The 106,827-nt window shown below is 39.6% G+C and overlaps 15 protein-coding genes across 15 annotated transcripts; 13 read left to right on the top strand and 2 right to left on the bottom strand.

Moving 5' to 3' along the window:
• Nucleotides 1–8,059: 8,059 nt before the first annotated feature.
• Nucleotides 8,060–10,319, top strand: Osi6 (DUF1676 domain-containing protein Osi6). Its single transcript, XM_046629773.1, has 3 exons — nt 8,060–8,491; nt 8,860–8,962; nt 9,421–10,319. The coding sequence occupies exons 1-3, from the start codon at nt 8,168–8,170 to the stop codon at nt 9,816–9,818; spliced, it is 825 nt and encodes a 274-aa protein (XP_046485729.1). The 5' UTR covers nt 8,060–8,167; the 3' UTR covers nt 9,819–10,319.
• A 7,897-nt stretch (nt 10,320–18,216) lies between these two features.
• On the top strand, nt 18,217–28,996 carry LOC124212985 (uncharacterized). The gene is made up of 7 exons (XM_069138168.1): nt 18,217–18,593; nt 18,859–19,034; nt 20,149–20,555; nt 20,844–20,938; nt 22,015–22,157; nt 27,642–28,124; nt 28,533–28,996. The coding sequence occupies exons 1-7, from the start codon at nt 18,340–18,342 to the stop codon at nt 28,820–28,822; spliced, it is 1,848 nt and encodes a 615-aa protein (XP_068994269.1). The 5' UTR covers nt 18,217–18,339; the 3' UTR covers nt 28,823–28,996.
• Nucleotides 28,997–33,199: 4,203 nt separating this feature from the next.
• Nucleotides 33,200–35,682, top strand: LOC124224798 (uncharacterized). The gene is made up of 3 exons (XM_046637001.2): nt 33,200–33,573; nt 34,095–34,267; nt 34,778–35,682. Exons 1-3 carry the CDS (start codon nt 33,308–33,310, stop codon nt 35,098–35,100), a joined length of 762 nt encoding a protein of 253 aa, XP_046492957.2. The 5' UTR covers nt 33,200–33,307; the 3' UTR covers nt 35,101–35,682.
• A 1,680-nt stretch (nt 35,683–37,362) lies between these two features.
• On the top strand, nt 37,363–41,437 carry LOC124224877 (uncharacterized). The gene is made up of 2 exons (XM_046637090.2): nt 37,363–38,018; nt 40,303–41,437. The coding sequence occupies exons 1-2, from the start codon at nt 37,547–37,549 to the stop codon at nt 40,692–40,694; spliced, it is 864 nt and encodes a 287-aa protein (XP_046493046.1). The 5' UTR covers nt 37,363–37,546; the 3' UTR covers nt 40,695–41,437.
• A 973-nt stretch (nt 41,438–42,410) lies between these two features.
• Nucleotides 42,411–44,241, top strand: LOC124222199 (uncharacterized). Its single transcript, XM_046632979.2, has 3 exons — nt 42,411–42,949; nt 43,050–43,109; nt 43,229–44,241. The coding sequence occupies exons 1-3, from the start codon at nt 42,589–42,591 to the stop codon at nt 43,552–43,554; spliced, it is 747 nt and encodes a 248-aa protein (XP_046488935.1). The 5' UTR covers nt 42,411–42,588; the 3' UTR covers nt 43,555–44,241.
• Nucleotides 44,242–47,032: 2,791 nt separating this feature from the next.
• LOC138191413 (uncharacterized) lies at nt 47,033–49,131 on the bottom strand. The gene is made up of 3 exons (XM_069138167.1): nt 48,753–49,131; nt 48,497–48,670; nt 47,033–47,541 (listed from the first exon to the last, which is right to left on the bottom strand). Exons 1-3 carry the CDS (start codon nt 49,129–49,131, stop codon nt 47,033–47,035), a joined length of 1,062 nt encoding a protein of 353 aa, XP_068994268.1.
• Nucleotides 49,132–54,927: 5,796 nt separating this feature from the next.
• On the top strand, nt 54,928–56,626 carry Osi12 (DUF1676 domain-containing protein Osi12). Its single transcript, XM_046629299.1, has one exon. It carries the CDS (start codon nt 55,229–55,231, stop codon nt 56,042–56,044), a length of 816 nt encoding a protein of 271 aa, XP_046485255.1. The 5' UTR covers nt 54,928–55,228; the 3' UTR covers nt 56,045–56,626.
• LOC124220432 (uncharacterized) lies at nt 56,192–58,271 on the bottom strand. The gene is made up of 2 exons (XM_046629320.2): nt 57,529–58,271; nt 56,192–57,442 (listed from the first exon to the last, which is right to left on the bottom strand). The coding sequence occupies exons 1-2, from the start codon at nt 57,893–57,895 to the stop codon at nt 57,255–57,257; spliced, it is 555 nt and encodes a 184-aa protein (XP_046485276.1). The 5' UTR covers nt 57,896–58,271; the 3' UTR covers nt 56,192–57,254.
• A 1,875-nt stretch (nt 58,272–60,146) lies between these two features.
• Osi13 (Protein) lies at nt 60,147–63,041 on the top strand. The gene is made up of 2 exons (XM_046610561.2): nt 60,147–60,403; nt 61,410–63,041. Exons 1-2 carry the CDS (start codon nt 60,226–60,228, stop codon nt 61,718–61,720), a joined length of 489 nt encoding a protein of 162 aa, XP_046466517.1. The 5' UTR covers nt 60,147–60,225; the 3' UTR covers nt 61,721–63,041.
• A 1,788-nt stretch (nt 63,042–64,829) lies between these two features.
• On the top strand, nt 64,830–67,732 carry Osi14 (DUF1676 domain-containing protein Osi14). The gene is made up of 3 exons (XM_046631965.2): nt 64,830–65,117; nt 65,410–65,592; nt 66,260–67,732. Exons 1-3 carry the CDS (start codon nt 64,913–64,915, stop codon nt 66,625–66,627), a joined length of 756 nt encoding a protein of 251 aa, XP_046487921.1. The 5' UTR covers nt 64,830–64,912; the 3' UTR covers nt 66,628–67,732.
• A 297-nt stretch (nt 67,733–68,029) lies between these two features.
• Osi15 (DUF1676 domain-containing protein Osi15) lies at nt 68,030–70,600 on the top strand. Its single transcript, XM_046632232.2, has 2 exons — nt 68,030–68,489; nt 70,090–70,600. Exons 1-2 carry the CDS (start codon nt 68,120–68,122, stop codon nt 70,434–70,436), a joined length of 717 nt encoding a protein of 238 aa, XP_046488188.1. The 5' UTR covers nt 68,030–68,119; the 3' UTR covers nt 70,437–70,600.
• Nucleotides 70,601–79,340: 8,740 nt separating this feature from the next.
• Nucleotides 79,341–80,545, top strand: Osi16 (DUF1676 domain-containing protein Osi16). The gene is made up of 2 exons (XM_046631978.2): nt 79,341–79,909; nt 79,994–80,545. Exons 1-2 carry the CDS (start codon nt 79,432–79,434, stop codon nt 80,368–80,370), a joined length of 855 nt encoding a protein of 284 aa, XP_046487934.1. The 5' UTR covers nt 79,341–79,431; the 3' UTR covers nt 80,371–80,545.
• Nucleotides 80,546–80,926: 381 nt separating this feature from the next.
• LOC124221731 (uncharacterized) lies at nt 80,927–83,961 on the top strand. The gene is made up of 4 exons (XM_046631984.2): nt 80,927–81,560; nt 81,758–81,853; nt 81,927–82,091; nt 82,567–83,961. Exons 1-4 carry the CDS (start codon nt 80,999–81,001, stop codon nt 83,304–83,306), a joined length of 1,563 nt encoding a protein of 520 aa, XP_046487940.1. The 5' UTR covers nt 80,927–80,998; the 3' UTR covers nt 83,307–83,961.
• An 8,827-nt stretch (nt 83,962–92,788) lies between these two features.
• Osi17 (DUF1676 domain-containing protein Osi17) lies at nt 92,789–97,475 on the top strand. Its single transcript, XM_046630125.2, has 4 exons — nt 92,789–93,967; nt 94,086–94,315; nt 94,496–95,637; nt 96,723–97,475. The coding sequence occupies exons 1-4, from the start codon at nt 93,319–93,321 to the stop codon at nt 96,859–96,861; spliced, it is 2,160 nt and encodes a 719-aa protein (XP_046486081.1). The 5' UTR covers nt 92,789–93,318; the 3' UTR covers nt 96,862–97,475.
• Nucleotides 97,476–103,793: 6,318 nt separating this feature from the next.
• On the top strand, nt 103,794–104,964 carry Osi18 (DUF1676 domain-containing protein Osi18). Its single transcript, XM_046630683.2, has 3 exons — nt 103,794–103,938; nt 104,041–104,399; nt 104,532–104,964. Exons 1-3 carry the CDS (start codon nt 103,832–103,834, stop codon nt 104,810–104,812), a joined length of 747 nt encoding a protein of 248 aa, XP_046486639.1. The 5' UTR covers nt 103,794–103,831; the 3' UTR covers nt 104,813–104,964.
• The last annotated feature ends 1,863 nt before the right edge of the window (nt 104,965–106,827 follow it).

The following is a 106,827-nucleotide window of genomic DNA, read 5'->3' as shown; positions in this document are numbered from 1 at the left end:
AAAACATTAACGAACGAAAAAAAAAAAAAAAAAGAAACACGTTGAAAATAAAAATACGAGTAAAAAAAGTGGCGAAGAAAGAAAAGAAGAAGAAAGAAAATAGCGAGAGAAGAAAGTATGTCGCTTGTAAGACTCTTAACGTCGCGTACCGTGGCTTTGGGGAGGAAAAGAGAGAAGCCTGTGCCTCTCCTCTCGCACATGTACGTACCTCTTTCCATTCCGACTGTGTACCTGTTTACGTAGAGCCTATCTCTTTTAGAGGCGGGTCGATAGGATCTTGTATTACCGGGTTCAGTGGGCGCTAAGAGAGCGGCATCGAGAAGAGGGAGAGAGAGAGAGAGAGCGGAAGGGGTGGGGGGAGTACAGGGAGGGGGCAGATCGGATCACCGGTGAAACGACCGACTGACCCACATACCACGGCATTCCTTTTTTCCGATTGGAATATCATAAAACGAGATGCGCCGCTCTCAAACGGATGCAGACGGTTTTGCGTTGCTCTACGCGAATGCAGCATTCTTGCACAAGCCTTTGGCGTCATGTTCCAGCTCGGGGTGGTTGGGTCCACCCCTTTGCAGACGAAGATAATCCTTAATTTGCAAAAATATCAATTCTCGACTCGAATTTAGCGATGTGTCGACCGTGCTGTTGAAATTTCTTTACGCTTAGAAAGCGCAGATATGATGGTGATTTGCTATAAATTCTTATTGAAAACTCGTTATGACGTGGTTTGAAAGAGTCCTGGATCATGTGAGAAAAAATTTCTATATTTACCCGCATTTTTACAGCACATTCGTAATTGTGAATGCAATGTGATTTACTTCGATATTTGTCTCAATTTTGAGCAATAGAATAATTAATCAGCTTATCCATACAAAAAAAAAAATGCTTACAATTTCGTAAAAGATATTTTTCCGTTTAATTAGAATTGAAGTTTGGTCTTAAATACATTCCGAATCGTGTAAGTATACGTTATTTTTCTAAATTTTGAGATTTTATAACAGGCAAGAATCATCCTGGCATGCTTTCTGAAAAATAGTTTTTTTTTTAAACCATACTTTACTCATTATCTTGCAAATACATGTAGACTTAGGTTAAGGTACTCAGGATTTGATTTCACGAAGAAAACCTGATTGACCAGCAAATAAACCTGAACATAAAATATTAGTATAGGAATATAATGCGTGTTGCGATAGTAAAACTATGGCCTTCGCGTTTGAATTATAGTTTGGAGAAACAAAAAGTGGTTAAAATGATCGAAGACTTGTTGGTCTTGGGACAAAGTGAACGGGTCACAATGGACGCTTCTAATGATTCGTGTTTTGTAATTCAAAGTTAATGCACTTTCCTACCTACCAGACATACCTACTGTCTATTACCTTGTTCCCCTAAGTATCATCACGCCTTTTTTGAAACTGGTTGGCCAACTTTCGCTCTACAATATATACATGAATGCGTAACGCATAGTAGTGGTTATTCCGTACAGACAAAATGAATTTCAGTTTCTGTTGAATTCTCTGCGTCGAATTCACCGCGAGTTTCGAACGTTGAATGCTTCAGTACCGAGAACGTATTACAGAGAAAGTTTATTGCCAATAACCGTATGATATTTGAATGGACGTAGATTCTACATCAGTAAAACTATTTATACATGCGGTCGTGACCGTGGCTGAGTGTCGTCTAACGTCAGCCAGTGAAAACTGTCAATTGGAATCGCATGCAAATCCTCTAAACAAATCTACCAACGAGCTCCGGTTGAAAGCTCGGACAGAAACACGTGCGTGTGTCCTAATAATGCCTCCTTCCGAGTTGACACTGGCATCGTGAGAGTGCAAACAATACCTGTTTGTTGAAAAAATTTCGACTTCGTAGATACGTGAGAAGAGTGTGTGAATGAAAGTTAAACAGAAATCATCAATGTACTGCGAAATAACAAATTGCAGGAGCCGTATCTTCGCGTAGCGTATTTGATTAATGCGATTAGACAGAATGCTTAATGAAAAAAAAAAAAAAAACAAGATCGGCATACTAGCTGATCACATATTTTAATCGAGTTGCAGACGAGCATATGCAAGGCAACCGATTTGTCGAGAGACGTCTGCGGGCATTTCTCTTTGTTGATTGCTCAAAATCGGTACATGATCGGTATCGCAGCCCAGCATGGGCAGGTCCGCACCCACCGATCCGAAAGAAGCGACGGGGCCCGTTACATTCCAAACTCGTTACAGTCCGAGAAAGAAATTTGAATTTTAAATCGCATATTATGTTGATTTTGAACCCCGTATGTATGTCAGTGCGTCGGGCCCCCCGCTACGAGATTTAGGCATCGGTGACTTCGATGCTGATATTTCCATCATCCTTCACCCTTTCAGGTTCCGCCTTTTGACCGTTATTACAAGAATTTTAATCTTCATATGTATTATACCGCAAGTGTGTTGGTACGCTGAAGTGTCACAATTGCCGTTGTTTCCTACTGTCGATCTTGTTCCTTAAGAGAACCTGCCAGATAAAGAACCTGCAAGCAAATTATTGAAGAACAATCCGCAATCAGTTATGACTCATTTTACCGCAGCCATGGACGACAAATTATATGTTGGCACCGTCGTTTTTGACTTACTCATGCTATATTAGGGCTGCTGTGAAACTGATTCGGTTCCTTAGGTCTCGAAAATTTCTAATGTTTCACAATCTTAAGTTCACAGCTACACAGAAAATAACGAATTCTAAAAGACTTCCAAAAGATATTTATTCAGTCAAGTAAAAGTCTCAGTATTTCCATGTACTCTACAGAAAGAATATTTGTATTGCAGTAGCTCATGCGGGCCTTTTGTTGCATTTAGCCAGTGATATGTACTTTAATCCAATTGGCTTTTTTTACACCAGTTGAAGAAGTTGATCGCATTGAGTAGTTTCACGAGTAAGATACTATAAAAAATGAAATCTTTTCTGTATTTTTGTCGTGAATATTAATTTTCCTTGTCCTTCGTTGAAGTTTGGACGAGAGGGTCTCATAGATTCAAATGTAAACTCAACTAATATTTTATATTTGAGGGATATCGTGAACTGCGAATTTTTGCCAATTTAATTTGACATCAGTTGAACGAAGGAAGGTCCAGTGGATAGAACCATGCATCTAAATGTTACTATTTAGGCCCAAAAAAATACTCCCCAAAGTTTCAGTTACACTTCCTATAAGTCACAGTTCGTATTGGTTGATTGTTTGAGGTTTCGTTGGCTAAAGAAGAGTAAGAACGACGTTTACCAATGAAGTTTTGTTCGAAACATTGGTTGAAAGCAGCTGACCCTATCTGAAATACCCCCTTGTATACTCTTCTCACGAGAGTGCTGATCTCACTAGCACACCCGGTGGCGGCCCATGGAATCAAAGCATAACATGCAAAGCTGGATCTACCAATTTACCACTCAAATAACGTGGAAATTAGAACTTGATAGATGAGATTATAAAATGCTTTGTTCAATCAAATATGTGCTGCGTATCATCCGCTGACAGTATCCTGGATCCTGTTATAGAGTCTACTGCAATTCATTGTTCGTTATCAGAGTCCAGGTACACTGAGAGAAATTTTTAGTTCCGGTTACCGCTCAGTCCTTAACTATGTTCATTTTTTACCACAATCGAAAAATATAGTTCGAGGTACGAAATGAAAATTAGTTTTGTAGCTGTTACCAGAAAGACTAGTATCCGTTACTATTCTTTCTCATTACGATCACTGTTACTATATTTTCTTGTAACTGTTGCGAAAGTTTAATGCTTGTGCAACGATAAATTGATGTTAACGCCTTATTTGATTAAAAAAGTAGAGTAAACCTCACAAACTGATTTTGCGTTGCAATTACCAAAAAAGCATCGACAGTAGCGCAAAATGGTTACGTGTAGCTCGTGTTTCGTAATTCCAACAATATCCAAAAAATTTTTTTAACGATACCTGTTTCACTAAATTTTTCTAGTTACTATAACAAATGAAATTTTTCTCAGTGTATCAATATTACACCTCGCAGAGTGATTATACTCGAAATTTAGCGGTATTTGATGCCGAATTATCGATACCAATAGCTTTACTCAAGCCGCGATGTAATTCTAGTAGTATTATGCTTTTTTACGTATAGAAATATCATTATGGTACCTACTTATGAATTTCAAATTGCCAGTAGCTACGATAATTTTATGATTACATTATGCTCATCATTATCATCTCACGAAGACAGACTTATTTACACTTTCTTGTTTCGGTTCATATTACCATCGCGTCACTGATGATATCTAAGTACAACGACATACGTGATGCTAGTTAATTAAGATAAACGTTGTTGCTTCAGGCACTGACGGAGAATTCTAGCGTGATTGTGATTTTACGACAACGACGTACATGTTTTTACCAACATAGCTGACTAACTATTTATGTATGTAGTTTGAAACATCGATTTTCATTGATGTCTTGCAAACTGTTTGTCATGGACATATTTTTTTCTTCACCAAAGCGTGAATGATATGATCTTTAAGATTTATGCACCTCCGGATATAAGCTTTAGCAAGCAGTAGCTTTTAAACTGTTATTCTGTTGGAGAATTTAAAGGTTGATCGTTATTCCTTGTTCAATAACTAATTGCGGATTTTTTAAAGCTCTGAGCGAATGCTCTGAAAGAAAAGTTCAATGAGACATTTTTTTTCTCTGGTATATAATTTGTATTATGTGGATGGGGAATTGTATTTTTCAATAATACTTTGTCAAGCTCTTCATTTCGGACAGCCTGTTACTCATCAAAAATATAAAAAACATTATATTATGCAGAATATCGAATAAATATCAATTTCAAATAAAAAAATTAATTAATTCACAGGAAACTTGATGATAATTAGTACAACTGTTGGCGAACGTGACCGTTGGTAATCCTTTTCAGCCAATGATAACTTCTGTTTGGATGCATATGTTTATATGCTTCCAGATAGAAACATACCACGACGCATTTTTGAACACTTCTTAATATCCACAGTATTGCGAAATTCTTCACAGCATAAATATTAACTTTGAAATAAATTTTTCAAATTTAAACTTCGCGAAAATAGCTCCCATGAGCCATTCTTTTCATTTGTTATTTCTTATGCGCATGGGATATGACACACAAGCAAACACACTTTCAATTATTATATCGTACCAATGGAAGTGAAAGCTAATTAAGCATGCATCATCGAGTGTATATATTTTAGTAAAAAAGGACTCATTATAAACATTTTTTCACTTTAGACAAAGGCAGAAAATTAAAATCTAGGTAATTTCCGCACGTGCATTGTTATAAACTCTGAAAATTGTATAAAACATTTGTCTTCGCCAAATTGGCTATTAAGTTGCATAAGTCGCAGCTGTACGACATTGTGGTATACTACCCGTACAACTCGGAATAGAGCACCTGGAGCCAGGTGCGAATAATTGGCTCGCGAGAATGATTCTTCATATTGATTTACAAGCTATCCGACAGAGCGTAGGTGCCAAAAGTAAAACAGATAAAGGATCTGCGCATATCCCGTCTCTGGCACAGCTATTATTGCATATAATTACTATTCCCACCGTAATAAGTATTTCAGTTCAGACATATAGTTGATTATCAGATAATTGGAAGAATAAAATCATCGTTCTGATAGATTCATGTCAACTCGTGAGCGAATTACGAACTTTATTCAGTCGTTGATTCGATCATGTGCTTAATGAAAGTATAATCGTCTACAGGGGATAGCGTCGAATAAGTTTATTACCGATCACCTCCATCTTCCTTACGCACATATTAATGGCTAGAACCAAGTTCTGGAAATGTCAAGATCTGCCTCTTAAGATCGGTTGGCCAGTGCAAAATGAGTTTACTTTTACTCAATCCGAGGCGTGCGACGTTTTGGTGAACTCAGAGGGGTGCGGCAAGGTATAAAATAAAACCTGAAATGATGAAAATGATGATAAAAAATGAGGAAGTGAAACCTGTCGTAAACAATGACTGATATCCGTGCTGCAGCCAAGCTGATCGTAAGAGGAATTGCAGGGACTCAAATTGAGCTCACGTGCAGTGTAGACCGACTGGCGAAAGAACGGCGAGGGCAAGGCCTCGTACAGCCGGTACTCAACCGAAAGAAACGAAATGAAAATGATACAGTGAATCGAGTGGGGCACTTCGAATAGAAAGTGGTCACGGGCAATGAAGGTCGTATCCGGGATGTACGAGCTTGATACTAGTTTTCTTTCATTCATGCCAAACGTGCAGCAGCGTAGATTGGACCTTGATGATGGAAATGACGGATGCTTGAGACGGGGGGGGGGGGGGGGGGGGGGGGGGGAAGAAGAAATCGGCAATAATCCCGCTGCGTGGAATTTTGCATTTGGATCCGACGCTGGATTCTCTGTTCGCATATCACTCCCATGACTTAACTTCGGAACAAATTCTTGGAAATATTGTGCGTGAGACGGCGACGCGTGTGATGAGCAACTTTTTCACCTTCTGTTGGTACACTCTGCCCTACTGACATAGAATGTCACCGTATCCTAAAAATCGGTGCGCGCATCATGGTACACTTTACCTTTGGTATGCTTCGACGATCTGATCGATAATCATCGGCATTTCGCTAGAATTTGAAACGGTGTGATGGTTTTAGATTTCAGATCGGTTAAGGTGGAAAATTATGGACCTCGTGGACCCTTAGGAATAAAAGAATCGTATTTTATTAAGGTTCTGTCTCCTGTTCTACAATAACTTTATGCAATATATTATCGCTACTCTTCGCGACTTATCTCTTGCGAAAAACCCCTTAACTTGGGTGTAAATTCGTACCCTCAACTTTTTTGTTATGGGAATTTAGCACTAGCATTATCTATAAGTAGGGGGTACGAATTTACACTGAAGTTGCAAGTTTTTTCCGTGGGGGATTGCGTGTTCGACGAAGTTATTTAGTCTGATAATTGTGAAAAGCTCGGATCTAAATAACGTGAAACATATGTAATTTGAACGGGTTTCGGTACAGCATAGTTGCAATAATGATAAACAACTTTCGTAATCAGAGATACGGCATCTTGACTTGGTTAGGGACCTGACGATTGAGAAGAGTGAGCTCGACATTCTACAATAGTTTAAAATTGTCATGGATATTGGAAACGAAATATTGAGGAAAATAAATATTCGCAGCTACTCACTTATTGTGCGTTAAACTTTCGGACAATTCTCTGCTGTCAAAGAATAATGGACTACGTAGCTCTCCACTGGTTTCACCTTTGCAATACCAAGAATGAAGCAAAGTAATTTAGAATCTTGTCAGAATTTGTACACCATAATACCGGAATAGCACTTTTCGATTAAACTACATTCAATTCATTCGGAATCCTAAAGTGATAGAAAGTTTCTGTCAACACAGTGTTCTCGGTGTTCCGATGCACACTGTTTGCTAGATAGGAAGATTTGAAAGGCGCTAAGCCGATTCGTGGAGAAAAAGCGGACGTCTCCTTTGACGAGAATGTGATAAGATAGTAGACTGGAAAAGCAACGTACTTGGAAATGAATAGTTCCCGGGCACCGGAAGAAGAAATGCGATACTCAGGTAGGACAATTCTAGCATAAATCAGCGCACGTAGGCAAAACACGCCTCGATGGTCATACTCTGGGTGGGCCTGTCCTGCCTGTCCTGCCTGCTAAGTGTTACGATTCCTCCATCGGTGTATCTAAGGTTCAACTTCGAGCAGTCCAATATCCCCGACAATTAATTCACGTTGAGCCTCGTAAATATGAAGTGTAGTTTTCTAACAGGTTTAGATCGACACTATACTCGACACGGTAAACTCACAAACGATGTCGGGGCCCGTCGGGACATTACGTGAGCGGCACGCCTTGTGCCCCCTTCCGCAAGACCCTGCTTCGATTGGCGGCCTCGCCTCCCTCGTGTGGCGTGGTTGGCTCGTGCCTCTGGATCTGCACGGTAACGCGGATGACACACGAGGTAAATAGAAAAAAAGGTGGGAGCGTCACTTCAGGTGGGGACCCGCCAAATATAAGCTAAAGAGCCTGACCAATGGACCACACTAAAATTCACTTCCTACCGTGACAGGTTCGATAGAAAAACAACGCGAAAAGAAGAGACGCACACTGCGGTCGTGACTGTACCGTTGTTTCGATAACGAAAATGAAATTACTCGCCGTTTTGCTCGTCGCAGCGGTTGCCTCCGCCCAGACCCTCGACGACTGCCTGCAGCAGGACAGCATATCATGCGTGCAGAAAAGCCTCTATCGTCGGGCAAAGGAGTTCTTCGGCCAGGATAAGTTCGAAATTGTGCGCGGTGTGAGCCTTGTCAAGTCCCAGGATTCCCGCGGCGCGAAAACCGGCGAGGATGTTGTCTACGATCAGGAGATCGAAGTCACGAAGAGCACCGTCGCCGAGCGTCAAAATTCCCTAGAGAATTTCGTAACTGATAAAATCAGCGGCTTCGTTAGTGGTCGCAGCCTTCAGGTGAGAGTCCCGCTACTTATCGTTAGCTATTATCAGCCAAGCCAGGATAGATAACCAATACGCATTTTCTGTAACACAATGCAATTATTCAGTAAGATTTAGGCAATTGCATTGGCCGACGATGACAGACGCCTGGATCTTGATGTATTGAGTGAATTTCACTGTTGCATAAACGATTTCATAGTTGTAATGACGTTATCAAAAAAGTATAAAAATATTTTCTCTCGCTTCAGTGCGTGGTCAAGTTAATTGAGTCGACGATTCAACCGTTGCTCATAGTATACTCGCAAAAGTGAAAGGAAAAAGGTGAATAAGAATCTAACAAAAACGAACTTGTTGTAATTCCCTGCGATGCTTAATTATTGCAGATCAACTTCTCGCCGATGATCGAGGAGGTCAGTAACTCCGCACGCGCCTTGACCGATTCGGTACCCGAGGAAGTGAGACAAGCCGTCGACGAGGTCGTTGAAGGTGAGGCGGTACAAAATTCTCATGTTATTTATCACCGCTGTTAAAAAGTTGGTCCCGTTAGTCTAACGTGGCAAGGACGCATTCCATTCCACAAGCGACTCAGTTACTCCAGAGATATTGTCAGCTTTGCGTATTAGCGACTAAAAACGAACTCCGAGAAAGTCATTGTTGAGGCATACTACGTGACCTGCCGCAACGCCGAAGTAGAAACCAAAGGTCGTTGACACGAGCGAGACAATCACGAGTCGTTTTCATTGTGCATAAGAAAAGCTAGGTGACACGCCGTTTTGGGCTCTCTGTCTACACAGTCGGCACTGTCAATTTGTAAGACAATCAACGGAAACCGAAAGTTTGCTCGTTGAAAATAAAATTGGATGAATGAAATTTCGACGGGATTGATGAGTAACATTGTTATTCTGCTTACACTCTTTCCTAATCACTGCACTTACCTGTTTCAGGACGTGGAAAGAAGAAGATTCTCAAGTCGATTCTGCCGCTTCTGTTGGCCGCAAAATTGAAGATCGGTGCCCTAGCCACTCTCGCCTACTTCGGAATCGCTCTTTTGGCCAAGAAGGCCATCATTGCGTCTCTCATTTCGATCGCCATATCCGCCTTCATTGGGTTCAAGGCCCTCATGTCGCAGGGTCATGACCACCACTCGTCTGCAACAGCCTACAACTCTGGTGGCTGGTCGTCTGGCGGTGGTGGCGGATGGTCTTCCGGTGGTGGTGGCGGTGGCGGCGGCGGCTGGTCTTCTGGTGGATCTCCAGGTGGATGGTCATCCTCGGGCGGTTCCGGCGGCTGGGAAGACCGTCAGGCAGCTCAGAGCCAGGCGTACTCCGGATATCAGCATTAAAGTTCTTAATCGCATACCATGACTATAGGGATTGGTTTTACGCAAAGAGAATAATCGACGGCTAAGAAGCCAAAATCCCAACGGACTGAATGGTCTGAGAAAAGTATTCGCTTCTCTAGCGAATTTCCAAACCGCGAAGCCCGCAGAGATGAATAACAATATTTATTATAATTTATATAATTTATGTATATATTATATATATATATTTCTGTCCAAATCGTTATGCTTTATGTATAAAAATGGTTCAATCAATTATCTCACACTAGTCGCCATAATGTTTTCAAATAGTTTTATATGATGTATGAGTCAGATCTTTCGTCTATGATGTTCGATGAACCTCATTCATACAACTGTATAACCACGCATCCCACGAAACCAAATACAGACTTTTTATATACGTTAAAAACGAAGGAAGCAAGAAAGATGACGTAATAATGCAACCTAAAACAGTAAAAAATTACCGAAAGCAGACTCAAAGCAATAAAGAAATCACTTTGAGAAGGACGTGTCTCGCTTCCCCCCTAACAAGAACAAGCGGCGATTGAGTTGAGGCTGCAGGCAGCATACAAATCTTCATCGAATCCGAACCTGATAAGCATGATATTCATATGCAAAAACCGTACTCGTGTATTGAAACCGTTATAGGGTGTTCGAATCGAGTTGCCAGTACAACGGAAAGCTTACAAACGATGTGAATTATTCGAATTTGAATTTCAAGTACTGGAAGTTGAGCATCACTCACGCCTTACTGCGACCAATTCCTGTTTTCTAATAGATGATACGGGGTCACTGCGTCGCAGTAGTAAAAAGATATTACAAAAATATTCATAATCTTCGTTCGAAGTGTGTCAGCAAGTGTGCCTCGAATACGGCATACTCCCATGGCGAAAAATTTCATTACTTGATACTTTCAATCGAATTTCACATCGAGTAGCTGCACTTTCCATATATAATACATGCATCCAAGTTCGAAATCGCGGTGTTAAAATGCGGGTCATCGTGACTCTCGTTTTTCTTTTTTCTTCTTTCCTTTGCTTCAACAAACAGCGTATACTTCTCAGGAGAAATTGAGGCTGTACCACACATGTTACTCTCTTCCTCCGTCAATTAACACCTAGCAAAGAAATCGCTACCGTTCAAACCTTGCGTGAAAATCACATTCGTTAGTAGAAATTGAAAAATAGAGACGTTGATCGTTGAAAATCTTCAATTTCTCAATCGGCGCTTGCGATGCAAGCATTTGTTTCCACACAATGGAAATAGCTATTTCCGAATGCCAAAAACAAGATCACAGCCAATAAATTACCCAAGAGCAAAAAATTCTCTTCGATATCTCCGTTCAAAATAATCACTATCGTCGAAGTTTATACAGGCGACTAATATTTTGAGTCCTGTTTAACCGGTACAGTTTTACTCGCAATACACGTCCGGTGCCCACGCAGGAATCCGTGTGTGGCAAATACTGCTGCGCCATATGTGTGCTACCGAGAACGGTGCTTTGCTTGGCGAAAGATGCTCAGAGTTCATGGCAGTAGAGAGACGGACGTGGCTGATTTATTTTTCGCGCAGAGTCGAGACTAGAATTTACACAGACCGCAAGTGGTTTGTTGAAAGATCGTAAAATTTCCGCATGTACCTCTAATCGTAAACAGACTCCGACAATGAGCCTCGAATAAGCGAATCCGAGTATGAAATTCCAAAGAACCGAACCCGTTTTCGAGAACCACGTAGAACTGGGTCAAAAGCGCGGCTGTTGGAAGTATGTACGAGAGATTCCGAGAAGGGCCGCTGGAGAAATTTGTCCCAGAAAAGCTTAGTTGCGTTGTTAAACGCACAAAGACAAACATTTCGTTTCTTATTTCAATACCACGACTCGACAATTACACATGATATGAGTTGGAAACTGGGTAGAGAAGTTGACGAGGAGGATCCTGATGGCGTACCAGAAGCGATAATGAACTTCCATATGGATACAATAAACGGGACGAATATGTCAACAGAAACTTTCTATTTAGTCACGTTTTCAAGAAAGTTAGATTTAAATTAATTGAAAATAAGCATCTCAGCCGTTTTTCGGACAACACGGTAAAATATTTGTGACAAGCCGGTTTTGTAACCGGATTCGAATTCAAAAGTAGATGCTGTCGGAGATAGTGAGGTTCACCACTCGTGATTGGCGAGCGTCTGGAAACTAGAGCTCAGAGAAATCACCGTGGCGAGATCTCCACGGTTACTCAAATTTTCGTTTTCAAACACTCCAGACGATTCCCCACCATGCGATCACATATTTCTGGGCTGGGCTGCCCTTGACTGGATTCACTTTTGTCGACCAAACGTAGTCATCTGTTGGCTGGGGGAGACAGTTTTGTCTCACTTAAATTGAATTCTCGCAAAAACGTGACGCGTAAGAAAGTTTCTACCGACCGATTTGTATTCAGTGATGAACACGGTACATGAAAAAATTCGGCCGTTCCGTGATGCTGAAGAATAACAAATTTTTCTTTATGGTTAGTGTACTTTAGCCCCGGAGGCGGTGAGCTCAGCTTGACAATGCCAGGTATAGGTATACGAGGTTCGACGCTCTGGGCGTGATATGGTCGGTTTAACACTTGTCATCCATGATACGATCGGCAAGAGCTTGGATAGACCTGGAATAAAAGTATCGCGCGAGTCGTAATTTACTCGTCATATGTACCAAGCGAATGTGGGCATTGTAGCAAGAATCAAGAATGGTAAAAAAGTTGCAGCGTGCAAAGGATCGAGTAGTAAGAATACCGTCAGTTACGGGTAACCGTTACGTTCTCCTTGGCGGGGTGACGCAGCCGGGTAACAAGAGCAACATGAAATAATAGTCAAAGAGGACAACACGGTGAAAAAACGCTAAATTACTTCGAAAGGAAAATCACACTTTCGTTTGCGGTGCACAGCCTGGCGCATGGCGTGGCGAAGTGCTAGTCGCGAACGAGTCGACGGTGACTGGACAATGCGATCGTAAAAAGGCTATACGAGCGGCTCCTCTTTTCAACCGTTCTAGGTGTCTAAAATTTGATACAAGTAGTGGGACCACATCAAAAAGGGTATGGGAACGGACAACTCGTTCCTAGAACAATTACTCTCAACACTGTTAGATCCTCGTCAATTAACGCTGCGGTGTTGCCGGTTACGCATTCCTAAGACCAGTGTCGAGTATGGAATTTTACGCTATGAGATTCACTTGGCTCACTACGCGCATTTGCTTAGCCATTGCCAGTCACGTGACTCAAGGATTATACAGAGGCATACTCGCAGTCAAGATCGGTGTCTGTTTATTACAAACGTATTTGGGACATTCCGGTAGGTCTCGACCGGCAATCAACGCTCACTTCTTTATAGATTCTCATATACCTATTTCATTCGTACTTTTTTCTTTCCGAGCAAACAATCTGTGTCAACTTTTAGAATCATTTTTGATCCAACAATGTCCAAAAGAATTGTTTTCTGGGGAATATTCTTTTCAAACTCAGATGCCAAGGATGCGCAAATATTTGATACCCGAAAACGTCAAATCCCACCAGCGAAGTATCAGACAAAAATCTTCGGGTTTGGATTTATAAGTCGTAAAAGTTGTTTGCCGAAATATTTGTTACTCACGTCCGAACGTAATGTTTTTTATTCGATTCAATACAGCTTCGATTGGAAAACTTGTATGCCATAATTACGTACAAAAATACAATCTTCTTGATTCATATTTGAGAAAGGTAGAAGTATGGTATCTTTATGAAAAGAGTTTCAAAGGCTGGTATTAACGATTGCTTGAGCTGCCGACTAGAATTTTCTGTCAGTAAGAGGCTTAAAAAAAAAAAAAAAACATTATGTTTAGTTCATCAATCTGTGCATCTGATATTAGCGATTCGTTTCAGACGTGCTGATTGTGAGGATGAAAATTTTGAGACCTATAATATACTTGAAGAATCTGCAAAGTAGATCTAGCTATAAAGCGTAATTCACTACAAATTTCTTACCAAACGAAGGTATTGGAAGGTAGATATGATTCGAGCTTATTATTGCGCGCTAATGTTGAAAGTGAGCTCTAAGTTTCGAGTACACAGATTGGATAGTATAAGGAGTGAATGATACCGTAAACTAGAATGTTCAATTATTCATTCTGTTCAGAATGGTTAAAATCGAACTCATTTCCTGAATATTATCACTTTGCATATTTGAACTTTTGGTACGTAGCGCAAAAAATGTAGCTAGATACGCCGAACAAGATCTATGCTTACTATAATGTTGAAATATAATACTTAAATAACCATCGAGACCCCGATTTTGTTTTTCACAACTGAACTATCTACTGAAAATCATTTCCTATAGCATATTCTGAGTTTTCTTTGCCAATGCGAAGTTGACCTCATAAATAAACCAAACTGTTTTCTACACTCCAGACGTACCTAGATGCACATTACTATATTTTAAGGATTGGGCGAGAATTAAATGATCAAAGTAACAGCCACGGGGTTCGACTTCAAGTATATATTACGTGCATCAGGACATAAATATAAAAATCGATTGCATCACAGCAGGAATATACATTCTAGTGATTAAAGAAGACCATTGCGAGGCTAATAAACAGCGAGTTTTGAATTCGGGATGATTTTTTTCTGCTTCCTATTCAGCATATATAGAAACAGACAGGTTGATGCGAGCAAGATGAAGATGCATGTATGTATCGGTGAAATTTCTGCTCAAAGTTACGGTTTGACCGTGTGACGACACACCGTGTACGATCTGTCGTGAAAAGCGCAAGCGAGACGCGATTAGGAGGATTTAAATTCCTGTCAATCTGCATCGGCATGTCGGTGCGGGCGGATGCGGCTACCGATGTGCCGTTAAGACGGGGATCGCCTCGAGCGATTTACGATCGGTCAGGGGTCCTTGTCCCCACGTGATCTCCGTTGGATCCCCGCAACGCTGGACTCCGAACGTCTCAACGGACAGTGACCCAGTAAAAATAGGGCCACAGCCCAATTCTCGTAGCGCGTGCACACATCCATCATCTTCCGATGAATTTCGAAACCCGTCGATACTCGGCCGGGTAATTATAATAACCGAGGGGCCCGAGGTACTCCACGCGGATCAGTTTCACCGAACATGTCGAATTCCGTTCAGGCGCGTAACCAAGGGGCCTGGACCCCCGCCCCCCCCCTCAAAAGTATATTCTAGTTACGCGCCTGATTCTCTTTGACGTGCCTTTTGGCAGTTTAGAAAATGATAAACATTAAACCGGAAATTATGTTTGTGAACCATTGTGAGCATTTATTTTTGTCAATATTTAGTAGGTTTTTTTCAGTTTTGTAAATATGGTTAGAACTGTTTCTCAATTATTCATGTGTGACGTTGCATGTTAATTTGATCAGATTGTGATCACATTGTTTTCAATTTCGTTTGAGCTTTTTCACGTCAGAGTAGGGCACACTACTGTACACTAGTTTTCCAGTTATAAATATTGAAACATTTTTATAGTTTAATGTTTTTTCAACCCGTAATCTTTCACACCTTTGTGAACTCGTCCAAGGAAAAATCATTTTTTTTTTTTTTTTTTAATGAGACTGGCGAAATAGACATTTTTATAGAAGCGTTTCTTTATAGAAAACCATTATTACTTGTGAATTTTGATATTGCAAATCGACTTCTCAGAATATTTTATCTCAGAACAAGTCTTGCAGCTCAAAAAATATTTTTCTATAACCACGGTTGTAGCAATTTGAAAATCTGTGATTCCGATCATGCGTGACCGCAGTCTGTAATATAAAAATTCAATATCTCAAAAAATTCTTGAAATGTCTATTTTCTTCTCTAGTTATTTGAAGATCGGGTTTGCGACAGAATCTATTTCTGTTTCTATTTTTTGTGGTACTTAGAAAATCGTAGATTTATAAGAACCAGTGTTTAAATATTTCGAATGTTGAAAAAATTGTAATTAGTTTTGGCTGGAGAAAACACCTATATAAAAATATCATATAGCTAGACAAATGGCTGATGTAATTCCCAAACTACTCTATAAAAAAGTAAAGTTATCAGAAAGTTAATATTGTTTGAAAAAGTTTTAACAAAACTGAAAATGATGAGGTTAAAAATTGATCGAGTTGAGATAGAACGCCCCGTACGTACATTTTTTTAATAAAATGTTCTTGCATGGATCAGCTGTTAGTTTTGTAATAAATTGTTAATGGTCTTTTACGGGATTATTTCCAGTTCTATGCATCAGAATTTTTTTAATATCCAGCGAGGTCTTTTGTCGTAATATTGGTCACGTTAGTTTTTCAAGATGCATCTAATTTTTCCAGGACCTGTGACCAGTGTTTCTGCATAAAAGTTTTTTGAGTTTGTATGGAAAATTTCAACGTTGTACAGCGAATATGCTATAAATTTGCATTATATATGTCAGAAACCGACAATTTCGTTAACGGCAAAGCAATTTTGCTCTTCGTTCGTGCATACTACACGCAGTACAGTTCGAAGTAAATTACTAGAATCAAGTTATTCCATTCACATGGTTAAAATAAGTTTCAGCTGCAGATATTGTTTCTATTCAGATTGATATATTTCTAATATACTCAATCAAGTTTTCTCTTCTACTAGTGAGAACAACTGGAGTAGGTCGATTGGACAATTTTCTTTTAAACAAATTACTATAGAATAAAAGAAATCATTCGATGAAATTTGAAAAGTTGCAAAGTTGAATAAGAATATTTAAAAATACCTAGACTATACCATAGGAATGCTTTTGAAAAAAACGTTAATCCGATTTGAGTTTATGTCCAAAAATCGGTTAAACATTTTTTTACGAGGTTTCTCTATAGAGTATGAATTAACACAAGTATTGCTTACAAGATTTGTGAAGTTACATACCAAATTTATGGAAAGAATTGAACCAGGATAGCCAATAAGTTCGCAAAATTTTAACCACGGGTTAATCAGGATACACAGAATTCCAGACTAAGGTCATGTCTCTACGGTGTTTTTTTACCGGAAGATTAAATTTAGCGGAACGATTTGCATTAGCTGGTTTAAAAGGCATGCATTGCAGTAGCTGTCTTTGAAATAAAATGGCATAACATTGTGCTAAGCTGTATTAAAACGTCGTTCAAGATCCCGGCACAGAAGCATTGGGGCGGCAGAAAATTACACATATGTCCGCCTGAGTGGCCCCTCCGTACAGCTACTGAACTTCGATAAAACAAGACAGACAACTTCATAATTATGGTTTCAACATTATAATGTGCCTGGAAATTCCATTTTCTGTGATCACTGCAAGGATGGAACGTGAACTCTGGTTGCGAGGGAGACCGAACACTGAAATTGGGAAGCAACGTTGATCGGAATTGATGAGTGCAAAATGACGGTTCGGCATTACCCATTGCAGGTGCGCTTTACCCATCTGACGGGCCGTGGTGGATTGTTGGAAACTTTTCGACCGATTCTATGGGAGAGAAATGCACTTGTCACTAGAAGCTGGTTAAGGCCATCAATTACTTTTACGGATCACTCTAATTGGTATTTTTATCGGTTGGCTCACGTTGGCTAAACGGTGAACCGCAAAGCCGTCTCGTGGTCGCCTAACCCACAAACCGACTAACTCTGCGATTTAGAATACCGACTGTCCGTTTGAACGGACATTGGTCCTTTTAGATTTTTGGTAGCCGTCGGTGCCGTCCGGTAGATAATTGGCTATAAGCAACGGCTCGGTATCAGAAGGCCACCAGTCCCGTAGATTCTTATTGCTGAAAGAAACGTGACGTTATTGCTCTATGATATGATTACACGAGTAATAGGCACGCATCCACTCAGCATACAATGGGCACCTGTGTGAGGGCCGACGCGAGCTCACGGCCCATTTCCCACGACCGTGAATCGAAGAAGACGTTTGAGAAATTTGGCTGATTATTTTCCGGGTGGCGCGCTATTCCCTCGGGAATAATGGCGTTTAATTTGCATGTGCCAAATCTCCGACGGTGGAATTTCATTGCTTAAACGAGATCTCGAGGAGTGTCACGGCGGGGAAAGGACCATCTACGCTCGCTGTGAAAAAGTTTCTAAATTAAATATTTCACCCGGCACTTCAGCTCCCCGTCTGACGATCAATTTTATTGCGATCCATACCCGACACGTCCGGTATTACTGTATGTGTATGTATCACCCAAGAATGGACTGATCCCCTCTCGCTGAACGGTGCTGGAGCCCCCTTCCTTAATGGGGCCCGAAGTAGGACTATGGCAGTGGCCAGAGCTAAGGCCTTTCGTGTGTGTCTTTTTTCTCGGTTCGTTGTTGTGCAGCTTTTTTACCTTGCCAAAATACAGGTGGGGGAGACTGGCTGGCACGTACCCCCGTCGGTATAAAAGCAATCTTCGCTCTTTTAGATGCACATACAAGTCGACACGTGTCACAGGCGAAGGTCTGCTCGGGCCTTGCCACATTTTTTTTTTACTACGTAAAAAGGAATTCACTTTTACCGATTCTGTCGGCTTCGGGTTGGAACACCATGTACAAAGTCTTAGTGCTAGTTTTTGCGGTTGTGGCCGTCACGGCTCTGCCAGCAAGCAATGAAAAAAACGGAAACGAAGATGATCCGATGGCAACCATGTACTCCGACTGTCTCAAGAAGGAATCGGTCAGCTGTATCAAGTACAAGGTCTTCAGCTTTGTTGACAAGATGCTTGCCGACAAGGATGACATCACCCTAAGTGACGGGGTCACCGTGATCAAAACTTCGAATGCTGAAGAGGGTGCTCCAAGGTCAGTTTCATTTTATCATCGTAGTTTCGTAACATTTATGAAACTTAGTTTCACAATAAGAACTACTAACGTCTTTGAGCTCATCACGAGGAATTTGTATTTATGGTTGGCCGTTCGTTGACTCTAGAAACTTGTTTTTAAAGTTCAAACATACGGTAGTATACTCTCAACTCGTTGGAGTACCGTAGATGGAAATTAATTATGACTAACGCCAAGGTAAAACACCGTTCGACGTCGTTTTTACAACTGTTCTCTCAACTTGCAGGCACATCGAAGGAACTGACATCGATACCTTGCTCTTTGACCGGCTGGGAAGATTTTTGAGAACGCATACCGTTAAGGTTGACCTTAAGGGCAGTGATATCCTCGGAGTCGTTGAGTCGGCCGGCCGCAGTCTGGAAGACATCAGCGACAGCGTTGGTGATGCCCGTGGAAAAAAGAGTTAGTATATCAAGTTTACAACTATTGTTTACATTCGTAACGGGCTGATGCATCCGTGTCCGCGAAATGAAGGGAGAGCAATGCCGGAAGTTTGGGCTAGTTTTACAGAGATAAAGTTGGCGGCCGAAGTACCACTCAGTAACAACCGCTATCAGATAGAATGCCAGAAGTTCTAGCGATTAACAAACCGAAAATGCAGACGACTTATTCTACGCTCGAAACGATACATGCACGTCGAGAGAGTACCAGGTAGTGTTTTTTCTGCAGTAGTCGGTGTCGCACTTACGCAAAAAGAACATATTCTTAGACCGTGAAATCAGCCGATGAGATAAATCTATCGCATGAAAAATACCGGCATTTAATTAATTTCCGTGATATTGAGTGTGCCTTCGCGAATATGCGGGTATGAAGATTTAAGATTCACGCGTGCTGAGCACCTGTAAATAACGGAGTTCAACAGACACTAACCCAATGTTCGCCAGGCACTACTCTGCTCGACCGGTTATGTTTGTATTTAGCTTCCGAGCATATGTTTGTCCAATAGATATTTCGCAAGAGTTCAACGGCAGACCGGTAACAACCATCTAGCTTGAGAGTACGTTGAGCGTAGACAATACGCGAATGGTGAAACGGATTTTCGAGTTAGTTAAACAGGTCAAAAGCAGCGCGTTATCATTCTTTCTATCCTTCTTGAACCTTGGTATATAGCGTTCTTAGAGAGGAGGGAAAATGAATTCAAAGTCATTGGCCTTTGCGCCCTCTTACTGTGCTCCCATAGGGTTCCCACGAAAAGACGTGCACAGCTATAATGTGCTTCAATCTTGACTTGACCAGACTGTAGCATATTTAGAGTTAGTCGTTACGCTGCCAGAGATGCTGACCCACTGAGGAACTGGTTCCGCTTCCCCTTGACCCTGTCAAGCTGTACGGAGCCTACCTCCATACGATTTTTGACACACTTACGATCATGTCCGGGGGCGTGTTCAGTCTCCGTACACTGGAGTATCACTGATCGAAGCTGAAGCGATTTTATTTCGACAAAAATATGATATATCATCACGTGATGCCGTAACTGAATTCCACGCTTACGTATACCCGATTTCCAAACTTTTAGAGAAGGCTGCGAAAATTCTTGGACCACTTCTCATGATCATGGCCTTGAAAATGGCGGCTCTGATCCCACTGGCGATGGGCGCAATTGCTCTGATCGCTGGTAAAGCTCTCCTTATCGGCAAGATCGCTCTTCTCATATCGGCCATAATTGGCCTGAAGAAGCTTCTGGGTGGTCAGCAGAAGACGGTCACGTACGAGGTAGTTTCTCATCCTCATCACAGCAGCTCACACGTAAGTCACGACGATCCTCACGGCGGTGGCGGCGGCGGATATAGCAGTGGTCCCGACTTTGGAGGATATGGCGGAGGTGGTGGTGGCAGCAGTGGTCACGGATGGGCCAGAAGTCTTCCTCAGGATGTTGAGACCGCGCAAGATCTCGCTTACCGCGCGTACGTCCCTCAGCCTGCGCAATAAGGACACGCCATAATTACCTAGGGATTCCATTTTTTCCAGTGAGTATAATTCATTTTTTACAATTCGTATCGTTGAACGCAAGTCTGCTTCATATTTTTGTGAGATAATGTTGAAAGAAAAAGTTAATTTCACCAACTTTAAATCGGCCATTCTGCAAGTAAGAATAACCTTTTATTAAGTATTGAGTAGCAGTCAGAAATAGAATCTAATGCCTTCCCCCTTCACGTGCAAAGAAAGTCGGATTCTGATGCAAGAGTTCAAACCGTTTCTCTTTTGTTTCAGGTCATCTTGCGAGCTCATCCGAAGCATAAAAGCACCGTCATCGAGAACTTAGTTTTCCGGACAGTTCACGACGTGGCGCTCAGCACTGATCGCGTGTAAATCTCCTTTCGTTCTGAAACCATCATCCTATTTTCTGTTTGCTGGATGCATGTTTTCTCTTGACCAACATCCTAATTTTCACTTACTTCAGGTGTTGAACACCGAAAACTGAGCAGGTTCTAAGCTGGTCACAATAACCGGTACCACTCGAATACTCGTTAATAATATTATACATGGTTATTTATTATTTAATCAAATGAACACTATTTATTCTTTAAATTGCAAACGAACAACGTGTTTCACGTTTTCATAGGATAAGGAACTGTACTAGGTTCTTATTTAATCTTATATAGTTAGTACAATGACGCTGTCCTGACCAACGTTTTTAGGTTTTTTACTATACTCGACGATATCAGACAAAGTTTGATGAACTATACAGGTAAAATTTATGCGACACTCAACAGACTTTTAGCTTAAAAATTTCTGACTATAAATCAAACACACCAAGTTACGTTGACTATTCAACACTGGACTTGACTTTAACTCTAAGTACTTAGCGAGCCTTACATCCACCCATCTTCATTGATATGTTCGGACAAATACGTTGAACAATATGGCAAGAATGAATTCACTCGCCACAAACTGTACATAATTCACTCTTTTTACAGAACAGACAGATACGTTGACTACATCCTTACTGAAACTTTTTTCCTCTCTTCTCTTCTTACATTCTCTGAGATCTCTTAAGCGGAGACTCTTCTATGAAACAGACAGACAATCCTTCAATACTTTACGCCTGACCAGTGTCACCATAAATGTGTTTTACGTTTCTAAATGTAGTAGTGTAATTTTTTTTTTTTACAAAAAAGCGTAATAATAATACAAAAATAAAATAAAATGAATAAATAAAAACGAAAAAATTAAAAATGAATCATGTCATTTGATAAGGCGTCATTGCATATACATATGCAATCATGCTACCTGCAATGTTATATTGCTTACTTGTTCCGGCCCACGGAATCCAGCCTAGAGACGAAGATATCGTTTACCGTTAAATAACCTACAGCTGTTTCCAATTCTATTTCTCTCTACCCGTTTCTCCTGTCACATGTTTTTCGTATGATATGTGCAGCATTAATATTATTCACGTCGTATCAAATACCATGCGGTTCTGGGCAACTAAAATATTTCCAAGTATCCTTGTCGTCAAATTAATTGCAGCATTGCGTGAAAGTTTTACTAGTGCCAAAGAATGCTGGGGAAGACCAAAGTGTGGTAAGTGTGCAAGCAAAATAATATATCCCGTTAGCTGCAGCAAATGCGCTTTAATAAGGTCAAAATAAACAAGCTGCTTGTATTAACTTGCTAAATTTTACGCCGCACAATTTACCTTCGGATAAATTTTTTCACAATTTGCTCCGATTAATTTTTGTAAATTTTGAATCCTCTTGTTACCACGACGATGGATACACGAATTTCATTCGTGATTCATGGTGCCTTGACAACCTAAGTCACACGCACATGAGCGTGCTCACCATTTATTCCTCATTTGTGAATTGTTCGGCATCACGCAAATCCCATCTTCACGCAAGAGCTGTAAGACTGAGATTGTATTGACCGAATTGATAGGGCAAGTCGAAATTCGTTGTTGTTTATGAACTGGAAAAAAAAACATCCAAAAACATATAGTTTCTGTTCTCAATGTGCAATTCAGTATTTCCACAAAGTATTACTCCAGTCACCAAGATTACTTCGTCAGATTATATGTGTACAGTATATCCGTGATCGCACCATGAATTTTATGCATGACATTTTATTTTTATGTGAAGGGGTTGATCCTATGTCTAACTGTGACATAACTTCTAAAAAAAATCTACAAAGAGATTTTTTGTAGATAGTGAAATTATCCGCATTTTTTGTTCGTAATTTTTTTTTTCTAACTTGTATAATGAAAAAGTAGCAAACAAAAACAACTCTAAAATTAAGGGATCAATGCTTTTAAGCGTAATAACTTTTTTTACATCCTTATCCTACGGACAATCAACATCATAATTTGTTCACAGAGCTTTTATTAGCAAACAATTGGACCTACCAATTTAATTTTTTTTTTTAAAGATGTTTTAGCAGGTTAAAAAGAAGTGACTAACGGGTCAATGGGATACATAAGTGTATCAAATTTTTATTTACATTTATTTTTGTGTCATTATTTTCTCAACTTTTAGTTAATTGGTTAGTTATATGTACATGAATATACGTTAAAATATTATATATGGTTAAAATAACTTCATATTTTAATATTTTTAATTATATATTCTTTCATTTTATAAAAATTTGTACAATATTTAATTTATAATATTTTTACTTCGTATTTTATTTATACGATATTTATTTTTAAGAATAACATTCTTACTATATAATAGACATGATTTGGAGCAAATTCTAATAACATGCGCTAGGACATCAACAGTTTTGAAAAAAAGGTTCTATCAGTAGAATGGTTACGTTTGTACGTTATGACCACAATATAATGCAAGATTTCTTGAATGTGTTCCACAAAAATTATGGTTATCTGGTCAGCGTGCGAAATCAATCCAATACATTAAAATAAAATAAAAAAAACACGAGAGCCTTGGCATTTTGATCTTTCGAATTATAAATGGTTTCCTCATATTGTTATTATTATTATTAGCTTGTGTTATTCGAATTTGTTCAGAATTATTTCAATTATATACTACATATGTTGTTTTATTGGGGTTCATCATTATTGGTAAAATTGACATTGCGAAAGATTTTTCAAACGATCGTTTTTCTGCTTGTAACTTACGACTTAGACTGACATTTCCGTTCATCCTGTGTATTTATATTTTCAAAATAAACATCGTAAACACAAAACGCACCTAGTCAAGAGTAGTTATGAGCCAGGAACGGAACGCATATATCAATGGGTTACAACTATCGGTCAGGGTTTGTACCCCATCATCTTTGAAATCGTCGTCTTATGGCTCTACATGGACAAAGTTGAGCATATTTTCTGAAGTTCTATGTGAAGTCACTTCGGAACCTTGTTAGTGTCCCAACTGCCATCCATCCAAATAGCATGCACCTTAGTAATTTTTTGCATCAGATTATATTGAATCCATGTGGATCAGGAATCAGTATTAAGGGAGAACCGGGTGATGCGGAGCAGCGGGAATTATTCAACTTCTTTTCACTTCCGGAGCTCAGATCATTCTTTAAAGCGCAAGCTATGTATGGCTACACAGAATCTTAACATGAATACAATTTTTTATTCACTTTATTCAATCAGTTTGACTTTAGCCTGTGTTCACGTAAGGGCGTTAATGACTTTCTATTTTAGAGCAATTTCCAATGAAAATTCTCAATCTCTCGTTTTACGATAAACACAGTAGTTTTCAAGTTCTAATAATTAAGACAGATGCATTGCGATGAAATGCGATGATAATACGCGTGCGTTTAATCTGGCGCACATGGTGCGCACGATAATCCGTGAAAGATTAGAACGATTCTTCGTTTCTTTACCGGTCCTTAGTATCGCATTTGAGGTTCCCCAGATAACGGTATCTTACTTCTGAACCCCTCCCCCCCCCCCCCTATATTTATGAATCACGCATTGATCGTGGATGCGTGCATATGGTAACTGCAATGTCTCAAGCAACAGTATTAGGCACGGCAGTTGTTGATGATTTAAAAGGTGGTTCCATAGAGTATGAGACTCAAATTATCTGGAGGTTGTCTGGATTTAGACGATTTTTCTACAAAAATTGTCAGGTATTCGCAATATCCATAGTGAAGTAGCGCAAGTCTTATGCAAATTGGGCCAAAGATATAATAACGTTATATGCAACACCAGATAGGATGTATCTTAAAACAATTCTCTATTCGCACCAAACCGAGCAATTACGCATGAGTACAACTATAGCGGGAGACTAATAAGAACGAAATATTTAAATGTCTTTCGAATCACGCAAAAGGGTAATAAAGTTATTATTATTCTTTTATTAATGCAAGTAACTTCCTCTCTGTGTATGGGTCACGCAATTAGAAACTTTATGGAAAAAATGCACTATGCCAGAGGGATATTGCCGGCCATTTCGCGGTCTTTTCATGCCGAACGGCCTTGGTCTCATTCAAGGTTGCCCAGTCTACCACGCGTCTTGTAATTATATACAGAATTCTAATAATTTGAATCACCATCTAAGTTGTTGATTTTCAAGAGAAATGTAGTTTCATCAAATCAACCACAATACGAAACACGTGACCATTAGAAGCGGAATGACCTCTGCTACATTCGGCTATCAAAGTAAAGAGGTTGCTTATTTGTCTGTCCTACAAGATTTGCGTTTTCTCTGCTAGGCATTTCCGGTTTTCTGAATGATGAACGCTACTACGATGTAGTATATAGTACATAGGCAATTATTAATCCAGTACAAAAAGAAAGTTGCATAACTCCGCGCTCTTTAGACATACCAGAAATGACATTCGAATTTTCGACGCACGTTTTTACGCTCATCTCTTACAAGTGCTTCAATTAAGCATTACCATGCTGTTCTTCCGGCGTTGTACTTTTTCTTTCCAACACACAGCCTTACTATCTCTAAAGGAGATGAACTTTAGCCATAACTGCCATAAACACGATGTGCTCAATACTAGATAACCGTTTATTCAAATTTCTGAATTTTGATCGCAGTTTACAGACTAGTGCCGAATAGAGCAGGCTCTATTGCAATTTTTGTCACGTTTGATCCGAATTGCACAACGGTAAAATGGACAGTTAAAGCAGCAGCAATGCTTACGGCAGCTCCCAGTTTTCCCAGAAAACATCATATGCATCGTACCTAACATTTCGTAACTTTCGGTGTCTGTTTGAGTTAAAAAATGTCGAACCGAACAGTATTCGAGAACATATGATCATAAATAATTCTGCTCTTTCGAGAAAATTTGCTCTCTATGTATAAAATATGCCAGTTTGTATACATGCTCGCGACAGTATACTTTGTTTTTTGTCGTCAGCCTCGCCCCAAAAACTTGTCTCGTGTATTGGGTGTTTGGTCTTTCGAGTTACGCATGAATAGATGAAAGCATCAGAAAGAGGCAGAGGACTGAGAATCGGCGAGTAAACAAGAAAGAGGAAGAAGGTGCGAGGAAGGCGACAAGCCCAAGGTAGCCGACGAGAGCGTTCACATTCGGGTTCGGTCCCAGACTGTGACCGGATAACGTACATTCCATAGTGTAACTTGGACCGAGAATGCCAGAGGCTGTATAGAGTTAGGACTCGCCACTGGTATTCGAGGGCCGAGTGGAGAGTGGCTATATAACCACGATACCGGTTAAGGGCAAGAAAAAGGTAGCTGGCGATGTTCTGCGCGGAAGGGCCCAGAGGAGGTAGGAAGACGAACAGAGAAAAAAATAAATGAAATAAGAGACGGAACTGGTGATAATCAGCGATTGGTTAAGTAGTTCAAGTGCGCCGTTCTTCGACGTACCCACCGAAGTGCGAATAATGTAATCGTGGAAATTGTATGAACGGCACACGATACTTGTTAAGGACAATTAGCGCTCTTTTAAGGAGTAAAACCACTGACGATGGACGGAATTAAGGACGCGAAGCTCAACGCAACGTGTTCCGGTCAATTATACTTCCATTTCTTTCCCCTCTTCGTGCGTACTTTTGTTCGTTCGTTCGTTCGAACGATAATTGACCGACATCATATAAGACGCGACCCAACCTTGGTCTATCCGACCATCTTTTCCGCTTTTGTGATCAGCTTGAAATTCCTACCTGTATGACCACCTCGATACCATGCCTGTAATGCATATGTGAGTTTACTGTACGCTGTTAGAACAAACATTAATCACCGCGAATCGGCGCTGCATGACCACGCACGGGTATTCCGAGCTGGCTGACCGATTCCGCAGCAATTTTATGTACGAGACGCATTGCGCCACGTTTAGCTTTGCGGTTTTCACTTGGTGTGACCCAGTTGTTTTACCGTCATCTAGAGGTCCTCGTGGATCTGGACAGCGGGTTGCTACGCTTGCTGGATGACCGGCTGGCGGGCTGGGGGTACCACGAAGAAAGGCATTGCGGGAAAAAAGGTACTCGGTAAAAAGAACACTGGAATAAAATCTGGTCTGGCTGCCTGGCTGCTTGGCCGGTCCGCCATGATCCTGGCAACGACTCACCTGCGTGGCTCACGCAGGTCCAGGGGGGCGACGGGGGATACATAATGGTAGGGACAGATCGACACCCGTCTTGCCTCGCTCCGGTGGTTGTTGTTGAAATATAAACTCATTGCTCGCTCTCTGAAAATACTCCACAGGCATCTCTAAGACAGGATCTGGAGTGGGAGGCATTCCAGGTACTGCCACGGTGGTACACTCGGACAGATATATAGAGCTAGGGCTGGGCTCGTGTTACGTACAGTCTTACTAGTGCTCCGAAGAACGCATCTTGCCAGTGTCGTCTTTTCAAATCTGAGGCTATTTGAACTTTGTCGGAGTCGGTAGTTTTTTTATCACGTTTTTCAAGCACCCCGGCCACTAGAAAAAAGGTACAACCAGTATTTCGTTTGAAATTAGGGGAGGTTTTATTTGCCCCCATAGTGAATTAGTGAAATCGATATTATATATTTCTTCAATTACCAAGACCGCAGTGACCATTTGTTATGTTCATCTCCCACTGACGTGAGTGTCAGGTGAGTATAGCGATAATATACCCCAAAATTTCTTATTCTTCAGGTTATCGCTCATCGTCAAGCATGGGGCACTTTCCGCGCTACGTCGTCCTCGCTCTCTTCATCGCGATAGCATCAGCACGATCACCAGAACTGGATGGCAACTCGATCGAAGATTCAGGGAGGTCTTCAAACGGCGTATTCGGTGACATTCAATATGTGTACCAAATATACAAGGAGTGCTCCTCGGCTGACCTCAGCTCTTGCCTCAAACTGAAGCTGATCGGTGCAATGGATAGAATCTCCAGGAGCTTGGACATTAATCTGTCAGACGGCATCACTTTGACTAAAGACAACGGATTGGACGCTGAGCCGTTGACGAAATCCGAACGGGAAATTGAAGCAGATCTTCCCAGAGCACTTGAGGAGAAAGAAGATGCCCTCAATTCCATAATCCTCGACAAGGTTGTAAACTTCTTCCGAAGCCACACCCTCAAGCTAAAGTTACCGAACATCGATGAGCTCCAGAGGAGCTTTACAGAGGAGGGTGAGTGGGAGAGGATGACTAGCTTAGCATTGGCTTAAGCAATCGAATAATCAACGATTTTATTTTTATTTCATGGTTTCAATTTTAGGTCTTAAGAATTTGACACACCATGAAAGTAATTTTAGTAACTGTATTCTAGAATCTGGCATAATATCACGATATTTAGAACACAAAACGCTACTGACCATAAGCAAACCATTCTTGATCATCTGTAAAGGATAAAAAACGATAGCCATTGAAGTCATTTATCACCCGTTGACAATAGACGCTAACGGAAAACACAATATAATATGATCACACGGAGGCCCAGATTGTTCGGATGTTAGGTATAATTGATTGCCATTGGGTAAGGCAATTAATCACTTCTGCGTTAAACCTCGCTGATGATTCATTTTTCGTATTATGAAGGTCGTAAGAAGAAGAAGATGGGTGAACTGTTGGCCATCCCCTTGCTCATCGGCGGCACGCTGATACCATTGGCTCTAGGTGCTCTAGCTTTACTTGCCGGAAAGGCTTTAATTGTCAGTAAACTCGCCCTCGTTCTTGCATCCATTATTGGCCTGAAGAAGCTTGTCTCCGGCGGCGGTGATGGCGGTGGCCACGAAGTTGTGCAAGTAGCTGGAGGTCATGGTTCCAGTGGGTGGGCAAGATCGAGCCATGACATCGCCTACTCAGCGTACAAGCCGCATTCCGCCTAGACCATTCATAAAGTTTCCGAAATTCTTCGTGCCTGAAGAAGAAGAAGACGGTACATTCCTCGTTCTCGACACGCAAGTGTAAAATGCGAGGTTAATTATCCTTCGCTGGAAATACTCTATCGACTATATTAGAGACTATTCTCACTCAAATGATCATAAGACTTTCATCCATAAGCGTTATGAAAAAGACCTTATATTACCTTCACTTTTGTTATCTCATACTTTCGCACATAGCAATAAATATTTACTCATTCGTTCTTTTATAGATTTACTTCACTCGTCATTTCAGCATTTTCTATGTTCTTTTGATACTTGTGCATATTTCATTATCATTATCGTAAATTGTGCTTTTTCAAGCACTGTGATTCAACGTTACTCTCATGAATTTCTCTCGCGTTTCTCTTGCTGCTCCGTTGACATATTCTATATTTGTATTTAATCATTGTTGTTTTATTCGTTGAAACTACTCTTATGCTCAAACGCCTTCAGTATTTAATTATGATTAATTAATTAATTTATAACTATGACCGTCTAATTATACGTATATGGATATGTATATAGATATACACACACACGATGTAGATGTTTAATAAATTGAAGAATTTTGTAAATGTACCTGTGTATCTTCGTAACGTTGTACCTTTCGTGCTTGTATCAGGACAAATGCATTCAACTAATAATAGAGCAAGAGCAAAGAAAGAAGAGAAAAAAAAGTAAAATAAACGCCAATTAAAGAAATAACTAGTCTATACCTACTGTGGCATGTAAAGATGTAGATCTCAGACATCCTCGTTCAACGGAACGAAGAAAACAACTTATGCTGGACAGATACCCACAGATATACACAAGTAAATGTAACTGGAAGTCAGGTTTTGAATTTATATTCCCGTCCAAGCTTGGCTGAATCGTCGCCAACGCGTTCGATCTGGGTTATTGGTGCGCACCTAGTAGACATACATCTAGAAGCGATATCGAGACGTTTCTATAAGCTAATCGGGAACTTGCAATTCAGTGCTCATTGAACATGTACATGAATCTGCATTGCAGGGTATATCCACATTAAAAGATTGATCGGATACTGTCAGTTGCGTTTTAAGTAGGTCACAAGCCAAGGGACTAACACAGCCGGTTTCCGTTTTCACATGTTCTAATCTTCAGCACATATATATATACACGCGTAGGTATTATATATATTATATGCGCGTGTCGCATCTCAAACAAGTCTTTCCACTTCTGTTAGCCACGGCTCTGTACCGCGTCTGTAGGCATAATTTAAGCGTAGAAAAACCACAAGAGATTAGATCGTGCCTGTTGGGTGGCTCAAATGTCTTTTGGAAGAAAGACTCTCGGCATGTATGGGAGAAAAGGAATCCCACCATTACCAGCAAGTGTCTCGTCCCGCGTCATCCGGGCCCAAGCATGGACTCCTCGTTTACTTACTCAACTCGTAGGTATATCTCTAATTGTAAGTGTATCCAGTTGTGTGTGAGTTGGTGTCGGACGTTAACGACGCCTGGAAGTCGATGCAGGAGGATGGTGATGTGAAACCGGATGCACAAACGCCTTGGTTGACCCCAGTTTTGACCGCTGTGTACTCACTGCACGAGAGTCGGGAGCATCGCATTTCCTATTCCTTGCGTACGGCAACCGGCCGACGCGACCGTCGCACATGGTGTTGGGTCGGTTCTCTGCACCGCACACACGCACCTTACGCACTTGCACGCGTGACGCGCTCGCTACCCGAATAAGTAAACCAGGCCGTCCGGGCAGCATCCTTTCTGCGGTGCGTCTAACACTCTCTACGCCAGAGAAAAAGATATCGTGTCATACTCTACAGTCAGTTCAGGATAACTTCGAGTCCCCAGACAGTGATCGGTGACTGACTTGATATGTAACCTCAAATTTTTATTTGCGTCAAGTTCCGGGATGCCTGAGTTCAGGAATTGTGAAGATTCCTTCCAATCCAGTAAGTCCTTGGTACCAACAGAAATCAAAACAAAAAAACTCCCTCGATGGTTTCGTATGCATTGGTAAACGCCAAAAATTGTATCATTACGCACTGACCACTAGAGTCCGTTGGCACTTTCGAAGTATTTGGAGACGCTGCCAGACTCGATAGAGTTTCAGTCGTGAGCTTGACCAGGTTCCCATGACTACGTCAGGACCGAAGCTGCGCAGCAGACCGAAGAAGGAATATAGGCCTGCCGCGTGGGAGCCTGTGCCTCGAGGGAGCCTTGACCTGACCTCAATCTTCTGCGGGTTCACTCTCGCCGCCGATGAAAAGAAGAAAGTGTTCCCTCTGTAGCGAGGAGTTGACTTGGGACCAGAGTGTAGACTCAGTGGTTAGCAGATCGGTCCTTATTACTCTTGCAAACCCGGAGTGGGTTCGAGCCGTCCTGCAAAGGATCGGAAACGACCGGTACATTTATCGGTAATAAGAAAACTCTGTGCGCGAGCTCTTCGCTCGATGCCGGTATGGCTTTCGCGTTCCAGGTGAAAGTTGTCGAAGGCTGATCTTTCTATGTGTGTGAACGCCGGAGTTTGACTTTGACTTTGACATTTAGCAGTGATTGCTATTGCTCGTTCAGGAAGGCTGGGACGATCTTGTCTGTCTTTGTCCTATAATACGTGGGGCACGTTGTTACCTTGGCGATGGTTCGATACGAGCTCCGAATAAACCATCGTATAAAAGTAGCCTTTTCCGATATTTTTTTCCTTTCTTCTTCTTCTTCTTCTCTCTTGCTTTTCTAGGCGGTAGGTTTTCGGGGTCAGTGGGAGGAGTGGCACCATGGAGGTTTGGCGCGAGCCCAATACACACGATCTTCAATCGCTTGCACATTCCAGTTAGAAAAAAACCGTTAAACTTTCCGAAAGCCTATGGAATAAATTAATTCTTCCTTAATTCATGTGTTAAAATCAATAAGATTTCTATTTTGCGCGTATTCTTAAAGATAGCATCACACAAAGTGACAAATATGATCTAGGTCTCGTGTACGAAAGAAAAAGCCGAATGCTTGTGGTACTCGCCACGTGTTTGACATCAGCAGTTAGCTACCATTTCAAGTTAATGGAAACCATCTCGTTAGGAAGAACCTAAATTCTTTGCACGAGAAATTTGATGATCAAACCCTTCTACCTGTTCATAATCAGGTCTCAGTATTCGAGAGCCGCAAAATTTTACAAAAAGAAAAAAAAAAGAAAAAAATAAAAAATTACAAAATAACTCTGCATACACGCCAATATACATGTCCTGATGTACGGCCTACTCCCTATACTTCAATGTATTCAGAGCCGGCAGCTGAATTCCTCACCGTTCACTATTCAAGGTCAAAAATTATTTTTGCCCGTGTGAATGATTCACAACACACTTCCTCAGATTAAATTTTTGCATTGAAAGTTCAGATGTCGGTTGATTACGGACCTCGAGCACACCGTCGTTTTACCTTACTATTTAAAGAAAAAATTGAATTTCATATAATATCATTATACGAACAGTGATAAGGTAATATTCAACAAGAATTTTCTCAAAACATTGGGTACCTCCTTTCACGGTTGTCGAAATAGCTTTTTTATACGAAAAGAAAGTTCTCTTTAACGTTTTTTTATTATTTTATCAGATGATTATCCGGAAATTTCTCCGAGATTGATTTGATGTAGATTCTCGTACTACAGTAGTTTTTGAAGATAGCGGCCATTTATCGGCGACACTTATGACTACTGGTCGTTTCGTAAATGAAAGTGACTGATTATTTCTTGACCATGAAAAAAATCTAGTTACGGAAAGAACAGTATGCTATGCTTAAGAAATGAAAGTTGGTAAAAAACAACTGATTTTGCTTGAGCTTCAACGAGAATGAAGAGTGGACCACGTGGCGATTGAGCGATTCTTTTCAGATTGAACGTGACATACATGGTGTTGATACTCTAGCTATTGGCCAGCTGGGTCCATCTGCGAATGAAACCTACCTTTGAATATTTATGACCTTGTCAGCTATCGTATATACGAGGCGATAGATGGACTACCGTGAGCTTCCTTGAAAACTGTGTTGTTCGTATACGTGAGGTACTGCTAACCGAAGACGGGGCCCCCGGCTCGGGAATCGGCGACAAGAGACGCTGCGGCGGGCCCGGCATACTCACGCACGAGAATGAGTTCTGCTCACATAAATAAGACAGGCGACACACATCCACGCCCGTGGTGTTCACAGCGAAGCCGACTCACACACATTTGCTGTTGGCAAACATGAATGTAGGAATGAGGAAGAGCCGAACCTCGTAAAGAACCAATAGCCTGTGCCAAAGGTGGGGGCCATCAAAATTTCAAAAACGTACCGAGACCCCTTTAGCGAGGAGGATAAAAGCAAGCTGCCGGCCCCCTTTTAGCAGTATTGATACAAACACCGTGACGAGAAGGTCAGGAGCAAAAGAGCATCCTCTCGATCAGATTCGATTCGATTCGATAAACGACTTTGTCAAATACTCGCGATGTTCAAACTCTTGACTGTCTTTTCGGCTGGCTTCTTGGCCATCGCCGTCGCAGCCCCGGCATCTCAGCAGGAAGCTGTTACCGAAACTACCGGGTCACTTATCGGTGATGCTCTTCAAGTGTACTCTTCTTGTGCCGACCAAGACCTGACGGTCTGTCTGAAGCTCAAGGCCCTGCGATTCGTCGATCGTGCCGCTAGATCCGCCGACCTCGTCATCGGTGACGGTCTTCGGATTGTACAGACTGACGAAGCTAAGGCCGACAGGTAAGGACACGAACGACTGATAGACCCACGCACGACATGGACAGTGAAAACGCGGATCTGTATTCCGTGTGGTGAATTAAAGAAAATGAGTACCTTTTTTATTTTTCTCTCAAACGGAAAGTGAAGTGAAACTTGGATTACAGTGTACGACGACAATGACTACAACTACGACTACGACTACGACTTCCAATATTACTTTTCGATCAGAAGATCTACTCTTTGTTAAATAACAACTATCGACTGACGTTGTACCGAAACGATCACAGATGCTTTGGATATTCACGTTTCACCCTTCACGATTTGATCAAGTTCTAAGTGAAATAACAATCACGAAAGTGCGAATTAATGTTCAAATTTTATTGAAACGTGATCCATTCATCTTTGCGATACCATTTTACCAAACAATCATGTATCACGCTACGTAGTATATATATTTCCTTTATTGATAGAACGACTGTGTTGGTATTTGTTCACGTGCGACTTAACCATCAGCGTTAACGACGAACGAATCTGTTTTATAGCCGCGCAAACTCCGGCCGATCTCTGAACGACATCGAAGCATCTCTTCCTCAGGAAGCCGAGGCGAAAGAAGCTGCCATCGACGAAGCCCTACTAGAACGTGCTGGGAAGTTCCTCGCCAGCCATACCGTGGAACTCTCAGTTCCCGAAGAAGTTTCTCGCTCATTCGACGAGGGTAAGTTCCACCTTTGTCGTTCAGCCGTAATCACTTCCCGTGACCTATGTTCGTTCCGAGGTTCCCCTTTCATCGTGATTGTAGTACACGGGGAATTTAAGGAAGCAAATTATTCAAAGTTGAAGCTAATTTCGCTCAGATCTGTATGTGATGCATCCAGGTCTCAGTTTGCAGAGAGATCGACACACTTCTTCGTCTCGCGACTTTCTCATCAGGGGCACGATACGCGATGGTCGTTAGTGATTGAATATCGATTCCGATTAATCATACTGGCACTAAACGAGTCGAATCTATTAACGAAGCCACGATTTTTTAGTAAATTTTCCCACGAATCAACGATCAAGATAGAGCCGAATAATCGTTAGAGATCATCAGCCGGTTAACAAACACGTTCCCAGATTACGGCTCATGCTTGATTGTGCTGTAAGCGCGGGTTTAATGAACGATGCCTTAGCGGGCTTTCCTAAGGTGCGTCCATTTGTTAAGTTTTTTTTTTTCTACTTTTTTCAGCTCGTGGTAAGAAAAAGAAAATCGTCAAATCCCTGCTGCCAATCCTTCTGCTGTTGAAACTGAAGGCTGCTGCTTTGATCCCAATCGCTCTCGGCGCTCTTGCCTTGTTGGCATTCAAGGCCTTGATCATCAGCAAGATCGCTCTGGTTCTCAGCGGAATTATTGCCCTCAAGAAGCTCCTGGGGCAGAAACAGTCCAGCAGCTACGAAGTGGTGGCTCACCCAGTCCACTCGTACGAAGACTCTCACCACGACCACCACGGCTGGTCCAGCAGGTCCGCAGGTTCCGACCTGGCTTACAGTGCTTACAAGCCCGAGAACTAATTCAAAGAAAGCGACGATAAATAAACTTCATCAAGATTTCACTAATATAAATCGAAAAATCATCACAGAGCTGAAATGCCCGACGAAAAATAACTACATATCGCGAATCGTCACATCCACGTTCAACGACGTAGGTGCATCAAATTATGATTATATTTGGCATCGTTTAATTATCTAAATCGGACTATTAATGCGCTATTTTGACGACTCAAGACGACCGCACCGTACGACTTAAGACGAGACAATTACGATGACGGTAATTGAGACTTTTACGACGCTCAGACGATACCTAGAGACCACAAAATAATCACAAAGACACATACCTGCGGATGCTCAATCACGGTATCCATGTTTAAGTACAAAAAAAACAATTATATTTTTCGAGGCATTTCTATGTATAGTTTTCATAGCGATTATAACTCGCGAAAGTCACGCTTGCATGCATATATTACACTCATATACAGGCAAGTGACGAAATTTCTTGATTCTGAGGATACTTAAAACGGGTAGACAGCATTTGCTGTCAGACTTCGTATGAAAAAAAAAAAAAAATACCTCTAAACATGACGACTTGTACTCAACGTAGACTCGATTATCATACTTCCATCGCGAAGCGTGCATTGTGTACATAAAAATATGATAAAATCATATTCGACGCATAACATGTGCTATACCTGCACGTGATTTGGAGAAGCTACACCAAAAAAGTAAATACGTAACAGCAAATTTTTAAAGACGTACAAACACGCGACTTTCAAACTCTTGACGGTACACGAAGCTTAGACATTAGAGTATTTCCCATTACTGAAAAAAAGCACTTAGCTAGTTTGACCAGTCTGGACGATGCTACAAATCAAAATAGAACGCAACGGATAATTAAATCCCGTAGCATAATCAATTTCAAGAATCAGCTGGCACGGGCTAATCAATCGTTAGCTCCTCTCCTTAGCCCGCAATAGCTCAACTCTGAGACGGTTTTGGTTAGCATTACCGGTTGCTTTTAATTACATTTAATAATTTATATTATCATTAATTATTGTATCGTGTACATGTCATTGGCCAGGTTACACCTGGTGCCATGCATTTGCCATATTTATATTATTTATGAATAAATACTCATTTTATATATAAAAAAAATCTCTCATCATCATACCTGATTCTCTGTACAACCATTCTAGTTCCTCTTCCCCGTTTACTGTTAAAAATGGTGACCCTCTACTGGCGTAATGTTACAAATATGCACTTTCTTTATGGTAATTAAAGAAACGTTGTCCGTCTGCGCAAATATAGAGAAAGTCGAACGAGCCAAGCGGGACATGTGCAGCTGAAGTTTGAGATTACCGTCATGGCCCATTTTATTAAAGGTTGGATAATTGCTCGGTAGACGATTGATGAAAGGAAGTAAAACGAAAAAAACATATGAAAAATAACGAACAGCGACAAAATATCGATATATTATTGCAGTATAACGCAACGATCGACACTTACCTTTTAATCGGCTTTATGTTTTCGCGTCCCATAAGCATCAACCGACATCTCAGTACCGCAAGCGATGTAAATAAACTTACGGTGCCCGTGGAAATTTCTACCACACCACAAATTAAGTCGGTATTAACCTTTAGCACGGTTCGCGCGCCTTACGAAGTAAGCCAATGGCACGAATTTGGTTAATTGCTTTTTATTTAACTCTTTCGTTTACGTTTTTTTTTCTCCTCTCTTTTTCGTTTGTAACTTTTTTTTATACTCCATGCTGTAATTTAATCGTCAGTGCGTAAATATGCGGTGAAAAAATGCAGTCATTGTACTCAAATAAGAACCGTTATTCAAGGTGATGCTTGGCTACTCTCTCGTACGTGGTATCGATCTGTAAAGATAGTGTATCGTACGTTTAGTAGGTGGACTCGCAAGAGAGTTATTTTGACTGTATCGCTTGTCGAAGAAAGGATAACGATAATCGTCTGTGGCTAGTACATACATTCGTACTTCATAAGCGGAGGCGGAAAGTGATTAAGATGAAAATCGGCGAACCGTGTTCCTGCAGGCCAATCGAAGCGAGGATCCTTACCGGAACTTTGCTCTCTTAGATCGCATCCGGCGTTTGGAATGAAATGGTGTACTTTCGCTGCCACGCTTATACTCCCTGGTTCGCAGGGGCAAAGCCTTGGAGTGAAACCGATTGTTCCGTCGTCTGTGAAAATCCATTGTCCTTGTATATATATAGGGTTCGTTTTCCTCAAAGAATGAGCAGTGCTTATTGTGACTCTGAGAAAACTAGGCTACAAAAATTTTGGTCCGAGCGTAGAGCTGAGGCTCACTCTGAACTGCAACGATCGTAAAGATCGGTTGAAAAATTATGCAGCAGTTCAATCTGTTTAACCTGTATGATAATTAGAATTCCACGAAAGATCATTGATTCGAAATCAGACAAACATCACCTAACTTTATCATGAAGTTGTCGCTGCTGTGTATTTGTGTAATAATTTCAAAAAGTGTTTCGGTGATAATGGAGCCGAAAGCGGAGTCCAAGTTGGTCGTCGATGAGCCAGGGACGTTCGGTGAAACTTTGGGAAGTTGTCTGGCTGACAAAATCGGCACCATGGAATGCATTAATCGCGGGGTTCTTAGCACCCTTCAGTCCATCAACGAACAGGATGAGATTAAAGTCGACAACTTCTACTTGGAACGAGTCGCTGGTCAGAACCGGGACTTGCTGGACTTAGACTATGATCCCAAGGACTTTGGGAATATACTGAAGGCGGGTGCGAGGTTGATGGAACAACGGGGGTTAAAATGGGATCTTGCAACCTTGTATCCAGGCCTGGTTATGCAGGTCGGACCAATGATCAATGGTCAGGGTGTTCTTGAGTTTGTTCTGGATGAACGGACTGAGTCATATTCCGAAAGAAGACTTGGCACAGGTGAGCATAGCGTGATCTAAGATGAATGAGCCGTACTCTTCGGATAAAAAGTTAGAAGAAAAAAAAAAATCGATTCAAAATATCTTCTGCAATGTTCTTTGTCCCAATGACGATGAATACGAACAGAACAATATCCCTATCATGGAATAAAAGTTAGTCCGAGCAAATTCAAATGACACGAGCTACAAGATATTAATGATTTGAGTGAAAGGTTTCATAAATAAAATGTTTAAAATGGTCGAACTTCAGTGTTTTTGGTATGATTTCAATATTTTTGCGTTATCTCTGCTCATGGAACCCCGTCTCTCTTCCTCACCCCACAGATTTTCTGGAAAAAAATTCAAGAAATTTCACCTTAGAGTATAGTTTTACCTACGCAAATTTATTTTCATCCATTTTGGACGTATTTATTTACTAAATATTTTCAGGTGACCTCTGAAAATATCCACGGTGTTCAAAATATGAAAAACTATTACGATCGGATGAATAGCACCAGAGCTTAATAATTTTAAACGGTCTAATTACAAATCCTTTTATTAAATTGTTCATATTTTAACTTGTGATGTTCGATGTTCCTTAGATTCCTTTCTATTATATAGTAGGGATGTGGTTTCATTTGATTTAACCATCACACGCACAAATAACATTGCTGGTAATTTTTCAAACCCGTTTTTTATTCCTAACTTTGATCGGTACGGTCCATAAACTCCAAGTCACCTTGAACATCATCAGTCGTTGAAATCAAAGTATATTTCACTTAATTTCATGTAGAAAAGCAGGAATAGTTCTACATCAAACAAAGTGCAAAATTGGCTACTAGATTTTCAATTCCATTTCTTTGGTCCTATTCAATTCTGTTTGTACTGAGGTCGTGAACGTGAGGTACATGTCGCTATGGTATTTTTACGGGGCGTAGAAGCATCGGAGGTGGGCCAAAGATCTGAAATCGTTAAATCGTCGCGCCACTTCATTCAGAGATCTGCTACTAAGACACAGCACGGCACAGCTGTTTTACCGACGGTCGATTACTTCGGACGTTATTCTATGTTAACAGCCAAGTTATGGTAAAGAGCCATGAAAGTTTTCAAACTGCGACTTAGTTTCGAGTGCTTCACGGGCGGCGCTATAATGTGGAAACTTCCATTGAGTTTATAAAATCCGAGCGTGTCCACGTAACAATGTAAACGAACAAAAACCTTATTAGTGATATTTCCATCGATTTTTTTGAAAACTTTTATGGTCTGAAGAAGGACAATGTATTATCATTCTGGAATCCGTAGACTGTGAACATTTTTGCAAGTGAATTACGATTTCTTGACAAAAGAAACTCTAAAAAATGTCTTTGAATGTGCGAGAACTACTATTTAAATCTTCAATTTGATATAAATGATGTTAAAGGTTTTGAAAAGATTCATTTTGTTTTTGCATAAACGTAAGGTATACTATAAAAAAGGTTCAGAAGCGTTAAGTATTGTTGTGACTGGTCCAAAAGTAGAATAATGTAAAAATCTTGAACATAAGATTCACAAAAATCGTATGTTTTTACGTATTGAATACACCAAAAGTTGCTATTTAAAGTGTAATAACTATTATCGAAATAAAGAAAAGTTTAATGTATTACTAGGTCTTTAAATAGTTTTTCCTACGCGTTTCAAAAATTCTAAATGAGTTGCCATTTCCCTTAATGGTAGTCAAGTTATTGACTATGAATGTCACTGATATTGAATATTTGGTTCATCATAAATCAACGTAATTTTTTTAACTGAATACAAACAGAAACTTTCTGGATTCAGAGAAGCGATTAGAGACATGGACAGATGTTTAATCTCGATTCAATTTATTTTAGGAAGTCTGCTGTTAGAGATAAGAAGATTTCATAGAAAAATAGTAAATTGACAATTGTCAAATATCGAATAGGATCGTTTTTCTTCGTAGATAACTTTATGATCAAACGATTCTTCTCACGGAATTCTGTTTATTATAACCATTCTAGATTAAATGATGAAAAAATCTCGCATAGTTGAGGTGACGTTTGCAAAGGCTATCCTAAAAGTATCACGCGACTGTTATGTAAAATCTTGGAGTGTACTGCGAAAATATACTGGCAATAGGTACAAGAACAAAAGTTTATTGGCTTGTAGTCAATTATACATTTTTTTTCATACTCTGGATAAATTAAATATATGCACTTGATAAATATGCTTTTTTAAAATGACGTCCTTTTTATACAAGCTTTTCATTTTAAAGTACATCATCATCAACTCAAACCGATGTTGTTTTTCAGGTCAAGCGATAGTGAGGAATCTCATACTGCCATTTCTTCTGGGATTCAAGTTCAACCTTGTGTCTTTAATACCACTTTTATTTGGGGTCCTTCTGCTCGTCGCCAAGAAAGTTTTTGTACTGGCAAAAATTGCAATTTTCCTTAGTGGTATTTTCGGATGGAATTCCCTGTATGGGAGTGGACAGCAAGGGCCGCAACACGGTGGGGGATACGGTTTTGGATCGGATTATTACAACCACGTACCAAACTACAATTATAAGGAGTATACCACGATCCCCGATTACAATCCGTTTCAGCACGTAATCAGAGAGACACTTAACGTATACAAGAGGGACAGAGCATCCCAAAATTTGGATGAGAGTAGAAACTTTGCATGGGGTAGAGATCAATAGTAACTAATAATTAATAATAAGTATTTCTATAAGGCATCTTATTTTGTAATTTTGTACAGAACGATTTCACTAATATTTGAATAAAAGTTTCGAATGAGAAACGCACGATTTACCGCGAATGCAGTTTTGTCTGTCACTATTTTCGCTGAATGTTTACACCTTGGAAGTATTTTATACACGGCTCACAAAAATTAGCGGATACATTTTTACACAAAAGATTGTATCATTTCAAGGCTGTCTAACTTCGCTCCTACAGAATGTAAAATATTATTTGACAAAGGGTTTCAGGTCCAGAAATATCAGTCACAAAATGCTTTTTGCATATTTAGTCTGAATTATCAATTTTTTCTAAAGCTATGCTCATTTGTCGTCTGCGTCAGAAAGACTCGCGGTTCAAGACTTATTTACAAAATCCATCTCGGATGTTTCTTAGCATGTTTACTTTAATCAAAGTTCTTAGATAACTTTTGGTCATTGAAGAGTGAGTGAAAAATAAATTAAAGTCCTCCGAAAAAATACTTGAGACTCCAAATTAGCTATTCCAGCAACGAAGGAAATTAATTATTATTCTTCCTTGTGCAGTACTTCAAAGTAGGAGCTCACTTTACAAATTTGACATACCTAATAAGTCGTTTAAACTAAGATTCATAAAATTTATGTTCAATAATGTTGACCAGATCTGAAAAAAACACCTCACAGCGGATAATATAAACTTCAAAATTTGATTTAATATATTATATATATTAAGTCTATTTTTGATATGATAAGCAATTTTGGAATGATCCATGTTTTCAAGTAAAAGTGGGTGGCTCATTAATTTTTTGGAGCAATGTAGTTGAAACAATAAAACAGTCAGTTGATTAAATGAACAATAATTTACAGAACATTTAGTGGATATAGTTACTTTACTTATGTTATTGCTTATTTCTCACTAGCATGCGTGTTCATGTACCGACTGCATGTCATGTAGTTCTCACGGACCGTATACCATTGTTTTAACTGTTTCCAGCAAACAATCGTATTGTAGTGTTAGACTTGTAATGCTGGCAATTATCAGATATAGTGTGAACTTGCGAACATTGGCAAATTTACATCAACCATTCACTTGAGATATATTTTTATGTATAACGATTCACTGTAGTCTCCAAGTTAATGCAGCGTATGCGGATTTACTAAAATGAGAAAAGATTCTGTTAGCGTACATTTCAATTATCAATTATTATAGGATTAGTTGACCATCTACCCGAATTTTCTGCTGAGCTCTTCTTTCAGCCCACTGCAGCGTGCTGTATGTGCTTTACAGTATAAGCGTCTTTCACGTACTATTTTTCGGACGAGGTCACATGTACACGCCATCTAGTTAACTGTATTCTGAAAGGAGCTGTCCTTCCGCAATTGTTGCCGCGAAAATGTAACAACTCCATGAGTGCTTCCGTTACAGTCTCCTTGAAAATTTTCGATCTACTTGTTCGCCGCACGAGTTACCCTTTCATTTTAATTAACTTCTGCACCTTCTGTGCAACGGCTTTTTAAGGCTCGTTTGGCAACCGGGTCACGAGAATATTTTTCCAAAGGACTGTACTGCTATGTTTTGGTTCAGAAGATTTTTGCTAGAGCGTTAAAGACATGTGTATCAGATGTGAGCATGTAATACAACGAATGGGTATATAAGATTCTTTCGATAGACCCAGCATGTCAGTCACGTTGCAGAGCCGTCATAAACATCAACACAACGGACAAAAATCTCATCGCAGTGATTTACTCGTGTGAATTATTACAGTGTCTTCGCAGTCCGTATTCGATCCGAACTAACAACACTGACATTTCAGTCTTATATGTGACTCGGTTCTGAAACTTATACATTTTTGTGTCAATTTATTTCGGCCAAATAGCAATGATGCAGAGGCACGCCGTTGTTTTCACACTGATTATCATGCTTGCGAGTTTTTCGAATCTCTCGCTTGCCGCTCAAAACGAATACACTCAGCTGTTTGGCAAATGTGCCGAAGAAAAGAATACCTTCGACTGTCTCAAACGGAAGGCACTTAATATTCTCGATTCTGCGGTGAAGGAAGACTCAGTTTACACTTTGAATGATTTGATCTCGATAAAGAGGGATCCAAAGTTCGTCGTGATATCGGATAACTCGCGAAGCTTGGAGAACGACACGCTGGACGATCAGCTTGAGAGGAAATTTTACGAGTACCTTTCCTCGCGAAGCATTCAGTTCACTATTCCCGGAAACATAATTGAAGGTGAAGCAAAATTCTCTTCTTCCACTAACATCATAATAACAAGAATACGCCCGTTCGATCAAGTCCAATGACGAATTCGTTGCACCCTTTTTCGTTTCAGGTCGTAAGAAGAAGGACAAATATGGTGGTATGCTCATGATGGGTGGACTGGCAATGGCTGGTAAGATCTCGAGTGGAATAAAAATCATTTAACCGAAAATCGATACGATGTTTACCCGGATGCGTGCACTGAGCATCTTTCTAAATTTCCGTTCAAACGTAACGATCCGTCCGTTTCAGGTATGATGGCGCAGCTGGCAATGGGCAAGATCGCATTTCTTGCGGGAACCGCACTTTTGACGGCGAAAATCGCCCTCGTAATCAGCGCCATAATTGGCCTGAAAAAGTTGGCCAGCGGCGGAGGCGGCGGACACGAAGTTATCTACGCAACAGCTACGGAACACCATGGAGGTGGGGGTGGAGGTGGTGGATCCTATGGCGGGGGCTGGCAACGATCCTTTGGAGGACCCAATCTGACCGGAAACAGCGCTGTGTATCCAGTGTACACGGGTGCGGTAAGCGGCGGACATGATTTGGCCTACAGTGGCCAAAGGTCTCAGAGTTGAAGTAACTCTAAATCCGTGTAGTATGTACGACGATACATCTTCGGTTACATTTTTGACGAACGTACAGCAGGAATAATGCATAATGTTAGTGGAAAGCAAGGCTATAGTTTCGATGAAATACGAAACGTTCTATTGCTAAGTGATATACGTAGATTATAAGCGGTAAACTGTTACGCCTAATTTAATATTTATTATTTTAGTAATTTATTTCTATGGGTGCAGATGTCAAGTTTTGTATGTTCAAGTCTGTTTGAGTCACCTGAAAATCATTCGTTTGAAATCCTAGATTACACTATTCTGAATCAAGTGGATTCTCATGTCCTCTGTTTTATCAAGTCACGTGCGGTCTTTGTTTCATAAAGTGTTTTAATACATGTAAACATAATGGCCTTAAATCACATCATTTATCCCATTTCGCTGAACAGTTCGTTGGGTATAATCAGCGTCAGTGATGAAAGTGGTTTATTTGATATGGCCAGGGTTTTTTATAGCTTTAACTAAATTGCGCGACACTACAAAACGTACTACTTTCTTGGATGATCTCGTATTCTGGAAAGCACTGTGCAGTAATTTGTAATAAAATTGGTGCATAGTACTTTTTAATACATTCCAATACACTGAAAACTTATGTATTATATAAAAATGTAATGGTTACTGGCAGCTATTGAACAATAAACTCTGTGAAATTTCACCCAAAATGTGATGTATGGTACTTGAATATTATATTAATTTCTCCAAGCGTGGGTTTTTATAATTAAATAGCACTGTCACCACTTGTGCGTTACACGTAGTAAATATTAGTGCATTCCATGCCTACTTCATTACTGTCTAACGACCTGACTTTTGCGTCTTTGATCCATTTAAAACGTCTCTCAGATTGTTTTGCAAAACGCCATTCGCTTTTATTTCGTTAAAGCAGATGAAGAAGTTTTTCCACGTCTGAAGAAAATTTCAAAAATTTCGATGTTAAATAAAACGAATCCTGAGACTCTTTCAAAACTGGGACCAATATTTATTCGAAGCCTGACTTACTGGTAGTCGACCAGTGTGCAAAAAAGTGGTCAGTAACACAGTGGTTTCACACCATTGAGTCAGTAATTGACCACAATTTTTTTATCGCGGAAATTAGTTCCTTGTTTACTTGTTCAAAAGTTGATTGCGTTAAGAAATCGTAGACATAAACTAACAAAACAACGTACGTGATTAGGTTAAGAAATTGGTCGTAACGAAAATTGACGTAAAAAGTGAAATAATTGGATAAGGTGGGAAATTTTTTCGTTATTTAGGAAGTTTTACCGGATACGAGTGTACACTCATTTATTATTGGCCGTGAATACTTAAAAAATACTCTTTGTCAACTACTCATTCCTTCTTGGAAAAACACTTCCATAATTCGGCGCGATTCCCAGTTTCTAAAGCGCAAGTTCATTCCACATTCTGATACCAATTTCGAGGTATGTCCGTGAAGCTCAAAGAAGCTTCAAGGTCCGAATTATATATAATTTGTATGTTTCAGATATTAGCTGAAAGGTCTTGAACGTCTTATGGAGCTAACGGGACAAGGAACTCATTTGTGTTAATTTTTTGTTCACCCAACCTGCTGCAGGGAGTGCGGCATAAGCCTATGGTTAAGAATTTGTATTAATGACGTACGTAATTCAACCTGGAGCACAAATGCAATTATATTTTGAGCACATTACAAATATACGATACGCAGTGAAAATTCAACTGGATAACAAATAATTACCTCTTATCAGTAATTGTCGTAACGAATTGATTTTGCTTTCTGTGCGAATATTTCGAGACAGTTAAATTTTGGTGAATTATTTCATTCGCAGGTACGACTAATATTGTCAAGTTGGCTAATGTACCAATAGATGTTTAGCTTTTACGAAAAATCGCATCGTTTTTACTTCGCATTCAGAGACTTTAGTCGTGTTCTTATACTGTTTATCAAAGCTCAACAATTAGCAGGTGTTCTAGAACCTCAATTACCTAAACATCAATAAAAACCTTACTGTATATGAGTTTGAATGAAAACATTGTTTTGCCGAAGTCAAGTTGAGAATTTGCTCAGCGATTGCACCTGACTTCATCCTCACGAAAATATTTATGATTGCGTGAGACGACTCGACTTCTGTTTAAATACATATAATTGATATACATATTGAACACGGTTAAAAAAATTTGCACATCTTCGACTTTGCTACAGCAATAAAATACGACGATGATGTGAATGAACAGGTGAATAATAACTTTCATACTTACCGATGACGGTTTAGTATGTTCTTCATCGAAAAAATTCATGAATTTTCACTCGCGAATAAATATGATATGGTTTCTTAAAAAAACAATAGTAAAAATAGTTACGATCGAAAGGTGAAACGAGTTTCTATGAGTGCGCCGCACACTGGACTGCCAGAAATTTCAGGGTGCTGCTTTGTAGAAAGCTCCGGAGCGTTCTCGTATTTTGCTATCTCTACTAATGAAGGGGAATATTTTCTTTTTTGTCATTCTCGCTGTTACTTCTCAAAATTCAGAGGTTACCTAATCGGTAAGAATATACAGTGAATTAGTACACATATTCAAGTTGAAGTATCGAATGGGAGAAACGGATTTGCGAGCAAAATCCAATCTTTCAGCTTACAATAAAGTAATGTTACGAAAAGGGACTTATCTACGTTTTTTTTTTTCATAAAACAAGTTCAATACTTTACCGAAACCTTACGTCAGTGAGTTTATTTCAATATTTATCCTTTACGAAGTGAATAGTTGGAAGCGAACGTTCTTGCATAAATTGAATGAAAATATATCCTCACAATTGGTGTGAGGAAGCTGCCTTTGAATGTTTTCTTGTTTGATACACTGTAAAATGGACTCAATAACTTCATTCGAGCCGATACTTTATGAACAGGTCACATGGTCGCGTCAAACGCAAACCATCAGACTACTGATTAATTTTCGATTTGCATTCGTGCAAAATTTAAAATTTTGGCAGCAATGTAACTGCGGACTAATCGACGATTGATTTCGCGTTATCGATACATTACGGCAAGGTTTCAGCAATGTAGCTCTTTTATTTAAAGGAGTTTTAAGGGGTTGCATTTCTTGTTTATGGGATAATACATCTGAATTGAAAAAGGGATAAAATTATTGATCTCAAAAGTAGGTATATTCGAATATGAATTTAATATCATGTCGAAGTGTGATATCAAGTAACTAACCAGCGTGTGGCAATCATATGTAATGAAAAGTGTGATCGAATTATGTAATTGTGACTTTCTTCTTACAGAATATGTGTACACATGATCAGTGTGATCATCCTCAGCTCTCCTATCTTATATATGACAAAACAATAGATTAATCTTCTACATATCCATGTAAAATTTTTCTTCAAAAGCCTTTTTCTCTCAACAATGATTGTACCTATATCGATATAAATATAAATATGAGTTAATATCAGCAACAAACTGGTGGCTCAAACGAATTTCGTAAACAACGATCTCCTCAGTTGTGACGGGGAAAACTCTCTATCGTTGTTATCGAACGTTTTTTTCTCCAATTCCGTAATATCATTCGTGTTTTTTGTCCCGAAACCAAAACGATCGGGTTCAGAATTCCCGCTTTGACCCTGATCAGCCGTGTGCTTGTACAAAATATATTTTTCACCAACATAATTCAGGGCGCCACTACTCGGGCTGCTTGAAACACTCGAAAGGCCGACATTGGGATGCTTGTTTGACAATTCAAATCTCCTGGCATCTGATGGCCCAGTTATTTCACCAGACGGTTCCGGTTCCGGGTTTCTGTTCAGCCTGGTTCTGGCGATGCTTCGCTTGCGGTAATGACCTTCGTATCCTCCGCCTCCGCCGCCGCCTCCGCCGCCGTGACTTCCACCTCCGTATTCGTGGCTTGAGCTGTGCGTCTGCACGTAGGTGTGTTGAGGGTGCTTGATTATCTCGTACGAAGTCTTTCCACCACTTCCTTCTGAAGAGGTTAAAGTTTCGTTAATTACATTTTGTCTTGACCCTCGAAATCGACAAATTAAGGAAAACGGATAAAGGGATGGCCCAAGGTGCGAAGAATAATACGTGCCTCATAGAATCCGGAAAAATTCAGATCTGTTTAAATAGGTCTTGTCATAACAAATCTTAGTTCCGATTGGACGTGATTAGATGTGATTATACCCAATAATGTTATATCAAATATTTTATACATGGTTATATCAGGTAAGGAATATTGTCAGATCCAAGTACACATAATATTATGGAATAGGAGATATAATTGGTCCTGGTATTTGTCTCACTAGATACAATCATACCTGGGCCGATCTAATATTACGTGTAACTAGATTTCATCATTTTAAATCAGACCTAACCAGACACAATCTCATATATTGCTAAGTTAGATAATATATCTTGTTTTTTTTAAGTATGTCTACCTGTACACATAATCATATGTATAGACATATGATTTTATCTGCTTGGCTATAATCACACTATCTGTCTGTGTCTATTTGATTTGGTCACATTCTATGTTAGGGAAAGTGTCGTCATATCGAAAATTCATTTGCAGCTAAGAACATTGGGTTTGTCGCTTGCTGAAGTGTACCAGGAGTCGAGCCAAATGTTTTCGAAACGATCTTGAAAATTTCAAGTTACCCAAGAACCCGTCCAAAGGCTGTGACTGAAGTATAATTAAATCTTGTCAGATGTAATATTTAATACATTTTAAGATGAAATAAATTGCAGTTCGGTCAAATAAGTTAGATTATACCTAGTTGGATCAGGTTAGATAAAGATCAAATTTAGATCTGATTATGTGTAACGGCTCAGGTGTAACTCGATCTCATTAGATCAAATTAGATATATTCATTCTTTCCCGGGAAGAATGAAATCAGATGCAAGGGATAGAAATTTCTGCAACTATGGTTCATGCTTACCAAGCAGCTTCTTCAGCGCTATAACCGAAGCAATGGTTAGAGCTACCTTAGCAACTATCAAGGCTTTGCCAGCGAGCGCCGCGATCGCCTGCATCCCCATCCAAATCATGGCACCCTTAGCAGCTGCAGCAATCATCAGCATTCCGCCGTAGCCTTTATCCTTTTTCCCGCGGGCTAAAAGAAATTGGCAAACCTTATTCATTGCAAGTCCTTTTATTGTTCCCAATGGCTGTAGTGATTTAAATCGTAAACTTACCTTCATGTAGATTGAACTCATAGAGTTTTGGTATGTTCACTTCGACACTGTGGGTAGTAAAGAACGTCCAAATCTTGTTCCAGATTTGATCACTCCAGGCTGTGCTCTCCGGATCAGTTGATTCTGCATGATTGGTGCTTCTGGCGAAGTTTTCGTCTCGTACAAATTTAAATCCTTCGAGAATCTCCAGGCTCTTTGCCTGTGTGATGCGGCTTGCAAAGTTCAGTACCTTCTGCTGCAAGCAGCCGAGTGAATCATTTTTGTCGATACAATTTTCAAACACTCTCAATACTACGGTCCAACTGGATCCTGACGTCGTGTTCGAGGCTTCCACTTTGGCCCAAACGAGTAGCAGAATAACGAACACTCCTCTATCCATTTTAAAATTAAAGAATTAAAGAAATCTTTGTCTTCTAAGTTGCGAGACCCGCTGACTGACTGACCAGTCAATAAAAAGTTAACCTGTTTTATAGCTGAGAAAATAATTAAACATATATATAGAGTAGCGTGGAGCATACAGAGCGTGAACATGGCATGTAGACGTTAGATGCGTATGACAACTGTCTATTAATTAGTCGGTAAGTATTTGCTTTACAAAACTCTTATTACCTTTTGGAATTTATCAAATGCTGGCTGCGTAAGGATTGTTTGGATACGCACAGTTAGCCGTACGAATTGGGGATAGAAACTAATCGCAAATAAATTTCAGAAGCTGGATTGCTGTGTGCGTATCCCTAAGACAGATTGTTCAAGTCTACGACAAAGAACCGTTGCACTGATACGCTGTGGTTGCTATGCATTTTTTATGGCTATTTTAAGGAGAGCAAACGCACATACGACAGTTATGTAACCAGATTATTGTATACATGTATACATGAATAAGTGCATGTTCTTGATTTTTATAAACTAGGGTATATTGCTCTATCGATGCGCAGCGTTGCACAAGTAAGGTTCTGCACTCGATTTTTCCGCGGGTAAATAACACACCATCTGGTAAAGCGCAGCGTTACTGCACACGGCCGCTCATTTTCTCGTTTTTTTATTCATGCACCGAGAAACCGTTTGCACGGCGATGACGGAACGTGTAACACGATTTTAAATTTGCAGACTCACACTAATGAAAAGAATTTTTCAAATTCTGGTAACATGAATACTTTATTTGTTCAATTTGAATGCATATTATTTAATTGAATGTTATGCGAATGAGTTTTCTATAGGTTTTCTGTGGAATTTTTTTTCACGTCTCTAGATTGCTCACAGTGTTTTACGCAATCAAATGAAAAAATGTAGTTACAAATTGAATTGAAAATTGATTGGTGAACTTAATTTGATGGGCTAGATCGCACACCATATTCGTATCAGGTGAATCAATCGCACAATCTATTTCAAATACACTGAAGATGATATGACTTCGGTTCCGATTTATAATTTCTTGAGAAAATTACTGATTTTTCTAATCGTTCATGCAAGATCATTAATTATGCGTGGTAACCAAGACTCATTGATGACTCACTACTACCGACAGCAGGCGCGTAACCTCGACAACGGTATAATGAGCTTTTTTTATATTTTCTTCTTCATTGTTTTTCTTTGTGAGAAGTGCATCGTTGTAAAAAATTCTTCAACGAAAGAATTCATTCAACTTATCTCACGTGTATGCGTGAGTGTAAATTCAGGTGAACTATTTAAAATCCAATAGCTTTGTCGAACCTTAAACCGAACGGATTTGCATAGTAATTTAATGTTAATTTTCAAATTATTCGAACTATTCTGGATTTCAGTGAATCCACAAAGGCTCACAAGGGTTGTTCAAATAACAATCTACCGATTGTTATATTTTTAGAAATATGCGGATATTTGATTTTTGTCTATCATTGATTTTAATGAGCCTCGTCAAAATTCTGACACCTTGAGTAAGCCAGTTCACCGTAGAATTTACACTAGGTCAATCAAGAAGACTGTCTGACATTACGCTCGAACCAAATGATAGTGCCAAATAAATAACACGAAGTCGGATCAGCCCAAAAATGGGACGTTTTCATCTTAAATGGTAACCGAGTATACCGTGAATATTTTAAATACATATCTACAGTCACTGACCGATACTTCGATAAGACCCTATTTTTTGGTTGGTCATAGACGCGAAAGGTAAAAATATGTCAAAATTAGCAAGCGTCGTTCTTCAGCTGGAACAAATACTTTTCTTCTCGTTAAGTGATTTTTAAAAAGCTTAGTACTGGAATGTCCAAATAGGAAAATAGATCAAAATATCATGCTGTATCGAAAAGCACTATCCTAGTTTCTCTTGAGGAACAGTAACATACTGTCGATGCAGGTAAATACGTATTTTCGATATATTTATAATATGCCTATAGTCGATGTATGCTTTAATGTAAATATCCCCAGGAATACCTATATTGATGCTATGTAATGATAAAAAAAATGTCTATTATTTGTGTTTCATATTTAACCACAAGGCACATACGGAATATACATATGCAATTTAAGGTTGTATTTATAAAGGTCATTTTTGAATTTCAAGCGAATCGCCCCTCAAATCGGCTCCAGATAATTCAAAAATAATTCCCCAATTTTTCAGATTTTCATGTCAACACTAACCCGTGCCCCACACAGGGTGGATTTCATTCTTCCCTTTCATGGACACGTCAAATCTTCCGAACGGATTTAGATGAAATTTGGTATAGGAGCGTTTCTTGGATTACTGATTACGAATCTAAACTTAAAATTTGAAAATTCGAAATAGCGAATCTAATATGATGGAGCGAAATCCAAAAAGTTATTTTGATTTTGATAAAACTTGGTACTTGGGAGTCTTCGAGGTCGCTGATTACGAATTCGAACTCAAAATCACAAAATTCAAAATGGTCGATCCAATATGGCAATATCGAGTGACTTTTTGGGGTTTTGGTCCACCATATTGGATCTGGCACTTCGAATTTTCAAATTTTTAATTCAGGTTCGTAATCAGCGACCCAAAAAACCCCCCTACACCAGTTTTCATACAAATGAATGGTGTGGATTTGATGTGCCGCTGAAAGGATTGAATGGGGAAATCCACCCTGTTTGGGGCACGGGTTAGAATTGGGATAAAAATCTGAAAAAATTAGGGAATCGTTTTCGAACTACGTGGAGCCGATTTGGGGGTCAAAATTAAAAAATAATGTTTTGGAGGACCACCCTAATATACATTATATTGCAATGATTTTATATTTTACTAATGAAATTATACTGTTGAACGAATGCTCGCGGTATTTATTGTGCGCGACTTCATATAGTAAGATCAAAGTGGAGAAGAGGGTCAAAAGTGTTAATTATCTCGAGATCTGAAGCATCTGCCAACTTCACCTTCTCTTTTTGTGTGCCACTGGGCCGCCTCCACATCCCATCCTAACGCCAGCCCGCTTCTACCAGTTGAACTCTGCCATGCACTGAAAAGATGTTGCTTTATTACGGTATATAACTATATACCTATAAGTATACGGCATTGAACTTTGCAGGAATAGAAGGCTGAATTCTAGCTTAAGGTATATATGTAATAGCGACTGACTTCGTGGTTCGTTTGGACTACTTCCTTTACTTTCGATGAGTCATCAAATATACCTTTGTTCTTTTTCGGTCATCTTTTCCATAATTGCAGCACTAGTGGGACTCACGACTTAAGATCATAAACATGAATTATGCTTTTCACTTGTAGCGCAAACTAGTTTCCGTTTCATTCAGCAGTGTATCATATCTTTTGCGTAATTCATTGGACTGAAATATTAGACGAAAAGAAGCTACACACAGAAGCTTTTTGACAATTTTAACCGTAGCGGAATATTTTTAAGAAAACTTTTTCCGTTCCCTACGTTATTAGAAAATAATTTTCTGTACAGTTCACATTTTCTAAAATGAGTTGAAGTAACTTTAAGCTCGTTTTTTTATGTTTACCATACGAACTAACAATATCTAGCAAAGGCTCAATCTACTATAACGTTCAATCAAGTTATTCTCATTTCATGTGCCAATATAATATCTGTGATTGCATAATTGATACATAGTAAGCAGACAGTCAGGACCGTATGTTACTTCAGCAAACTGCAAGAACGCGCGAAAACCAGACCTGTTTCGCGTGACATTACGATAAGATACTGGATCATGATCACAATTCTTACCTTACTGAATTATAAGGTTCCTATATCACATTTTATGAGTGAAAGGTTCATCCAAATACCCGCTAGTCAAGTACGGCAGAGACTTTGTCTCTTTCAAATTTTCGACTACTTATTAATATATCTATGTACATTATTAGATATACGAACCTAAGAGCTACTTGACATAGTTCCGGGTTTCACAAATAGGTATGTTGGTTCGTAAACGAAGAGTGGGAATGAAGATTTTTCCGCGTCGTACAAGTACGAGTGCGTTCGTTTTGTGACTGGAATACTGGTTTCGTTTGAGAGCATTACAGATGGTGCTGTAGCCTCGATTGGATGTCATCTGGTCAACGACACTCAAGTCACACGGAAGCGTTTTCTGTTTTGACCACTCGGACTTCGGCACACATATTTGTATTTGCCAAGCGTAGAATAGCATCATCTACCACAATATGGAGTTGAGGAAAGAAGCTTTTCGAAATGGTTTTCAAGTCACACATATACGAATGATTTATAATCAATCAAACTAGAGCATATCGGTTTTACAATGAGAGCAGCTCATGCGACACGATGAGCACGATGTACACGATAATCGGGCACGGCACATTAGATCTCAATTTTTCTAGGTTAAAGATTTCAAACTCGAGTGGTAGGCAGTGCTTCCCCCGAGTTTAGCAGTCTTCGGTGTACAGCATGCAGATATGATATTGTCCAATGAACCAAGTCGATCCTCAGCCAAGCCAGGTCATAACATATCCTTGAAAGGTAGTGCGAGCTAAATGTTCGACTGGGAAAGTGTTGTCTATTTGGAGGCGGGCATTGTTCAGATCCTTGGTCAAAGTATCATCAGTAGTATTGCAGTGCCTGCAGCGCTGGTGCAGCAGAATGCATTAGAAGGCGCATCTACGTCCGCAGATCTGTGTCGTTGAATGGCGACGGGTGTCAAAATATTCCGTTGTCCTAAGAAACCGGCCTCTTTTCCGCCGAAGGCGCGGAATAATGGCACATGTGACCCTACGCGAATATGTTCCTGACCTGGCCTGGAATTACTGTATACATTGCACAGCGTTGACGCTAGATGAGTTTTATAACGATGGTCCCGTGGGAAACGGCTGGAATGATTCACCTCAATCATCGCTTACTCGCTCCCGTGGCTAATTTTAAACAGAGGATATTAACTACTGTGGTAATGGGTTTGTTAACGTACCCTCGTGCTCCCTGCTAATCCACATATATGCGCATACAATGACCCAACTTTCAAGTGAAATCCGTCACAATTTTCAACTACAGATTCTTCGTGTACCTTGTTGAATACATATACGGTAAATTCGGCAACCCGCGAGTTAGAAATTCTTCTCATGGGGATAAGACAAGCCGCCTATGTATGCGGATAATTATCGGTAATAAAGATTTGATACGGAATGATCCTCGCCACGCAGCTTTACCAATTCTAACGTGACATGCATTCATTAATTGAAGCGATACATAAGTATGAACCGATAGATCCGATCGATGTTTTCACTTACCCGTTAGAATACGCCGATCCGTTATATGACAATTATTTACCCCTCGACCCGGAAATTGTGCCTACTTACCCGAATGGCCATTTGCCATGTGGGAATGAGTTTTTTTTTTTCATACGGAGTTATATTGTAAGAGGCACTAAAAAGGTTTACGGTCCGCATTGGCGGGTCGGTCGGTGTAAAACGCGAACTCATGTACACCGTCCTTCTCGTCGATCGCACGCTTTCTTTTGTTTACACGAAGAGTACGGGATGAAGGAGCTGCAGGCACTAGCATACGCAAACGTGAATTACCTTCAATGGGTCTCTATGTCAAGAGGGTCCCGAGATTCTCCTTTGGGGTCACATCCCCGCGCACCTCCGCTCGATCATAGAGAGCGCGAACGAACTATTATCTCGGCATGGTTTCGAGGCACACAAACACATACATGCCACCCCTCCGACGATCTGACAGTATATATTTCGCCGAACGTCTGCTTAGATTCAGTCGAAGTTGCGATCCCTTTGGTATAGGGTTCCGGTGTTCTCGTCGCTGTACCGAATCTGGATACTGGATATATATACTCGTTCAACGACGAATTTCTGCCCAGCCAAGTGCATAAAAAGTCAGTTATTGAAGTTATCCCTACTGTGGTCAGCTGGTACTAAACGCTCTGTGTGCCAACGAAGTTTTCACTGTTCGAAGTTTTACCGGTACAAATTTAACTAATTGTGCAATTCAGTTTAAGTGTGGTAGGAGAAAATTGGAATACTGTGATTCGATTTTGTGGAAGTAGTCTTCAAATACGGCGAGAAAATGACCTTCGCAAAAAGCTTCGGTTTTCTTTTGGTGTTGATGATATCGTCGAAGCTTGCCAGGGCAGCGGATGACGCTGATATCATTGAAAAAGGCTATAGAACCGCCTTTCGTGTGTACGAGGAGTGCCAGCAGCAGGACATCGGTCTCTCGCCATGTTTGAAGAAGAAGGCGATTTCTTTTCTCGATAGATTCGGGAGAATTAACAGCAACATACCGATCACCGAAAACGTTGAATTGATCAAGAACGATCATGTAGATACACAGCGCTACTCTGAACAGGATCTCGAATCTCTAGGCAGAGCCGGATCTTTCAGAGAAGAGACGTTGAACACAATCCTGTTCAACAAGATCACCTCTCTAATGAACGGTTTTGATCTACAAATAAGTCTGCCAAAAATGACGTCTACTGACCTCAAAAGAAGTATCGAAGAAGGTCGTGGTAAGATGAAGAAAATGATGGGCATGATGATGATGGGTATGGGCATGAAGATGATCGCTATGGTACCACTGGGGATGATGGGCCTGTTCCTGCTGGCGGGAAAGGCTTTCATCATTGCTAAAATAGCTCTGGTCCTCTCCCTCATCATTGCCTTGAAGAAGCTGCTCCAGCAGAAACAAGGAGGTGGAGGAGGAGACATGCACCACGGTGGGGGCTGGCAGAGCAGCGGTGGCGGCGGCGGCGGAGGCTGGGATAGGAGCATGAGGAGTCTGGGTCTAGACGCCGTTGTACCTGTTCCCGAAGGCTTCAAGCAGACGGATGAGAGTTTCGCTCACAGCTTAGCCTACAAAGGACAAATCAACGATTCCCGTTAATTGTGAAAAAGGCGAAAATTACAAGTATAGAAGACAGTTTCTTCCTGAAAAAGATAAACATCCGGCAATTCTGATATCGCGACATAATTTTCAACAAAACTAAAGAGAGATTAGATAGCTGAAGAGATGAGTTTTTTTTATTATGAACGTTACTTATAGATCGTAGCATCTCGTTATACGATTTATAATTAATTAAATTTTTTCCAATACATTACTATTTCGAAGATTATTCACTGCTACTTTCAGGCCTGTCGGGAAGAATAGAAATTATGTAAGCAGAGGTTAGGTTGAATTCAACACCTTCATACACTTTGCAGAATTGCGATACTGCTAGTATTGAATTCGCTTTGCCCCTGGCTCACAAAGATCTACTCCACACTTCCCTACATTGCGTTCATGTCACTAATATTTTATTTGCGGGATAGGCGAAGCAGAAAGTCAGATTTAGGCTTTGTTGAATATAACGAATTATTTATTACAGAGCGTAAGATATTTTAATGTCATCAGTGTCATGAGATGAAGTAGGTAAGATCTTAATTTAATATAATAAATACCTACCTGAAATAAACTATTTCAAAACTACGAACACGTTTAATCTTAATTTCCGGGGAACAAGCGTGTATTGTAGAAGAATATTTAAATTAGCTAATAAGAGATTAATTATAACTGGATACATCATGAAAAGCCATATCCATTCATACACCTAATCCAGATCGAAACATGTAAAACGCGACAAAACAAATGTACTAATGTTAAGCCAATTAAATGAAACAAATATTTATCATCTAAAATAATATTGAACTTGTTTTATTGTGTAACAGTTGATGTACGCCTGTATGCGTATAGAATATTTTCCCGTTATTTCGCTGCACGATTCAACCTCGCAGATAATACCTCAGGTTGATGCACTTGTTTGCATCAATAAAGTGCTGTCTTGGAGCAGCTTGATGATGGTCAATGATAACCCGTTTACCCAGACATTTTGCGCTTGATTTATCTGGCTATTCCGAGTATATCGAGCTAACATAAGGTAGGTAGAAATAAGCGTAAATAAAACCTACACATTTGGGTTATCGACAAAATATAATCATTGCCCAGCTGCACGATCGATCATTTCTTGCAAAGTTCTCTCTGCACAATTGAAGATGCTCCAGGTTGAAAGTATACAGTTTCTCTTTGCGTTAGAGCTATCCTTCCTTGGATAGCATGTTTAGTCGGTTTTGAGTCCTAGCACGGCGGCGAACAGTGAAAAGAAGAATCCAGCCAAAGCTGTTGTTGAGACCAGCAGTGACATCCCACCCATTAGTATTGGTATCAATGCAGCAAATTTCATTTTGTAAGCCACTAAGAGTGGCATCATGAAATCGTCCATCTTGTCCTTTCTCCTCCTCGACACAACTGCAAGAGAACCCTTAATTGGTTACTTTGGTATAAATATTGTTTAATTAATTCGTAAATCAAGAGAAATGATCGATTGAATTCACCTTTCTCGCTCGAGGTCGAGCCATCAGAGTGAAGATTTTTCGATGGCTGCTTAGAGTTCTTCCTCGTACTAGTCAGCACCTGCAATGACCTCTCGGATCCCTTCTGAATATGATTTCCCACCATACTGTCTGAGATATCTTCTTCATCTGGGGTGTAGGAGAGGCGCACATGCTTCGTAACTTCACTTCGACCTCCGCCATTTGCATTACCGAAATCTACGCTGACGGCTTCGATGCTTCTTGAATACTCGTACACTCGGTGCCTTGGTTCGGACTTCTTCGCCAGATCTTTTGTCTCTGGAAACTTATCAGCGTTCGCGGCAAAGGTGGTGCACATAAAAATGATCAAGGTCACTCTTATCTTCATATTTTGTGGCTTCAAATATCTCTGGCTAACTCCAGCTGAGCTTTTACTTCATTACGATGTATCCCATTGCTCTTTTGTCTACTGATGCAGTTGCTGGTTGTGCGTTACTGAACTAAAAGTAAATTGGATTGAGAAAACTGCAAACTCAAAATCAAGTAACCGAAGAATCTGTAGCAACCACGAGACCATACTCGACTGATGGAATACGAATCAAAGTCCGAGTATACTTTTCGTGGCTTTCCGTGTTAGAGAACTGGAAACACCGGAACTCGATTTACGTACGGTAAAGGAAGAACTGACCAGTGTTCACGAACAGCTTGAGTGCATGGTTACGAGTTTGGCGATCGGTTTCGTTAGAAATTACGATATGATATATCGGAGATCCGCAATGAGCGCAGGACGCCGACGAACTAACCAGCCCGAAGCAGTGTGGTGCTAGTAGGGGAACAGCAAGACGGGTACGCTTCAGTTGACGGGAAAATATGCGGTCTGTGAAAAAAAAATTGCGAAAAGTATATGTCTGTACGACAGGATATCGTAATAGACGGTGGCAGCTTGTCTACCTGGAGGTAATAATGGTGCGGTGGATTTTGGGTTACGGTCACGATGTGATTTGTGCCGTTTCGAAGAACGCCAGCTCGAAGACATGTGCAGAGCTACTCTACTCTTCGTTAAGATGATCTTCTTCTACTGGACGTGACGTTATCTCCGAGAAAGCAGTGTATCGTTCTTCGGATATCTTTTTTTCTGTCCTAATGTTTTTCATGAAGAAATTACCAGATACGAATGAAAACACAGGCATTGCGGTACCTCGCGTAGGCTGCTCCAGTTGGAGGGTAAAATTCAATGGCAAGGAACGACCGATCGATTGATAGTTTTCCATATTCAAGTCTACCACAACGGTTGGGGGACTTATCTTCATTTTCATCCTTGACATTGAAACAATCTTGACTGACAAAATTATAACACGGCGAAATAAGTTAAATCCGAATCATGTAACTAAGCTAGATTTCCTTGAACAAGATAGACGAGCTGACTTCAACGGCGTCGAAAGGTGGAATGATGACATGAATACCCTAGACATCGATATAATTTTTCTGTCCATCATCTCCCTCACCCAATTACCGTAGCTCTTGGTGTATGAAACGACTGACCCACAAGTTACAGCAATTTTATTCAAGTGCTAGAGTTAGGCTGACGTCTCTTACTTCATATACACAATACGAATGAGATTTCATAATAATCTTTCAATCCGCCTCTTTGTTATATTCTAAAAATTCAGACTCTGTAATCGGACGTGGTCTACGGTCGACCCGACAATTCGTCACGATTGTTAGATTTAACGTCATCATTACGGTTTTTCTTCAGTGTACCGTTTTTTGGTGATAAATACTTGTTTTTACCAACGACTTTTCATTTGCTTTAATTAATAACGGCTCGTAATAAGATCGTTGAATTGCAATTGGTTTTACGATCTGACTGGTTGCCACTACTATTCTACTTTTTCATCACAGTCGACTTAACTAACATAACCAATACTACCAGTGATCACGATATCCAATTTCACGCCAGAGTTATGCTGGCACGTAGAAGATTCGTCCAGAGTAATGAATTAATACTCGTTTCATTGCTTAAATTCTGTCCTATTACTAGCCTTGTCTGTTTTATTTGACTTCGAAAAATTCTCCCAGCTGCAAGGTAAAAAACAGTACTCTGGGTGACCAGTTTATACCCAAATAAAGTTGGGAGAAATAATAACGAATTGGACGAAAATAAAGAAACGGGATGACTACGGGGATGGACAGTCTGTAATAAAACAGTCAGGTGAAGTAACTCAAGTGTGAAATAATGCGCTAATGGATGATAAACTCTCCCACGGTGAGCGTTGAGCATCGGGTTTTAGATCGTCCAATCATCACACAAATACAGAATGTCACGGCCAATCGAGAGGCTTGATCTTGAAGAAGAATCGCGAACGGCAGCCGGAGGAACTGGAGGAACCGCACGATCGTCACGCGTCAGTTCCCAGATGATTGAAGGCTCTTTTTACTGTTGCCACAGAGTCTATATAAGGTTATTTACTTCCTCGGAATAGAGCCAGTTGTCCGATTCTTTGAGGGTTGATCGCTTCGTCGGTATGTCGCCGATTTTTTTGTATGTTTCACGCGAGGACAAGTGATTTACAATTTTCGGAAGATGAAACCTTACATTCAAGGCTCTCTTTGTGCATATTGAACTCGATATATTGAACGTCTCGCGAGTTCATCGTTTAGATTATATTTTATATTTGAACTGAAAATCGCTAATGCAATAAATTATAACTAAACAAAATGTTATCGTTGTGCTGCATTTACTTGGCGTTTCTGTTGTCTCAAGTCAGCAGTCAGGAGACTCCAATTGAAGGTACTGCAATAGAAGAAAATGGATCTCCTGGCATCAGCGGATGGGTCGAAGACCGCGCCATGAGTTTTTTTGAATTATTTCTTCCAGAAAATAATCTCGTCGAAGGTGAGGGATGGTTTGGTTTACTGTCACAAAGAAACTTCAGTTTTATTATTTTTAGATGGGAATTATACGACCCCGACATCTTGGACAAACGTGCTTCCAAATTTCACCAACAAAATTTTTTTTCTTGGGCTCCAAGTTTGATTCATGTGGACTGCAAAAAAAAAAAAAAAAATCAAAAAATCAAATAGACATATTTGTAATCCTTGGATTTTTCACTTGAAAGGGTTTTTTTCGCCACACACAAAGCCATGACGACAATCAGAACTCATATTTATATGTGGGGCATCCTGTATCAAATCACAGGGTCATCGGCCAGACCCCGTTGGATTTTGATGTCCAATGAATTTTGGTTTTTGTTTTAGTACAAAATTTAATCTCAAATTTAACCTCAAATTTAATCCATTTTTTGGGGATAGCGTGAGCTTAAAAATTATAAGATTGAAAACACGAGGAGCGACATTTTTCAGATGAGTGGAATTTTTTTACAGAAATCAAAGATCAAAAGAAATATTTCCATAATAGTTTAAAAATGTGATGAGAATAATTGTTATATTTATTTTAATTTGCTTTTTTTATTCAAAGAAAAATTGACTTTGGCTTTAAACGCCCCATACACAGTGGAATTTCAAACTAAACAAATGCTAAAAAAAAAATTGATCAATTTTGTTAGCAATAAATCTATATTTTCAGTTTTCCATGCTCAGGCAAATGAGTTATAGCGTACAGCACGTGTACACGTGTTGTAAAAGTTGTATCATCTTACTTGTTAACTCAAAAAGGAGTCACGCACTAAAATTATTTTACAATACATTGAAATTATTATTTTTGATCCTATAAGTTATCAACTGCAGAGTGAACAAGTGATGACCATTTTTCTCGACTTAAACATTATTACACCAATCCAAACAATTGGTGAATTCAAAATATTCATAGATTCAAAGATGATCAACCCCCACAATCGTGAAGTGAATCTTGCCGATAGTAATATTTTCTTGTTTTTTTCTAGGTCGCAAAAAGAAGGCGAAATTGAGCAAGTACGTTTTGCCTTTGGTAGTCGGTTTTTTGCTCATTAAATCAATCCTCCTTCCGATTGCCTTGAAGACTTTAGCTGTACTGAGCGGAAAGGCGGTGATACTAAGTTTGATGAGTCTCATCCTTGCGTCCATTGTGGGGCTCAAAAAGGTTGCTCAGGGATCAGGCAGTGCCAACTATGAAGTTGTAAACGTCCCATTGAGCAAGTATAGGCGAAACGAGGATTACAGACGAGCTGATCCCGATGACGATGACGATTTACCCTACAAATATTATCGAGATTGAAAATAAAAGTGATAATTTCATCACGCATGGATCTGCACAGACATGATTGACATTTAAGACAATAATTAGGCAATGTTAAATGAAATCAATTAATCAAGAAATATTTAGTAACCTGTTTTCCGAGTATTTTCTTCAGAAGGTCATTTTTGTTTTGAAAAGTGTAAGATTGGAAATACTTAAAGAAGAATGGACGAAAAGTTTTAACTAAGTTATTGATTATTTCATTAGTTTGCGTTTAATACGTTGAATTGCTTTTCATGTTATAGTACATCGCAGTCTACACTGATGAAAATTTTTAATGGGACGCTTAGATTAGTTCACATAGCGATTCGTTGAGTCTTCAGTTGCAGAATGTTGAGTAACAAAAGTCGAGAGTGGCAGTGCTCATAGGAAAGTTGTCAATTCTTTGCAACGCGGGCAGAAATGAACACGTATCTAGAAAAGCGAAATCGTACTCACCTTGAATCTTTTAGGCTCTAATGAAGTGCCTAGAAATTCCATTTTAAAATCATATAAATGATCTTGACCGCGCTTGAACTGGTAGTGAAAAATATTTCTACAAAATCCGTAGACATTCCAAACGACGCAAGTTACAAAAGTTATGTCAGATGCCGAGGGAGAAAGTTTCTCTTTTACCGGACGCGAAGAGTTAATGAAATCACTCTCAAGTCCGGCTTCAACGTAATCCTTTTGACTCATTCACCAGAATTGGGGTCTGCCATTTCCGCATTCATTTTATTCAACATCCTAAAGACTTCGCAAACGGACTGCTGACCTGAGTCCATTTGCGAACTCAATACCTGTGCGCCACGTAGTCCAATTAATAGACTACTATAAGTGATAGATTAAATTGTATAGAAACTCAATAAGTATTCTGTCAGTAGTTTTATCTTGTTGTTTGTCTAGGTTTAATTTATTTAATTATATTTCATTGTAAGAGAAAAAGATTCAAGGGTTGGATGAACCCGTCAATAAACTTTTGTAACCATTTCACAAAAATGCGCTCATTGGTTAAAGATACCAGATTATTCTCAGTCTTTACTTATGCATACCGGGAATAGAGGAAGTTTAGAGTGAGTCCAAATGCAACCAAATTCAAACCTTGGCTGCACGTGGCTAGCCTCGACCTAGTCCCGCAGGGCATTGACCGACCCTCAGGACCCGTCCTCCAGGGTATTCTAATAACGAGAGTCTTACGTCTAGAAATAATTATGTCATTATTCGTGATGAACCCTCAAAGTAATATGCTCATCTTACACGATTCCTGTACCGTCACATCCTTAAATAAGCGAAATCATTCTTCAAAATCAGATAACATTGTTCTGGGGAGCGTGCTAAAGTGACATAAATAATTTTACCATTTAGCACCGATTAAGCGACTGTAATTTTTGAATAAAGAATCTCGTTTTCTCTCGGGCAAACAAAAACTCATTCAAAGACACTTTCCATTGATCCTAACTGACTGTGGATGCAGGGTTTTGAACGGCAGCTTGTTCTGATACGAAAAAAAATTTCGCTTACGATTCTATGTGCAAAGTGTCAGACAGCTCGAATTGAGGCCCAGTTCAAGCCCGCAGATACAGATATACTCTTACCGTACAATTTACCGTTAAGTAATGCAAAACCGATACTAAATATTTAAACACCTCGCCATCTTTCGGCACACAATGAGATGCCTCCCATTGTCACCATTGCTAATAGGGTAACGGAATTTTAAACATAGGTAAATTAATACCGACCCATTTTCATGAATCCTCATTTGGAGCGGGATCGAAAATTCCGATCTGCCAATATATGAATCTCAAATTTCACTGCGTCACGTATCGTTCGAGCATTTCCTATCGGTGGGCTGAGTTTCGTTGAAGAGAGAGTCGATAATTCGTTAATTTTAAGGATATTTAACAGCGCTATTAGCGATTTTTCCGATGAAGCAATATGTAGAACAACGCAGGACTCATAGCGAACAAAAATTGTTTTTAGGCACTAGAATGCGGCTGCATTATATGCGTGGATTACGTAAGAAAACCAGTCGTGGCTATTGGAAGGTCCACGCGTTACCAGATACCGGTTGCCGTCTCTGGGTCAAGGCAATCAAGACAAGCTTGGCCAGCTTACCCTTATGATTTCGAGCGGATGTTATATGCAGCTCTCGCCTAGAGCAGTGCGCTGGTGCATGACATTATCAAATACAAGAGTACTGAGTATTTGTTTGGTGAAAGAGTTGTTTGTTGCAAATATTTGGATCGCGGTTCATATCCACAAAGAACAAAGACAGCCGACTTTCTCATTACCTGTACCAATGGCACGGAGAAAAACCTCTTATAACACATCTGCGTAGCTTTGCTTAGCAAATTTCCAAACCCATAAACTCGTGTAGAAACTGTTACGAACTAGCATATTGTTTGCGTCTACCTGCTGCTGAGTGATAGGTGTGGTCTGCCGGCATACATACAATGACAAAAATATCACAAGAGATGTGTTTCTGAATTTTTATGAGTTTCATACGTGGCTATTCGCTTACTTATCTATGCATACGAGGCGTTGCTGAATGTAAAGGCATCGGCTTAAAGAACTGTTCGACAGGAATAGAGATGAATTTCGGAATGATATATAAATTTTTGTATACTGATTCCAACAGCAACCTTTCATGTAAAATAGATCTGGAAATTGGCCAGCGATTCTCTTTCCTACATCGTTATGTACTAGCGAAAATAAACTCTTGGAATACCATTCTGATCCACCGATAATTCTGGATATGCAGGATCATTCCCCAAAACTTCCTGTGTGAGCCAGCCTGTACCGGCACCTTCTTCACATTTTTTCGACGAGACCCACACAGCACTTCTCCCGTAGCTGACCCAAATTCTGCTGAGCCAGCCCTGGGTTGGGGCGACGGAGTCTAATCTCGCTTTGACTCATCAATAGGGTCCGCCCAGGCCGCAAGACCGCGTAAACGCATTCTTAGCCGGTAGTGGTTTGTTTAAAAAATTATCGAGGAAAGTTTTCTTGAGGGGCAGCATCGTCACCGAGATGAGGAGGCGGTAAGGTGGTGGGGGGCGCACCTATAAAGATTCAAGCGACACAGGGCTGGTTCACATTTTGCTCCAAAATTTTCAACGTACTGTGAAGTTTAGTGCCACCTCAGTCAGACCTCTACCGATAACGCGAGTAATTATCCAAAATCGACTAAACATGAACAGACTTATCGTTCTCGGGCTTTTGGCCACTTCCGCGTTCGCCGTGCCTATGCCTGGATCCAGTGGAAATTTGGATTGTCTAAATCACGAAGATATGTTCTCGTGCATCGCGGTAAAGAGCATCAATTTCTTGGGAAGAGCTGCAAGATCGAGTGACATCCAACTGATCGATGGCGTGACGTTTGTGCGAGATGTACCCAGTGAGTTTTCACACTATCCATTAACAATCCCTTTCACTTCTAAAGTAAATTCAACGTCAACTACATATCTCACAGGCTGCAGCTGAAGTGAATTCACTAATATACTAGAGACGAATCGTCAATCATATCACACGTCGCAATTTCGTTCATTGACATATTTTACCAATTAGTACGTAGAGATGTCGCCTCTTGAATACATTAAGTCGGAACAATGTATCGAGGAACGATTATGTCTAACTGTTCTGTGATCAGCTGAACCAACTAACCGACCAAGTTCACGGTCTTGTTTCAGTGGAGCGAGGTGGTAAGATGTTGGAAACGGAAACGGAGCTAATAAATGAACTACCTCGGGAAGTAGTCGACAAGACTTTCAAGCTGGCTAGCATGATGTTCGAGTCTGTAGTGTCTTTCCTGAAGAGCCACAGTCTAAAGCTGAGCTTGCCCGAAGGATCGATCGCCCGCACCATTGAAGAAGGTGAATTTGAGCTTCCTGATTCCACAGAGAGTTGCCACCCGTTGTGTAACTCCTCTTATGCTGCGGCATCGGCATTAGTTAGTGGAGACGGGTCTCGAGTGGGCCTTTCACTACCACTTGACTCAATGGCCACAACGTCCCGAGGCCTTCACTTTCCTTAGCGTCAGGCGTAAACTGGGATGGTTATTTTCTTTTACTGTCGCAAATAAGCGGCTCGTTCTTGCGACTGTAAATTAATCACTGTTCATCTCAAGATGAAGAATGTCCATTATCAACTTCACGATTTCCAGGAGGTGGTAATCGATTCACGAATCATTTCGCCTGACGAGAGTAACTGTAACAAGTTGATGTTAAAATCTTTGCTGGCTTTTGCATAACGAATAATCTGATATAATATCGACAGTTAGCGATATAGACAAGCAAATCCGTGCCCTAAGTTTGTAGAGCTTGGGAAATTCGTATGTATGAATCGCTCGGGGCAATCTCACTGAACCCGTGAGAGAGTATTTGAATATTTCTCACCTGCCATACCTAAAGTCAAAGTTAAGGTTTATCAGTAAAATGGCCACAGCGATTAGTTACTTGACAGCAATGCTGTTAGATACGAATTATTTGCACAAGGATTCTTTTACCCCGATGATAAAGCTGCGTTTTTACTCATTTGCAGCAAGAGCTAAAACCAAGAAATCGATCCATCCCCTGCTGGCTGCCGCTGGTTTGAAAATCTTCGCTTTGATCCCAATTGCATTGGGAGGACTTGCTCTGCTCGTGACGAAGGCCCTGTTTGTCGGTAAAATCGCTCTGCTTTTCGCCGGTATCTTGGCTTTCCAAAAGCTCTTTGGCAGTGGCAGCTCAACTGGTAACATCTTCAGCAAGGGAGTCCAGCCAATTGCTGCCTGGGCTTCAGCCCCGGCTTCTCAGAGTTGGTCGTCAGCTCCCTCATCTTCTCAGTCTCAGGGTTATTATAGAAGTTTCGATTCTAATGATGCTCAGCATCTTGCCTACGGTGGGCAAGCTCCCGAAGAAGCTAAGTAAGAATGCTATATCAACCACCGCTCGACTATTTGGATGTAAAAATAAATGGACGGATGGAATGACAGACAAGCAAACGAACGAACGATGGAACGATAAATCGGAAGACAGGAATTACTATTGGTACATAGTTTGGTACAGAGCAGAGGCGAAGACCTCAAACTCTTCAAATTTGCCAGTGGACTGAAAGGAATACGTTATTATTAATATTTAAACATGAAAATTTATAATTAGTTCTAGTATCAATATTGTTACAATTATATTTATATTATTCTTAATTAACGAAACGGCGTCAATGGGCCCGGAGGAAAAACAGTACTGCCGCATCCCTCACATTTTTGACGCATGCCATGTAACAGAGAGGCCATAAAACTATTGTCATTTCATTCATATTTATATAACACGTATACACGAATATAATTTGTAATTATAAATTTAGGTTACACCCTCGACTGCTAGCATAATATATTATAACTATTTATGGGACAATTTGTAATTAAATACTATTTAATAAATTATTAAAATTATTAGATGTCACAATTTGTCATCTACAGAATCTGCCACACAGCGCGGTATTATTAATAATGTAATATTGACACCCGTACATCTGTAGCGGCTAATATGTTTATGCTAATTAGCTTGTAGCAGCTGCCTCATAAGCAATTCAATTCGGATATGTACAGCTCTCTCTGAAAGCCTCCTACTATCAGATTCGGGCCAACGTTTTGCATACCATGTCACGACAGTCACAGAAAACTAATTTCCGTCACAAAAATGTAATACTGATAAGCGGATACGATTTAAAAATTTTCACACATTTACACGACATTATTTCTCTATCATCCGAATAATTACCATACATTAATACGACAGCTCGTTCATCTCAAGAAGCAAAATGCGCATAATAAAGAGAATTCAAGAGGAGATCGACGAAGTTCAAATCGGAGTATGAATACATTTCGAACTGCTAAAGATCGGTTATTTTTATCTTCTTACTGGTATGGACACCTTGATTCATCTCAAGAAACAAAATGCGCATAATAAAGAGAAGTCAAGAGGAAATCTATGAAGTTTAAATCGGAGTATGAATACATTTCGAACTGCTGAAGATCGGTTATTTTTATTTTGTTACCGGTTGAATTGCATAGAATATTTTTGTATAGAATAGAACTGTATAGAATATTTGCGAACATCGTCTGTTCAGCAAAAAAGAAAATGTGGTTAATTTGGCATCAATTACAAATCCGACACATTGTGATGCATCGCGGTACGGACAGAACGTATAGGAATTAAAATTCTTGACACCGCGGTTGTCGGTAGCGTCTGCCAAATAGTTCACCATAGCCCCACTATTGTCCGGTCTGCGATATATAAGAAAAAATTGCCCTGAAGGCAGAACAGTCAAAAAGAACCATCGATTGTCACCGGCATTAACGGTTCATTTTCTAGTCTAATTCAGTAACAAATAAGTAAGAAAATTATCACAGTAGCAAAAATGAAGTGGAAAATCGCGCTGCTTACTGTAAGCCTTGCCCTTGTCAATGCGGAGCCAAAAAAGGAATGTGAGAGCGACATGCGCTGTGCCGAAGACAAGTTAACCCGAGTTATGGACCAACTAAATGGCGAAGATACCATTCGTATTTACGGTGACATGATCACATTGGAAAAAATACCAGTCGACGCTTCTGAAGTCAGTCAATATGAGACAGACCCACTTCTCAGCAGCGTAGACAGATTCCTGCAAAGCCGCAAAATTCATCTTAGTTTTCCCCATGACGGCTCGTCTGCTGATCTATTCGGAAGAGCTCTTGGCGAAAAAGACGTTCAATTAGAACTCAGAAGCTTCACTCAAGGCGCTTCAGAGGGTAAGATTTTCCATTTATCGATTATATGAAAATACTCTCAATTTTCTTCGTATATGTAACAGTTGGACAAGTTTGCAATAGCTTCAAATGTAGAATTAGTCAAATCGGGTCTATTAACCGAACAGTCCAAGTTAAGTATAACAGAAAAAATAGTTAACTATATTTCTGACGTTAAAGACTGCAGAACAGGCGTATGGTAAATGATATTTTGAAGCATACGGCGACCTTAGTAAATATAGAACAATCCAGCATGGCTAGCGTGTAAAATCGTACAATTACTGTTCATATTCATTCAATCGCGTCAAGACCCGAGTTTATAATCTACTAGCAAAAAAGAAAGCACCAATTTTTCACTAGCTAACTTAAAAGTACCTACGAGCTATTGCATTTATTACTATATTTTCAACTAAAAAAGCTACAACCTATAAAAAAGAATATCAGATAAATCGATACAGCTTTCAAAAAATTTTCCAAGGGTATAAGTTGACTGCATATCATACATGCTCTAGTAAGGCAAAGAGCAAGAGACGGAGACGAGGAGAGAATGAAAAGGAATACCGAAAAATGTCGGTGCATCATCGTCTAAATAAAATTCCACCGGCCTATAAAATTATAGATTAATATCAGACTTGTTAGATGTTCGTTTAAAGGATCCTCGATCATTACGAACATAGTTATGGCCGCGACTGCCGAGCGCGGAATGAGAAAGAACCCTTTAAATCGTATTCTTAAATACTAGACCTTTCTAAAGCATCGTCCAATGAATAGTAAGTATGTCATCGACCTGAGAAACAATTCGCTGACAAGTGTATTCTCCCGCATCCTCCTTTCTGGTTGGCTAAGATTGAGGATAATACCTTTTTAATATTTGCCTCGAGATGATATAGAAGATTTTTTTTCTTCCTACTCTCCATCACATCGGATCCCATGAGATGTGTTCTTAGAATCTTAAGACCGGGCTGCAATCGATTTCTAACACGTGGCTCAGGCTGCTGCTCTATTAGCCCTGTGTATATTCAAATCCACATCTTCTTATTTTACCGACAAAATATATACGAGGCAGCCGAAACAGAGTGACGCTAAGATGTAGAGACATACGCGTATGTGATCAGGGATCGATACTAGATAAAAATGGTAAAGAGTATAAAAGAAGAAAAAGGAGAAAGATAAACCGAAGTAAGCTTCGACGCTCCGGGCACGTGGTAACGGCGCGTTGACCCACATGCGCTCCCACCATCGTCGTCGGTATAGTTAAGAAGGGTGAAACTCTTGGCGAAGCATGCTTTACCATGTTCTCCAGGTAGAGGGACGTGTGGTACGCGTTCCAGGTAGGTTTTTAGGTCGATTACCACTGCCTCGAGGATAGAGACGCAGAGAGAAAATACTGGCGACTTGACCTTGGCCGTAGAGAGTGGAGGTCTGGTGCATGCTTCGAAGAAAGTAGGTTTCAGGATTCCAAGAGCGACGGTGGGGATGAGATTATGGGTTTTCTAGCCAGGATATACCCGATACATTGTACCCCATATGCATAGTGGTTCGAAATTATCTTTACTCACTTTTTGTATTTTACGATAATATCTGTTTTCCCTACTTTCTTCAGGACGTTCCAAACTCAAGAAAATCCTGATTCCTGTTCTACTGGCTCTGAAATTGAAGGCTATGATTGTTCTACCAATTGTCATCACCCTGATCGGTCTTGTTGGCATTAAGGGCTTGGGTACTGGACTCGCGGCTCTTCTAATTTCCGGTGCTCTAGCTCTCAAAGCTCTCCTTACGCCTCCGCCACTGCCTCCGAGAGTCAGCTACGGCATCATAAAGCCACACGACATACATACACACGATCATTGGCACAGGTCTCAGGAAGAAGTAAGCGAGCCCTACCGAGGCTGGGTACCCGAATACGTCGATCAGTTCCAGGGCTATCAGGGTTACCAAGGTGTGCCGTGAGCCCAGACGCCTTTGCGTTACTTGATTGTAGTTTCGATCACTGTAGTTAAAAAAATCATTGCTCCAATTCAATATAAGACATTCTTTTAGTACCGATCATGTTTTACAGTTGTATTATTTATTTTCTAAGTTATGATATATTTATTGAATATGAGAATAAAGAGATTTGTGTAAAAGTGCAGTCCTTTTATTTTATTTTTCTCCATGTTTGCTTCTTTCGAGTCATTCTATGGTCTTGACTCTTGTGGTCCGCTCCCCAGAGAAACGGTCATTCTTCAGAAGTAGCAAGAAGGTACTGATGACTCTACCCTCTGTCGGAAAAGTCAAGAACTTTTACTCAAGCCTTGTGGTTGGTCAACTAATTAGGTCATCTCAGCACACGTCCGATTGGTTGGAAAGTATGGAAAGGAACGGTATCCCAATTTTTTTAGCGAATCCACGTAAGCCTGGCTTCTCACCACGAGCAGCTATTTCAGTCCTGTTTCCGTTGATCACCGTGAAAGTAAGGGTTAACTAACACCCTTTCAGTACCTGGAGGCGGGTCTTAGCTCCAGAGATTCATAATTGGCTGAAGTTTCTGCGGTGGTGTGAGTGCTCGGAGGTTCTCATTGGCGCCCCGGACGACGTCCTGGAGTAGGCATCGGAAAACGGGTCACTGGGTCATTCGTCTCAAGGTGGGGAACGACACAAGTCTGGAACCCAAGGTGGGAGTGAATTTCAGTGAAGTCACGATCAGCTTCCTTGGTTTTCATTGGTACTCTACGTTCCCTAGTCTTGGTCAGCTCGGTGATGAGGGTCACTGGGTCGTTGCCTCGGAGCAGCAACTCGTACCATTTCCTTTTACATCCTCACCTTCTCCTACTCCATCTACTCCTCCACCTTGCTCACTGAACAGGTTTCAGGCTGTGGTGGGGTAACTGCTGCGTCATACAACCGCCTAACGGAATTGGTTGTAGTTGTGGGAGATCCGCAGGTATATAATACCTGCGGAGACGACAGGTGCTCGCACCACTTCACGCGCTCGAGATCAATGCACCAGCCATACTAGCGATTCAGGGTCAAACATCAGATATTCATACTACTTTATTACACCTACTCTGCCAGCGTGTAAAATATCAACTCCCGGCCCTACATTCTTCTACTATGGCCAACGGTTGTTTAATAACGAATTATTATGATTAAGACGAAACAAAGTCGAGTTGTTGATTTTTTCGTAAAATTGAAGACTTATGTTCAACTTATCAAGGCCTTAATCATTTTATTCAATCTACGATGCCCAGGTGGGGAGCACTATCCAAAACTATTTCGATGGTTCTATAATTCATAAAAGTACCTACGCTGCACTCTTGCCTCTTACTTTATTCAAATATTATCATACCATGACATTCGGGGATTCATTACCCAGGCTCTTCGTTTTAGCTTTTGTCATATAACTTGAATAAGTAGTCATGAGCACATTATATTTTCAATTTTTGCTATTTCGATCGGTCTTTACATTGTGTAGAAACCTGTCATGATACCTCACTGACAATGAATGATATTCATATGGCAAAACACAGATACGAAACTACCATGAAATTCGATACTTTTGTGTGATTAAAAGAGTAATATATTAGAATTACTTGACATTATAATCCTTTAGTATGATAAGCAGTCAGAATTCTGAAGTGGATCGTGTTGCGTATCAGAAAGACAAAGTATCGTATAGAGAAACAAGCCTGTGGGGATAACTAGTCTGAAGATGACGTTTGATTCCCATCAGGCTCTGGCTGAATATAATCTGGTAAGATACTGATTGTAACTTGAAATTGGAACAATTACAAAAAAAAAAAATGTAGCAACACATTAAAGCACCTCTTCCAGAATTAGTTTCCGAGCTGTAAGTCTCGATTCTGATTTATGCTTGCGACCTGAATATCAGAAATATCTGCATGCTGTAAGCTGTCTCTATTGTTTCAACCTTTTACTGATGTACCTAATCTGTGAAACTTAGATAATGGCAGGTTAGATTATACAAAAGTGATGATACCGACTTTAAAAATATGTGTACGTGACTGTGCAATAATATGCAAATTAGGATTTAAGAAATACACTTACCGGATTTGACGCTGTCTTTACATTGAAAAAGAAACTTGTCGGCTAGCAAAGAAACATGTACAGCTAGTTACATATCACACTAACTTTGAAATTTGGAACACTTACAGAAAGTGAATCTAAGTGGTAATTGAGTCGTTGAAAGTAAGAAAATATGCTTACAACTCGCAGCGTAAAATTGCGGTACTATTAGCCGTTAGTTTGGTAAAGAACGAAAGAAAAAATTCACAAATAAATTTGCACCTCTTCGTTATTGGTATTACAAACAGATTCAGCTGTGTTAAATGTATTACCAGCAGTCATCGTCATGTCCCAATAATAATTGTAAGACATCTAAAATCATGATTGCTATCCCTTTCAGATATCAGCAAGTCTAGAAATATCGTTAATACGAATGAATCTGTTAAGAACGTAGAGAGAAGTGGGATTTCATCATGATAATCAAGTGTGAAAATCACAATCAATGCCTGATCTTGGTGTTCAGTGACCTTATACTTGGTCTACATTGTAAAATACCTACTCTTAAGTCACTTTGAAGCGAGGAATGCCATACCGCAACACATAAGAATCCAAGTTCACTTCAACCGTATCCTCCACAAATTGGAAAGAGCCGTATAATCCGATGACCTACATATGAAATTATGATCGGAGCCTTATGTTGTGGGATGAGAATATGTAGGGTATTCATGGAGGTTTAAAAATGACCGTTGTTACTGGTTCATGTTCCGGTACCGTCGTACGCACTTTAAACTAGATCGAGAGATTGCCTATACTTACTGATCTTAGTATCATATCACTATGAAGTTGCATTCTTTTTACCTCCAAGCCGTAGGCTGCTGAAATCGAATTTAAAAGAACAACTGTGGCGAACTTGTTTTCGTGATCAGTTTTTTAACCAGATGTCGGTAACTTACCGAACATTTCGATCCTCTGCAGGTCTTGCCGATGCAGCAAGCGTTTCTCTTTTACGATCTGAAGGTAGCGGCCAAACACAAATTTCTCGGAGAAGATCCACAATCGCTATACCGGTTAATATACTATAGTTACAATGATATCTGAAGTACCGCAGCGAATGACGTGGTGGCTTCTCATAAAACGGTGGTTATTTTACTCACTCAATCATAATTCTTTTCAAAATGGTTTCTTAAGTCATTGAGAATTCGTTAATCTAACATACAATTTTTGTAATACGTTGCCTGCGTTTCCCCGTTTTTTTTTTTTTTTGATTCACGAAAGATGTGCCTGACTGCTTTGATTTATAAATTACTCAGCAAATTTATTCACTTTCTAATCTTTCTATGAAACAATTTGTCAAAACGTAGAGCTCATGAATCTCAAACGGTTTTTGGTTATCGCCAATATACTAGCAGTTTTTCATACACTCCGCCTCCGTACAAATTCTGTATTTATGTGCAACTTATTCTAGCTTCTGAGAGTTTGACATAAATTGTACCCGCTATCTGACGAATTCCATGACATACCGATTGCACATGTCTGTTTATACGCGTCATATGGCCCAAGAGATAAGAAACTAAAATTTAAATTGATAGGCCAAATGACATACTTGAGCAGGTGTTCTAAACGTTGTTTTGAGACGTCGTAAAGCAACCAAAAAGATTTGTTCTAGACACATTTATATGAATTGATAGATAAAAATTAGGGACAATACCGTATTTTTCATCAAGAATCCTGCATTTTGTGTTCAGTAACTTCAGCATTCTCACTGTGAGCACGTGATATCTGCTTGTCTCACGGTCGACTAAGCACGCCTACCTACTTGTCAGCATCACACGATAATAAGCGGCTTTTGAAGAATTCTAATGACCGTTTTGATTACTGTAACTAATTTCTTTGGGCTTTGAATTGAAGTTCTTTCGTGGAAAACAATTTCTAATGAGTTTCTAAACTATTTTATAATTTTTCACCAGGACTCGAGCTCATTGTTGTTGTAAATATATTGTCCATAAAACACGACTTGTCTGGTATTAATTTGTACTAACGTCTTGCGAAAATACTTACCTCCCAGGCCACTCAGCGTAGAATGATAAATACACTTTTGAAATTGTTCCAATTCCCATTGTATAAGCTAAATAATTAATAAATTCGCGAAATATTCTGTTTGATTCAAATGTCTACGTATTGATCAATGTGCAGACATTCTATTGAATTAAAAATAATTTATGTCCTTTATTGCAGGTAACTATCTGGAAACATTTTTATCCTACAGGAATATGCTGTTTCTGGGTACATAAGGCCATCATTGCCGCAATTTTTACCATGAAAACACGCCGTACCATGCAATTACCACCATGCACGTAAGTAAAACTAATTACTGAGGCTCTGTTGAAAAAATTTTATTGTCTTAAGAGGAGGCTTTGGTGAAACTTTAATTATCGGTTGAAAATTGTCGTATCAGATAAGCTTTACGACAATTTTGAGACTCTGGCAGAACAGACTTTGAACAAAATTTTTATTCCTTTGCAGTGAAAGTGTATACGCAAGGAATTTTTGACAGCGGTAGGTAGAACCTCAGTTTTACCGCAGGAGGCTTACAATTTTTTTTCAAAGCCTATACTACCACAAGTTAAAAATTGGATCACAGATTTTCTTATACGTCTTTTTTAAATAAGTTGATAAATAAAAAATTATTTTTGGCAAAAATTTCACCGAAGTCCCCCATTAAATTTAAAATTACGATTGTATATCTAATATGGGGTTCTAGGACTGAACACCACTGGATTGATTCTCCCTGGACGAATTTCCCGGACAATATCCAAGCGAATGAATCCCCCCCCCCCCCCCCCCCAGTAATAATTGCCCCGCTCGGAAATTCCCCCAGACATGATGCCCGGCAACATAGAATTTCCCCGGACATTCATTTTAATTTATTCATTTATTTCAGATTTCATCAGGTTTTTCGTACACTAAGTATATATATTAGTCTAATTTATGTATGTTAGTTAATTTACTATTCAATATCCTGGAGATTTCAGCCAGGGATAATCTTCCAGGGAGATTTTAGGAAGGAGAGATGTTATTCGAAGAGATTTTAGCCGAGGGGAAAATTTTCCAGTTTGTGTTTCACGTTTGGCAGAAATATATTTTCATGGCAATGACACAGAAGTTAACCTAATAAAAAGCAAAATTTTCGATTTCAGTCACATTTTAAAATGATTAAAAAATTTATTTTTCAGCCTTCTACCACCCCGCCTCAAGTTAAGTAGAAAAAAGAGTAATAGCTGTAAGAACATAAATTCAGATTACTGAAACCTAATTTAATTGCTCGATTACCACAAATTGACGGAAATTTTACAGAAATGAAGAGGTGACCAATTCTCAGCAAAGCAACTAGGCTTCCACAATTTCTCGATTTATGCAATCGTGATTTTTTTTCTCAAGTGTGCCAAATCCTAAGAATTGAAAGCGATCAATCAGACGAATTGTGCCGTACTCTAGGAATTCTGCTATTGGCTGACAGTCTTTTTATATCCAGGCAATTATCATTAATTGCCGATGATCGATAAACTCAGACAATTTTCATAAAGTCTGGATCTAAATTCACAATGCTACATATTTCCATAAGTACCAAAAATTAGCGTAATCAACCAGCGACCATTTGAGATGCATTGCTATATAATTGGCATTGCACGTTGCAAGATTTTTCATGAGACTGAATGACAGCATGCATGTCCTTCCGCTATTGACGGACTGAAAGGTGTAATTTATCGAGCTAATACAGTCAATTCATTTTAGTTTTAATGATTGATAACGAACTTCATCCATCAATGGTGCTTTAGCTATAAATAACCATCTTCAAATAAGCAAGGTGCACCGGCTGTTACATTCTCTCATAAAATTATTATCAGTCATCACGGATTCAAATAGCAATTTACTTTCTGAATCAATCAGGAGTCAACACTGTCCGCAATCGTATGCAGCACTGATTGCAGCAGACTTGAAATTTGAAAAAACTTATCCAGCATCAATGTCACAATACAGGAATACAATTTTATTATATGTGGTTGATTACACGGTCCGTTGTAGTCTCGGTTTCATCTCTCAGATTGACCTTGGAATTGCACTAGATATGCATCCTGGAAACATAAGCTCGCGTGCTCCCGATCTTCTATGCTCACGTATCTTGTTTCTGCGGAATTAGCGGTTCAAGAATGAGATTACTGATCGCCGAAGAAACGACGCTAGTTTCTGCCCCACCGAATCTCTAGAACGAATCTCTGTCGGGAAAACGGGCTTTCTTAAGATAGATTCAGATTGTCAGCGTTGGAAATTTAGCACGCGGACTCGTGCCAACAATTTGAATCGCTGATTAATTAGCAGGAAAAGCTGAATTACCGGTAAATAGAGCGGTTATTGCATGGCTCGCGTGTGCTTCGTTCAAAAACTATAACTTCACGCTTCTGCGAGTTTAATTCACTTGGAGAGGGTAGGTTCAACTTCCGTTGATGATAGAGAGCTGCTCTCACCGACATGCTAGTGTTCATTAAGCGCTTATAATTGATCTTGAAACTGCTCGCGTTGTGTCATGTCGTCCCTAAACAGTGTGAGTACATCAAATAGATGCAAAAATAACACACTGACATCACCAAAGTTAGTTAGTGACTGTATTTTTCTAAAGCAACGAAATTCAATAAAATCGCCGGAGGTTAGGTACCAAGGAAATAACAATTGCAACGTTTTACTGCCTACAAGTTTTTGATCGACATAACAATGCTGAGTCGTCGTTGATAAACGAATGCAAGCATGTTTTACAATACCTAAATATCTATTTGTTTTACAGACATCGTTTTGCCGGAGTAAAGAATCCATATGCTTTTTTAGAATTAATTGGAGTTTGCTCATGATATTCCTGTTGATTAACTTGGAAATAAATTTATGTCGATATCTTCCCACTAGTCTCGTAACGAGACAATCGCTGTTTTGTAAAATTGACTGACTACAGAAGAGATCAGGTGGGGTTCCGCACAAAGCGTTTCGAGTGAACATAGAAACTAAGGTGATCAGAGTCGCGGCAGTTCCCAATTAGGTTTTATCTGAAAGTTAGTTTTACGACGAACAACAGGGCCATGGGAAGGACTGAGAGTCTCTTGAATCGAAAGACAGATCGGCCCAGTTGTTGCGAGAAATATGAGCGCAAAGAGAGTCCGATGAGACGGTTGCGTTACCCTTCACTTGAAGGGGCCCGACGGCCTGACGGGGCCGGCGAGCCAGTGGCTGCCTTTGCAGCTACTGTCACTGACCATGCGAGACGGTGAAGGCCAAGCCTTGATATACATATCTATGTGCAACTAGATCAATTGTAAGTAGTGTAAGTACCCAGTTGCGTTTATTGACGAAATAAGAATGATCGCAAAAAGAACATAGCGTTCAGAAATAGGTGGTCAAGGAAACAGGACCGAGGAACAAGGAAGACTGCTGAGCTGTACAACTATTGCACTTCTCTGTTTGCGTGGAAATCGGACACTTTCTCGCTCGCAACGGTTCGATGATCAGCCAAAATACACAAGAGAGGGCTTCCACGGAAACTGGGTTAATTTCAAGTATCATTAGGGTCATATACTCCCCTCATCTGTCTCCCATGAGCACTTTTCCAACCCAGACAATATATTTCGCAATTTATCACACTTTCCCGCTATTATCGTGCTTAACATATTCTTAACGTTTCGCGATAGCGAATAAACTAAGATTGAAAAATAGAGAGACGCTTGCCTTGCGCAGTAATTTGCACAAAAACTCGATCGCCGTTAAACATGTCTGAAGCAGTGAGAGGAAGTAAGATAATTTCGGAATGTCTTTCTCCACGTGATCTCATTCCTTGCTCTTCTGTGTTCTTCTCATTGTACGATAGACTTGGTCATATGTCAATATCAGCAATTACAACCGTGCAGATATGCGTGGACCGGATCATTATTAGCCTTTTCCGAACTTGTAAGAAAGTGAGTTGTGGACCAAGAGATTGGACGCAAATGAAACAGTATTTCGGTCAGTGGAAAAATGTGGAATTAGGAGAAAATTGGAACAGTCACCTTATTGTTACCGATTTCACTAAACCTTGACAATGAGAGTATCGCTACAGCCTGTTAGTTGGCAGCGCGCTATGTTATTCGTATGGCAAGTCACCCGTCAAAAGTTTTGTCGCTATTCGTCGCTATTCCTACTTTTTATTCGACACCTTCCAAAGCGACGATGCTATTTTCAATGCCCGGTTTCATCATTCATAATTCAAAAAAGGACGAAAGAAAATTCTCGGTATCGTATCCCGTTACGATTTACAGGGAGGCAAAACAAGAAAGCAATAAATTTATGCTTGTGTTTCACGGAAATGCGGACATTGCTTTTGCACTAATTAATTATGGAATGCGTTTCATCGTCAACGCGTCTCGAATCACATGGGCAACGGGCCATAGTTTCCTCTTTCACTTGGCATCGCCGACTTAGCTTGCCTGGTATCGTCAAAGGCGCAATTGAAGGGAATCCGCTTGTGGAAGGCTGCAGCGCCTGTTTCGAATCAGACAATACTTGTTCGAGCACTTGAAAGAGTTCTCTTTGTTTCGTTTGTTTTCATTTTCTTTTTACGCGTCACGTTTTTTGTAATTTTGACTCAGATTTGAATTCTCCGCTCTATTTGACGCCCCACTATCGCGTCCTACGCCTCGGTACGGCGTGGCTAAGAAGAGAGTTGCAAGAGTGGTGCTCTGCTCTAGAGAATGTATGAACGGACAAAAGCGAGAAAAAAGACAGTCAGTCTTGCTATATATACTGGCAAGTACTCGGCTGTATATTCAGTGCTCTCTACGCATCTCATCCGATCATAACCATTCATCATTCAATACCGATCCCAATCCGGTGATATCATTAATAGTAAATATATCGAGTTCTCACGATGAAGTGGTTAGTTGTGGTTTCGCTCCTGGCACTCCTTGGTGCTTCGTACGCGGAAATTGAGCAGCGTACGGCCAGACAATCGGTCGAGGAATCTCCGGAAACCCTATCTTCCTCCCTGAACAAGGACTGCAACAAATCCTACAGTGCAACGTGCTTGAAACTGGACGTGGTATCTTTCGTGGACAAGTTATCAGAGACCAAGGACCTTGGAATACTTCCAGGGGTCTCTCTGGTCAAAGAGACTAATTCCAAGGATGTTCCGGCCTCGGAAGTCGTCGCAAATCTTGCAAGGGACTTTCCGAATGACGTCGACAAGAGACTTGACGCGTTTCTAGTTCACAAGGTCGGAAGCTACCTCAACAGTCATGCGATCTCGATCAAACTATTCGACCCCAGGACCTTCGAAGCTGCTCGCAGTTTTAATGAAGAGGCTCTTAGTCAGCTGGGCTTCGGCGGAAATCAGAACGTAGAAACAGGTATGAGTTGCAAACACAGTCATGTTCATGAATCGCCTTCCACTGTTCGCAACTGATTTCAACGGTATCATTTTTCTATTGCAGGTCGTAAAAAGGACAAGGGTGGCATGGGCGGCCTGATGGCCGGTCTTCTCATGATGAAGGGAACCCTTGGTGCGGTTGGATTCGGCGCTCTGGCTCTGCTCGCTGGTAAGGCCTTGATGACGGGTCTCATGGCACTTATGCTGTCAGCAATCGTTGGTCTCAAATCACTTGCTGGCGGTGGCGAGAAGAAGACGACATACGAAATCGTTAGCAAGCCCGTATATTCGTCAGCACATACTCACAGCTCTGAGGAACACCATGGCCATGGTTACGGACACTCCGGATACGGACGCTCTCTCGATACCGTTCATGATTCCCTGCAGGACGCCGTGTTGAAGTACGGAAATGTCAGGGATCGTCGATCGATTCAGAACTAATTGCGAAAAGAATGCTCAATGACCAAAAATAGTTTAAGATACCCCGTTATTTATGTATAATTGTAGTGTTATTTATTACAGAGGACTCTCTGCCTACGGTAATAATAATTGTTGTATAGATTTGTGATCGTTATCACCATGTTATAAATACATATGAATAGTTTTGTTACGATAATTCATTTTTGTACACTATTTTACTAATAAAATCCTCATCTATTCTTTCCTATTTGGCGAACTTACGAGAATACTCTCACGGAAACAACTACAATGCGGTATCATGGGCTGATGACATGCTAGCCTGCTATTGTGCGCGAATCGTTCTAGGCGAATGACGTTTAATAATATATTAACCATAGCGGCGCCGTTGTACGCAATGTTTTTGCAAGGTCATATAATTTAGTAACCACCAACGCTAACTGCGCACGAAACCGTTGCCCGTTTGTACGAAGTACGGCTCACTTAGAGGAAGCAAATGACAATCGTGACAATAACGAGGGAAAAAATCAAGGAGGATGCCCGAATGACATAAATCCCATTGTATATAAATGGTCATGAAATACGTAAAGATCGCTAGTGACACGGTGACATTGAAGCAGCTCCAGTCGCCCGCAAGTCACCGGAAAACAACATGAAAATTCTCTTCCTTACCGCGTGTCTTTTCTTCGTTGACGGTGTTGTGTTTGGCCGAATTACGGGAAACGAAATACAATCGTTGGATTATGAGCCAGATATTGAACCCTATGATTCACCGGTACCCACGGAAAGACCGATATTCAAATACCAGAAGAACGGCATCAAGCTGGACCTGAAAATCGTTCCGTTTCGCAATCATACCGATCGAGAGGACGATTTTCCCAGCTTTCCCGCCAAAGATATCGGTATCTGCGTTTTGGACCTATCTTTGAATTGTGTTCAGCAGAGATTTCATAACTTCTTGGACCAAATTCGACGTCTGAAGGAGATCACGTTGCTTGGGAATTGGGTAAAACTTGTTCGAACTAAGGAGGTTGCGGAAGAAATTGGGGAGAGCAGATCGTTCGATCTCAACCATGAGATGAGTGACGTTATTAGCCAGGATATCGATTCTTTTTTTGACGTCTTTGCCTTACGGATCAATCTACCGAGCATCCAGGGAAATAAGAAGAAAAACCAGATTGATGTGATGTTCGATGAGACTGGTTTGGTCGAAGGTACGTAAACTACAGCTGACACATATAGTACATACTAGTCATGAAGGGAACTAATTAGGTTTTAGTAAATGAAAAATCGCGTAAGGATGATTAAAGACGTGTATAACTTATTGTACGATTACTTTTTTGAAATGTCACGTGCTGGGTGTTGTACGCTACTCAAATATCCAAAAATATTATTGACTTCACGCGACCAGGTCGAGGAAAAGCTGGCAAAGGGGGTAAGGGTGGCGGTGGTAAATGCAAGAAGATGATGATGATGATGCTGATGATGATGAAGATGAAAATGATGGGTATGAATTTAGCTCTTCAATGACATTATCAATCTTCAATTTGAACCAAAGTATAACAATTCATATCGTACAGGGATGATGGGTATGACGGCAATGAAAAGTATGATGATGGCTGGAATGTCATTGATGATTTCAAAATGGATGCTAATTCAGAAGCTGATGGACTTGAAAAAGGGCGGCGCTGGTGGGGGCAGCGGTGGTGGTCCATGGCAGGGAGGAGGAGGGGGAGGTGGAGGTGGTAAGCTTACTAAAAAAACGAAAATTTAATGTCACGTTGTTTTCACTTCCCGCAAGTGTCATGTCACATGATCAGACAATAATTCACTGCCAGCGGAAACCCGGTTTGTCATCTTCGTCAAACTGATTAGGTTCGACGAAATTCAAGATAATCCTAACGCACATTATGTGCATAAGTAAAATATGAATAACTGTGAAGCGATTTGAGTCCTTCGGCAAAGTCACATAATTAAATCTTTGTTAACCCAGTGACCTACTGTCCCTCGATATTCAGTTACCAAGCTATATAATTAGTTTTTTATCGGCACAACTGCCCGCCGTCCCTTGACATTGTCAATGCTCACCGCATTCTCCTACCTCAGCGATGGCTGTATATAAATACTGTCCTCGAACTGCCTTTCACGGCTTCAAGAACAACCACCTTACCGACATTCGATGAAACAGTTCTCTTTAATTCATTGTTTACTTTCTCCCAGGAGGCAGCGCCCCGCTAAAGGAGATCGTTCTACTAACAAAATCCGCGGGTGGCAGCGGCGGCGGCGCAGCTCCGATGGACAGTTATGGTGCCCCTCCACCGTCGAGTGGCTATGGAGCACCAGCTGGAGGCTGGGATAGTGGGGGTAGCGGTGGATCAGGAGGATGGGGTCGTAGTCTCGACGCCTATCCATCTACCTCAAATTCCGATTCGCAAATAGAGCTACCAGGAGTCACTAAAGCGAGTGGCGTACCTGCAGCTACGGTCGATAAGCCAGATTCTGATAACACGAATCACCAGAAGACGCAAAGAACCGACGTGCAAGTTCCCGTGTATCAAATCGTTAGTCCCATCTACAGGCCCGACGTTGGTAACGGTTCAGCAGAGGTGACATTGGAAAGTCAGTCGACGTCTCGCAAAACGGAAAAAAATAAAACCATAACGGATCCATTGCAACAGAGCAAATTTATTACCATGCGGTCGAGCTACCGCGTTGCTCCCATCAAGAACACCCGCAATGCCTTGCTCGAGGACAGCGTTTCGAATCCTGTGTACGCTGATGAGTGGAAGAAATTTGAACTTGCTAAACGATGGACGGCTAATCAGCAATATCCCGTGGGAACGGGTCAAGTGGAACGTCCCGGTCAAGATTCGTTCGACATCAACTACGAGTACCCACGGAATCATCAGGCTTACGGAAGGCTCATGAAGGATGGAAATATTGTACCCTACGGCTTCTGATATTCCCAGTTTTCAATGGTTGCAATTCATTATGTGTTCATGTATCACCTATTTATTTACATGATTATTCAGTTATTTTTTCATTTATTTATGTGCTCATATTATTTATCTTTGTGGAATATATCGTCTTAGTATGTGATACACACACTAAAACCTATAATATTATAGCCTACTATGTTTCCGAAATTCTGTTTTTTGTAAGGTACGCTGTAAGCAAAAAGAATGTTTACAATATTGTTTTGATTAATCGCATAAGCTGTGTGAACGTCATTCTTTGTTTTCAGAATATTCATTCTTTCGGGTCGTATAAATTCGAATGCACGGATTAATTAAAGAGGACAAAAATTCTATTACTAAAAGTCTCATAATTTCTGTTTACGAATTTGGAGGGAGACTTCATTGAAATTTTGAAAATCATGACTTGTACCGGTTGTTATCTATCAGAAGAAATATTCCGTTAACACAAGAGAAGAAAAAGAAAACTTATTATTATTAAGGATATAGGGTTCTAACGAGAAATAAAATTATTTAGGCATGAAATCGATGGATGTAACCCTGATCAAATTTTGTTTTAATTCTAGTTAGAGTGAAATTCCTTCTTTTTCAGTCAACTATGTATATTTTCCTTTCTTATGTTAAATAAATAAATGACTCAGAGGTGTATATATATTTGTTAAGATCAAATTGGAAATATCAATTATTTTCAAGAGCATCGTTTACGTGATTGAAATACGGATGATTATATATAAGTGTTCTTTTCAATTTTAATCGACAATTTTTTGTGACTAGTCTTTCTTAACGTAATAACAGTTTCATTTCCCTTTTTTTCTGACCCAGCCTATACCTTCTTTTGTTATTATTGAAAGAGGTGCTGGAGTTCTTTGGTAGCGAAGCAAGCTGACTTTCTGGTGACAATTTTGTCAGACCGTTGTACCACGTTTTCATTACATAAATTTGATCGTCGTAGATGTTTTTTTCCCTTTATAATTATACATATACGTATTAAAACTGATATGTTCTTATTAATGATTTCAGACAAAATGTGACTAGTCTTTATTTAAGAAAGAATATCGATTGTAAAACTAGATATGTGTAAAAAGTTTGAAAACGTGGAACACGAGGTACGAAATATATGTTAACGCTTCCGCGTGTTCTCGCAGAAATGGAAACCGGCGAAACTTGTTCGTCAACGCACACTACTTGTATTTTATTACTTTTCTCATTTTTATTCTAATAGCAGGCCGGCTGTTTGAACTGTTACATACTGGAACTCGTATAAAAAAAATCCTTTCACCACTTTTTAGGTTATGATATCATATGTAATGGAACAAAGTTTCAATCTCATGCGATGAGGGTGTATGCGTAAGGAATTTTTCGCATCGGTGAGCAGAATCTTTTTCGAAAGGTTCCTTGTGCATACATTTTCATCTCAGGAGGTTAAAACAATTTTTCAATACATTTAATACCATAACCTAAAAATTCGTGAAAGTATTTTTCATACGACTTTTTTGAATCGTGTAAGAATTAAATAATCGATTTTTGTTCGAAATTTCACCGAAGCCATCTCTAGAGGGCGTATTTTAGTATACACTGAGAAAAATTTCATTTGTCATAGCAACTGGAAAAATTCAGTAAAACAGGTATCGTTAAAAAAACGGTTTGAATATTGTTGGGATTACGAACAACGAGGTACGCGTAACCATTTTGCGCTATTGTCGATCCTTTTTTGGTGATTGCAATGCAAAATCAGTTTCTTCGGTTTACTGTACTTTTTTAATTAAGTAAGGCTTTACGTCACTTTATTATTGCACAAGAATTAAAATTTCGCCACAGTTACAAGAAAATATAGTAACAGTGATCGTAATGAGAAAGAATTATAGTAACAGATACTAGACTTTCTGGTAACATTTGAAGGAATTTTATTGACCTTTGTAGCGAACAGGATAGAGTGGTACTTTTGGGTGTGAAGGTCGATGTAGAAACAACTTTTATTTATAAAAACCAAAACGTTTCGGCCGGGCATGGCCAGCCATCCTCAGTTGTGTTCTTATCTTCTATCGCGCGTCAAGATGTTGTTCGAAAGCGTCCCGGTGGAGAAGTGATTCACTTCTCAACATTTTTTTTTCTTCTTAATTATGCCAATAAAAAAAATTACAAATGGGAAAATGGTTCCGAAAAATCTGAAAAACTTTTCAAAAATCCCATGTGACATATAAAAATGTTTCAACAACCATCCATAGTAAAATGACTTTCGCTTCTAATTTTTTTAACGTTTTCTTTTTTTTTGGAAAAAGCCTAACAACAGTAAGAAGGAAAAATTGGCCCATTCCGGGTCGAAGCTTAAAATTTGTGATATTTGACGCAGTATCTTCCAGAATTTTTTCAAATTTTTAATTTTGGTCCGTCGATAAAATCGTTTCTAAAAATTGTCGAAAATTCAAATTGAGTCGAAAAAAAATACAGAGTACCTTTCAAAGTGAGAACAATCGTAGAAAAAATCACGCGCCAAATTTGAGAGATCAAGGGTAAAACCCAGGTTGAATTGGCGTGGAATGCCCCATATGATTTCAATACTTATTAACTGTTTGTGTAACATGACATTTCTTACAGTCTGTCATTTGTACTTCAATTCACCTTATTCATCCTAGATATCATAATTTCTGATTTTGTCTGTGATTTTTCAAATTATTTTTCATGTTGTTTCTTTTTAGCTATAAAACATTTTTATAGTTGATTTCGTGTTTTTTAAACTAAATACTCTTTTCAAATTATGAATTATTTAGTCTTCGAACATCTTACCATTTGATGTCTGGATTTTGAATGACTAAATTATTCACAATTAGAAAGTGATTGGTTAAATAAAATTTGCAAAAAATCAGACAGATATTTTAGAGCTAATAGGGAGCAATACAAAAAATCATAGCTTGAATCAAACGTTATGGCGTCTGATACTCCGATGACTAAATTTCAACATCTTCATTTTTTTTCTATCCTCACCTATTATTGTAAAAAATTTTTTAAAAATTACTAATTCCACTTTTTCATTATAAGAATTAATACTTTCTAGTCTTTATACCAAATTTTCTTATCTGTTCATTTCATTTCCAATTTTTGAAAATAAAATATATTTGTCCTTGTATATCTGATGAATTGTTTTCGGACATACCTCGTTACGCTTAATTATATTGTTAATATACAGTTGATTATTGTTAATATACAGTCGATCCCCAATTATCAGAAGTGATAAATGCTATACTATTATATCTAGTAACACTTTCAAATCAAACAATTGAACTACATCTCCTGAAACTGTCAAACTACACTTTAAAATCAAACTATTTATCTATTCTGAAGCTATCAATTTATTTTTTCACCGTCGTCGTGATCATTATTTTTCTCAATGTCATCTCAATTCATCATGAATGATATATTTTACATCGTCATGTGATCAACGCAAACAAATTTCATCGTCATTCGGTATACAAATATGAACTCATCTGAAACCTGGTAATAACCGACAGCACAAATCACTTATGTTTCTATCAGCTTCTTCACATGATTTTGAAATTATTGTCCAATATATGTTTATCATTAATTTATTATTATTAGTAAAAAATTCGACAAATTCTTGTCCGTTATAATTACCAACTCCAGCACACGTAAATTACGTTCATAGAAACTTCTTCGCGTGATTCACATAATGACGGATTGATAGTTTTCGAACAGAGATGGAAATAACCAAGGTCGATAATCCGGTCCAATCAGGATAAAATGTCAGACACGAAGTCGGCGAATGATTGGCAACATTTCTTGAAAAAAACTTCATCTCCATCTACTTTTTAATTATAGATGAATAGATGGATGGATGAATGTAGATAAAATAAATGAAAAATTTTCATCTGTATAACTTAATTTAAGGGTATTCTCTGTGCCTATACACATGCAGAAATTGATTCCGCGACAGCTAATTATTCTCCATTTCCAAAGTAACTGGCTGGAGAGAAAAATTAGCTGTGGCAGAATCGATTTCCGCACGTTTACACAGCTGTCACTCAACGTGACATAACCCACAGTAAATAATGAAATGGAAACAAGCTGTAAAAATTGGTCGAATTGTTAACATGAATGGCCCGTCATACCTCGATTGAACACAAACTGTAAAATTCTGTAGCATAATTGCACGATATTATCCATACCAATGAGCTATGCAAATTGCCATCTGTAAAAAATACCTTCACAATAAGCTTTCTCGGTTAAACAAATTGCCCTATCAGTCATCAGGTCAAAATTGTAAGATATTATTTACGTTGATCGTGTCTAAACACATGTTAACAATGAATTCTTTTAGTCTCCAAATTCTATCAGTTTCCAAATTGATTCGACCTCACAAAGTGATATCGACTGCAACCACAGCACAGCCATCAAATCGATGAGCGAGTAAAATAAATCAATAAAATATTATCCAGCCAATGGGTAAGCGAAGAACAGATATTCAGTCTGTCAGCTAAGAATGACCGAAAAAAATCATTGGATATTTTTTATCGATTAATCGACCGACTCGATTATTTTTCTTCACAATCGTTTTTTATTTTTCACTCGCATGAACAACGCAATACAATATCAATTTATGTGATCAATTATCAGTTATTACATCATTGTCTTACTTAATAATTGTGAGATACCTATTTGATACAATAAGTGAAAGATAAATGAATATTTTCACCTAATATTGAAAAATATTTTTAATGAAACTATGAATTATCAAAAATCTTTTCCACTGTTCAGATTAAATACTGAAATTGACGAAATTTTGCTTTCATATGCACCGTTAAAAAAAAAAAGAAAAGAAACGAGATAGTCCATTAATCGATTAATTTTTAAATTAGTAGACGTCGCATTCACCAGATAAAACACGATAATGCGGTAGAATTGACGTTTTGGCGCGAAAAAAATTTTAACACTGGAAATACAACAATAATTAAAAGACGCTGTTGTTCATCAGTCCCGCGTATAAAATTGGAACATTTACCACGCGATCTCTCGGTCCTTGGCTGAACTTTCTGAAACACAGTGAGAGCTCTCGGTATGACGTTAGGCAGAGACGTTGGTGGCGACGGACTGAACCCGGTTCGGAAATCAGTAACAAGTGACGGTACATTACCGAACAATCCAAAATAAAGCGAACGAGAAAATATATCCCGATGAAATATATTCGCCTGTTCTACCCGCCTATTTACTCAGAAAATTAAACTATAATTATTCGGTGTAATGGAAAACTCGTTGATTAGAAATAGATTACTTTCCGTGCTAAATTGTATTTGCATTCAACAAATGTTGCCGATTCTATTTTCAGAAACTTTTTCTGCACCCTTATATTACTCAACTTAGTAAACTTAACAAAACTTCTCGTTTTTTCAACCGCACGAACAAAGTGTGCGAATGAAGTTTGGAAATGATAGGGATTTAGAGACTTCTTTCTTTCTCTCTTTGAGAGAGATACTTTAAAGACCTCAGAGAGAGAAATACAGGAATACATGTTAAATACCAGAGTTCGATTAATAAGATGAGTAAGGCTTATAAAGTTTGACAATATGATTATGTGGGTATGACCCTGTTTCGGAAGGGCCTGGAACTTATTGTGAGAATTCAATTCGATCTTGCGATAGCTGATCCACGGGACGCCTAATACGTGTTAGGAAATCCCCAATATCGAAGTGAAACCTTTTGCTTCACTAAAAGGCGCGCAAAAACTGATCGCTACGTGATGTAAAGCAGGAGAAAAGAAAAGATATTCCGGTTCCCCACATCCATGTTAAGAAGCGTTCAACATGCGAAGATCACTATTACTATTCACAAAATAGAAAGGAGTATCGGACGGCTGAAGTTTGAATTTAACAGAATGGCTACGAGAAGATTATTGGTATTATCCCAGTCCGATCCTCGACTAGGCTGATTCGTATTTATAATTGAAAACCGGTCCGCTCACCGCGGAAAATACAAAAGGCATTGCAGAGTGCACGGGTTTGTGCACCAAAATTTCTGTTTAAAATCTTTACGACTGCACGTGACCTCAAGTAATTTGTTCACTATGGTGACGCTCGTTAACCTGGAAAATGACCGACGAATTAACGTGCGCATATGCGTACGCACAGCAAAACGGTCGTATGAAATACTCAACATCTTTGTAGGAACGTCTGCACTATTTCACGTGTGGTGATTTCGACCCAAAAATACAAGTCTTATTTCACTCAATTGTATCAATTGTCCATTTTCATGTATCGGAAATGATAAATATATGTTATACGAAAATAAGAACTGACCGTTGACATAAATTTCAATATCATTGAATCTGCCATAATTTCAATTCACCTGAAATGAATAAATTATGCTTATAACAAATTCATATCACAATACACCTTATCTCTGACAATGAATGTCAACACGATGTTTTGAACCGGAAGAATTACAATTTTTATTTGAAGTACGGAGCAAAGGAACTTTTTTCAGAAATTTCGATAAAAGTAATAGCACACCTTCTTTTAAAAATTCAAAAATATCTTATCATACATTTCCTAACGTTTTCCCTCTTTCATCATTGGTACAAGGCAATAAAAATAACCATTGGCTCCAAATTATATCATGCATACTTTTATCTCTAAATAGTAATCATACTACTTCAAGACAGGTCAATCTTGATTTGCAGCTTCAATTTCTCAGAAGATGGTACATATTTAGGAAGCATTTGAAATCTTTGTTTCCTGTGTCTCGATTTATTTACCGTCACTTCTCACTCGGCTCAATAGGCAGTTAAAACGGTCACGCATATCATTTTTAGTCTAAAATCTCCAATTCGACACGATATCTAAACACAAGCGACTATGCAAGATAGAAAGTTCTAAGACTAAGTGCATATTCATATTAATCGCGTCACTCTTGCCGTATCCCGTTAGTCTTTATATTAAGTGGCCGAAAAAAAATTTCTCGCATAATATAAACGGAAACACGTCTTTCAGATTTTGAGATTATCGTCGAATAATGCAGCAGGCACTTCCACCTGTGGCCGAAGAATACACACGTGGCTCTTTCGTGATCCGTCTATACCGGTAGTCAAAATCTGTGGAAGGAAATTACTTAACACGTAGCTGTCCGCAACCTTGACCGCGTCACAAGAAAGTTAAACACTATCTGGTCCTCAAACCAGTCGCACTCTTTGACCCGGATAACCGTGCCTCGTAACTGACATAAAGTTCGATTAATTGTAACGATTTTATACGAGCACTCGTTAGACGAGCAGTGGATGGTGCAGATATCTATATAGCGAGCCTATGTCTGGTCACCCGCAGATCGCGATTACGTTTTTATGTTCGATCACAGTCGGAGACAGTCATAGCCTTGTGATTCCACCGTTAGCTAACCCAGTGATCGAGAGGCGCGCGATGCAGATTCCCCGGTAAGAACAACTCTCCGCTGAAAACTGGAGAAAGTTACTCGTTTCTCAGGTCCTCGCATTGCCCGGTCAAATTCAGAAAATGGTTTTGCACCACGGCTGACTCGACGTTGAGAACACCGGTGGTCCAGAAACGCGAACCTTAATTGGATCACTTTCTTCGGCAGTTGGACGAATAATCACTGCCTGCATCAGTTCGCTCGTATAATAGACAGGAAGGTACGTGCGCATCGTCGTCAAGTCCTGCTTCAGGACGACTAGTTAGACTGGATCGATCGTTTCATGGAAATTCTTTAAAATTAACGTAATTAGCGTGTCAGCGTATGACTTTCGGCTGAGTAATGTGAGCTGGGTTCTTAAGTGGTCCGGACGAACCGCGATCCCACCGGAAGTTTTCTTGTGACTCTGTCGTTGATGGTATCTCCGGAATTGACGAATGGGTATATCTACACTGGGGTCACATGCAGCGGATTGTGGGCCAATGACATTCGCTCAGTCCTGTCATGTTGATCCGTCACGAAAATATATTGGCATTAGGAATCCCTAATTTCACTGTCGCGTCTGACGCAGAAACGTGGCCCGCACCGATGATGAATTGCGCGGTTTATGTTTAAAGATAAGTAATGTGACACGAGAAATTTGTACAAGTCCTCGTTGATTGAGGGTAGGTCAAATAGAAATAGAATTAACACATGAATAATTCACGCACCGTTTAGCGACTAGACTTTTCCTGCAGGAGGGGAACAATATGTTTGCATTTGCAACAGTTGCGTTGGGCGGGATCTATGCCACGTAAGGCTGCTGATACTTACCTACCTGTATGTGACGTACATGTGAGCAAAACCGGTTCAAAATTTACATATGAAACGGAAATATTGGCCACGGTTTTCGACAATCGCGGTCACGCTGCGAAGCGACTCTGAGTCCGAATCGATTAGCTCTGTGCTTTGAGTTTCGTTTCCACGAATCTAATACACTCCGGAAAGTGCATTCAACGGTCAATAAAGATTAGGTGAAAGTCATTTGATCTGTTTTTAAAAATATGATTCTCGAGCTTGCAATTAGCTATAATTTTTCCAAATTTCAATTAATCCAATCCCGTTTCATCTTTACAGCTATTTCTTCGAGGAACGATTACTAATTTCTTGTCCATGGCTACGTATCCGGTATGTTCAGACGCTCCGTGATACAAGTGTCAACTGCTAATACCGTTTTCACCTGCTGTGTCACGCGTGTAAATGTTCCGTAGTTATGTCATGCAATTGCTTGCACCAGATTTATGGATGCTGGAGAGACGGTTGCATTTTTGACCAGTCAGTTCTTCATCTGCATTTGTAAAATTTGAATTTTACCCTGAACAAAGTAATGAGCGTTTCAAAGGAAGTAATCAGACATCGTCTTGAACATATTTTTTCAAAATTGTAACCACGTTGAACAATGCACGTCTAAACACAAGCTTGTACAATTCTCGTAGGAATTACATGGTTATGACTTTTCTCATCGTTCGTGAAACAATGAGGATAAATGAAAGAGCGTGAAGATATAAATTCTCTCAACATCACGTGCCACGCATTTGAATCACCGAGAATGTGTTCAGTAGCCAGGTGACGCGTGATATATATTTTTCACTCGGATATTGGAGAAGAAATCGCCTCCAAGCAGCATCTGTTATAATGGATTAAATACCAAACTTCTGACTCAACCCGAGGAATTGTTTTTAGATTAATTGGGTTGCTGGGAGTATCTGGAAACATATTTGGATCATATTTTAATAGCCCCAAGCTGGACCAATTATCACGAATTGATTTGGACTAATGCTGTGCTACGCAAACCTCAGCGAAAAGTAGAGTAGATACCTTGAAGGCCCACATAGGTCAAGGTGAAGAACAAAGTCTCGATTACACTCTTCCAATGAAGACGGAATCTCGACACCAGCCGAGCACACACAACGCTGACGAAGATAATGACCTTCCGCGGTGTCTGGAGGAGTAGGAGGGCCTCTGACACACTTGACGAAGAGGTGAATTGTAACCGCAGACGGCAGAAGTCCGAGCTTAGTTCGATACGAGAGATCGCTCGATGCACATCTCTCCACCGGTGAGAGACGTGATCTGTAATCGGTACACCGATCACGCGAGCCCACGTGCATCTCGATTGAAGAGGAGTGTTGGTTACAACCGTGTGTGCTTATGGTCTTCGTTTTGTTTTCATTTCTGTCACCATTAATGCACAACTCGAGTGTGCAAACTAGTGATGAAAGTAATCTCACACCACGTTTTCGCTTGGGATCTATTTACTGGTGTTTATTGATAAAAAAAATATCAATAGTATCGTTTTTCAACTTTCTCCTTCTTTGATTGAGATTAAGTGAAATTCTAAGGCGCAAAATATACTTCACTCACAGAGTATGAATTAAATTTTAAGTGGTCGTTTTAACACTATGTTTGGTAACTTTCTGGCCTCAGAGATTTAAAATGTAGGATTGTTGCCGCGGTTGTTGAAATTTGTTTGCAACATTGTACACTTCGAGACTGTAATAAAAGAAAAACACGAAACGTAGCCAAAATGTACGGGTTTAAAATGTGCCAAAGAACGATCTTGTTACTACTTCTCGTGTCTTCGACTCACTGCCAATTATTCAACTTCACCAAATTAAAATCGTACGTCAATATATTCAATATCAAGGGGTTATATCCCAACGAAACTGGAAACGTCCTGTGGCAAGGGCTTCTCAAAGACTGTGCGAAAAAAGCGTCATTTTCGTGCATACAAAAGAATGTCTATACGTATCTGGATAGTACATTTGCAGACCGGGACAATATCACGGTGTTCGATGGTTTTACTTTGACAAAAAACAACTTGGATTATCACAAATATTTAGCCGAATACAACGAGAAAAATCATGATGAAGGATACAATAATATTGACGAGACCGATGGAAAGTCATCAACTGGAAAACAGACTTCCAGAAAGTCAGGTGAAAATTATTATGTTGAACCTGTGTCTCCACTCGAAGAAGTTACCAACGCCCTCCACGACAAAACAATCAAGTTCTTAGCAACGAAGAATTATGAGCTTCAACTTCCAAACTTCTTTTTCGAGGGTACATCGATAAAGATCAGTCCTAAAGAGGTCGATGAAGATGGAGCTCTAATAAGAGTAGACTTCAAACAAAGAGCAATAACTGAGCAAGGACGACTCTTTCACAAAATAAGTAAGCATTGACACCTCTTCTTATTATATCACATGTGTATCAGACGAATTTTATTAAACTAGTAAGTCGTTGTTATAATCTGGTCTTACTTGATCTTGTGATATTATTATCTTTTCAGAGAAATTCATCAAGAACAAGTTGCTAACAAGCTTCCTGGCCCTACTTCTGATCATCAAGCTCATCAAGATCAAGTTCTTTTTCATTATTCCATTCCTATTTGGTGTGGGAACTGCGAAGAAATTGTTCCTCAAAGTCCTGCTCTTCCTGGTGCCGGCGTTTGCCCACGTCTTCAAATTGTGTTCGAGCTATTACAGTGGCGGAACCAAATATCATCATCATCACCATCAGGTAGAATTTATTCTCGATTATTACCTAAAATGGCATTTGGATATTACAGCAGACTTGTTGTTAATTTCTGTAAATCGCACGCATGAAATTGCGCCTTCTTTTCAGTAGAATACCCCTACTTTGTAAATTAGCCAAAAAATTTCGCGGCCAATTAAACACCTTATTCTCGATATTTTCCAGATTGCCCACCATCATCATCACGTCCCGGTTCCGGTACCGGTTCCAACCTTCCACCACGAGCACCATCCACACCATCACGAAGAGGAGGAATTTGACGGCTACGACTACACGCAGCCACATATTCAGTACAGGAAAGACATGGAAGAGTTGAGGGAATGGGGAATCGCTTCTTACGAGGATCCCGGTGTCTTGACTCCAGAGCCTTACGCCGGCGTGCAGCCGGCACTCGGCCCATACGGGGTGCCTCAATATGCGGCTAACGCCAGACCGGTTACTGTGGTTCCCAATCAGCCGGGTTCATACGAGAAGTACGGGCCTCAGATAAAGTACGACAAGCCGGTTGGGCCGTACGAGAATCCCAATCCAAATATACGCCACACTTTGAGCAACATAGGCATGACCCAGTTCAACAAAAATCTCGGACTAAGGGGGCCCGTTTCAAACTTGGGTCCAATAGGGAATCACGCTCAAGGTTTAGCCTACAACGGGTACTTTGATGAGGTCCGGTTTACTCGGGCAGCCGCACCCGTGACTGAGCCGAGTATGGCAAAGGTCCCTTACCATCCACAGCAGCAACACCAGCAGCAGAATCACTTGTTCAGCTCGCAGATAAGACCCGGAACAACATTTTCGAAGAATTCTGGATTCACCTCAAAGTCGGACAGCGCTAATGCCTGGTTGAACAGCTCGCCGACCGTTGACATCGTTAAGCGTATTCCTCACTCCGTGCAACCGACGTCCAAGTCTCCAATTTATACGCAAAATGGTCAGCTGGGAAATCAACCGGCCCAAAACGTGGCCAAGCCCTATCAGCAAATCTCGCAAGTCCCGCAGAATTTCCAACATGCCCTTGCTTTGAATCCCGTGACAGTCGCACAAAAGTCAACCTACAATCTGCAGTCGTCCCAGCAGAGAATAGCTCAGCAAGACAATGCCAAGAATACTCAATCCGATGCATCCAGGAGTCAGCTCAGAGCCTATGACGACGAATTTTACGGTCCCATTGTCGGGAGATTGGACGAAATCTTCAAACAGCTGAGGTTTCTGGAAGAGGATTGTCGCGAGCGGTTGATTTGCAGCATGTATAAAAATCCCGCGGTGTATACACCGCACAGCAATCTTGTGTCGAACGAGTTGTCAAGGTATGTGAAGTCGTTCTCGGCAGAAATGTAGTGACTGTGCTCATTGGTGTAGAGTTTGTACGTTGTGGTTCCGAATCGTCAACAAATAACTTTGAATCAATTAAACTCGGGCGAAAGGCGCGTCAATAAGGCGAGTCAAAATTGAGCCAATCGGGTCACTGACAGTGGTCTTCTACCGAGCACTGTCTACCGGGTTATATTTTTTAAGGTTTTTGGGTCACGATTGTGAAATGTCGACGGTACACCTGAGCGTGCACATTGGTGATGCGCCACGTGATAACACGCACCTTTAGTAAACATGGGCAGGATAAAATATTTGTAATATTTCGCCGCATTTCCACGCCTTTCCCCGCGTTCGCGTTCAGATAGATAGCAACGAGTACAACTAGGTCGTTGCAGACCAAACCGGTGAAAGAACCGAGGATCCTTGTCGAATTACGGTCACGCCTACATAGTAGCCACGGTCTACAACGCTGCGGAAAAGTAAAGGCGGTAGTCGATGAAGTTTACTTAGAAACACGTGGTACGAATAATTATACTAATCAATGAAAACCGGAAGTAAATTTGTGCGCCGAAATCGGCAAGGTCGCGAGTCAGGCGCTACGCGAATGACCGATTTTTTCAACTTTCTGAACAAGCCTGCTTACGTTTCATTTGCTTGTTTTTTTTCACGCACTGCCACTCCCAATCTGTAATAAAGTTTGTATATATCCAAAAAGATCGTTGAATTTAACCAGATTTGAGTGAAAATTGATTTCATTGTAATCCTTACGTTCCATTTTTTATGGCAGACATAATCTCCTGATTTGTACTTAATAAGTACGGGAATTTTCAATTCCCTGGCTATGGTACATTTGTTGGAATTACATTGACTTTAAATCGGACCATATTTTTTGACATTGTGTTTGGTAACATGATAGCTCATTACGTTAAAACAGTGACATCATAATTAGATATTTAAGATCCTTGGCTTGTGAATTTAATTACATCTATATCTTTAACACAATTGCATGGTGATAGTACGTTCAAAATAAAAATTGAGAACTAGATTGCGATGCATTGAACTTTGTTTTATCTCATTCCAGGGAAGCGGATGAACTTAGACAAGGTAACCGAGAAAGTGCTTCAGGGCGACGATTTCAGCGGTACATGAATGCTGCAAGGGCTGGACAAGACCGCGGTGATTGCCATCGGTTGTATTCCTGTCACATAAGCACGGAATAGAAAAATACCATAAGTTCGGAGGTAGGATTTCGAGAGGTTGTTGCGTTGTAGACTCAAAATGTAGTTGCAATCTTTGTATAGTCTTATTCCATAGGTATATTTATATTTATTTTCGTATAGAAATACAGAAACTATGAAATTAGAATTTACTGAACAATGTGCATTCAGATTGTACTGAGATTTATGGGCCATAACTCGCGACGTTTAGTTTATGGATTCTAATTTCGTATGTATGGTAAATTAAGTCTAATTGCATCGCTAATCAGAAACCTTAGAAGTGAAAATCTAACAGCAAGGCCCGACTTTCCGTTCGTTCCTGAGATATAATTCAAGTATCTGGACTGTATTAACACTAGCGTTATGCGTTTTATTTATCTAAACTAAGAACTATCATCTTGAATTACATAGTTCGTAGTCATAGTCAAATTCATTCTCATTAAACAGGGTGCCATTGCCATCCGCTGGTGTGGATTCATTTCATGCCACTTAGATTGTAGAAAACCGTTAACAATCATTCGTGTAATGTTTGTATTTATTTGCGAAATTGTCTATTTTGTGTGTGCTCAATAGGTTATAATTTGTAAATTATGTATAATAAATCAATTTGAAAAGAAGTATTCTCACCTGAATTCAATTCACTTACAATCCCAAACATTGAATATTTTTGCAGTGTTAACTGAGGTAGAAAACTGGCGTATTAGCTTATAAGGTAAGTGTACCAGTTATTGATGGGTTTAGACCCAATTATTGACCCTTTTATTTTACAAAATTATCAATTGATGGCACAACCGGTGAATTTCTCGATGGCTAAAATCAATTCCTAGAGGATCAGACACTGCAAATTTATTTTCCGTTAATTTTGAACTAAGGGTCTACAGATACAACCGAAAAAGGTCAATAATTGTGACAGACTCAATAACTGCTAACTTACCTTTCGATATTATTTATGAGAATCCTCAATATATCATGACATGAAACCCAAAAAATACGGAATTTCAAAGCAGGATATTATTGATATTCGTAAGCTTGATTAACATAATCAAATTATCGTGGCAATAGATAATCGTGAAATTAGATGAAGATAAATTTCTCATCCTACCCGGAGATGCAGTTACATAAGCAGTGAGTTTCGATCAGTCTCTCTCTTTCTAACAATATTTAAGAAACATAAAGTAAGAGCATTCAATGAAGATTCACAGTACGATGCGTAATGCACACTCCTGTAGAGGATGATTTGTATTATGTAATACTATACAAATCATCCGTCAATCAGCGAAAGAGTTTCCCTCTGGTCATTCGTTAGATATAACGATCGTTCAACACTTTCCATTGTTGGGTTATGGGTTTGATATATGTATAATAACAGGTTGAGTTAGATGCACAACGGTCTGCGTAAGTACTCGTATGTCGTATTTCTAGCGTAACCCACAGTTCCTGATTCGACAGGTTATACTGCCAAGCCATTTAAGTCCGCTATCGTGATGGGCCGTCATTACATATTAGCCTCATAAACTATCTATGTTTACGGTGTTTAGCGAGTTACGTTAATCTGCTCAACCTCGAGATGGCAAAATGATCTGAAATTTTATCGTTAAATTCGTAGGAGAGACAAAATGGATCTTATTTTTTGTACATGCAGGATGGGGTGACAGATTGTTCGCAGTCATTGTCAGTAAGATATTCTATTGATAGTATCATTTTATAAGACTAGATGGGATTAAAATTGTATATCAATGTACAGTGATCATTATTATTATTTTACAAACCTGTATTTCACTTTACGCCATCACGGTTAAATGTAGCATAAAAAGGATTAAAATTTTTATTACAAACATTGGTGTTTACATTGTGAAGGCAAGGGTACTATCGACGCAAAATTTGGTGAAACACTCAAAACGATCGTTAAGATATACCATAAACAATATTACCGAAATGCAAATTAAAGGAGCGTATACCAAATTAATATTTACGAATATACGGTGTTGTGAGTTTGTGTGATATACTCTTTTGACAATAAGTGACTAGCGTTTTTTTCTATGATATTCACGATAAACAGAGTTACTTATTCTCCCTGGTGTATACTAGCTCATCACGAATGAATGGCGTAAGGACCGTCCGAATTTCATTTCCGCCACACACTGGAGTTCAAAAATTAGCCTCTGTGTAAGTGAAGTTTGGAAAACGATAATTGCAAAGTTTTATCAACGTGGTATTTATTAGCATGACGACAAAATATTCAAATTCCTGCTTTAACATGTTTTCTAAAAAATTTTAAACAAAATATGAGGACTTGTAACTGGATATTACCAGTAATGAACGCACTTATACTTGACACACCTGTCAAATTGTGTCAAATATAATTCCGTTAGAAGCTGTCCGTCAACCGCGTATCTAGTTTGAGCGGGGTGCTGGAGAGGGGGGTCTTACTCTGCGATACGTGTTTTTACAATTGAGGCATTCTAATTTATTTTTCCACGCGCAATATTATTTCTTTTGCAGTCACGTTTTCCCGTAATAATAATAATAATTGGGATGCGTGGCTAGTCTGACCATTTGTTGTTTTGGATATCTCTGAATAATATAGACTACTTGTGTATTAATTTTTTAATGTATAAAATTTTTTTTTCTCAATCCACGAGCCCTTCTGGCGGTGAGTGGAGGGGGGGGGGAGGTCCGGGTAATTTTCGCGATAGACGATACAGGAAGGGGAGGGAGGGGCACTCGAAAGTTCCCAAAATAGAGCTACGTGGTTTATGGGCAACGCCTTAGCGAGCAGTGGTATCATAAAATGCACCTTAACTTGCTTGTGATCAGAAGAATAGTGTGTCAATGATACGCAAAATTTTTAATGTGGTTCTACATTGAACATTTTTTATGTTGGTCAAACTCCTGAAATCTCGTGAGAAATTTCCCAGGAAACTGCCAATTTTTGTGATTTCAGAAATTTGATAAGCCTGTAAAAGTACCCCCCAAAAAACTGAAAAATACCGAAATGTGATCATAGCAAATTGAAATTTTGTTCTTGGTAAACTTTAATGCCTCGACTCTATCAAAATATACGTAAAAGGTATGAGTATTACAGAAAATATCAATATTAGTCTGAAATTCTTTAGCATCGGTTATATCATGGATTTTCCTCTGAATGGTATAAGTATTTCTATAAAAATTTCATTATAGCGTATTCCAGAAATTAAAAAGAAAGGAAAGCCTCCAACAAAGAAAGCGAACATGAAGTACCTAGATTTTATAATGACACTGTTATAACATACATGTATATTTATGAACCATTTGAAATTGGCAGATGCATTTTTTTATTAGTTGTCGCTAAAAGTTATACCTCTCTTGTTGTGTTGTCAAAAATATTTTTTTTCAATTTCGCTTAAAATGAACATTCCCGTATGGTATTTAGCACAGTTGGCGATAATAAAATGTTTTCTTGACACATGGGTAATGAATCAAAATAATGAAATTTTTCTTGATTGGTATCACAAGGAAGCGTGGTCGGAATGATGTTTGCATTTCAACTCTAAACTACCGATACAACATAAGAAATCTGTCGCCATAGCTTTATAAGGTCGCTGCCTAAAAATTACTTACCCACAATTTTGTTCAAAAAAATTTGAAAGTGGTGGATAAGACCCTATTAAATAATGAATATCCGCTTAATTTTCTTTTAGATATTAAGAAACGTAGAATTCATAAATTCTACAACATCATACACGGGAATAACAACAACAACCTTGAACATAATGTGGATTCAACCCCATATATAGAAGGTTTGTCTATCAATATCAAGCAATTTAAAAAAAAGAGAAGGTATTGACGTAGTGTTTAAAACTTTAAATAACACAAATAGACTTTTCAGAGCCCTAAAAATAGTGACTTCTAGTCAAGACCAAATCAATACCGTTTATAAAATTTATTGCAAAAACTGTAATAAAATCTACATGTCACGATGCAGATAGTTGCGCTCTGGCGGCTCAAAGTAATTTATATTCGGGACATCACTTTAATTTCGAAAAGGCAGCAGTAATAACTTCGGAACCTAATTGGTACAAAAGAAATTTCAAAGATATGATGCATATTAGCAAATATAAGAATACTATTAATAGACGTACTGACATACCAATTTCGGCACCCTTGACATCGTTTTGCGATAATATTGCTCTTCATTCGAAAATGGCGTTATAAAAACATCCAAGCTATAGAGGTCGTCGAATAATTGTAAGTGATCCTAATACATCGCTCTTTTATGAATGTAATTTTTAAGTAATTTTTAAGTTTTGTCCAACTAACCTTAAAACTTAAGGAACATGCTGGTTACAATAATTGTTTGAAAGACATCGACCGCAAATTTAAGATTCAACTTAGCTAATACATCGAGACAAATCTAATTAACTAACAGATGATGTCTGAGGAAAAAACGAATGTGTAGTTAAGCTTTTTTGTATTTTCTTATAGTTTTTGTAAAATATACACATATTGACTATCACTTGACGAATTCTCCTCATCACTCATCTACCTGGTCACAAATTTCATGTAAGGTGGAAAATTGGTGAAGATTTTTTATTCTATACCAATCACTCCGTTGCTTGCGATAATGGTGGAAAAAAACTCTCTTCGATTTTCGTCCAGAAAATAAATCAAACTTATGAAAAACATGCCAGGTTGAAAAAAATAATTCATTAATAGTTTATCCAACAATTTGTTATTAAAAGCATTTAAGACATATATAGATCCATATGATCGAAAAATACCACAGAAAATTTATTTGCACTTTGATTCATCCTAGACCTTCCAATTCGTTTAAAAATGCCACAACAGATTTTCGAAATGATTCTTCTTTTTCAAAATTTGGAAGCCTTATGTTCTGTATATTCAAAATACTATTCTAATAACTCTGACATATTCAATTCAACGCCAAGTATCGAGTTCAGTTATGTAGATGAGTATTATGACCTGAGTCCACATATCAAAAGCATGCAATCCAACTTGGCAGAAATTTTTCATCAGACACGAGACAGAAGTATGTTACCAATCAATTAACAAGGTGATAAAAGAGTTTGAAATATATAGTAGCTTTTTTTAAATATAAATATTAAGACGAATTAGGGCACTATCCTGCAAATAAATGCACTGTTCAATAAACGATCAATCGTAATTTAGCTGGAGAAGTACGATTTTACTCTGCATAAAGCTGTGACAGTCTCCTGATAAAAAATGTAATTGTTCTGAACTATAAATACGTTTTTATTAATAAAATGACTGATTTTTATGTAAGACGGTTGAAAAAATTTTATTGCAAATATTGACCGAATTTTTCATAATACGAATAAACTTTTAGCAGGAATATATAAGATTTCGAAAAGTATCAACGTGCAGAATAAAAAGAAGAATTCGAAAGTCTAGACCGATTTGCCTCCCATGAAACGTTCAGTAGGTACCTCAATTCATGCTCACGACAGCTAGAAGTTTAACGGGGCTATAAAGTAATATTCATCGTAGCAACTCGGATTATACATACTATTGATTATTGATTATTGACATTACAGAGCATGCTAATGTGTGAGGGAAACGTCTAGGTATTTTAACTGTTGAGAATGCAGTGCCAACTGTGACTCCTTTCGGATTGAATATAATGCAATCCTGTTCATCATTACGCACAGATGATGATGCATTTCAAAATCAATTTGAAAAACATTAGATTACATCACACGAAACGCAGCTGAATACGGTCTGACGTTAGTTGCACTTGATTTGGAACAATGTATAAGATCAGATGTAACATACATAAATCATTTGTATCAAGTCTCGATCATGTAATCGACTGTATTCAATTAGGGCAATAGCTTTAAATCATTAGTATTTGTGTTCACAAATCCTCCTGAAATCAACAAGATTTTCAGTTGAAGTCTAAAATAAACCTCGCAACATATGTGTAAATGGTCCTATATAAACAAAATACTGGAGATAATTAGCTTACCTTTGATACTGATATAAGCGTCTTTGACCTTGGAGCGACCAGAAACCAGATAATAGCAAAATAACAACCTTCTCAACACTTTGATCAAAATGGCCGACTTAAAGGAAGCTTTCCTCGTCTGAATAATGAAATATACTATTATTTACATTAAAGTGAAGCCAGTTCAACGGTTAAACTATATTATACGTTCATTTTAGAAAATTACGCCAAGTAACAGCAATACGTAATCTTATATTCCTATACGTTTATTGAATATGTTGTACTTTTCATACGTCATTTAAATGGAAAAAAGGTAAAAAGTATGAGGCATCTCTTAGAGACTATGGCTTAAAATTCTTTACCTTCAAGAGGATTTTTATTTCCGCAGAAACTAATGACAAATGAAAAAAAAAACAGTTTGTTATATACAATATACAATACTGACCTGCTTTAATTCATCAAACGTTTGATGAATCCACGTCGAGAAATGTTTTATTCACGTATGAAATGTAATAACGTCAAACTTGGAATACTGTTCCAAGGGGTAAGAAAAAACTGAATTGATGGTTGTATCTTAGATATAACTTTCACGTGCATCAATAATGTGAAAAAATCTCAAGCTCGATACAGGAGTAATATTTTGTGGCTATTGAACATGCATTTTGAGCGAGAATCTTGATTCACTTTTTCAACAAAAAATAATTCGTTCAATGCACGATGCTATGACTTCACTAGGCACGTACAGTGCTCTAATGATCGTTTTTACTTGATTCAATTCTCACTTTTTGACCTACAGTCAGCTTGAATTTGCCACAGTGGAGCAAGTGGCCGAAGCACCAAAACCAATCACAGCACCCTACACGATGGCTTTCTTCTTGCCTTTGACAGCACGTTCTCATAAAAATTCAGCAGTCGTCCAGAGCGTCCATCGAGTATAAAGCCGCGTGGCGACGTTCAGGAAGTCATTCGGTGTTAAGCCTCAGGAGTCGACCGTCGTCTGGAACAGTCATGCAAGTTTTCCTTATCATTTCGTTGTCCCTTCTGGGCTCTCTCGCCATAGCCCAAGTCCCGGATGCCTCCACGACGACGGAGGCTCTAAGAGACATTTACTACAGGTTAGTGGTAAATTTAAGGCATTCATTCGAACGAAGAATAACTTCAACTCTTCGAATCAGATATTTACTTTTCATCGCCAATAACCACTACTTACGTTTCAGGTGCGTAGATAGTGAATCTCTGCTATCTTGCGTTAAGCCAAAGCTACTGGCTTACGTGAGCGAGGCTGTTAAACAGGACAGGATAAGGATCACGGAAGACCTGGTCATCGTTAAGTCACGCGACGCGCCTGAGGATAATGCCGATGAATACTACCAGCAATACGATGCCGCTGACCCAGCCAGAAGGGAGGTCCTGCGATCCATGATGCTGGAGAAGTTGGATGCTTACTTATCCAGTCATCAGCTAGAGGCTAAGCTGCCTGAGGCCATTTCCGGGTCCAACATCGTCCCCAGAGCTTTGGTTGAATCTGTGCCGTCTAGTCTGTCTGTACCCCTGGCTGACACCCAGGCAGGACAGGGTAAGAATCAAACTATTTAAAGAGCGCTAGATTCGCACAAGTGTTTGTGATAATGGAGAATAGCTGAATGGTAGTGACGAGCAAAACTCAGTGTGAAACTTGTGTAAAACTGTTATTGTTCCACTTTCGCAGGTCGTGGGTTCGTGAAGAAGGTAATGATTCCCTTTCTTTTGGGACTGAAGTTCAAGGCTACAGCTTTGGTGCCCCTGGCACTTGCTCTGATTGCGCTGAAGACCTGGAAGGCCCTCACCTTAGGACTCCTTTCTCTTGTGCTCAGCGGAGCCATGCTTATCTTCAAGCTCACAAAGCCCAAGGTCGCCTACGAGGTTGTCCACTACGGACACCCACCCGTGGAACACGCTCCTCATTGGGACACCGCACCGCATGGACCTTACCGTGCCTACCGGAAGTAAATTCGGAACCCATCATTCCAACATGCAGAAAACCAACGACTATAGATACTCTATTTAAGATATTTATTAGCGCCTTTTTTAGACGCTCTCTCATAGATACAAATGTACTTTCACTATTTATGTAAAATAAAAACTTCTATTTTTACTATAAACCTGACCATGCCTCTTGTGTTTCAAATACCGTACTCTCCCAAACACCCGGGCTTGAGATTCAAGAGTTTAGGAATTTTCATCTCAAGATGAAGTTGTACCGTGCTTCATAAATCCAGATCAATCAGTTGTAGAACGCATCTTTGGAAACACAATCGCAAATAAATTCGAAGTGATGGCAATAATTTGGGCCACGATACTCATGCCTCTACATGCACGTAGAGTAGTTGTTTGAAAGAAAACGTCTGCTGTACGTGGGTGCGTAACTGTAAAAAAATATCTGGCTGTTACCTTTGTGCATCAAGTCCAGATAAACAAGCCAATGGCAAGGTGCTCAATTTGCTGTTGAAAGCAGTTGAGTTTTCTTTTTGAATTCAGGATAACAATGAACTGGTGATAGATAGATTACAGCAAGACGTGAGATAAAATGACTCACTTATTCCATCGACACCGTAAATCACTCGGAATGAAAAATTGATAGTGAAAGTACTTTTTTTCGAGTGAATGAAAAAACAGCAGACTATACTCGCAAGAAACAATAAATTCGATTTCAGATTCTGTTCATTGTAATCAATATAAATCCATGCTACGATTGTTACAAAACACGATGGACGAGGATTAATTATCTCATAGTTGGTACAGACGGACTACAAATGGTTGGATAGAGATCAATACATAAAATTCTTTCAGTTTAAAATGCTAAATCTCCCTGGCTTATTTGCAATTGACCCAGCATGTACTTAACCTCAAGTTGAAATAGAAATATCATTTCAGTCCCCGGATTAGAACTGCCCCGACAGGCGGAAGAAGTGGTTGATAATTCACGCACTCGTTATTTTTTATTGGCCCACATATTTATGAAAATATTGACCTAGAAGCCCAATTACTCGCAGCTATTGTCTCGAAAAATTCATGTGCACCACGTTGAAAGGTGTCACCCTACATATTCTCACACGTAATACAAGAAGCGCATACTAAACGACTAAACGACTGAGCCAAACTATAACAAAGATCCGGGTGACTTGCGTCTGAAATAGAGAGGCGTCGCTATCAAAGCCGCTAATTATTATTGACCAGGGGAGAAATTAACCCAGAAGAAGGTGTTGTGGGTCACAGCCATCTCTCCGCATGGAAAGTGTGCAAAACAAGCGTGTTATGAATGAACGATTAGATTCTACACCATATTCTCCTTGCTAAGGGTAACGCGAATTCTTCACCACACAATCAAACGGATCCCCAGACAAGTTTGATTTACTCAATCTCTGGAGGAACGTGACCAGAAATTTTAAGTAGGAAAGACTGGATACGTGGAAAGTGAAATGTGGCAAAATGGAATTGATTTGTAGATACAAGCCACGATGAACGCTTAACGCTTATAACCACCATAATGCAGGGATTCTTACCACGAATACGAACATTTAGAACTTTCCATGAAACTGATTTCTGTAGACAAGTAGCTGCTCGCTTAAAACGCAGTTGTCAATCCACAGACTTACTCGTGATCAAGATTTAGTCGAACTAGCATCTCGCCAGAGAGTAATTTGTGTGTTTATAAGTGACAGATCGGTGGCCATTGACGCTGAACGTACCTACTTGGTTTAATGATTCGTCCATGCAGCCACGTGCAATGTGAACGCTGGTTCCATAATCAATGACTAACGGTTCGTTATTGATGACGATGTTTAAAACTCGCCTAGGCTTCTCAGACAATTCGTTACTTCGTGTAGACTCAGTTTTCATAATTCATCCGATTTTCGTTGTGCTTAGTTCGCCACTGATACCCGTTAGCAAGTGAATGAGATTCACGTAGACATGTTCGCAAAACACGTGATGCACTGCGCTGCACGTGCAGAACATGGCAATTC

This window comes from Neodiprion pinetum, chromosome 1 (assembly GCF_021155775.2).
Source record: "Neodiprion pinetum isolate iyNeoPine1 chromosome 1, iyNeoPine1.2, whole genome shotgun sequence".
NCBI lineage: Eukaryota > Metazoa > Arthropoda > Insecta > Hymenoptera > Diprionidae > Neodiprion > Neodiprion pinetum.
Note: the sequence above shows the minus strand (reverse complement) of the source record. Positions and strands in the feature narration are given on the sequence as shown.

Excerpts from the sequence above, each read along its gene's own strand:
- Osi6 (XM_046629773.1), top strand. The coding sequence starts at position 8,168 with ATGAAATTACTCGCCGTTTTGCTCGTCGCAGCGGTTGCCTCCGCCCAG. Across the intron at positions 8,492-8,859 it reads TTAGTGGTCGCAGCCTTCAG|ATCAACTTCTCGCCGATGAT; the intron begins GTGAGAGTCCCG and ends TAATTATTGCAG. Across the intron at positions 8,963-9,420 it reads CGTCGACGAGGTCGTTGAAG|GACGTGGAAAGAAGAAGATT; the intron begins GTGAGGCGGTAC and ends TACCTGTTTCAG.
- LOC124212985 (XM_069138168.1), top strand. The coding sequence starts at position 18,340 with ATGTACAAAGTCTTAGTGCTAGTTTTTGCGGTTGTGGCCGTCACGGCT. Across the intron at positions 19,035-20,148 it reads TGATGCCCGTGGAAAAAAGA|AGAAGGCTGCGAAAATTCTT; the intron begins GTTAGTATATCA and ends CCAAACTTTTAG. Across the intron at positions 28,125-28,532 it reads GAGGAGCTTTACAGAGGAGG|GTCGTAAGAAGAAGAAGATG; the intron begins GTGAGTGGGAGA and ends CGTATTATGAAG.
- LOC124224798 (XM_046637001.2), top strand. The coding sequence starts at position 33,308 with ATGTTCAAACTCTTGACTGTCTTTTCGGCTGGCTTCTTGGCCATCGCC. Across the intron at positions 33,574-34,094 it reads GACGAAGCTAAGGCCGACAG|CCGCGCAAACTCCGGCCGAT; the intron begins GTAAGGACACGA and ends TCTGTTTTATAG. Across the intron at positions 34,268-34,777 it reads TTCTCGCTCATTCGACGAGG|CTCGTGGTAAGAAAAAGAAA; the intron begins GTAAGTTCCACC and ends TACTTTTTTCAG.
- LOC124224877 (XM_046637090.2), top strand. The coding sequence starts at position 37,547 with ATGAAGTTGTCGCTGCTGTGTATTTGTGTAATAATTTCAAAAAGTGTT. Across the intron at positions 38,019-40,302 it reads CGAAAGAAGACTTGGCACAG|GTCAAGCGATAGTGAGGAAT; the intron begins GTGAGCATAGCG and ends GTTGTTTTTCAG.
- LOC124222199 (XM_046632979.2), top strand. The coding sequence starts at position 42,589 with ATGATGCAGAGGCACGCCGTTGTTTTCACACTGATTATCATGCTTGCG. Across the intron at positions 42,950-43,049 it reads TCCCGGAAACATAATTGAAG|GTCGTAAGAAGAAGGACAAA; the intron begins GTGAAGCAAAAT and ends TTTTCGTTTCAG. Across the intron at positions 43,110-43,228 it reads GGGTGGACTGGCAATGGCTG|GTATGATGGCGCAGCTGGCA; the intron begins GTAAGATCTCGA and ends CGTCCGTTTCAG.
- LOC138191413 (XM_069138167.1), bottom strand. The coding sequence starts at position 49,131 with ATGGATAGAGGAGTGTTCGTTATTCTGCTACTCGTTTGGGCCAAAGTG. Across the intron at positions 48,671-48,752 it reads TGAGTTCAATCTACATGAAG|CCCGCGGGAAAAAGGATAAA; the intron begins GTAAGTTTACGA and ends AATTTCTTTTAG. Across the intron at positions 47,542-48,496 it reads AGCGCTGAAGAAGCTGCTTG|AAGGAAGTGGTGGAAAGACT; the intron begins GTAAGCATGAAC and ends TAACCTCTTCAG.
- Osi12 (XM_046629299.1), top strand. The coding sequence starts at position 55,229 with ATGACCTTCGCAAAAAGCTTCGGTTTTCTTTTGGTGTTGATGATATCG.
- LOC124220432 (XM_046629320.2), bottom strand. The coding sequence starts at position 57,895 with ATGAAGATAAGAGTGACCTTGATCATTTTTATGTGCACCACCTTTGCC. Across the intron at positions 57,443-57,528 it reads CTCGACCTCGAGCGAGAAAG|TTGTGTCGAGGAGGAGAAAG; the intron begins GTGAATTCAATC and ends GTTCTCTTGCAG.
- Osi13 (XM_046610561.2), top strand. The coding sequence starts at position 60,226 with ATGTTATCGTTGTGCTGCATTTACTTGGCGTTTCTGTTGTCTCAAGTC. Across the intron at positions 60,404-61,409 it reads AGAAAATAATCTCGTCGAAG|GTCGCAAAAAGAAGGCGAAA; the intron begins GTGAGGGATGGT and ends GTTTTTTTCTAG.
- Osi14 (XM_046631965.2), top strand. The coding sequence starts at position 64,913 with ATGAACAGACTTATCGTTCTCGGGCTTTTGGCCACTTCCGCGTTCGCC. Across the intron at positions 65,118-65,409 it reads GTTTGTGCGAGATGTACCCA|TGGAGCGAGGTGGTAAGATG; the intron begins GTGAGTTTTCAC and ends GTCTTGTTTCAG. Across the intron at positions 65,593-66,259 it reads CGCCCGCACCATTGAAGAAG|CAAGAGCTAAAACCAAGAAA; the intron begins GTGAATTTGAGC and ends ACTCATTTGCAG.
- Osi15 (XM_046632232.2), top strand. The coding sequence starts at position 68,120 with ATGAAGTGGAAAATCGCGCTGCTTACTGTAAGCCTTGCCCTTGTCAAT. Across the intron at positions 68,490-70,089 it reads CACTCAAGGCGCTTCAGAGG|GACGTTCCAAACTCAAGAAA; the intron begins GTAAGATTTTCC and ends TACTTTCTTCAG.
- Osi16 (XM_046631978.2), top strand. The coding sequence starts at position 79,432 with ATGAAGTGGTTAGTTGTGGTTTCGCTCCTGGCACTCCTTGGTGCTTCG. Across the intron at positions 79,910-79,993 it reads AAATCAGAACGTAGAAACAG|GTCGTAAAAAGGACAAGGGT; the intron begins GTATGAGTTGCA and ends TTTCTATTGCAG.
- LOC124221731 (XM_046631984.2), top strand. The coding sequence starts at position 80,999 with ATGAAAATTCTCTTCCTTACCGCGTGTCTTTTCTTCGTTGACGGTGTT. Across the intron at positions 81,561-81,757 it reads TGAGACTGGTTTGGTCGAAG|GTCGAGGAAAAGCTGGCAAA; the intron begins GTACGTAAACTA and ends TCACGCGACCAG. Across the intron at positions 81,854-81,926 it reads GATGAAGATGAAAATGATGG|GGATGATGGGTATGACGGCA; the intron begins GTATGAATTTAG and ends CATATCGTACAG.
- Osi17 (XM_046630125.2), top strand. The coding sequence starts at position 93,319 with ATGTACGGGTTTAAAATGTGCCAAAGAACGATCTTGTTACTACTTCTC. Across the intron at positions 93,968-94,085 it reads ACGACTCTTTCACAAAATAA|AGAAATTCATCAAGAACAAG; the intron begins GTAAGCATTGAC and ends TTATCTTTTCAG. Across the intron at positions 95,638-96,722 it reads GTGTCGAACGAGTTGTCAAG|GGAAGCGGATGAACTTAGAC; the intron begins GTATGTGAAGTC and ends ATCTCATTCCAG.
- Osi18 (XM_046630683.2), top strand. The coding sequence starts at position 103,832 with ATGCAAGTTTTCCTTATCATTTCGTTGTCCCTTCTGGGCTCTCTCGCC. Across the intron at positions 103,939-104,040 it reads CTAAGAGACATTTACTACAG|GTGCGTAGATAGTGAATCTC; the intron begins GTTAGTGGTAAA and ends CTTACGTTTCAG. Across the intron at positions 104,400-104,531 it reads TGACACCCAGGCAGGACAGG|GTCGTGGGTTCGTGAAGAAG; the intron begins GTAAGAATCAAA and ends CCACTTTCGCAG.